Consider the following 124,173-nt stretch of genomic DNA (forward strand, 5'->3'; position numbering starts at 1 on the left):
AGTACATCAAAATAATTTAAAAATACAAATAAAAAAATTTATTGATTTCTCATAGCATTACTTGACTTATGCCTGTTTGGAAATATGGTTACAGTTGTTTTTTAAAGTGTTTTTTGTGTAGAAATGTATTAAAATGATTTATTTTATTTTTTAAAAATTATTTTTGAGATCAACGCATCAAAATAATTCAAAATATACCAAAAAATTATTTTTTAGTAAAAAAAATAAATTTTTATTAAACATGATTTTCATCTAGTTTTCAAGCAGTGCTAACGTTACACCTGGTTTTAAGAAAGACAAAGAGACTTGATTTGGAGATATTTTAGAGGTAAATTTAAAATTTTATCTCAAAATTACCTGAAATAAAGTGCTTAGTCATTTACTAAATTCTATTAAACATTTATTTTTTTAACCATGGTGTCTAAATTAAATAAAAGGAAAATAGTACTATTATAACATTTTGATTTTATTAAAAACGAGTGTATATTTAAATATACAGCCTCCATTTTTAATAATAAAAACTTTTTTATTTTATTGTATAGTGAAAATTCATTTAATGAAAAATAAACACTATTTTTACATGAAAATTAAGCTTTGTAAATTCTTCATTTAATAAAAATTGTATGTCAACTAAAATGAAATACCATAACTCATGCTCCCCATGACTAAGGCCACGTTTGTTTGTAGGAAAGTGAATTTTTTTTGTAAAATAAATTTCGGGGAAAGTGAATTCCTGGAAAGTAAATTCCGGGAAAGTATTTTCCGATGTTTGGTAGTGTTATGGAAAACATTTTCCAGTGTTTGGTTGTGTTATGGAAAATGAATTGGAAAATAATTTATTAATAAATTAATTTTTTTTTCAAATTTATCTAATATATATAAAATATTAATCACTTACAATAAAAAAAAAAAAATCTAAAATGTATAATGATTAATTTTTTTTTATTATATTCTATATTCATACATAGCTTATTTTATAAAATATAACTATATATATCATATCATATTATAAAGAAATAAGCTTGTGAAATATTTTTTACTATTCTATGAAACCATTTATAATTTCATTACGTACGAAATACATCCGACAAAAACTATAGTTTTAATAATATTTTTAGCATGTAATAAAATTGGATAAAATATTAAGGTATAAAATTCACTCTAAACTATTTTTTTTAAAATGTTAAAAAAATAACACACTTGAAAAAAAAAAAAAAAAAAGTCCCCGCAGGCAGTGAACAGTGCACTAAACCTGCACTGTTCACTATTTTTAGTGAACAATGTATGCAATACACTGTTCATGTTAATTGCACTATTCATTGAACAATGCAATTAACATGAACAGTTACAGAAAAAACAAGACAACGCAACACTGGCCCACGTCAGGAAAGTGTTTTCCGAGAATTAAAAGCGGAAAACACTTTCCTTATGTTAAACTTAACATTTTCCTTTGACTGGAATTACATTTCCTTTGACTCACTTTCCATGTATTGCCAAACATTGGAAAATGGTTTTCAGGAAAGTGAATTCCTGGAAACAAACAAGGCCTAAATGGGAACATGCGAGTACAGACTTTTTTATAGATTAATTATTATTTAAATAAAAAAGATTTATGACGCATAGGAGGCGTTGATGTAATGCTTTCTAGTGATTAAAAATGTTACTTTGGTGTCATTGAAGCATTTTCGGGTTCATTCTTTTTTTTATTTATTTATTTACATGAGTGTCCGGGCCAGCTTGCGTGCACCACGACTAATCCCACGGCTCACTGAACATCTTGCAAACCCAATGAGCATGTAAGGCACCGCGGGGGTGACAGGTGTGCACGGTGAGGTTTGAACCCAGGATGCAGAGGAAGGGAACAAGTCCCTTCAACCGCTGGGTCAAGATCTCAAGTGCATTTTCGGGTTCATTCTTGTTAGTACAACCCGTGTCAATAATGACAGTACAATTTATCTTTGTTAGGATGAATATTTTTTATTTGATTCAATTTTTATTTATAAAAGAATAATTAAATTGAATTTTTTTAAAAAAAACCAAAACCGGTTCAAACCAACTAATTTCGGTTTGATTTGGTTTTTAGGAGAAAAACTAGTTTGACTTGGTTTTTCAGGTTGACTTGGTTTTCCGGTTTGGCTCGGTTTTTTTTTGGATTTTTCTGCTTCAGGCTTATAAAATCAAAACCACACTGAACCGGTCAGTTTTTTCAAAATTATAATCAGTTGAATCGGTTTTTTCTCACGGTTTGGTTTTTTATGTTATTTTTTTTCTAGTTTTTCCGGTTTAGTCGGTTTTTCAGTTTTTTTGCTCACTCCTAATCTTTGTTGATAATTTTTTTCCTCCAAAAAATCATAGTTTTATTTTCTTTATTGTTAGTATTTCAACTAATTCTTATTCTTTTAATTTTTATTTTTTTTATTGGCCCATTTGTAAATTTTTTATTTATTTTCAATTACATTCTTCAATCATAATCCTAATTTATCATGTATTATTATTATTTTAATTCAATCCTCATTCCTTAAATTTTTACTTTGTGTTTCTTGGCTTTTTTGTAAAGATTTTATTGGATTTTTTATTTCATCATTCAATCTAAATTTATGATGTGTATATTTAATTTGGACTTTATTATTTTGATTTTTTTTGTTCTTTTGTTAAATTTAATTTTTCTTTTTTTATCTCACCCTCTAGTAAAAAATTTGTTGTTGCCCTCTAATTTATTTTTTATTTTTATTTTTATTTTTTTCTCATTATTTTAATTAATAATTTTTTTGAATTTTTTTATGTAATTAATTTTTTTTACTTGATTTGACTGAAATCAAAATCAAATAGGAAAATATAACCAAAATTCAAAATAATAGCCAAATGACCAAAAGCTAGTAAGGGTTGTTTGATTTTGCTATAGAAATCGTGTTTTATAATTTTTTTTTTTTTTATTTGAAATTAAAAGATTTTTGTGTTTTTTTAATATTTCGATATATTAATATAAAAAATATTATTTTCATATATTTCTGAACAAAAAATACTTTTAAAAATAACTATTACCACACTCTGAAACACAGTCTAAGTGATATCAAGTAGAGTAGATTTACAACCTAAGAATATGGTAGAGATTACTTTTTAAATGTCTTTTTGTTTAAAAATGCATTAAAATAAAATTTTTTAAAAATTTATCAATACATCAAAACAATCTAAAAATATAAAAAAATTAATTTGAAAAAAAAAAATCAAAAAATTAAAAAAAAAAAAAAAACAGTCCAATCACAATTTCAAATACCCCCTAAGTATTTGTTTGAGAGTGTGATAAAAATTATTTTTTATAGTATTTTTTGCTTAAAAATATATTAAAATAATATTTTATTTATCTTAAATTTTTTTGTTGACATTAACATATCAAAATGATCCAACAAACATACAAAAATTAATTCAAAACTAAATAAATTCAAATTTTTTTAAAAAAACATGATCCAACCGCAATCCTTAACACCAACTTAGATTGTATTCGGATCACTACGTATTGAATTAATGTTTTTTTAATTCTTTTCAATAATTTTGATATATTAATGTTAAAACTAAAAAATTAAAAATAATATTTTAATATATTTATAAATAAAAAAATATTTTTTAAAATTAGATGCAGGCAAAATTCTTCATCACTATATGCGACAGGGACTTTATAAGCCTCAGTCTTGGATAAGAAATGGAATTCCAATCGTGCTAAAATTATTTTACAGTAGGATAAAAACTCTCTTTTTGGGCGCAATTTTATTGTTCTACAAATAACATTTTCATTGATTTTTATATACTAAAGGTCGAACCAGATCATTTACACACAATGCATCTGGAAAAACTACCTTGTTATTACAAGAAACTACTGCCAAATGAAAGAAAGCATAACACAAATTTAGAGAGTGCATTCACAAACAAGATAATAGTATAATTGTAGACCTGCAGGGTTTTTTTTTTTTTCTCTGAATTATACGAGTCCATTCAAGGATTGAAAAAACAAAATCAAGACGACACATAGCAAAACAACAAAAATAACTTGGAAGAAAAAGGAAAAAAATTGAAGGAACAACAACAAAAGATCTAGATGTTAAAGTACGTAGATGTTGAGTAATCTAGTTGTGGGGACGAGTGTTAGCTGGGTCAGCGACACCAGCTGTGACTTTGGCAACAGCTAATGCAGAGGCTTCAGGCTGCTTCTTCGAGTTCAGAGACAAGAGCAACACCACTAATGGCCATTTTCATTGGACACAGAGACAGTTTGCGACGTTGGTGAAGCACCTCTGTTGAATGCTGTGCTGCTTGATCTGACCCTGCCATGTTTCTCTTGAAAATCTTTGTTGGTTTCTTTTCTTTTTTCTTGCTTTTGGCTTGTGAAAGCTTTAACTTCCGCTTGGTGATTTGCTGTGAATGTTGCAAGTTTTAGAAATTGAAAGAGGAAAGGACACAGAGGGTGGTAAAAAATAAAAAGGATGCGAAAGGAAAGGGTAAATGGATATGGAGAGACTGTTTAGTTGAAAATTTCAGCGTGCACAAGTAGCATTTACCCATTATAACAGACGATTTCTGTGTGAAAACTAGCAATAGAAAAGTTCCGATGTTAGAGAAGGATGCTCAGTCTTGCTTACAATGTCACCCAACATATATGACATATTGCTGGACTTCATTATTTCTTGCTCAACAATTATTAGTGTTGGACATAACGTGTCCTTGCCATCCATGGTTCGTGTAGCAGTGCATAGAGTTTGTAAAGCAATAGTAATTTTGACCATTGAAAAGAATCAGAGATAGTTTGCGAGAGCCAATGGCCAAACTCAAGAAAACTGTTTCCATTTCCCGAAAGAATCTACGCGTGGTATTTCCTTCAAATATTTTACTTGCACTTTGCTACTTAAAAGAGTTAAGAGAAAAATACCTTAAACAGCCATTTCAGCTTCTTTAACACTGGAAGGGATTCCAATATCCAATCTCATGGTTGATTTGTATTGGTCTGGTACAGCAGCACCAGCCTGAACGCATATTTCCACAACAGCAGGAGCTTGTCCGTAGAAGTTCCTCAGCTCCCTTCGCAATGGCAGCCCAACCACATCAGGAACATGCCACACATATCTTGGCGGTATCAAGTCATCGAGCACTGCAGACTGCCAACCATGCTGTCCATTCCGTTGTTGGTGCTTGTGGGCCCCACAGTTCTGTGCCTTATGCCCACTAGGTCCCACATGTACCTCTGGGCAATATCCACAAGCTCTCACACGGTACATCTGCATTAACCTCTTGGCTCCTTTCCTCATCTTTTCCCATGCTTGTAGTGTTTCCTCAGCAAGCAAGGTTTTTTCTTCTTCATTAGCTGGGGCTACTGCTTCTGAGATGGATATTTCGATTAATAATGGCTTTAGAGGAACCTCTAGAAGGTCTGGCAGATCACTTTCATCTGCATCAGCAAATTCCCTTTTTCCGATGCGAATAATTGGTTTTCTCCTCCTTTTTGTTGGATATTCAGGAATGTGAACTCCAGCTTGGATACAGAGCTCCATTACTGCAGGAATTTGGGGGATTGAAAATCTCTCCTCATGAGTAATTCGTTTTCCAAGGCGGTCATAAAGGTGGTAGGCTTCTACTGGCACAAGTACATCTTCAATGGCTGCATTTGTCCACTGATGAAGGCCATTGCGGAGGGAAGCATGTTTGCCTTTACACGACTTGAATGGATGTCCTTCAGGTCCCACATGGAGTTCCTCACACCACCTGCAAGAGGTATATAGTAGCCACTATAATATAGTAACCTTCAAACCATGAGAAGAAAGGTAAAGCCATATTCACCAAAAAGGTTGAATTCTGACGTATGATGATCCTTTATCCAACTAACTTCAATGCATATATGCACAATAGAGATAAGAGTTTCTTTGTTTCACAAAGTTAATTTACCAACAAATTGGATGTAGTAACAAAATAACTAATCAAAATTCACTATTACCATTTGCCTGCAAAGCACAAAATTCAAGATGCTTCATATCCATGCTAAAACTCCAAACACAAGTACAATATACAATTCCCTTTTATCTCTTTATATCATTTATTTCTCAATTGTCACTGCCAGATCAACTTCTGTGCACATTGAGAATTGACAAGCAATAAAATCTCCTTTAGATGCAGTCATCTATAAAAGGAACAACAGAGACAACATATGACACACGAACCTTATATATTTCTTTAGCATGGTGGGGCCAGAAGTTTATGGAAGGAACAGAATGCGTAAACAGAATTTTTTAGCCATACACAAGATTAGCCAACATGGCTAAAATTGTGCATGGGAGAGCAAGACATAACGTTCACTTAAAATAACCATTTTTCTGCAAATAATGATTTGATTGGATTGCAAGATTGTAACCAAGAGCCATTGTTTTCAGAGACTGAGAAGAGGAAGAAAATTACCCACATGCATGCACAGGAACCACTTTTAACAGTTTCCGGAGATTGTTAATCAATGTGATCCTTGCATTGAACACATCATAAGCAAGTGGTAAAAGGCTTCGAACGATCAACCCTTTCTTTGGAGGTGGCACCCGTCCTTTAGGTTGGCCTTTACTCTTCTTGAGCCTCTCCCTTGCAGCTCGTCTCAACTCAACTATGGGTATCGGAAAGGGCTTCTTCTCCTTTCTCGAATAATTCCGAGGGAAATCAGCATTTTGAGGGTGTTCATTTGAAATAACCAGTGCGTGTGGTTCATGCAACCTTGTTGGTGTTATTCTAGGATTTAATGAATGCCTAACTTTCACATTGCTATGCTGCAGAGAAAAAAGAAAATTCTTTTAAACAGAAAGAGATAAATTACCAAACAAAAAACAGAATTTGGCACTTCAGTTGTACAGTGACCATAAAGATGACTGATTAGAAAGTCAAGTATACATCATACTCAAGAAACACTGTTTAAGGCTAAAATTGATATAAAATTGTGCCCCGGACAGGAGCGAAGGATAACAGGGTTTGTTATAAGTCAAAATTCTCAAAGACCAAGAACACCATAACTATGGAAGACTCTCAAACCATTTAATTTTATTCATCCATGTCTCCTTTGTCAAAAGGCTATGACAACCTTTTATATAGAAAAAAAAAAAGCTCATAATACTGAATATGAAAAACAAACTAGGAAAACTATTCTCTTTAAATAGGAAAAAAAAAAAAAAACTAGAAAAGCATAATAATACAAATAGGAAAATAAAAAATTGAAAAAAAAAATTAACTAAGAAAAATATCAATTTTCCTGAAAAAGTTCCACACCAAACTGTCTAGCAAAATAATATTGTTTATTGTCAATCTTTATGGTGTTGATGACTACCGATGGCTCATTTCAAGTTGATCTAAGCTATTTCACCGGTCAGTTGGGTGAGATATATTCATTGATAGTTTATTTCCTCAGGACCTTAGGTGCATGTGTGCAATCAAAATCATCATCTGTAGCCTTTACTGATAAAGCTTCAATCACATTATCCATATGGACATAAACATTCATCAGTCCACATATTTCATCCACCAAAACACACAACTGATGAACCAATTTCCCATCAAAGCTGCCAAGGCCCATAACTAATACGGTCACATTTTTCCATCAATAGAGATTAAAAATATTTGTCAACATGCAACGTTTTGATGTGTAAGAATTTTAACTGCAGAAGATGAAACCATTACTTTTCTCAAGCAGCACTTTTGTTTGCAGTGTAAACAACAGTGCAATCAATCGTGCAGATTTTCACAAGAAATAATAAAACTAAACAAAGCCACACCTCGCAAAAGCTGAATCAGGGGAGTGACAACTAAGATTACAACAAAGTAATTTCAATACCTAAACTGATCCTAGAGTTGTCGAACTCCTAAGCAGTCAAACACATTTCTCTCACTAAACACAACTTAAAAAAAATAAAATCAGAGGCCATGTATAATAGACCATAAGACTAGCCTCTTCACATACATTTCAAACAAGTGAAACAAATGTTCCTAATTAGCATGGAAAACCAATGAGCTAGAACAAACATAATAGCCTAATGAAATAAAAAAGTATTTAACCGAACAATACAAAGAGAATAAAACACATCATCAAATTTCACTTGCTTTCTTGTTTCATGGAAGAGAAGAAACCCAATACAGTAAAGTACATAATGACTATAACTTATAAAGAAAACCCAGATTAGACAAGCATGAATTAGTCATTACAGCTTCATGGTATACCTGAAAAGAATGGAGGTAACTGAGTTTGAGAAACTCTGATCTCTGGTCATAAGAAACAGTGAAAGGCTCCATTTTGAGAGAGGAAGCCCTCAATTTAGAATGATACAAAGCCATGACACATAAAGGGTAGTTAGAAGAAGACCCACAGTCTTTCCCTGAAACCATGTTTTCCAACAAGTTTAATTCAAACCAAAAAACAAAACAAAAATACTTTCTAAAAATTTGAAACTAGAGAAGTGTACTTACACGTTGCAACTGAAGAGGTAATTATCATTTTTATGGTGGGGGAGACGAGAATCAGAAGAAAGGTTGGGTGCTTTAAGCCATTGTCTACAAAGAATAGGAACTGCTGGCTAGCTCTTAGCCAAAGCTCTCTCCTGCAGACATCTATCATGAGAGATGAAGATGAAGATGATCTTTAAATGGGCCAAAAGAGTCCAATTTCATAGCTAAGCTCCAGATTAAAGTTTCATGGGCCAGATCGATACAGTGGAGAAGCTTGAAATAACTCATGTGAGCTAGACTGGGCTCGTGAATGGTTACAGATTAAAATTTAATGGTCCAGATAAAGTAACAAAACTGAAATACCAATAGATTAATTGATAATCATATCCCTTTTTATCTTTATTTTTAATACTATAATTATAGAATTTACGATTTTAATGATTATAAATTCACTCATCACTCGAGTTTAAAAATCTAGGAACATTCAATACACATTTTCTTTCCCCAATAATTTTTTTTTTTGTTTTACAAGTATAGTGTAGACAAAAAAAAAATGAAATGTAAAAAACCATTGTCTAAAATCAAAGATATTTCTTAATATTATTATTAAATTTGAAAAATCTTGACCCAATTCTTTGCTTAGCTGATATTTAAATTAAATTGTATGGGTTCCTTGACGTGACCTTGCCTACTGGATATATCCAAAGAAAAAAAATAGGTCAGATTCATCCTAGTCAACCCATTAAACCTATGATCCATGTTATGGACTTCACTAGTTTAATTATTTTTTTTATTTTAATATATAATAAAAAATATGAAAAATAATTCACAATAAACTCAATATCTAATGATAAAATTTAATAAAAAAATCAATATTAAAAGATAAATTTTTTTTTAAAAAAAAAACCACCAATACACCCAATTAGAAAATTTAAGAGAAGAATTCCATCTAATTTAGCATGATTTGCCTTGACCTAATTTTATTTATTCAGAATCTAAAAATAATTTAGTTATGCTATTATTATTAATTTTGCTTATCAATATTTTTCAATTGAAAAGTTGTATACAGAGTTCTTTGTGATCAATCAAGTTTTAAAGAAAACATTCTCAATTTATTTATGTATTCTGTGATCTGTTTATTTCTATAGGTTTCAGCCATTCAAAAGAAATCAGATGCCGAAATAGGTCTAATATTGGTAGTTGTTATTGTGATGATCAATGCCTTGATGCATGCTCAAAAGCTTTACGTGCAAACCAGATCCTGCTGGTAACAAATATTGTTGTTGCTCTGATCCATGATCGTTGGCAAATGTGGTGAGTCGGGCGAGCCTCCCTCTCTCATAGATGAAGTGAATGCAAAGACGTAAAACCATACTGGGGAAAAAATTATGTTAGCTATCATTCAAGTATTGAAGGCTAGAGCTTATATACCAGATGATAAGTGAATTTATTTTTATTTTGTTATATAAGGTTTGAAACTTAAGAAAAGATGCAAGAAAAAAGGTGTTAACTACACAGATATAGTAAGAAAATGATTTGAGCATATATGGCATAAGAAAAGCTTCTTGTATTTCATATTATTCCTCTATATTTTATAAAATATCCATGAGATTTAAATTTTTTTCACTCTCATTTTGTTCCTCTCCCAATACTAACCTAACCTGCATCTTTCTCCATGATCTTTTTTTCTTTATACTCTGATCTTTTGGCCTACCACAGCTCCTGCATCCCAAGCTTCCTTTCTAATAATGTTAAAGAATCCTAAGTCATATCACCTAAGAACGGTCACCATGGCAGCAATAGATATTGCAATCCTATTTGTAGCTTTCACAAGTCATTTTACCTTAACCATGAGCACCACCATGGTTGCACTTGCACCTACTATCCCCAAACCTAAGCGACTGGTCACCAAACTAATTCATCGTGACTCCATCTTTTCTCCTTGTTATAATGCTAATGACACCATTGTTGATCATGCAAAATGAGCTATACAAACTTCAGTTGCTCGTTTTGTTCAGGTGTCGGTGCTAGTCTCAGATAACCACGACATTCAAAACAGTCTTCTCCCTAGCCAGCCCAATGAACTATTCTACATAAATTTTTCGATTGGTCATCCACCACTTCCACAGCTTGCAATCATGGACAGTGGTAGTCATTTTCTATGGATCAAGTGCCTTCCTTGCAGTCCTTGTTCAAGCAAATCACCTATTTTAATTTTTGATCCCAGGAAATCTTTCACTTATTCTAGCATGTCATAAGGAGATATAGGTGTAACTATTCCAAATGCAACTCCTATAATGAATGTACTTACAATATAACATATGTTCGAGGACCTGGATCGACCGGGATCTATGTTTTTTAACAACTTACCTTCGAGACAATAGACGACACGAAGATTGTGGTGCCGAGGGTACTTTTAGGGTGTGGTCAAAATCTTGAAGTTGATAAAGGTCAATACAATGGAGTATTTGGACTTGGAGTTGGCATAGAGACATCTTTAATAACTCAATTAGGTTCTCAATCCTCCTACTGCGTTGGTAATATAATGGTTCCTCATTATCCTTACAACCAGCTATCCTTAAATGATGGAGTAATAATGGAAGGTGATTCAGCACCTTTAGAAAACAGCTATGGCCCTACTACATAACACTAGAAGAAATCAGTATAGTAGGTAAACTGCTAGAGATAGACCGTTGTATTTTTGGAAGGACAGATATGGTTGATAATGGAGTGATCATTGATTCAGGAACTGCATATACTTGGCTAGCCCAAGATGCATATAATGCACTTAGTGAACAAGTTCAAAGTCTCTTCAGAGAGACGTTACAACGGTACAGAGGCATGACAAACCAACTGTGCTATGTTGGGAGTGTAAGGGAGGATCTTAGTGGGTTCCCGGTAGTAACTTTCCATTTTACGAATAGAGCACAATTAGTGCTCGACACCCAAAGCATGTTTCTTCACATAGCTCCAATAGTATTTTGTCTGGCCATAGGTTCTAGTGCTGTCAATGAAGACAACTCCAAAAATTTATCCGTCATTGGAATGATGGCCAAACAGAACTATAATATGGGTTATGAATTGGTCAAAACAAGTTGTACTTCCAAAGAATTGATTGTGAGCTTCTTGAGGACTAGAGCATGAATTGAAATCAGAGTCTCCTTTTCTTTTCTTTTTAGTTCTCGGCATTCGAGGCTTATAATGTCCAATGATCGAATATTTGTTATGATAGTAGTAACACTCTTAAGCACAAGTGGGCAAACAAAACAAAATGGCAATCATGAGTGTAGTGTATTATAACAAAGCCATTGCCATGCAAAGAACAAAATGGTGAATTAAAAACAAAAAATTAAGCTTGAAAATTTTATTGTGGAAAGTAGATAGTTTATCAGGGAATAGTTTGTTAGGTGGGTATAAGCACTGATAGTACAAGGATTGATTCTCATTTCTAGAATGGGGAGTGCAGGGTAGCTGCTTTACAATCCCCCTAGATGTCACAAGAAAGGGAAACATCAAGACAAACCAGGAAAAAACTATAAAAATAACTAGATCTGCCAAACCTGTGTTTAAGATGCTAATGATATTTTCCTGTGATTTAAGACTAAAAAATTAACCCAAATGGTAATTCTGAATGTACCTTTTTCCCCTAATTATGATCCCAAGTCCCAAACGAGGTATTTGCTCTTTATCGTGTAGAAACAAACAAGCCAATTCCTTTCAGGCTGCACCAAACAATTAATCAATCTTTACTGATGAGTAGATGAGCCTGGTAAACCAGAAGCAGGCATAGAAACCAATTGTGCCAGTAAGCACAAAGAAAGCATACGAGGCAATCAACATGTAGCCAAAGTATAAGATCCCAGACATTGGTTTTGTAATATCAAGCTTCGTGAAGAAGTAGAAAGCAGCATAGACGAAGAGGTAAATTGCAGAGGACCCTGATGTCAGGTAAGGCCTCCACCACCAAAGGTAGTCCTCACTACACAGCTGGAAGTAGCAAAGCATAATTGTGATCTCAGCACAAGTGACAATAAGAATGACAAAGAAAATGAATAGAAAACCAAAAATATAGTAGAACTGATGCAACCATATTGATGTAAGGATGAAGAAGAGCTCGATAAAGACAGCTCCAAATGAAAGAATGCCTCCAATTAAAATAGAGAAAATTGGGTTCATGTACCAGGCCTGTCCTGGAATTTGCCTTGGGATCTTATTCGTTTTCACTGGATCCTTAATTGCAGGCTTCTTGAAACCAATATAACTACCAGCAAAGACAAGTGGAACTGAAATGCCAAACCATAAGAATACCAGAGCAAACATGGTTCCAAACGGCACTGCCCCAGATGATTTCTCTCCCCATATTAGAGCATTCAAGACAAAGAATATGGCAAAGATTGTTGCAGGAAACATAAAAGCTGTTTTCAAAGTAATTTTCTTCCATTCTGTTCCCTTGAACATCTTATAAAGACGAGTTGATGCATATCCAGAAAAAAGACCCATGAATACCCAGAGAAGGAGCATGGTTGTCATCAACCCACCTCGATTCGATGGAGAAAGGAAACCAAGTGCAGCAAATATCATAGTAACAAGAATCATCCCAAAAAACTGAACCCATGTCCCAGCATAGACACAGAGGAGGTCTGAGTTTGTTGGAGGCTGGAAAGCATCCCCATGGACCAATTTCCATCTTGTCTCCTCTTGGGCTTCTTCTTGGGTCTCCAGTTGGTTGTACTTGGAGATATCCTGAAAAAGTGTCCTCAACATGATCATAGCCACCATCCCCGAGAGAAAAAAAAACAATTATTAAAGAATTGACAATTGAGAACCAATGAATTTGATCATCAGCCATCAAAAGATAGGTATCCCATCGAGAAGCCCACTTTACTTCACTTTCCTGCAGGGTAAAACAAGACATGTGCCAACAGTAAAAAGCAAAACTATAAGCTAAAGTCATAAAAGCAACCAATAAAAGTCATTTATTTACATGAAAGTACAAGACTGACCTCAAATGTAACATCATATGTAAATATCACATCCTTCTTATCCTCAATCACTTGAGGAAATTCAGAGCTAGTAACTGCACGCCTTGCATGGGGATCACAGGTTGTTAGGCGTGTATTCTCATTCTTCCACTGACCATCATAATCATGTTTAATGCTGGATTCATTTAAAGAGCGGGTTGTCATTTCACAGACAAAGGGAAGTTAACAGGAAAAATGCAATTTAGAATCATAGAATCAGAGAGAATAACCTGAATGGTTTGACCTCAAACCCAACAATCCTGGCTAAATTTAACTGAGAGTCTTTGTGAAATTTGACAGTAAATGTCAAGTGATTGTAGATAAAATGTTTTTGATCTTTGCTCTGCAAACAAAAATAAATTGCCTCAGTAATCGCTATTCAGCATTCAATAATAATAATCAAAACAGATTAGACAGAGTAAGAACTTACCCCAGCATACTGCCCTTTAAGACCAACTTGGAAGCCATGTTGATACACTACCGTATTTTCCTGATCAAACCTTGGAATGGGCACAACAAGTGAAAGATTATCCAAAATCATGTTCCATGTAGCATTTACCAGAAATTCACAAGAGATGTTATTCACATAAAAATCATAACAAAGAGTGTAAGGAATTAGCACTCACATGTTGACCCGGTAATCATCATCAATCTTTTCCTTGAATTGTTTTGTTGTTTTTGCATCAAGGGTTATACAACATAAAATTTGGCACTGTTGCGGTTCTCTCATTTGAAACTGCAACAAAACATTTATGTCAACTACACAGTAGACATAGGAAAGGACATATGCAGAGAGAACCGACTAGCAAGCTATATTAAGACAGCTTACCACATAAGGAGAGTTTTCAATATGATCACCACGATGAACTTCTCCAAGATTCTCTGCACTGTTAACTATACGATCTGGAGGACAATATGGGAGGGAATAGTATGAGTATGGAAGTTGTGTTTTTGTAGAAGTCAGTTTATTTACTTTCAACTTTAACTCAACCCCCTGTAATGGTAAACAAAATGTTGGAACTTGGCAGGCATAAAAAGGTCAAAACAACAATAGATAGAGCTCTTCTTCATTAAATGGAAAACACATGCAAAGCATATGAAGAAACTATGCAAGAGACCATGCTTGATGTATCGACATTCCACAATGAGAAGACTGAATTAAAATCCTATCATCATAATTCATTGAGGGTAACTAATGTCACAAGCACTAGGACATTCACCTTGGAAGCATCACCACTAGCCATTTACAAACCACATAATGCAATGTTGATGGGTATAAAAGTACATAAACATTCAAGCATTGAAATAACAATCAATATTTGAGAACTTGGCTTTGATGGTAACAAGGAACATACCACACTTTCTCAGTTCCATCCCTCAACCCCACCCTCTTCTCCATACACCACAAACACTTGGATCGAACAACACGATCATTATACATATATATGGAAACCAGGTAAATTCAAGGTCCCAAATTCAACAGAACAACATTTGCAGCAAAACTATTTGATCTCACTTAGTTCAGAGAGATAAAAACAAAGTGATTGATGACAAATCACCATCCACTAAAACATAGTTAAACACATAATAGATCACTTCAACCTTCTAAGTTACCAAATTTGCATTATAAAATCAGATTTCTATGATTAACCCATTATTTTTACTTCTAGATTGCAAAATCTCAATCTTATTTTTTTTTCAAAAAAGGAAACAAACAAACAAAAATTTACAAATCATTCCCTTTATAAAAAAAAAAAAAAAACTAGGGTAAAATGAAGCCCATAAAATCACAAAAGAACAAGAATCAAAAGTGGTCAAGAAAAAAACATTAAAAAGAAAGAAAAGAAAGGGAAAAAACAAAAAAAAAATCCCATGCAAACAACAACAGAATCGGTAACAATCCATCAAGGGAAAAACAAGAAGATCTAACCCAAAATCTTCGATTTCTCTGCAAAATCAGCATAATTCTACATGCATGCATGCGTATTTAATAAGTGAAGTAAGGTGTACAGTAACTTACAGTAACGAAATCCTGAGGGGCGACACCAGGAAGATAGAAGGACCGGGATTGATAGGCTAATAACAGCGAAAGCAAAGAAAACTTCATGAAAAAGATTCTTGATCTGAGCGCGAGAGAATCTCCCGCCATGGCTGTTATTGCTAGCTACCTACCTACCTACCTAGCTAAATCAGATCTCCTGCTAACCTGCTTCCTTCTCTATCTCTCTCTCTCAGTTTTCTTTATTCCACCTCTGTTTTCTTCTTTGGTCACAAGAAATGGAAACGGTAGTGGAGGAGGAGATACATGGGTGTCTGTGTGCGTGGGCTTTGTTCTGTTGTTTTGCAGTTACCAAAATGGATGAATTAATTAATGTTTTTTAGTTGGTGATTAATTAACTATTGATTACTTATTATTGATCGTTCATGTTCTTGTTTTTCTTTTTGATGTGAGGTCGAGATTGATTGTATCATGGAAATTGAGGGTCCTTTCTTATTATTTTCTCATTTTATAGTAATTTGTTTTAGTTTTTCTTAGAAAAATTAGTGTTGATTACCCTCCTGTTTTCATTATAAAGTGTGAATTTTGTAGGACGATTGAGTTTTTTTTTTAAGTATCTTTTAATTAAAAATATATATTATTTCAAGTTTTTTATATTTTATATTAATATATTGAAATTATTGAAAAATTCTTAAAAATATATTAACTTAATATTTTTTTATCTTTTCAAATAAAAAATACTGTGAAATGTATTTTAAAAAAGCAGGTTATACCAAAAAATAAGCACTCCCTGAGTGCCAACAAATATCATTTATGAGTTGAATATATTGCATAAGAAAATATCTTCATAATAAATACACAAATTAAGCTAAATTAAATTTAAAGGTGATCTTGTTTTTTATATTTTTAATAATCAATAGAGCTATAGTGTTTTGTTTCAAGACATTGGTGTTGTTTGTATATGTGGTGTGATTGTTTTTTTTTTTTAATAATTTTTTATTTTTTTTAAAATAATCTATTGGTATTTTTAAATTAATTTTAATATCTTTTCAATTAAAATATATTTTAAAAAACAGCTGCTACCATTATACTAAACACTATCATCAAGTAAGATACTTTGTTTTTTTTCATGTTTTTTTTTTTATTAACGTGGATATTTGGATCAATTTATGTGTATCTCGACTAATCCTATAGGTCTTAAAGTTAACAATCATGTAAGTCTCCAGTGGCCCTTAGATTTGTGGGACTTAAACTGATAATTTCTAAAAAACAAATCTAAAACCTAACTAATTAAGCTACATTTCATTATTGATACAATGCTAGTGAAATTCTTCTTTCTATTTTTAATATTACTAAAGTTTACCCAAGTGGATTATGCTATGAGAATAGAGAGTTGTGCCTAAATTCATTCTCAAGTTTTCGTTTTCACTATAAAAAAATGAAACAGCTTTTTAGTCCAATGAACGTGCTTATCAAGTGATAGTCCTAACCTAGAATTATTTTTGTATAGACTTTAAACTATTGGATAATATAGATTTTATCAAGTAATTACATTATTTTTATTTTTATTTTTCAATTAAATATTTATGTTTGGAATCATTTGACATAAAACATGAAATTACCTACATTATGACATTGTTTTTTAAATTTATTTAATTTTAAAAAAAATATATTTAAGAAGTTACAAACTCTTAATAATGACAAACTACTTGAATAAATAATTAATAATAAAATTTTAAATTAAAGTTCTATACCAGAGATAAATTTGTTATTATTTTATAAAATCGCAAAGATCAAGAAACAAAATTGAGGGACAAATACCAAACAACAATATCTAATAAAAGCTATATGGAACAACATCATGCCCTATATTCTTTGGTTTTAACACAATGTTCTTGCACAAATAGCAAATAATTATTTCTTGAATTAGAATCACGAGGAAAAGAAGGGTGTGGAAAAATCCATCTTTTCTTTTCTTTTATGTGGCTCCAACAAACACCAAACAAAGGAAAGCACTTTTTGAGAGTGAGAGTGACCTTGCAAGATTGTGGAGAACACAAAAAGGAGAAAAGGAAAGAGTAAGATCGTGGAGTGGAATTGGATCCCCCGTGATCCCGTCACCACGCAACCACCTTGCTATCAATATTCTTAGGTTATATTGGCAACTATTTGCATTTTTTTATTTTTTATTTTTTGGGTGCATGATCTCATCCTAAGAGCCTGTTTGCTAAGGAGATAGTTTTTGTATTTTGAGTAAACCACAAAAATAATATGTGAAGCTATTGTTTGATATTGTAATAATAGTTATTTTTTAAAGTGTTTTTAACTTGAAAATATATTAAAATAATATTTTTATTATTTTTAAAATTTTATTTTTAACATCAGCATATCAAAATATCTAAAATCATAAAAAAATAATTCGAAGTAAGAACAAATTCAAGAATTTTCAAATATTTTTTAAATACAAAAACAAATATATTTAGCCCGTGTTTGGAAGTGTGGCTCAAACAAAGATTGACCAAAAATGTTTTTTCTTAACATAGGTTTTTTAAAGTTCTCGAATGATGTTCTGATATTAAAAATAAATTTAAAAAAATAAAATAAAAACATAATTTTAATATATTTTTTAAAAAAAATATTTTAAAAAATAATCATTGTAACTCTCTCAAAACCCACCGATCCCTGATAAAGTTAAAAAAAAAAAAAATTGTGGTGCATTAGTTGGACAATTATATACTAATAGTTGTCTTTTTTAAGCAAAGTTAATTTGCTTGTGAACTTCTAGATAACTTGTTAGGTCAGTCACATACGTGTTTATTATTATTAATTAATCAATAGTAATTAGTCAATCACAATTACCAAAGAGCTTAGACTATATCATCCAACTAATTAAATTATTCATGTCCTGAAAACTAATTGCGTACGATGGTGTTTATTGACTGAATCCTAGTTTAGCAAGCCTTCGGGGGTGGAAGAAACTCGATTTTGTTAGCTCAGCACGTGTTTTTTTTTATACATTTTTTAAAAATATTTTTAGATTGTTTTTTGTTTAAAAAACCATTAAATTAATAATTCTTTAGCTATTTTTACATAGTTTTCATGTAATAATATAAAAAATAAATATTATTTTAATATATTTTGATGTAGTTTTTATATGATTCTAAGCTCCATGTTTCCTGGTCTCGGTTTTCGCAACTTCAACTTTCGAGAGATTCAACATAAATCATTTTAAAATAGAAGTTTTAAGACAGGGAATGGTTACTTTTTTTATTTGGGATAGAATTGATGGAAAAAATAAAGATTTAATAAAAAATGAGATGGTAATATAATTGTGTTTGATAATAATATATAAAATAAAATAATTATTTTTATATTCTGTTAGGTTATGGGCATAAAATAAAATATAATAAAAAAATCTATTATAAAAAATAAAATGGGAATATAATTGTGTTTGATAATAATATATAAAATAAAATAATTATTTTTATACTCTATTAGGTTACAGCATATAAAATAAAATAAAATATGAAAAAAAATATTTTATTATTTATATATATTATTATCAAAGTTATATATTTTAAAAAAAAATTAAATACTTTTTTATATTAAAGTATTGAAATTAATAATATTATAATAATTCTAGAATTGATTTAACGGATTCACAACCTAAATTAATTCAAATTAAAATTAAAAAAAAAAAAAAGAAGAAGAAGAAGAAGGAAATTACTTCATCTAAACTGATAAAAACTGAAATCAATCCAAAATAAAAAAAGGATCATTAATTTATCCTTGGAATGGCCAATGTTGAGAAAAGTAGCAGCTCAACGTAAAGGGCTGTCAATAATTTATGCTGTATGAAAAAACTACAGTGGCTTTTGGATACAATCAAGAGTAAATCAGTGGAATATCCTTGTATAGCCCAAAAAAAGAATGCTGTGCTTGGAACAGATACCTAAATTCTCACTGAAACCAATGAATCACAGTTGATGCTCTTACTGTTTAATGGGAAAGAACAAGAAGGGGAGAGGAGGGAAGGATGAGCTTCAAATCACACAGCAAGCGGGTTTTCTTCTGCAGTAAGAGGTGGCTCAACCAGTCTCACTGATCGAGGAAGCATAAACTCGGCAAATATGGGGTAGTGTGAGGATGGATAGCGCCCGTTTATATTATCATTCACCACTTCGCACTGGACAGGAATCAAAGATCTACCTCTGAAAAGAGTCCAATCTACATGCAGATCCTGCGTTTGGCGGTCCCAGCAGAGGCAGAGTGCCCTCAAGATTAACTTGAAGAACTCGAGGGATCCTTGCTTGTCACCTGACAATACTAAATAATTGAGTTTTGACGGGATTATATCATAATGAATGATCATTACAGAATTGGAAAAACGATACCTTTGAAATCATGGAAAGTGTGTATGAGGGAAGCATTTTTCCTCACTTGAGCATTGGGCCATGTATCCCTCATATCTCCCACTACACCATGCTCGCTGCAGAGGAAAAGCCAGTAGCAAGCAACTGAGTCAACCCCTCTTTTTTATTTTTGTTACTACTGAATCAATCCCTTAAACAATCACTAAGAATGAAAGTGAAATTCTCATATATCCTTAAGCAGCGTTTCACTATGATTTATATTATTATCTGACAGAAGCAACTAACATTACAACACCACCTATTATCTGAGGAAAATGTTAGAACTGAAGGGGTTGGATTGAGATTATTATTCATATTATATATACAATGACATGAACATCAGGTAATTGATTCCAGTCTGTACAAAAAAGGCAAGGTCTAGAAAGGACCTGTGAAAGGTCTTAATCCTTCATTTTCAGAAAAGAAGTCATATGATAGTTTTGTAAGCACAAGCATCCTATTCCAGGAAAAGAAAAAAAGAACTATTTCGTCTTTGGTTCAGCTAATTGATTAGTATTATTGGTATCTATAAGAAGGGCAGTTTCAAACTTGAAACATGGCTGTGGGTTCTTCATATTGATATCATGCAATAACCTAACACGACAAAATTACAGCTTAAAAAACTCAAGTGTCTATGTAATGAAGATACCTTGATCTCCCAAGAAGAAAACGTCCTGTAGTTGATTCTTTGTGTGTGTTAAATCCTCCACAATACACAACTGGTAAGCTAGGAGGCAAGGATGCAATGTGTTGCCATGTGAGTAAAGCACTTCGTCTACGTGCACGAGGACTAAACTCATCCATGTTTGTATTCACTATCTGCAATGAAAAGCCTGGGGGCTCAATCCCTTTCAATTGGAATGTGTGACATCATGTCAAAGAAACATGGAAGAAGACACCTCCAAAAATCCAAATAAAAAAAGGGACGAGGCCACAAAATTGACAAGACTAGTATTGGAAAGGATATAGCCCACGTTGCAATACATGGAACTGCAGCACCCCATGACATGCTTCCTGGTACAGAAGGCGACTCTGATAGCCAAAATGTTCCATCTTCTAGCAGCTCCACCTTCATTGAATAAGACAAGAGCACATGACGAGTGGCCAAATCCCATCAATATCTCCGTTAAATAGAATTGGAAATCTCAACCAGAATGAAGAGCAAGCCATTTCTTACCTTTTCCTTGTCATAGAATATAGTACAGTGTTCATCTAGGCTGTCTTGAGATCCTTTTCTTGATATTCCAAATTGACCATAACCTAACAGATGTAAACAATCAACCCAAATATAAGCCTAGTTTCTGGTTAGCTAAAAACGAGTTTTGACCGCTGCATACATTTGAATGCCAAAACACAATACTGTCAAGAGCAGAAACATAGAAAAATATAACAGAAAATAGAAACACAAGTATGCTGGGATTTATCCCTTACATATTTTATATATTGGTGATGGTCCTGCATAAACCCTCAGGATCATGGTTCTATTTAGGAAACCAAACTTATAAGATTTGCAAGAGTTTGGCAGTTCAACATTTTATCTATCCAGCAAAACGCTAATACCGCAGGAATATGGACCGATTTAATCATATGGCCTTCATAAATGTCACAGAACCCAGTGACACTAGTCCATTTGCTGCCATAGCTAGGGAGATTGAATAGCTTCAAATGGTATTAAGAATTTCCAATGAATGTGTCGGCTAAAATAGCAGATAAAAATGCATCAAGTGACATAGCAGCACTATTGGTTGAGAAAAGATTGCGCAGACAACTTGTCAGCTACGTATCATTGCATAAGGTATGAAGCCAAATGATAAAACCATCGGGAAAAAGTTACCTGGCAAGCACTGCTGAATATAATCCAACTGTGTTTTCACACCTGAATCCATACACAAAATAAAAGGTAGAAATAAACAATAAGAGATGCCAATAGAAACCATTCAAATCCCAAAAGAAAGACAATAAGATCAACAAGGTGAAGGAAACACTACAACATACAACCCACAGAGGCATTGAACAAAAATCCCCTATAAAAAACTCAACTACAACTCAAAGGAACCAAAACCCATCTCCAAAACAGAAATAAAAAGACACCCAGATCATCCTTTGCAAAGGAAACACAACCAGAAACAATTTCACACACAAGCGCACATGTAAAAAAAGAGCAACAAACCTTGTTGAGTACAAAGAATCATAGGAGAATAACTAGTGATGACACTAATACACAAATCCTTCCTCTTCTCCCATGAATTTGGACTATATTCAGCTTGATCTTCATGAAGATTAAAGGTCATCACCGTCAAGGAAACACTCATTTTTTTCCTTTGTTCATGAAATATAAACTAGCTCTCCTTTTTTGTAGTATTTGTTTTTCTTTAACTTCAACAAAATATTACGTGGTTGGTTGTTGATCATGAAATTTACCAAAAAGAGCTAATATTTTTTTTGGATTCAGTGCAGCTGTACTGTGCAGTGTATTCTTTTTGGATTTGGGGTACCTACCTTTTTCGCTGTGCAAATGTGAAAGTAGAGAAAAGAGAAACACGTAGAGACCGCGAATGTTGTAATAAATTATTGTTCTTAAAAAGTGTGGACTGTAAGAAAGTAATTGTTTCTGGCAAATTTTTTTTATTCAACTTCTTTAAAAGTTGATAGACATATGTCAATTCATTACTTGAACCACAAGGTAGCCATATCAATAATTAGATTTAGCAAAATTTGGATAGACCCGATTGTATTAATTTTCTTTTAAATTATTTTTAAAAAATAAAATCATTTCAGATTTTTTTAAATTTTATTTAAAACAATGTAATTTGATGTTTTATTAAAAAAAATAAAACAATATTGTTTTAAAATAGACAACACTTATCCATAAACCTACATTAATTCATATCTTGAATTAAGTTTCATAATTATGTAGATTTAACACTTAATATATTACAAAAACTGTGATACAATCTTTAACCATCAAATAATTAAAAGAAATGATGGCAGATCTATTGTTGAAAGATTATGAGAATATTGATCGGATATTATCACATTTGCAGTGTTTTTTCAAGTCAAAAATAGGAGAAATAGGAATATTAAAACTATAACACGAATATTAAAAAAGAAATCATGAATCATAGAGATGAAGCAGAGAATTGTTGAATCTTACTTAAAAAATAAAAATATGATATAAGTTATCATATTAAAGTATCCATTATGTTTAATTAAAGCAGGAAGTGGAACAGTGGAAGTTAAAAACACCTTCAACTTTAAAGACATCAATGCAAAATTCCCCGATTTTTTTTTTTTTTTTTGGATTTTATCAAAATTTAAGGATTGTACTTTTGTTTTCTTTTTAGATCGCGCCGTCCATTTTGATTTGTTTTTCAATCATGCGGTCTATAGTAAATATTTACCAAATTACCGAATTAAACTCTCGATATAATAGGCATGGGTATACTTTAGTGCTATTTATAAAAGTCAAGGAGAGAGATGATTCAAAAAGTTAATTTGAATGAAATCAGTCTTGAGAGATTAGTCAACAAAGTTAATCTCGATTAACTTATAATCTAAAAGATCTTTAAAATAATATTTTAATTGACCTAATTTAATCTATTTAACTCGTGAATTCAACCTTGTGCTAAATTGGATTTAATTATATGATTATAATATTTGATGATTACATATGCAAGAAATAAATCTAAATGTATTTGTTAATTACAAGAAAATAAAAGGGCTACTTTGATTTTTTCTTCCAAAGGCAAAGACGAAGTAGATTGCCTAACAAGCTCAAGAATTGGAATCCAACCTTCAAACACTTGCTAAGAACCTCAATTTAGCTGATTAGGGATGACACAAGATTTGGATTAAATTCTTGCGCAAATTGTGCATGCAAAACTCATGGAAGAGAAGATTACAAACTAATGGATGCCAATTGCAGCTGCTGATGCTTTTTATCAAGTTCAGAAACCAGGAACTATGATTTACAGTCATGGGGTAAAACCAAGCCATGCCTCAAGGCAATTCCATTACATTTCCAATATCCTTTTTTATTCATATGACTCACAGTACCACCAAAACAGCATACAAAGCTTCCTTCTCTCACTCTTTTGATATCTAACAAGAGTGTTGCTGGACCCACTCCACAAGGGTTTGGATGCCAAATCCTGTTGCAGCGCGCTTCTTCTCGTTCCAGACAGGGCCAGCGATGTCAATGTGCATCCATTGAACCTTCTCATCAACAAACTGCATGATCAAAGATAAATTTTCAGCATTTCCTTGGATGTGAGATCATATGGTGCCAAGAAACAAGCGCTTATGACCAGTAAATTAACAAGTTTTCCCTTTTCCCCCTCTCATCGGTTCTCCATCCAAAGATTGGTAGACAACATTCCCTGCCAAAACATGTGGACAGTGGATGGTGTCTCTGTCCAAAAACAGCCAGCATTCGTTCTGGATGACAACATGCATACAGGAAAACTTCGAGAAACCTCTTACTGTTTGATACATTACCCTAACACTTCACTTTGAAGTGCCCAAATCCAACTCTTCTACATGGATAGGAATATAGTTGCTGTAGAAAATAATGGAAACTCTTCCAAGTAGCTGAGCTCTACGCATGGTTGCATTCCAACCTGGACACTGCTTTGCATGTCCATCTAAATGGGTAATCTCATTGTGAAGAGCAGACATGGAAATAGGAACACAACTATGAGAATAGGCACAGATTGCAATGGTCACACACCTGTTTCAAAAACAGAGCTGCAGTGATAGCCCCACCCTGACGGCCACCAGTGTTTACCATATCAGCTACTCCTGACTTCATGGACTCCCAGTAACTTTCCTCCATTGGCATCCTCCAAAGTTTCTCTCCGCTGGCTTCTGCTGCAGCAAATACCTCATTTGCTAACTCATCACTGGGTGTAAAAACACCTGCATAAAAAAAGGTTTTTCATTTATTAAACAACAGGCAATTGAGTAATCAAACCAAGCCTTGAGAAAGTGTCAATTCTATAAGTAACAACAAATACCAAGTTTAATAAGCCAACACGATAATGTCTTTGAGACACTTGAAGACGTGAGTTTAGAAGTTGTAAACAGTGTTCTAAAAACTGCAGACACACCCAAAGCATGGTGACATCTTTAGCTGGTGATAGACCTCATTTGAACCTTTCAGAAATTCTTAAGAGCATAAAAACCTCATGGTATCTGTGTGTCTTTGTTCAGCTGTCAAAAACTTGCTTTTCTGCAACCCCCACCACTCCCCTCCCTCAACCATAGAAAACAAAAATGGGGAAAGCAATTCTTAAAATTATATCCCCACCAAAATCAGACTTCCCAGCATGATTAATAAAAATGTGTTTGAAAACTTGCATTTCAGCACAACCCTGCAGAAACATCAATGTAAGTGTGTACCTGCGATTGAGGGCCCAAGAGCAACTACACAGGCTCCTGTTAGCGTTGCCAAGTCAATTATCTACAAAATAATTTAAAATATTAAGCAGCATTCTAAATTCCAACAAAATGATTATATAACTATCAGCATGCAGCATCCTTACCATGTTAACCTAAGAGATGATAATGTGAGGTCATACAACTACTAGTTTCATTGCTGATCAAATATCAAGGTACAAGAAGGTCCAACTTATGGAGCAACTAAAATCAACTTCTACCCAGTAAACATATATTTTAACATGGTCATTCCAAGGCATACAAAATTTATATCTGATTTGTCACAATACTATGTTTAAATGATACCTTTTCTGCACCCTGGTTACAGGCATAAACTAAAGCATCTGCAAGTGTAAGCCTGCCTTCAGCATCAGTGTTATTGACCTGCAATGGAATTATCCAGTAAGAGATTACATATTGAAGAAATTAAATAATGTTATCCAACTGTTGAAAGATATGAAGGACAGAAGAGATTCTAAATCCTTTTGAACATAGTTCACTTTGCCTCATAGTTAAACTACTTAATTACAACAATAGAAAAGGAGCTCATCTCTCTTGCGATGCTTTTTTTTTTTTTCTTTTATTGTTCCTTTCTTATGCATTGACAATAAGAAACTAAATACATCAGAAAAACCTTACAGACAACAAAAGGCATCACTAAAGGAGTCAATGACAATAGGACATGAAAACCAAACAGGAATGTTTTCAATTAACAGACATGCCAAAGCTGCCTGACACAAACAAGAAGTCACAGCTAAACTTTTCTGTTGATGCAAGAGAAAGAAGCATATGGTCCATATGATAAAACAGACTGGGGATTAGGACATGCCTAATTCAATTAACTCAAACCTGAATTATTGCTATCTCGACTCAACAATGACTAACAGAAAATAAGCAGGACTTGCTTTTTAACAAAATGTCTTGATTAAATTATTACAACATTTCATGATGCATGATAGCAATAGCGAGGTTACAACTGTTGGGTGGTGATGGTTGTGGGGGGGGAGTACTGACAAGCAGACTCCTAAATGCGTGTCTAAATCCATGCAAACCACAACACTTTAATCATATATAAAAAAAGGCCTTGTTTTTTTTTTTTCACGTCTTTTTCCCTGCAGGATGACAAAGCCATACCTCAATCGTCTTTCCATTTGAGGCTGTAACTATATCTCCTGGCCTCATGCCAGTTCCACTAATCATATTCTCACAAGCTGCAACGATGAAATGGACCTGCATAACAAAATTTCTGCTAAGTCTCCAGGGCATTTAAGCTTGAAAAAAAAAATGCATGTAATTGCACAAGAATGGTAGGATAAGGGCAAGGGTGAAAACAAGACCTAAGTAGATTGTTAGGGACCTGGTTTTAGCAATGACTATGAGAACAAGGACAGCACAGGAGGCTTACCTCAACTCCAGGAGGTTTAACTTGACCGATGGCTTTTGCTGCACCTAAAACTGCTGCTGAACCTCCCATATCAAATTTCATGAGCTCAATGGAACAGCCAGGTCCTGTCTTGATGTTGTAGCCACCACTGAAAACATAAAAGACACAGCTTTTAAGAACCCCTACTGGCATCCGAAAAATGGAAAGCATAAAAGAATAGAAGCACCACATCCAATAAAAGGGAAAAACACATGCTGACACAGTTGTCAGCAGCATGACCTCCTCCTTGACAGGGCATGAACAAGACTTGCAGTTACATGAAAGATATCCAAATGATGTTACATTACGCCATCACACATTGAACATCCAAAAGCACACCTTATCCCCACAGATGTTTTTAGAACTGGCAAATGTATATAATCAATCACCTGTCAAAAGTCAATCCTTTTCCAACTAATGCCAGCTTGGCTTTAATAGGTCCACTTGGAGGCTTATAACACAAATGGATGAAATGAGGAGGATTAGCAGAAGCTGCAGCAACACCCAGATAGGATCCCATTTTCAACTCTTTGCACTGCTCTGCATTCAAGATGGTAGCTGAAAGAACATCGCTATACATGGAAGCAATCTTTGTAGCTTCTTCCGCCAGTACCGCTGAAACATAGAAATCATTGCAGACAATTAAAGCTGTGATCAGACACATGTATGGACGCATATCTATGTATTGGGATGGGAAAATGAAATTTGGCCCATCAAAAAATTAGTTCAAACACAGGAAGCAGTCAGGTTGTAATTGTAATTGGTGCATTGTGCCCATAAGCCTTGAGGGGAATGAAGCTATTACGAACCAGGGGTGAGTACATTGGCTGGTGAATTGACAAGTTCTTTTCCAAAAATTACAGCAGAAGAAACATCTTCAGCATATTTGAGCTTCTTCTCTAGCTCAGGTCCAGTTCCAAAACCAAGAATATCCACAGATTTAAGCACAGGCTTCTTTGAATCTGACTTATACCTATTATCTTCATATGTCCCCAGCACAGTCCCTGTCACATTTTAAACCATTCAACATAAATTATTTCCAACTGTTAATGCAAACAATTGTCACAATGCTATTAGTTCTCAACATTAGTACCAGATGCTATCGCTGAAGCAGTATTAAGTTTTGATTCATTTGAGGTGCTTCCAGTTGAGGCAAGCACAATGCCAACATTACAGGCTTGAGCAGTCTTTGCAACAGCTGCAATGGCCTCACCACAATTGCGAAAAGCATATGTGTTTGTAGCAGACTGTCCAAGACCAATCAAGCCGATTCTTTTGGAACCAAGACCTGGAAGTCTAAGAACCAATGACTGACCAGGTTTTCCTGTGAAATCCTCCTCGGAAGAGGCTTCACTTAAGTGACCACCCAGCTTGGCATCTAGCTTTTTCAAAAGAGAGTTCTCAAACCTCTTGCTGTCATCCTTGGTCATATCTTTCTCTGTAACACCAACAGCAAGGATATCTCCTTTCCATTCTGCCACATCAATCTCTTTTGCAGAGAAAGCAATCTGTCAAAGATTACAGAAATACATCATCCACCTCTTCAGTGCCCAATAGATAACAATCAAAATGCAAATAATCACAAACTTCACCAATTAATATTTTATCAAAGCACATTTTAGAAGGCAAACATAACAAAAAGACATCCCAGTACAATGCTGATCCATATAAAACTAAATCGATCAGGTCACATACATTCAACACAACTTCAAGCCATAAATCACAGACGGAAATACAACACCAATAAGGCTTGAAAGCAAAAACTAAAACCCCATCAACAAAAAAAAAAGTTCAATTAGAATTTTAACCCTTGATAACCAATCAAAACCACAACTTCATGCAAAACAAGAGCAAAACCACACGCCAGTTTCAATTATTGTTACTCATAAAAGACATTCAAATCTATAGCTTGCTTTGAAAACGAAAACCCATTAATAAAAATTAAAGAAGAATCTACAAAATTCAATCCCCAGAACACACGCAAATCTGTGATTAACTTTACGAATATAAAACCATCATAAGAAATCAACAATCTTCATGATCTAACCACAAAAAACAAAGAGACAAAACGTTGGGGTAAATTCTTTTAGAGGAAGGGGGCAGAAAAAAAAACCTTAGGGGCATCGATGTTAGCAGGCTGGGTAAGACCAAGAGTAGCACGAGCTAAAGAGTGAGCCATGAGTTTGCCGCCTCCTCTGGAATAAGAAAAGGGTGAGACTGAAAAAGTGATTCTGAGACAAGGTGTCGACCACAACTTGGTGAAAACAAAGGCCGAGGAAGATGAGAAAGATGATGGGACAACAGCAGCAGTAAGTGAAGTGGCCAAGGATACAACTGTGGCGGCCATTTTTCAGTGTGGGTGTCTCTATCTATTTATAATAAACCCATCCACCAAAAACTTGGTTTAAGATAGACCTGAATGGTGCCATTGACATCATCTCTGACCGACCGACTTCGGCCATGATGGAAGTGTGGTAGATTTTTAGCTTTTCGTGCCGAAAAACATGTCGGCATCAGCACATGATCCAAAATACAAACCGATATAGACATGGCCGAGATTCAGTTGGCTATTGATAACTCGTTTGATGGGTAAAGTATGTGCTGTTTGGGTACGTTGTTTTTTAAATTATTTTTTATTTTAAAATATATTAAATTATTTTTTATTAGTTAAAAAGTATATATAAAAAATAAATTAAATATAAAAAAAATAAAATTTTAAAAAAGCTATCGAACACAAACACTACTTACATATTTTATTCATTTCTTTACTCTCAGTATTTGGCACTATAATTAGAAAAAAAATTGAAAATTTTTATTTTTATTTTTTATTTTAAATTAATATTTTTTTGATGTTATCTTGTTATTTTAATATATTAATATTGAAAAAAAATATTTTAAAAATATATATATATATTATTTTAATATATTTTAAAATTTAAAAAAACAATTATTACAATGTTCTAAACCACCCTTTCAAATAAAAATCAAATTACGCCAAAAGTTTGAGGATCTGTCAGCAAATAATGACATTTCTAAATTTTTTCACAATCCGAAAGTATTTTCCCAATCAGGAAAACACTTTCCTGAAACCAAGCCAAACTTTTACTGGAAAGTGTTTTCCATTGACCAACTTTCCTACTGGCAAACAAAAAAGAAGTTTGGATCCCGGAAATCACTTTGAAAACAAACACAACTAAAAGGAAAACACTTTCCTGAAAACCAAGATCAATTTTTTTTTTTGACAACTTTTTTGACCGGAAAGTGTTTTCCGCTGACCAACTTTCCTTGAAAACAAACATAGGAAAGTTTGGAAAATGGTTTCCCGAAAACTACTTTCCAAGAAACAAACAACTAAAAGAAGTGGATTCTGTGATTGGAGCACCTCACTTCTTTTTTATTTAACTGGTCCTTGGATTTATTTTCACTTTTGATTCCGTGCTCTTCTTTTTTTTTTTAACAATTTAGTCCTTAGACTTTTTTCTCTTCTTGATTTGATTTTTTTTTTTGGCGTATTTGTACGAGATAAGGTTTTTAATTTAATTACCATACTAGAAAAATTGAGGTTTTCTCAAACTTCATTGTTTCGTATGGAAAATAAAGAAGGTGTCCTTTTTATTTTTTTAATTCTATCATTTTTTGTTTTAACTTTATCTTCCAAATCTCTTTTCTTTTGATTGAATGTTTTTTTAGCTTTTGTTCTTTCAATTACATCCCTTGATATTTTAAATTGATAATCATAATTTTTTTTATTTATTTTTTATAAGATTATCATAATTTCAAACAAACATCTCCACATCTAATTAGTGATTAATTTTACAAAAATTTATTTTTATTATTACATCACTAAAAAATAGTTTTTAAACCTAGTGGAATCAATAAATTGGGTTTCGCTTTTAACAAGTTAAGCCGCGAAGCCTAATTTGATTTGATATATCATCGTCTCAATATTAAAAAAAAATATATTATCTTGAATTATTTTTTTAACCAAACAACTCTTTTACCAGTTATTCAGGTTGCCTTAGATACGCCAAGTCAATAGGGTCATGTAAGGGTAATTCTCATGTAGATTAATTTTAAATCCAAGTTAGGTAAGGATTCCTATCAAGAAGTTCCAGGTTAGTCCGCTGGGTTGAGTTTAAAACAACATCAAATAGTTCATTAAGTTTAAATTCCATCTCTCATTTTTTTTAATTGAATCATTTTTTGCTTTTTTTTCTTTGATTTCATCCTTTAATGTTTTATTTATTTTAAATTGATCTTTATAGTTTGTTTCAAATTACTTTTTGTTAGGTTATTATAATCTTAATTAAACATCCTGATGTTTGGTTGGTATTTAATTCTACAAGCTTTTGTTTTTGTTATCGTATTATTAAGTAAAAAGTTGTTAAACCCAATGGAACCTATGATTCGGGTTACGAGTTTGATGAGTTAAGTCGCAAAACTCGAGTTAATCTAATATATCACCATCTTAATATTAAAGAAAAAAAAAAGATGTCATCTCAAAATGTTTTCTAAAGGCATATCAAGCTTTTTATCATCTATCCAGATTGACTTTAGACCCATCAAGTTAACTAAGTCAAGACAACTCTTACATAGGTTAATTTTAAATCAAAGCCAGGTAAAAAGTCGAGTCTAGAGAATTTAAGGTTGATCTGCTATGTTAGTTTTATAAACAATGCCAAATAGTTCCTCTAGTTTAAATCCCATCTTCCAATTTTTTATTTTGATTAAATCGTATTTTGCTTCTTCTTTTTTTATTCAATTTTTTCATTCAATATTGATTAATTTTGAATTGGTCTTCAACATTTGTTTTATTTTGTTTTTTATAAGGTTATCGCAATCTTAAACAAACATCTTGATATTTAGTTGATATTCAATTTTACAAGCTTTTATTTTTGTTATCGCACACACGTATAAACAAAGTTGTTAAATCCAATGAAGTCCACGATTCAAGTTGTGGGGTTGGTAAGTTAGGCCATGAAATCCAGATTGATCTAACATGTCACTATTTTTATATTAAAATAATATATTATTTTAAATTTTTTTTAAAAACACATATTATTTTTCCTTGTCGATTAATTTGAAACTCAAACTAAGTAATGGGTTGGGTAAGGAGAATTCAAGATTAACATGTTGAGTTAGATTTAGTAGTAATGTCAAATAATTCCTTGTAATCTGAATATTTTTTTTTTAATCTAACCCGCTAGTTACGTATTTATTTTTCCACAGCAAAGCAAAAATTAAAAAGCTCATTTTCTCATCAATCTGATTTTATGGGTAATTATTTGCTTTGAATCTAGACTTGATGCTAGAGTTTCATTCAACCAAAATTAAAAAAACTTCAAATGATTTTGAACTTCTCCCGATTGTGGATTTTTTTAAAAAAAGTTTGATTAAGTCGTGATCCATGTACTCTTGCAAAACAAGACTCAATTATGGAATATAGGATTTTTTTTTAACTTCTCCCGATCGTGGATTTCTTCCTTTTCTCCTTGGTTGCCCCCCCTCGCCTCCTCGATCAAGCCCTTTTTTTTTATTCTTTCTTGTTATTCGGTTGGGCTTTACAAGGCTATTCGGTTTCGGCCCTTATTGGGCCTAGCTGGGCTTCTTCTGTTCTCCTTTGTTGCTATCTAGTTGGGATTAATGGACCTCTCATGGTGCTATTCGTTTGGGAAACTCTTGGTGCCGGTTTAGGCCTTTTATTGTTCGATTTTGGCCCTTTTTGGTCTTAGTTCGGCCTTTTATTCTCCTTTCCCTTTTCTATTTGGTTTTCACTCTCCCACTCCTCGATTAGGCCCTTTTCTTCTCCTGGGCAGTTTGTTAGGCCTAAAAACTCGTGTGCTTCTAATGTTATATTGTCTAAATTATCAAAAGAAAAAAAAATTGTTTTTACTATAAATGAGAGTAAAGTATATTATTTATTTTTATTTATTTAATGAAAAATTATATTTTTGAACTAGCTTGAGATACTTTTATGGATAAAAGGTTAAAAGTTACTTTCTATGTTGTGTTTGAGGATATATTAGTAATTACTTTTCAAAGTGTTATTCATTTTAAAACACATTAAAATAATATTTTTTATTTTTTTATTTTTAACATCGGTATATAAACATAATTTGAAAACATAAAAAAAAATTTAATTTAATAAAAAAATTTAATTTTTTTCAAATCATTCTGAACACACTTGATTTTCTTCAATAGCTCATATTATCAAACTAGGTTTGGGGTTTTGATGTCAGCTCTTTGATTTTATCTAAGAACATGGATGAAACAATATATTTTAAAATTTTATTTTTTATATTTTTAAATTATTTTAATATACTAATATAAAAAATAATTTTTAAAAAATAAAAAATAATTATTACTATATTTCTAAACACCCTAATGTGTTTCAAAGATTGAGATTTTCGTCCACTAAAATAGGGAGTTGAGTTCAAACCTATGGAACACGGTTCTGTATATATCCAATGCAGGCATTAAAACATAGTTATTTTTATGCAGAGTCATTAAAGTATCGTTTACATTATCATTTCGGCATTAAAAACTGTTTCTTCAGACTTCAAGAATCAAATATTGGGGTAGCAGTTAAGATGCACTCACCAATTTCTGTGGCCTGAGCTTGTTTTGAAGAATCTCTAAATAACTCCTTGCTGCTAATTCAATTTTCTTCATTTTGTCTGTTTTTTTTTTATTATTATTATTAATGTAGGTATCCGGATCAGTTTACATGTACACCGACTAATTTCACAGACCCCACTATCAATAATGCAAGTCCTTTAGTGATTTAAAGATTTATAAAATTTAAATTGATACTTCTATAAAACAAATATAAAACCTAAATAATTTACCTACATCTCTCAAGGGAAATGTTTTGTTTTTTTTCCTTTTTTCTTGTTATATGTGTTGTCTGTTGGTTCTTGTCATGGAGCATGCCGGGGACGAAAGAGAGAGAGGGTGAGCTCCACCTTGGCATTTGGATTTTGAAGGCACAAATTCATTCATGGGGCATGCCGGTGCATCATTCTTTTTTTTAAAAAAAATTATTTAAAAATATATAAAATTAATAAAAAATTATTTCATATATACACACACCGACATGATAATGGTTTTATCTGGCATGGAAACGATGAGAATAAACGGAAACGTTACATGTATTTTGCGCATAGGATATTTCCTGACATATATATACTTTTGGTTATTGAATTCTTTCATTTTCCGCAAAAATAAATAAATAAATAAAAAGGACAGATTTTCATCATTATAGACGCCCTCCTCCTCCTCCATGCTTGATGGGTCTCTCTTTATCACTATGATTTCCTGTTTGACTTTGAAGGCAAGGCCCCTTTATTTGATAGGGATATATCGTTGTGTTTCCATTATCTGTTATACGAGTATAAGCAATTTTTATTTCTTCAAAAAAAAAAAAAAATTAGCGCATTGCGAGAAAAAGATTGCTAAAAAAAATTATTGTAAAATAAACTTTTTTTTTATATAAAAAAAGGACACAATTCAATACTAAACAGACTTTAAAAATTACCCTATCAAATTTTTAATATGTTGTTATAAGGTGAGTAGCATAACGCAACCTATTGAAAACTTGAAGTTTCAAAAGTTGCGCTACAACTAGAAAATCTCAAGCTAATTATTTAAAAGTAAAAATTTAGAATTAAAGATTTTGTTTTTTCAATAATTTCAAGTTTAAGTTTTATGGATTGCTAATTTGATGGTCACTAGAGACTTACATGATCGTTAACTTTAAAATCCATGGACTCGTCGAAGTACGTTTAAGTTGACCTGAACAACCATGTAAACAAAAAAAAAGATATGTGAGATTATAATAAAAATGGCTTTTTAAAATGTTTTTTTTTTAAATATATTAAAATAATTTTTTAATTTTATTTTTTAAAATTTACTTTTGAGATGAAAATAATTCAAAAATATTAAAAAATTAAATTTAAATAAAAAATAATTAAATTTAATAAAAAATAAACGGGTGAGGTAAGAGTTAGAGTTGGCAAGGTGGTTCCCTCTGCCATAATGGATTGCATATGACAGATATTAATGCCAGGGTGGAGTGTAAGAAGGAGAGTTCTTCTATCTTTCTTGCCTTTTCAATTCTTCTTCGACGAGGGCTCGCTATCCTTTTATTTTTTATTTGATGTGATAGAGCTCCTGCCTCTGAGCTAACATGCCTCGCTGATTAATGCTATTAATATATCTTCAGACTTTACTTCATGGTTTGGTTTTTTCTTCGATATAGTCCATCCATTTACGGGTTCTCTTCCCAATTGCAAGTTACTCCTTGCGTAGACAAAAATTAAGAAAAAATAGTACAAAGATTCTGTTTTTTATTTTAATATAATAGTATGATTGCGATTATTTTTTAAAATGTTTTTTGTGCTGAAATATATTAAAATAATATTATTTTATTTTTTAAAAATTATTTTTGAGATCGGTATATTAAAACGATACAAAATACATAAAATTTAATTTAATTTAAGATGATTTTTTTAAAAACAAAAGGTATTTTTTAAAAATAAATGACGTTGTTAATAAATGATATATATTTTAAGAAATATCTATTTTATAAATATCTAAATTATAAAAAATATTTACTTATATCAGCTTTTTCATATCAGTAAAAAAAAAAAAAAACTTGTATTCCAAATGCTATGAAATAAATAGATTATTAAATTGAAACCCAGATGTCGTAGCAACCTCCGAAACAGATGTCGCCTTTCCTCTTTCCCTTCACTGTTCTTCCTCTCTTTTACCTCCTTCGCTGTAGCACTGAATTTAACGTTAACCAGGTGTGAACAGCAGAGTAGACAGGAGATTGATTGATCTTGCAGCATCTGCCATGCATCAGGCAGGTGGTTTCTACAGTGGCCTGGGTAAAATTCTCAAGTCCAGTCTTTTCCTGTGGATTTCCCAGAATCTTTTCCGAGCCAGATCTAAATTGCTTGCCAAGAATTAACCCGAACTTGTTCCTCTCTTGATTGCTAAAATATACTAAGTACCGCACAGTGAATCCTGTTGAAGTCTCGCATGAATAAGGAAATCATTGATCAGCTTCGAGTCTAAAAGCTCCCTAGCTCGGCATGCTTGACTCTCTTTTGGCTTTTACTCTCTGGAGTTTGAACAGATCACCTCGCAACTTTTTCCGGTGAAGAAGATGACAAAATCAACCTGCTAGAAAGTTGCGGTGACGGGACATTAGAGGAGACATAGCTCTCCTAGTATTAGTAATGCTTTTTCTTGGATCAGTGAAAGGAATGTTGAAGCTGTTTGCTTTTGGGTAGTTGGTAATGGACAGAAAGGGACCTCCCCAGCTGCCTGATCATTGTACCGCCATCTTTATAAAAGTTCGGCAAGGCAAGAACCATGATGAAACATTGTTACGTCTATTGATTTGTTGGCCAATAACCCAGAAGATCATCCAGATATCTTTTTTGCATTATTGAAACCCGGCCTGATTTGACGGTTCAATCCATTTCTTGAGTGATCTGGGTAACTTGAGATCTAGACTGAACTGGATTTTAATAAAAATAGAGAGAGAATTGGTAATTTTTTATAAGAAAAAAAATTAATACTATTAAATTAAAAAATTATAAAAATAATATAATTTCAAAAATAATGAGCAAAATAGTATAATTTTTGCTTATTATATTTTTAAAACATGACATCCTAAAATATTAAATTCTAAGTAGAAAATCTAAATCACAACAAGTTGTGAAATAAAACTTAAAGGGTGTTTCGTTTTTTTTTTTTAATAGGATACACATAAACAAATATTTTTTATTTTTATGAGATATAATTTATATTTTAAAAATATTATATCTTTTAAAAAAATCAACCTCCTCTATACCTCTAACCAAACACACGATTGTTTGACAGTGTAATTATTGTTACTTTTCAAATAATTTTTGTATCGAAATATATGTTAATGATATTTTTTTATTTTTTTAAAAATTATTTTTGCATCAACACATAAAAAAACAATAAAAATATATTAATTAAAAATTAATAAAAAAAATATTTTTTTTAAAAAAACATTTTTAAAATACAAAAACAACCAAGTCCACGCCTGACAGAAGCAGCCCCTCTCTCTTTCTCTTCAACTGCCTCGCACACAGTCTCTCTATAAACAAACTGGTCGAAAATTTACTGTGGATTAGGACTTTTTTCATATCTTCAGTCTTTGTATTTTAGAGTCTTCAACATTTAGCTCATCGGAGATAACTACAAATTTGAGTAATCATGATTTGTACGGTGGCGCTGAGAAGGGCACTATGGAACATGAAATAAAGACTAAAATAATGGATTATTTGAATATTGTTTAAACATGCTTTACATACCAATAAAAAGCATGGTTAAACAATGCTTTTCAATTCATGATTTTTTTTCACTTTTATGGACAGGAAGTGTCATGGAGAGAGAAAGAATGCATATAATTTTTTTCTTTTGGTTTTTAATATGTTATATATAAAAATAATAACATAATTTCGTACAATTTAAAATTTTAGCTGTTTAACCAAAAATGTAGAGTATAACTTTTCAAATTGCAAAGATAAAATAAAAAAAAACAAATTATAGAAGGTTATATAATAAAATTTTTAAGTGCTTGTAATAGATTTTATAATATAAAATTACTGAGAAATGAGAAGTTTAATTAATATGAAAATATTAAATGACTGTTAAGGAATATTTAAGAGTGTTTGTTATGAATTCAAATATTCAAATACAGATAATGTATATAAAAATTAATGAAAAATTGATTTTTTTTGGAAATCTTGACCATTAATTGTTTGCAATATTGTGATTTCAAGAATTAAAAAAAAAAATGATAGATTACAATTTTTTAAACCCATTTCTTTTTAATTATTTATTATCTTTTGTTAAACTTTTATGAGACAAAAACAAACACAAGATAATAACCCATTACTGCAAGTAAAATACAGCTCAGTGTTGTTTTTTTTTTTTTAAAAAAATAAAATAAAATATTTTTTATTTTTTAAAATAATATGAAAATATTAAAAAATATTAATTTAAAAAAATAAATAATTTTTTTAATTTTTTTTTAAAAATATTTTTAAAACATAATACCAAAAACTACTGGGCTGAACCGACTGTCCCGGTCAACATTCCTCCTTCCCTCACAAAACTAATAAGAAACCCCAATCTTTACTCTCTCTTTCACTCATTTGCTCTTTCCTTCTCTCTCTAAAAATCTCCAGTGAGAGAAACTTCAATTCGCTTACAGTAGTAATACTTCACATTTTCTCAGAAACCTTCCCTTTCATTTTCTCGAGAAAAAACAAAAGAAAAGAAAATCTCGAGCGTTGTAGAGGAATGTGTCAGCCTTATTTACCATGTGGTGGGGGGGTGACTGAAACGACACAGTTTAAAAACCCACCTTTTCTTAGGAGGTAACAGCAGATTTCTCTCTCTCTCTCTCTCTCTCTCTCTGTTTCTCTCTCCCCATCTCGTTTTTAACAATGCAGAATGGAATCTTCATGCTTCGAGGCTCGTTTTGAATATACAATGGAGGGCCTTTTGTAGTTTTTTGGGTTTTTTTTTTTTTTTTGGTAGTGTATACAAACCCTGTCTTTGGTGAGTAGTTGAAGCTATTTTGGTGTGTTTTGAAGTTGGTTGTTTTTAAAAGGAAGTTTTTTGGGCTGATTTGAGGGAAAAAGTTTAAGGGTTTTTTTGTGTTTTTATGCGAGGTTCAGTGAACCCTAGTGGTGGTTGAAGTATAAATTTGCTAAAAAAAGTATGATCTTTTTGGAAGCTTCAAGTTTTGGTTGGTGAATGTGGGTACTAGAAGTGGAGAACTGAAGTGGGTTGTGATATTTAAGCGTTTTGTGCTGGTTTGAGCTTCAGTTGTTTGGCTGAATGGGGGACTCGGTGAATTCTCTTGGTGGGTTCTGGGTGATTTTGTTGAATTTAAGGAGGATTTGAGGGAGCTTGGTAAATTTGGAAATTTGGGTGGCTTTGAGGGAACAAGGTGAAGATCTCTTGGAAAACTGTGTTAAATTAAAGGTGTCTGGAACAATGTCTGGAGCTTCAAGAGTGACGTCAATGAATGTGGCTGACTCTGAGGCCAGGTCTGTGTTAGGACCTACTGGAAATAATAAGGCAGGACCATTGAGTGCGCGGAAACCTGCTTCAAAACAATCGAGGAAAGTTGAGAAATCACCGGAGGAGGTTAAATTAGGGGAAGAGAAGAAAGCCCTTACAGTGCCCGCTGTCGGTACTTTATCCCCTAAATCACATTCTCTCAATATTTCTTCAGTGCTTCGCCGCCATGAGCTGTTATTGCATTCCAATTTGTCGCTAAATGCTTCTTGCTCATCTGATGCCTCCACTGATTCATTTCATAGCCGAGCATCTACTGGGAGGTTGACTCGGTCAAATAGTGCAGGGACTAGAAGGAAGCAGTATGTTTCAAGGCCAAGAAGTTTTGTTTCTGAAGGGGGTTTAGAATCTCCACCATCTCCTAATGATTCACAGTCCAAGAAAAGTTGTGCCTGGGTGACACCAAATACGGGTATGTTTTCGCATCTTAGATTTAAGATTTTTTATTTTTATTTTCATGAAGAAACATTTGAATACTGCCACTAATTATAAGTTGAGCCTCGCAACCTGTATATACTAACTGTTATTAGTTTGTGTTTCTGAACCGTATAGAAAATCTAACAGAGAATTCATTTAAGCTTAATCCTATGAATGTGGTATAGGTTGGGTAGTTTATTTTTAAAGTATGTGCTGTGTTACATGCCTTCAAAGTTCCCAGCACAAAAATGAAGGTTATTTTGGAAGTGCTTTTTTCTAATACATATATAGAGTTACATTGCAAGGCGAGGCTTGTAGATGAGATGAGATGGTTATGATTGAATAAATAATGCAGCCCTGCTTCCCGCTGCTCTACTCAATTGTTGCTTCTGAAAGTTGGTCCAGACTTTCAGGTACCCAAGATTTCTACCTGGAATTGACCTCATTAAAGCTGGTTCAGTTACCCAGTTGAAACTCATTTTATCTACTGGAGGCTGAATTGTTATTCTTGAAGAACTGAGCTAAAACAGCTGAAACTGGGCTTGGTTCATTCTTGGATTGTTCTAAAACAACTGCTGAGTTAATAAAACAAATATAATTTTGATGCTACTAGTACTTTGTATAGCTTGCAAAGTGCTCTCTGTTGTAGATTTTAAGATTTTGATGTAGTTATAGGGCCCATAGCTAGTCATTTTTACTTTCCTTCTTTCTGGTGCATTGACTTGGATCGTTCACTTTAGATTTGCAAGCTTTTGCCTTTCAATACGAACTATTTAATATTAGATGAAGTGGAGCATATAGTTCTTCTGATTTTGGGAAGTCGACAAATCATGGATTCCTAACTGTATGTTTGCACTTTAAGTTTTGTGTTTTGAGAGTAAATATGTTGTTTAAATAACAAAATTATGCGGTTTTTTGTTCTCTTTTCCTCTCTGTTGTATGATACGCCTCCTCCCATGTTTTTATTTTGTTAGTGTTAGAAAGGAATTCACAAGTCTGTTAAATTGAAACTACCTTCTTGTATCATCATTGCAAAAAAAATAAAAAAAAAATGAAAGGCAATGTGCACATGCTTTTATCAATATTGATTGGATTCAATTTCATGTTTGATGCAGGTATCATCTGTTGTATAATACTCCTCCTCCCATGTTTTTATTTATGTCGGTGTTAGAAAGGAATATGCAAGTCTGATTACCTTCTTGTATCATCATTGCAAAAAAAAAGAAAAAAAGACAATGTGCACATGCTTTTTGTCAATATTGATTGGATTCATTTTCATGTTTGATTTAGGTAGCAATCGAAGTATATGAATGTCACTTAGGAATTGTTGTGTCATGTGTTACTTAAGCATGTCGATTTGCTAAATAGCATTGTCCACATGCTTTAGCTATGCTTATTTTGGATTTTATTGCTGATCCGTTTTGAAATTGAAACCAGATCCATGTTACGCCACTTTCCATGATGAAGAATGGGGAGTCCCAATACATGATGACAGGTATGTAATTGCAATATTGTTTGCATCTGTCTACTTGTTAAAAGATCTGTCATTCCTAGTATGATGATCTGTTTTAACGGCTATTTGCTTGATACTTTTATCTTCATGCAGGAAGTTGTTTGAGCTTCTTGTCCTTTCAGGTGCTTTGGCTGAACTTACCTGGCCTGCTATTCTAAGCAAAAGGCACATTTTTAGGTACTTTGCCTATTCAACTTACATTATTTTCAGCCGCTAACATGCTCATTAATAAACTCTGATCACTGCATCATCTGTCCTTTCATTCGCAGTCTCTTCCTCCTTGCAGTAATTGTATTGATAGATGGAGTTTATAAACAAGTTTCATTTGCAGGGAAGTTTTTGCAGATTTTGATCCAATTGCAGTCTCAAAATTTAACGAGAAGAAGATTATTGCACCTGGAAGCACTGCAACCTCCCTATTATCAGAACTTAAGCTCCGTGCTATCCTTGAGAATGCACGCCAAATATCTAAGGTAGATTCTCGCTTTTTTTAAGCTCTTATTTTATTCTGAGCAGCAGAAAATTCTCTTGCATAGGGCACTGAATTTTTCTTATCCGTGGAAGATTGAAAGATCAGACTGGCTATCTAAGTAAATCCAATTTATTCTCGTTTTTTATGTTACCCTCAGTTTAGCCAAGTGTCAAAATAGCTTTCGGAGAACTCATCATTTTCTTCATCAAGTTGGGTTTGTTTATGCTTCAATGTCGTAGTGCTGGTTACCTTAATTGGATCAGTGCATTCGTATTGGGGACCACTCATGATCTCTTGTTTGTGAAATTATTCAAATGGCACACAACGTGAGCTTAATGATCATTTGACCAGTTTGGTTTGGTGAAAAGTAGTTGAGTGGTGGTCATGATTTCCCCTGCAATTTTTATGAATCTTATTGGACAAATTATAATATTACAACCATACAGCTTGACTTTGGTAAGCTTACAGGACAAACTATAATATTACAAGTTTAAAACCACACAGCTTGACTTTAGTATCTTTAACTTACCTCGAGAGTTGCTCATTCAACCTAATTATTCGTTTTCTTCAAGATGCCAGCTTGCCTGGTCGGTGACTCACAATTTATTTATCTGACTGCGACTTCCAGTCATTAACCACTTAACTTTGTTACTGAAGTCAGTTGTGATTGCGTACTTCATATATTTGCTATGATTATCATTTGCAGCTAACTTTTTACAGGTTTTGTTGATGCCAGGTCATTGATGAGTTTGGGTCATTTGACAAGTATATTTGGAGCTTTGTGAACTACAAGCCTATAGTTAGCAGATTCCGGTATCCTCGACAGGTTCCCGTGAAAACTCCCAAAGCAGATGCAATTAGCAAGGACCTTGTAAGAAGGGGATTCCGCAGCGTGGGGCCCACTGTCATCTACTCATTCATGCAGGTGGCAGGGATAACAAATGATCATCTCATTAGTTGCTTCAGATTCCAGGAGTGTATAGACGCTGCAGAAGGGAAGGGAGAAAATGGCATCAAGTCTGAAGACATAAAAACCAACGACGTCATGGAATCGAAAATATCCATAGCTATTGATGAATTGAGTTTCTCCTCAGAATGACACTGGCGGCACATGGAGCTCCAGGTTCAGTGACTAGTTTGCCCTAGTGACTGATTCTCAGCTGCTCGTCAGGTAGCTGTGGAGATGTCTTTTTTTGTATAAATCTTAATGAATTCTTATGCATGCTACGGATTCTTAGATTGTAGATTACTAAAAACGAATTGAATCAACTGATGATTGTGCTGTAGATGGGACCTGTTCGAGTGAAGCCATAAAAAATTAATGTTGATTTTTTGTACAGTAAAAATAGCCAGTAATTAGAATATCATCACTTGATCCCAGCATGGACATCAGGAAGCAGAATTTACCATTTATCAGTATCATACATTTGCACCCACTGAATCATGCTTATGATCTTGCATGCATAGGGTGGACAGCCTCAGCAGGTGCTCGACAGCTCAAAAACTTTCAACCATTCAGTCCAGTTCGACTCGAAATGGTGGCATTTAAGGGCATACTATTTGATGTCCCCTTAGGACAAGACATGTTTGTAGGTTACACCTGTTTCATGTTTAAAGTAAATTAAGTGATGACTGATGGATACACGGGCTCGGAAATCTGTGTGATTTATCTTGTGGTTATGATTAAAAAAAAAAATTGCATGTAAAATAATAATTAAAAAAAGATATTTAGCTTGTACATAAACAAGATTTGAAAATTGCTTTTTTTTTTTTTTCATTGTTGTCGGATAAAAAATAAAAGCATAATCTCGTAGATGCCTGGATCTAATTTATATGATCCTAGCAGTCCGGGGGAGAAACTAAGACTATAATTGTTGGACGTGGAGGCCTAGTCTCGGAAATCTTTGAAGTTTTCCACTCCTATATATGTTTAAAAAATTTATATTTGTTTTAAAATGTGTTGAGCCTATCATTATATATAATTTTCACACCCGCAAAATATCCTTTATACTTCCTTCTTCATAAAATTAATTTTGTTTGTATTTTTATTTCAAAAATATTTTTGAAAAAAATTAAAATTATTTTAACATTTTTCAAATATTTTAATATGCTAATATGAAAAATAAATTTTAAAAAATAATATAAAATTCTTTTAATACATTTCTAAATAAAAACAATTACTACCACAATACCAAACAATCACAAACCAAACACAACTTTAGAGTCACCTTACCATTTCTGAAGTAACCTTTACCCTCCGGGGAGCAATACAAATGCAGTTTATTAGAAGTTCGCAAATTTAACACGGAATTGGTTGGGCCTCATGATTTTATGAACCGAGCCGAAGCAGCCCAAATGAACATTGATCTTGACAGGGGGGAAATTGACAAAATCAACGCAAAATCCAAATCCCAAGGGATGCAGCCACCACAACGAGCGAATCAAAATAATACAGCTGGACGTGGACATTAACTGGTCAGCGGTGGCAACCATTTCATCAAGGATGGATGTGTGGCGCCCCTTTGCAGCAACCTTCAATGCAATGCTTGGCTCCTCAATTACCTCTTAAAATTGGCACATCTACCATGTCTACCTCTAGGGCTAGAACCCCAGCAAAAGCTTTGGTTCTCAGGGTGCTTGACGATGCCATAAATAACTAGCAGATTGATCACTCAACAAATCGGCACCTTTAAAGCTGCCACCTACCTCTCTTAATAGTCTGAGATCCACGGCAGGAAAGTGAGAAAGCTGCTCCAGAAATGGAGATATTGAAATGGGTCCCAAATCAAGACAAGGAAAAATGGATGCCAGCCAACTCTCTGTTATGCACTACTATTAGCCTGTTCCAAACTGAGCTGGGAGGGTGTACAATACCAAATATACAACTCTTACTGAATGACTGCAGGAATATGGTAAGTTAAGGGGGGGGGGGAATAGATACAAAAAAAGAAGACATCCTCAAACCTGATAATGTATTTTGAGAGCTACATGATTTTCATAAAATGACGGCCATCCCCTGGTAATCTTTATACTGTACCCTAGACAGAAAGGGGCCTCTCCGGCTTTTCAAATTTTCAGCAAGGTTTGATTTCAAATCCAATGCTCAGAAGGGTCCGAGCTGATTCTATTGCCTTCTCCTTCTCACCCCCGAGATCAAGGGTTTCACCAGTTAATTCGCCTTCCTTTCCAACCGACCACTGGGTTGAAGTAACTTGGCCTTGCAATGCATCGGCTTTCTTAATTGGCAAGTTGCTCATGGAAGCAGGAGCAGCTGCAGCAACAAGTGGAGCACTTGGTGGGCCATGTCGCTTCTTCGGTACAGGCATGTCATGGTCATGTACTCCCTTATATGTTATAATGACAGCATTTGTGTTATCCACTGCTGTTTCAATGTGCTTTCGGACAGGACATCCGGCTGAAGTGCATCTATAATAGTTCCTGTAAAATTCATTCAAGCAATAGATCACAAGTAAGATTTGATGCATGAACCAGTTTATATCTGGAACTTATAACTCAGATTAATGAAGGAAACGCATAATGTAAAGCTTTTGAACTGGTTATTATCCTGGAAGTTACTCCCTCAGTTCAATGAGGTTGAGATTCCATTGAGTCACATCTGTGAATATTCTAACACGATAAAAATTCTTGATCAGTCTCTAAAACACCTACTCTAAAGAATCCTTTAAATACAGCAGGATGGATATGTGCATGCAAAAACGATGTTGTAAAGCGCATGCAGCTACGTGGTATTCAGGAAGCTAACTCAAAAGTACATCAAGAAGCACAACAAGTCATAATCTGGAGGAAATGAGCACAGGACCCGGCGGATGCCTGCTTTACAAGACACTCACATGGCATGCATTGCAGGATATGCAGTTGCAGGGTTAAGAGTTAATTACAATCCCAGTGAGTATAGAAGTCTTGGACTTGTTATTAATTGATAAACCAACTCAAGGTAACATGCAAGATTAGTGATTATATTTTCTCACAGAAAAAAACTATAGCCCTGAAATGATATCAGTTACCAGAATAGGTACATAATTTTTTTTATTCTTCCAAATATGAAAAACCATCTATTTTATATTAAAAATAAGTACCTTCTAAGTTTCTGAACTTGGATTCTTGGAAAAGTTCGAGTGGAAGTGCCTCTAACATTTACATAAAAAGATAGCTGAGACCACAATTGTTGACCAAAAACCTAAGGTTCTTATAGAGTTTTTATTTGAGCAGGCTAAAGATGCTATGATCTTGTGAAGAAGGGATTGAGTGGGCCGAAATACATCCAAGCTATAAAAAATTACAATGTATCAAATGAAAAAAACAAGGGGAGAACTAAGGAAGATCATCTTGCCCTTTGTAGAAGGAACAAATGCCGAGAATAAGAGAGGAATGCCTGAGTCCCAACTAGCCATGAATTAAAAAATATCTCTCTTGATTTAAAGAAATGAAAATTCACATCATAATTACCCATTTAAAGCCATGAGAAGCATTATGAAAAAGGTCAAACTAAGGAAGCAACTTGTAACTTGAACATAGCAGTCCAAAACTTAAAGCCAACAGGTCGCTGTATTTTACCTATCTGAACACCAGAAAACCACCTTCTTGACATCTTAAAATGAAATGATGCTGTATTCACTGCTCATAATCCCTAAATGACGGGGAACTGGAAATCCTTGCAGGGTGTTGGTAGTGAACTAGTTATATTTGAGGCTTGCTCTTTAATTGGCATATAAGGAGGCATGCCATGAGAACATAAAAAGGGGCATAATCCTATAAGAGACAATGTTTTCAGCAACTTTCAAGCGTGTCCCTTTTCCTTCTTGGTTTCCAGGTATCATTTCGTTTTTCAGGATTAGAGGTGCCATGAACCGGTTAGAATTGAGGCTTACTTGATTCAAGTTGAGTTACATGTTTCAGTTTTTAACTGGGAGTTTTGGATGGGTTTTGAGGCCTCTAATGAGCTTTACCATGAAGAGTGCTCTCCAATTGGATTAGACGAGGAATCAGGGCAACCATCAAGTTTTAAGGGCATTAAATTTGTAATTCAAGCAAGGGTTGAAGATGTGTTTGGACTTTCAAACTTTAGAATAAGCTAGGACAATACAACCTATGACAACGGCATACAGAAAATGAGTGGGTCAAAACAGTATTAACCAACAAAGATCATGCCTAGCTTGAGCCATGTCCAATAGCACTATTGTGCATAAAGAACGGAAGACATTCCAAACCCCCCCCCCCTCCCCAAGTATGAATGCACTTGAAGATATGAAAACAGCGACATGGCTGCAGAAAATGGAACAACACAAGGTGCAAAAGTACGTACATGAATATGAATTAGTCAACTCCATCCCTTAAAACATCAAGGGTTCAGTTATTCCTTTACCTACTTTAGATAATATTTGAACCCATCTGAAGCTTCCATGGCAGCTATAAAAAACAGATCTTAGCAACCAACACATCTCTCCCCAACAAAAAGGGAACACAAGCTGTCAGAACTCCTATAACTTATCAATAGGACAGCATCCAAGATGATGAACCAAGTCACCATCACAGCAGTGCTCATGAGAATCTGCCTCACTTTATATCCACAATCTGAACACTTAGAAGAACAGTTGTTCACACAAAGCATGAGACCTTCAAAAATCACATTTTTAAGCCTTGAAACTATCTTGTCAAACAGCCCCTTACTTTTAAAGCTCCTGAAAAAAAATCAGGCAGGTTCACCTCGAAATTTAGCATCTGAAAGTGGCTCATAATACAACTCCACTGCCCTTTACTCTGCAGATAATCTAGAAAGGGACCTCAAACACTACTTCTTAATCCTCAAGAGTGAACTTCAGGCCCCCCTTGTGCCCGTTCCTCCTACCCCAATAAGAAAAGAAAAGGAAAAAAAAGAGGAAGAAGCAAAAGAATCACCAAAGGCAGTCGCTGCACTGTCACTGCATATCAATCATACAATCAAGCCGTCAAGGGGACGGAGATGCTGAATATAGCACAAGTCCCAAATTCGTTCTTGACAGCCCTATTGAAATAATTGTGGGAAACACCTTAGCATCTTCATTTGGTTTTTCGTATTGTAAGTGCACCAGTCATGTTACAAGGAATATACTACCACAAATACTGATCTAGAGGACATGAGTTTATGAGAAACATCCTGTATGCCACTAGTGCTTCAGTATTTATAGGTTGGAAAATAATTTCACATCTACCAAATTTAAATGCAACTCAAAATATATGTCATCTGAAATTGGCTACTTGTTGGCCAAGAAAATGTCTGATAGCTATGAACAAAAACATGGTGATATTATAAGGTTTCAACCACACATCATCAAACCTACTGAGCACCTAGTAACATAGGCACTACAAAAAAAAAAGAAAAAAAAAGATAACAAACTAAAACTTTACAATGCAAGATCACACTGGATTTTACATAGCATTGTCACAAGATAACATGTTATTGATTTATTAAGTCAAAATTGTCAAACATACATGGAAAATTCAAGAAATAAAAACCAACTGAGCACCTAGTAACATAGGCGCTACAAAAAAAAAAAAAAAAAAGATAACAAACTAAAACTTTACAATGCAAGATCACACTGGATTTTACATAGCATAGTCATAAGATAACATGTTATTGATTTATAAAGTCAAAATTGTCAAACATACATGGAAAATTCAAGAAATAAAAACCGAACCTGGGATGAGGATTTCCCTTCACCATCTTCTGTCCATACTTCCGCCATCTATATCCATCACCTGAGATCCCCACATCACCTGCTGCATGAACGATGAATTTAGGTTTTTTTCCAGGTTTAAGGACAGCTTTCGAGCATTCTAAGTTTCCCTTCAATCTGGTCAGAAATGAGCAAAAAGCATTATCTCCAACACTGACTTTACAGAAGAATAACAAAAAGTGCTAACATCACTTAGAATTAAAGTTTGAGGAAACCAAATTCACAGAAAAGATTGCCTTCGTTTTGGCTCAGGTTCACTGATATTCTCCTCTTTTATTTGAGTTTCCTTGTTCTCATCTGAGCTGCTTGAACTCTGTCGTTTTCTTTCGGATATTGCGGATGTTTCTGGTACAAGTTCAATTGACAATGTGGCAGGTTCTGAGTCTTTGAGCATTCTGACGGTATGCTCAGTTACAGTGGTCTGCAAAATAGGCCCCACAGATAATCCAGTCCTGCTTTTCCTTGTGCTTCTATTCTTCCGAGGTGGATCATGACTGTGCATTCCTTTATTAACAATCTCAATCACATGGCCTGAGTGATCAGAACATTCAATCTTTTTAGCACAACAGTCAAAATAAGTGCACTTGTAGTAACTTCGAGAACCTCTAGGACTCTTCACTTGCTTCTGACCATATTTACGCCAGTTGTATCCATCTGGAATAGATGTCTTCGCTACAGGAACATAGAGAGCCTTGAGCTCAGCAGAACTTTGGTCCCCTGCTTCTGATATATATGCATTCTTAACCTCCGGGGGAGACAATTTTTTTACTGGAGGAGTTGGACTTGGAGCAGACGATATAGGTTGTGTAACAGAAGTTGGTGACAGTTCTGACAAGGAAGTTGGACATACAGAAGGCTGAAGCTGATTTTGGGTCTGGGCTCCAGAACTCTTGTCTACTACACTTCCCAAAACTTCCTGGTGCGACAACCCTACTTGCTCCTATGAAAAATGAAAAAAAAATGCACAATTAAAAAAATTGTTCATTTGACAAACATTGTACCATGCAGCTAAAAGTTTACGAAAATGGTCTAATGTTCTCACTTTTGGGAAATTTACAAGAGCATACATCCAGTGCTTTATTGGAAAGGCATAAAGTGCACCCATTGACTTACTGTGAGCCAGGTTCCACACTTTTATTCCAGAGAGAATTTTCAACAAAGGGACAATCATTTTTTCTTCTTTCTTGGACAATATTCACTACCCAATGCAAAGAGTTACAAGCAGCATAAGACACCAAACAGCTATTAAGTCACCTTTGCAAAAGCAAGTCAGTCAAGGTTTAACAAAGTCTCTTCGTACATTTATGAACACTTCATTGCCTCCACATTGCAGTCTGACCATTTGCTTAAATTCAACTTCCCATGCAGTTGACTTGCCCCCTTTATCCTCCATCTCAATGCTCTAGTTTTTCTGGTTCTGCTTGCCCTATCCCAATTTCGAACCATTTTTACGGTGTTTCCAAAAGTTAGACTAATAAATCTAAAACCAATGGACAGCACTCATATTTTTTGGGTTAATTAGATCCACAATTCCACCCTTAAAGCAGCACTTTATAAGTTAATGGCTCTCCCCCTTTTCTTCTTCTTCTTTCTTTTTCTAACTGCAGGGAAGTGGATTGTTTTTCACAGAATTTACCAACTAACAAAGTGTCCCCCCTTTCGTTTCTGAAACAAACAACCACAAGACCCGAAAATGAAACTTTCAATCAGTGGCATGTAAACTTAAAGAGTTATACTCAAATTATCTATGTTAAGCTTTCAGTAACAGCAATAACTTCCACTCAGAGAACCTAAACCCCCACTCAAAATCACTTCATCAACTCCATAAACCCTAGAACAAAAAACTTCCACCACCACCACCAACAACAACAAATCACACATCAATACTCTAAAACTTCCATTTACCAACTAGAAAAAATAAATAAATAATTGAGGTGTCACAAATTGCTAAGCAAGAAAATAAAATAAATAAATAAGCTTGAGCTCCTAACCTTGTATTCAGCTTCCACGTGCGTCTCTGCCGCTGAATTTCCTTTCAAACCTGCAAGATCATCTACAGAAATTACAAAAAAAAAAAAAAAAACACTATGTGTGTGTGTAAAACAGAATTACCTGAATACTGATCATTCTCCTTCGGTAGTATCTCCGTGGAAGACAGCGGCACCACCGTTAGGGTTTCCACTTGCTCCTCCCTTACCTCCTCCTCCTTCTGCGGACTCGGTACGATTTGCTGCAACTCACTGAGTTGACTCTCCTTCTCTTCCTCCTCCTCCTCCTCCTCCTCTTCTTCCTCATTATAATCGCCTTCTAATTCCTCTTTTCCTACAAAGTCACCGTCGTTTTGTTCATTTCCTTTTCTTTTATGTTCCTTATTTTGTACTGCGAGAGCTTCAAAGCTCTCACTCTCTGCCATGGCCAACTGAGTAAAGTTCGGAAACAGTTCCAACTGCCTCTTTTCTTTTTTTATGTTGTACCGAAATTAAAAGCCGAAACCGATTTATCGGATTGTTTTAGAGATGGAGAGTGAAGGCGTTGCTTTGCTTTGCTCGCGAGGGTATATGTGTCTTTGACTACAATTGACTCAGGTGGTTTTTTTGGTAAGCGAGTGTGACTAACCAACGCCGTTCATTTCTCCATTCGTTTAGCTTATCATGACTTGACAGGTCCCTTAACGGCGGGCGGCCGTCCCTTGATGCGGCCGTCTCTTGATGCCCTTCTTTGACTACTATATTATACAGTGATCAACTATCCGTGCTTTTCTGCGGACAAAATGAAAAGTTAATTATTGCATTAAAAAAATATCTGTGAGCATTATATTTTTTATTGCATGTGGTAAAATATTTAAAACGAGGATAAATTTTTTTTACCAGTGTATCAGATCAATATAGTTATCTTGTTAATAAATAAATAAAAATTAGTATATATATTTTAAAAATATTTAAAAAAAATAAAAAAATGAATTATTTTAATGTATTGATATCAAGAATAATTTTTAAAAAATAAAAAGTATTATTTTATATATTTTGAAATAAAATATATTTTACAAAACAGCACAATTATACTCGGATTTTAAAATAATTATAAAATAAGGATAATTTTTTTTATCAATATATCAAATTAATTTAGTCATCATGTTAATAAAAAAAAAAAAAAATAGTGTAACTTATTCAACAGCTTAAGAGTGAATTGATTAATCTGTTCAAATGGTGATGTGACTAAAACAAATCACTCCGCTACTGTTTTAACCTTAGCTTAGTTCCAACTTAAATATGAAATAACATATTGATAAAGGATTGAGTCCTAAAAGAATTTTAAGAAGTGAAATAAAAAAATAGGATTAGCATATTAAATTTATGACCTGGATAATAAATATGAAAGCAATGAGCTAAGCTGATTGGACAATCTGATCTATTTTTTTTTTATTATATCTTTCTAGTTTGAGCCTTGATTGAGTATTAAATGATATTGAATTGGATTAAATTTAAAAGCCAAATTTAAGAATTATAAAAAGAATTAGAGATGAGATTTAAGAAGTAAATAAACATTAAAGGATTTAATTGAAAAAATATGAGCATCAAAAAAGAGGGAAAAAAAAAACCAATCATAACGAATCTCCTGAGCTGTAAATTTCCAAACCTCAAATTTCATGAAATTTTAGACTTGAGTTTAGCTAAAAATTTTATTTCTCAATTGATGTAATGTTGAGGAATGAAATGAAAAAAATATTTTAATCTTAAAAAATTATCAAAGTACGTAAAACAAATAGCAATCGAAAAAACAAAGGCTAAATTTGACATTAAAATAAAATAAAATATTAAAGAATGAAATTAAAAAATAAATTCAACTGAGAAAATGATTTGAAACAAGACAAATAGTGATCAAAAGAATAAGGACTAAATCTAAAATATGAAAGGAGAATGAAATTGAATAAAAAAATTAATTTTATAAATCATTTCAAATAAAATAAATAGTAATGAAAGGAATATAGATTAAATCTAAAATAAAAACAAATTTAAGTTGGTTTAAAAATTTGAAGTCTAAACATGAAAATCAAGAAGAAAAAAAAAAAAAAAAAAAAAACAATTAACACCAAACCAACGATTCATACACCACATACTCTACATAGAAATGGTGGGGCCGCTAGGACATTCTGACATCACCCTGGAAGCTGATGTTTGGCCACCGGATCACTTTGTGCATGCTATCCAAATGACGCGGCTTCAACCCATGCATTGATGTTTACAATGTACATGTCATATATTTCTGAAAAATAGTATTTATTCAATTACAAAAATGTCTTCATTCAAATTTAATAATAACTAAAAAAACTAGAATGAAAAAATAAAAAGTCATGAATGCTAGTTAAAGTTTAATTTGAAAGGCAATCTAGTTATTTCCTATGCTTTAAAAAATAAGAAGTCTAAATAGATCATTAGATTCTAGAAGCTTGTTCAGTTTTTTTTTTACTTTTAATGGTAAGTACATAATTTTGATGTGTAAAAAAAAATATAAAAAGACCCTATTATCCACAATAATCAAGTCAAATGTCTTTTTTGTGAAAATAATAAAATTATTATTTTACTATTTCAATTTACGCTGCAAATAAGTCCAGATCTATATTATTTGACATTAGTCAAGTCAATTGTTTTTTTTTTTAAAAAAAAAACGATACTATTTTTTTTTTTCTTGGTGTTCACTTGATCAATTTAAATGGGTCAATCAGGTTGCTAAAACCCGTTATACAAATCGATTTTTGTCGGGTATATATATATATATATATATATGATATATGTGTGTGTGAAAAGCGCACCACCTTGTTTTTATCTAAGAGAAAACGCCACAGGCTTTTAGATTTTTGTATAACAATTTTTTTTTTTTCAATCCTCTGAACTCCTTTAAATTTCAAATCCCAAATGATAAAAGATGGAAGGAGCAGATTCCCAGTGATTATAAATGTATTATTCTGCCTGTTTTTGCTGTTATGCCATGGTATGTGTATGAATCCAAGCCGTCCACGTGCCTATGAGAAGAAGAGTAGAAGACATGGACGGATCAGATCAGAAAATAGCATGATTGCTTCAAAATAATTACAGGGGACATGACAACATGATTGAGTACATTCATGGGAAAAGAAATGATCACATGCCTTGGCTGGAATGTAGGGAGCATGGTGCTCCAACAAGACGGGACATTTCTAGTTTTTTGCCAACATGTGAGATACCTTGTTGAAACATTAATTACCTTTGGGAATGTTTTATATGTATATTAAATAAAATTTGTTCAATTAATTGTGAGACTTCATGGGCCATGGGGACAATTATATCTAGTCGAGTTGAGTTTTTGCTTTCAATGGAGGGCTTATTTTTACTTTATTAGCATCCGAATCCCATAATTTTTTTTCAGATAGATTTAACTTTTACCTTCAACGGAGGGTTATTCTTTACTTACTAGCATGCGATTCCCATAATTTTAGATAGAGTTAATTCTAAATTAGATTCTATAGTTTTTTTTAAATTAATTAATTAGTTACTAGATTGGTGGCTCAAGCAAATATTATAGACCTGGACCATGTTTTTTTTTTTTAACTTGATTTTTTTTTTTTTTGTGATAATCATGTCTTTAAAAAGTGAGAGTGATTGAATAATCAAGTTAAATTTTAATTAATTTAATAATACGATAAAAGACGAGGCAACAATAATAATAAAAAATAAATAAATAAATAATATTATTTTGGGTAAAGCTGAGTTAACACGTGAAATTCCGTGAACTGGACATGAAAGGTATATCAAATTACGTGTTTATCGTGCGTCCTGGAATAATGAGGTCAGGATAATTAAATAGAAAAAAATAACGATAAATGAAAAAAAAAGTGCAAAAATCAAGAAATAAATATAGATCAAGATATTTAATAGCACAACACTAGGCATTTACTCAATCGTGTTTAATGAATTTGTTTATTAAAATCAATTTGTAATAGAAACTGATCAACACATAAAATTTATTGAATAAAATAGAAGGTAAAAAAATATTATATAAGGTTGCACATATTAAAAATATTATAAGAAAATAAAAAAATTTAATTTGTAAAATAAATTTAATTTAAATGAAATATATATAAAAATGACTGACAAATCATATTAATCCCATGAAAAATTAAAGACATTCAATATAATTAAAAAATAATCAATATTTAAAAAAGACTAAATAAGCAAAAAAAAACGACATAGGACGGGTGTTAATTAAAAATAACTTAAAAATATTTTAAAAAATACATAGAAAGGTATTAATTTAAAAAAAAAAACACTAAAAAATGGAAAAACCTGGCACCTGGGCCTTGAAGTTTAGGCACATTTGCTTGGACATATATATATATATATATATATATATATTATATATATATATATTTATTAAAGGATGGATAACCTTGTACGTGCCCCTCTTTATTTTTTTTAAAAATAGGCAGGTGACGCCTAGAATTTCAGCCACTATTATAGTGGCTGAAAAATTAGGCCTATATAAAAAAAACCTTGTTTTTCAACACATCTCAACCACAAAACTTTTTTTTATGTTATACGTGTTTTTTACTTCAGTTATTTATCTTTCAATTCAATCCTATCTCTCAAAAAACATGCAATTGGTTACTAATTTGAACTTCATAAGAGCTTAATTATGCAAAAAAAAAACTTGAAGAAAAATTAAAATTTTAAAAAAGTATCACTACTTCAATTCATATTGAAAGAGTAAGCTATGATTTAAACTACAAAACACCTCAAGGCTTCGTTTTTGTTAATTCTTGAATGAGAAATAATTTTATGGTACATATATTTGAAATATTGAGATGTTGGGTATTTTGGAGAGAGAGATAGATATTTTAGGCGTTAAAAAAAAAAATTCCAATTGATTAGACAAATGATGGAGTAACTCTGGTTACAAGATTGTTAAATAATTTTCATGCAATAGAATGACTAGTTAATTTAGTTCAAGAAACTATAGGCATTAATTAATTTAGTTTGATAAAATACAGGGACTAAATTATAATTAAAAATTTGAGATATTGAAGCTAAAATTCTTCACTTAAGTCTCCTACCTAAAGATGATAAAAGTCCCCTACATTCTTCGTTTTATGTAAAATAATTCCTTCAAAATAAAAAAAAAATCAACTAGGTGCTCAATATTGTGCTTCATTCCCGTTTACAAAATAATTACTTTTATTTAGATTTCGAGTCCTATAATTATTAATAATAATACCACTAGAATTTTAAAAACTTGATCATTAATTTTAAGATTTATAAAGATTAATTGAAATACATGCAAGTTTATCCAAGATATTCATATTAATAATAATAAAAAAAGCAATTACTCTTGTACCAACATAAATAAATTATATTTTTAGTTACATTAGATAAAAAAAATAATTTTATAAAATTAAGATAACCTAGCAAAGATTTTACTTTTCTAGGGATCCAAACCTGATAGGTAACATCAAGGAAAATAAATTTTTAAAAAGAAAAAAAAATGAGAAGATGCTATTTTTTTTATTCTGACTCTAATTAATATAATAATATATCAAAACCTTTTTCAAAGCTAGTCTCCAATGAGAAAACAACGTGAGTGCTAAGATTTGATAAATATCCATCCAATGTCATGTCACTCTCTCCACGTCCCCTACAAGGCTAACAAACTTTTCAGATGCATGTTACTCTGCAGAAGGGAATCAATTGTCAGCTCGAAAAGATCGTCAAATATTCCCTGATGGCACCACCGCTCTTTTACGTGCACCGTTGATTCAAGAATCGTTTGATATTATAATATTAATTGTTTTTTAAAAGTTTTTTTTATTTAAAAATATATTAAAATATATATATATTTTTAATATTTTATACATTATTTTAATTCAAAGCAAAAAACATACATTAGTTATAATATTAACTATATGAAGATACTTAAATAATCAAGAGATAATTTATTATCTTAGATGAATTAAAAAAAATATTTTATATATTTTCAAATAATATTGACTATAAAATCCTTTGTTAAGATGAAATAAAATTTGAAAAGAGATTTTAAATCTTATTCAAACAATCAATAACTATTATATAGAAAATAAAGATAATTTAACATGACATATATACTTTATGCTTTAATGTTAAATTAAAATATTATTGATGAAAATATATTAATTACATTAAGAAACGAGTCACTGAAATGTTAAATCAAACCATTAATAACTTTTCTAATATTTTGGAAATCATGAAACGTTGCTAGACAATGCACATGATTTTTAAATATAAATTAATCAATTACTAAATTGATAATAAATTAAATTATTTAAAGATGATGCACCTGATCTTTATTTGGAATCAACAAAATGAAGCATTCAAGCTATTAAAAAAAAACTTTTCATCCCTCAATATTGTTTTTACTAAGAATTTTTCTTGATTTTTTTGCTTGCCTTCTATAAGTTTAGTCATGACCTCATTATCAAAGTCACATATGTTTTAAATGTTAATACAAGTTGATTTTGATATTTCTAGTTCTTTTATAAAATTAATTTATTTTAATTTTTATCCTTCAACATTTGATTTTTTTTTAATTTGTCTTCATGTTTTTTTTTTTCATTCTTCTTTTTATCAGTCCAATGCCTATTGCCACAGGGTTTGCAGGTTGATTTAATATTTTTTTCATTGTTTTTTTTTTTTAAAAAAAATTCCATTTCATCACTCAATATTTTTTAATTGAGAATTTTGATTTTTTTTTTTTTTTGGGTTTGCCTTCTATGCATTCATTCCCAACCTCATGACCACGATCATTAGTTTTGAAGATTAACACAGATTGTATTTGGTTTTATTTATTTATTTTTTTAATTTTATCTTTTAGCATTTAATTTTTAAGAATTGATATTTATGCTTTTTTTTTTTTTTCACTTTGTTTTTTATGGGGCTATCCCATTTTGTGTCCATGGTGTTAGCGAGTTGACCTATATATATATATTTTTATTATTGTGTTTTAATTTGTGAGCTAGCTTGAAGCCCACTATTAAAGAAGCTTGAAGCCCACTATTAAAGAAGCATCCAAAAGAAAGCCAATCTCACACTGGATTGTTCTAGCTTTGAGCACCGCTGCAGTGCTCATTTCCCGCGTCAAGCCTTCTACCACGGGTCTATTATTCAAATGGGGGTGCAAGCAAGTGGATCATTTCATGGATGGCAGTTGCTGTGTGGCCTTTAACTGCGTTAATTCTGTTTCCTTCTTCCTTCTTTGTTGATAGTTCTCCCACTCCTCCGACCTGCAAACTCCTTGTTTCTTATATTGTGCTCGGTTTTTTAAGTGCTGCAGATAATCTCATGTATGCATACCTCCCAGCATCAATTGCTGCTCTTCTAGCTTCATCATCCCTAGTGTTTTCTGCTCTCTGTTGATATTTTCCTGTGAAGAACAAATTGAAAGCTTCAATGGTAAATGATACTGTCATAATTACTGCTGCTATGGCAATAATTGCATTACATTCAGATTCAGATAGGTATGATAGGTGTCAGCTGCTGTTATTTTGCTGCATGATCCCGTGAAGGGCTTCAAGGTTCTTTCCCGAATAATCACATCTTGGGGATTTAGTTCTTACACATCCATGGAAATTCCTCTACTGCTATTAAAGATTCCCAATCATGATTTATTGGTGAGTTCCCATCGCATCTTTTTTCTTTTTTGTTCCTGCTATATAGCAATGATACAGTTAACATTTCTACACTACATGATGTAACATATTGCTACGTTATTGCTTTGCTTGCAAGTTGTATATATGGCACATTAAGAAATGTTTGAAATAATTAGATAAACTTGTAGAGAAGAATTTACCTAAATTGACGCCACTAAAGTAGTATTGATATTGCTGTGTGTAGATTGTAGCCTAAAAACTGATACTTTATTTGATATCTGTGTTGAACACATGAAGGTGGTATATCGATTTATCTCGAAAGCCTTGAAATAAGAAAAGGAAGAAACAAAAGCTCTGTAATGTGGCTTTATCCAATAAACATGTCAAGGTTCACAATAAACGAGAGGGGAAATTTTTGGTAGTAAATCATTTTGCGAGGTTTTCAAATGCATGCCCTTCCACCACAATATAACACAACCACGCACTAAAGACACAAAAAGAAGAAGGGAAAAGCTGTCACAGGTCCGTCCTGGAAGAAACAAAAGTTTAACCAGACCAAACTTCCGGGTGCCAAGATTGAAATTTCCGTTTATCCGGAAAAATCATCTCTACCAATCAATGTGAGATTTTAATGAAGTAAGGGCATTAGCATATGCCTCATGCAAAACATCGTGTTGAGTCATGACCTGAACATGTAAACTTCGTGTTGAGGCACAAGATTTCTCATAAGAGAGAATAATCACAGCATGCCTTTGGTGACAACGACGATAGACATGAATTGGCTCTTTAAATCTATAGTTGTAAGAGCTGAACGGAAAAGGGTTGAGCACAAACCTTTATTTATTTTTAAGTAGCTCAGACAAATGTGAAGTAGAAATATATATAAATTCCATCTTGCTGAAAACACTAGTTCCCTTCATCAGGGAATAAGCATCTCCTGTGTCCTCTTCCACCCCCATGACATGCCTTGCGAGTTTTAATGACATATCTAAAATACTGTCTTATAAGTTTGTTGTACACATGCATAGTGGATAAAAATCCTTGTTAGCAACATAAAACTCGCTTTGCCATCAGCTATAGCTGCTGCTATAGCATCATATTCAATTTTTTGGACCAATGTCCTTAAGGGCACAGATCTGCTCCTCTCCCATGGCAGACATGACAGTCACCACAAGGTCCTTTCCTTCACCAAACCCATCTTTAATCTATATACACAAAATAGCAAACACAAAATTTCAGTTTTCGGAATGAAAACCAACTAGCCTGTGGAAACAGAGAAAGGCTCAACAAATATTAATGCACAAGCAAGTCAAGACACCAGTCAAGGACCAGAAAAAAGATGCCAGTAAAATACCGGAGTAAGCAGATTATCATCGGTGGGAAGCCTCAGATCATCCTTGGTATTTCCATTTTCAGTCAAAAGACTCACCTACATGAATTTAAACATCAATTAGTTAAGTCACTATAAAAATGCTAAAAAACAAGACAACCAACTCAATTGGAAACCATTGCTTTTGCCATTTTCTCCTTTCTAGTATTTTACAGCCTTCCCTGAAGGAAGTCATTATTTAATATGCATCAGAAAAATATTGATATTAATAGTTCCATAGTTGAAATTAGCAATTTATGCTTCTAGTTTCAGTTGGATTTACACCATAGAACCTTGGGTCTCACATAGTTTATCACTACACATCAAATTTTAAATTCCAAGCCTTTTATACATGGAGATGAAAAAATCACACAGTAGTTTTTTCAGTTGAAATTATTCAATACAAAAAGGCATGCAATAGATTATAGGCAAAGTTTCCAACTTGTCCCATTAAACAGATAGGACAGCCAGACTAGTAACCAGCACAATACAAGATTTACTTGAACAGTAGAAATTAAACAAACTTACAAAGCCATCTTCAGAGATATCAATCAGCTGATAATCAGTACGATTAACATGGGGAACCTGTCAAAACAGAAATTTATCAAAACAAGAACAAAGGCACTTGTAACAAGAAATAAACCTATATAAACTGAGATTAGCAAAGAGTATTACATCACAGTTGTGAGATGAAGGAACAATATCTTCTAGCTTTTTCCCATTAAATATATCAATCCCCACAAAGTGGCACTTAGCATGTCCATGCTTGCCTGTCTTTGAGGTGGAAACCTCAACAACCTGTACTTTTCAAATGAACAAAAACAATAAGGACCGTCGTTATTATTGGGCAGAGCAAGAAAATAAAGAACTGTTGATATAAGCTAATCATTATTAAAGCATTTTTCTCCCAAACTTCACAGCTGCACATATAAGCTTGTTTTAGCATGCATGGGAGGTGGCACCTTATACCTGGTTATAACTATATGTGATGCCATCTGAACCAACCAAAGAGAACACCACCACCTATCTAAATAATCCTCTGATACACACCTATTGGTATTGATGTTTTTAGTGATATTTGCAGACATGCAAGCTAATATACTGTTTTGGAGGATGTCTTGCAAGAGACACTAAGTTGCAGCACTCCACACAGGCATGAAGACAATTTCACAGAACTGCAATTTCACACGTCTGTCCAGCATGACATTCAATCCACATTTGGTCATGATGAAGGACCATTGTTACTATTGGAACGATGATGATAAATTCCAAACAACACTTGTTTCACTGCAGGTTCAGATCCAGTTCTCACTGAAGCAATTATATATGCTTATGGGGGTATTAAGGAAGTTCATGATCTAGGGTTACATGCAACTTTTTTAAGCCAAACTCTGGAAATTTGGGGATTTTCAATAAGTTAAGAGATTTGGCAAACATATGAAAGCTAAAACTTTGAGGCATCTTTACTTTTGTTAAAAAGACTCCATTGTTCCAGCTAATTTTTAGTACATAGAAACGAAAAAGACACTTTTATTGTCGCACTCTATTAAATTCCCTAGATTGCATGTCAAGATGAATCAGTGGAGTAAAATTAAATCACTAAATGCCATTTTTTAGCCACCCATGTATTATCTTTTGATTGTTACATTACGAGGATTCTCTGATACTAAAGTGCCAGAACCGAGGGAGACTTAGAGGGCACCGCACACATGCAGCCTGTGAAAGCTCAAAGTTTTCTAAGGTTTTAATACGTAATTCCCACTGTCTGAAATCTTGTCACAAATAGCACATAAAGACATCGACCTTTAAAACTACCATAAAAAGGTGCACACACGCGTAACAAAGCCACACAAACATAATTTAAAAATTACAAATTTTTAGACACACAAAACCCCTACAGGAGAAGAACAATTCTCAGGATACACCATCAACATCAAAATCAACTCTCTTCTTTTTTTTGAAACATCCCCAAAAAGATACAATTAATTCTAAACAAATCAAAGTATGAACTCGGATAAAAATCACTTTTTGATTTTTTTAAAAAAAAACCACCTTTGTAAATAGCATGACTTATTAGTCAATTTACAAAGAGCACACTGAGATCTGGAAAGAAAAAAACAGAAACCCAGATAGAATCCATAACAAGAACATAAAAAAACAAAAAAAAAAGAGAGAAAAAAAGAGGAGATAGACCTTGCAAGGACGGTTCTTGATGACTATATAGCCATTCTTGCGGATAGTACCAGCTTGCTGAGGGTAAGTCTTGGAGGCTCCTGCATCAGCCTTTGATTCAAAGTGGTGCTCCTCGTCCGACATGTTGGTTGGTTCGGTTCTCTCTCGAGCAGAAAAGGAAAAAATAATGGAAGAGGATGATGACTTCTCGAGACAGAAGAGGACAGGGCACCGCCACTTCTATTTTATGCCTTCCTTCGATATAGATAGACGGATAAAAAGATTGAGAGAGTTTGAGTTTGGAGACAACACCTTCTCAACCCTGGTTAATGTTTTCGTCCAATCTTGACCGTTGGATCCTTTCCTTTAGTTTAGCTTAGCTTAGCTTCCCACTTCTTTTATATCTTTCTTTTCGAAATTTTGTATTTTTTTATGTAATTTAAATATATATTGGTTTTACTGTATCTTATTTAAATTTCAAGGATGGTTGGGGGAGAAAAAAACACTTCAGGTTAAATGTGAATAATTCATATAATTTTTTATTCTGTGGTAATATTATTTTTTAAATTAATTTACATAATAAATTAATTTACATTTTAAATTCTAATCAAATGCTTGAAAATCAAGTCACACGATACATGCTTCATTATAATTATAATATAATATCTCAATCACTGTGACTACATTTTCAGAATAACAACACTTTTCTTTTATATGATTTATTGATAACCTTTTTATAATAGTTAAAAAAAAGTTGAAGTTGATGTTTGAAAGTGTGGTAATAATTATTTTTTAAAATATTTTTTATTTAGAAATATATTAAAATAATATTTTTATTTTATTTTTTTTAAAAAAAATTATTTTTCACACTAGTATATTAAAATATCTGAATATATATATATAAAAATTAATTTAAAATATAAAAAAATTAAATTTTTTGACGATTGTATTTTCTCGACTTTTTTCAGTGATGACCTTTTTTTTTTTTTTTTTCCCTCTTGTAACTTTCCTTTGCCTTTCTCTTTAATTTCTTTGACGATTTTTTTTTCTCGTTCTCGTTTTGGGACTTTGGAAGGGATGCTTTGTCAGCATATTCTTCATTTTTTCCAATTGCTGTAGTCCACTGATTTTTCCAGCATGACGTTTTTTTTTTTATATATATTCAATATTCCAAGGCATATTTTCTATTTTTGTTTTCGTGCATCTTCTTCTGTATTTATGAGTAGCATCTGGTGCTTAAGGCCAAGATGCTAGGATTCCCACCTGTTAAATATTCTCAAAATACACATTTTTTATTATGGTGGTCATCTAGCATAAAAACCCAGCAAAATAAATAAACCATAAGTCAAAATGATTAAATAAAATTAAAAATTATTAACTCGATCATTTTCGGTTTGATTCGGTTTTAATAAAAAAAAAAAACTAAACCAATTTTTTTTTAAAAAAAACCAAAACTAGTTCAAACCGACCAATTTCGGTTCAATTTTTTAAGACAAAAACTGATTTGACTCGGTTTTTTTCGTTTTGGCTCGGTTTTTTTTTCCAGTTTGACTCGGTTTTAAGCTTGGTTTGACTTGATTACTCCAATTAAAAATAAACTTTTTACTCTACATTTTAATACCAGTATAGTTAAAGTATTATTAGAAGAATGAATCCAACAAGCTGCTATGCGAAAAAAAGAAAGAAAAAGACGAATATAATTCCAGTTCGGGTTGATAATTTCCAGTAAATATTTTTTCTAATTTACTAAATGAGCTAAACTATTCCATAAAAAAATTTCTTGCCATAGCATTCGCTGAAATTTTTCATAAATCATCGATGCACCATGGAAGACCCCACCGTCTATCTATACTATTCCAGAACTAAGAAAATATGGAATTAAAATCTAACTCGTACAAAACTGCTATTATATATTCTCAAAGTTTTACTCATAATTATTATAAATAAGGAATTCTATTGAAATTTAAATCAACTACAACTAATTATTTTTATTATTAATTATTAATTAACTTAACAAGTTAAAAAAATATATTAGAATTTAAATGAATTAGTATTAAGAAACTAAAATATCCTATTTCTCAAAACTTTTTAGAAATATGCTTACTTTTCCAAAACTTGTTCGAGAGGTGCTATTTTTCAGAAAACACTCTTAAAAACTTCAGTGTATATATTAATGGCAGGATCGAAGGACACCCCCATGTCTGGGATTTTTGGGATTACAGTGTAAAATAGTTTTTTTATTAAAAAATATATTAAAGTTATTTTTTATTTTATTATTTTAAAAATCAGTACAGTAGAATTATAAAAAAAATATTAATTTAATATTTTTCAAATAGAAAATACTTAAAAAAAAAAAAGTAGAAACAGAAATTATGCTTATCAGCTTTAAGCTGTTGTAAGAAGACAAAGAAATAGCTATAGGGGCATGCTACATGGAAAGATGAAAATTTGATGGTACTCATTGATAATAATAGTTTATGGAGAGATTAGGATTTAATGGTAAATATAATATTAACGTGATAATGGAGAATCAATGATGCCAATCTCCAAAAAGTAGAAGAAGGGCAGGGTCTTTTTATATTAGAAAACAAAAATTATGTAGTCAAATTAGCATGATCGTCGGTGTAATTTTTGATATAAAAAAAATTCTCTACTTACTTTCTTAGGTTTCGATTAAAAGAAGAAAATTAAAAAGAAAATTTTTTGATAATATTATTTAGAGATCTTAATTGATGTTGATTGGTTAAGTTTAACAATAACTTTTGTAAATAAATAAATGAATGATTCAGTTAAGCTTAATTAAAGGTGTTGAGTATATTCAACAAATATGTAACTGGTATTAGAATTTTTTCTCGATACTAATAAATGAAAATAACATAGTAATTTGTGTTGTTACACAGAAAAACAGCAAGGACCTAACTAGCAACGACGAATTTTTTACGTACACAGACACCAAGTAGGTGTTCGACATCTTAAAATAATTAAATAGCTTAATTTAATTGATAGTAAAAGAAATTTTCGTAGATTGTGATTTTTGGTATAAAGATTAAAAGAAAAAAAGAGAGAGAGAAGTAGAGACAAAATAATACTCTATTTAATGGGCAAGTAGATAAAATAATTTCATGGTTACTGATAATAATGCCCATGCCCGTTGAATGGGTCAGTCAAGAAGATTATTTCGTGGTTACTGAAAATATTGTTTTGATAAATAGACACTTTAGAGAATAAACTTTCGAGTTAATGAGATAATTAATCAGTGTAATAGATTAATAGTGAGCTTAATTAATTCATATGAAAGTTAAATATGTGGGTTCTATTAGAGACACTCTTGGTATTTTTTGTAAATTATACCATTTATCTGGAAAAAGAACTTATGAATTTATTGAATTATTAAGGATGCAATGAGGCGAGAATTACTTCAACGTACATGCATAGTTATTCCTTAATTAATTATATTGTTGAAATGTTCAATTTTTAATCATGTTGAATGTGATCATGGTTTTTTTAAGGTACTTTGCATCCTCAAACCAGAAAATAAATGCATAAATAAATATTTTGTTAAATATTTAATATAATTGATAGAATTAATATTTTATTGTAACACACTTTATGTTTAGGAATTGTAATATTTAACCTATTGACTTATATATGATGTAAGTTATGATGTTGTTATTTTAGGATAGATATATGGATGGTTGTTTACATATTTTGAGCACAACAATTAAAAAGAAAAATAGAAAATATATATATTAGATTCTGTATTTTTTATTTTATAAAGATTATTCAGTTTGGAACATTATAAATCTTAGAATTATCAAATATTTATGTGATCGTTAATTTCAAAATATATAAAAATAATCAAGATACACATAAATTAATTAAGACAATCTCGTTAATTAAAAGTATATAGACAAACATATATAGTTGTGGGATACTGCTCGCAATTTATCCGGAAAAAAACTCGAGGTCGGCTGAATAAGAAAAGAAATGCGAGCCGAGTACTGCCACAGCAGCAACTTCAACCATCCATGAATATGATTAAGCTTGCTTCCTCTCGAGAGCAACCAGAAAAGGCAATAAGGAAATTTCAGATATTCCCACTGGACCAACCGACCATCATCAAGATCAGTTCAATCAAACAGCTAATCAAGCCCAACTTTTCTGCTCTTTTCTTTTTTCCTTTTCCTTTCTTTTGTTGATTGACAAAGAAAGGAGACATTGAGGAATAATTTGGAGGCATCGACGCTGATGCTAGGGACAAGCCATGGCGAAACATACAAGAAAAAAGAAAACGGGTGAGGATATTTGAGCACAGTTCCTGCTTTATTTCACTTCACAACGCTGTATTATAGAGAGTGGAGACGGTTTGGTACAGAGAAAGCTAGGTCTGGTTTGGTTAAAATCTCTATTTCATCGTACTTGAGGTCTTGACCCAGCGGTTGAAGGAACTTGTTTCCTTCCTCTGCATCCTGGGTTCAAACCTCACCATACACGTCTGTCATCCCCGCAGTGCCTTACATGCTCACTGGGTTTGCAGGATGTTCAGTGAGTCGTGAGATTAGTCGTGGTGCGCGCAAGCTGACCCGAACACCTACGTAAATAAAAAAAAAAAAAAATCTCCATTTCGATCGATGCAGTCACCACTTCAAATGTCAAATCATGCGAGCTCGAGTCCAAAACTATGACTGCTTTGGTGAATTGCTTCGTCGTTCTCAAAATTGGATAAGAGAAAGAAACTGGTCTTAAGTAGGAGCAAATTTATTGTAGAACGTCATTTGTTCTTCACACAAGCATAAAGCAAGAGAAAAGAAAAAGGGAAATGTCCGTTAACAAAAACTCTAAACCACATGGGATAACCATTGTATACTTAGATATACAAAATTATTAATTGCTCCAATGAAATTATTATTTTTTTTCCATTATAAAAAAATTGGATACATTGGACTACGGGATAAATGATTTTTTCATGAGGTTTATTTATTATTCTAGAATTGTCAAGGAATATTTTGATATTTTTACAATTTTTGACGTGGTTAAATTACTTGATTATATTTTAAAGCAAAAAAAAAAAATTACTTATAGTTTAGGGGCATCTTTTATATTTTACTTTTTTAAGCACAATATAATGACAAAATTCTAAAGTATGAATGCTAGGGCTTCTTCTTACTTTTATAATAACTTTTTCATAATAATTGTTTGGTCATAGAAGCAATGTCGTATTTTGATAAATAAAATATTAAAAAAAATCAAAAAAATTATCTACGTGTGTGTTGCTTGCATCAGCCCATGAAAAAAATAAATAGCTTGTCATGGTGATTCTACACGTGGGGCCAATTTAATTTTTTTCCTTTCTTTTCTCTTTCTTCCACCTTGATTTGCGTGATACCCTAAATAAAAATCCACAACAACTCTTCAATTTATTTTCTCTTTAGATTTTGTTTGTGTTTCCTTAATATTAATTTTCTAATTTAAAAATTTTATTTCAAATTGGAAAATATTGTTAATTTCATCCTCAATTTTTTCATTTCTTGAATTCGATCTTCATTTATTATTATTATTTTTATTTATTTATTTAAGATGATTGTTATATATATATATATATATATATATATATATATATATATATATATATAATTGCGATTTCATCCTCTATTTTTTTTTCTATCAAGTTTGATTTTTATTTTTCTTATTGATATTTTTCTGCTTTGACAATTTTTTTTATATTTTATCATTCAATATTAAATTAATTGAGAATTGAATTTCTTTATTGAGGTCGAGTTTATGATTTTGAAATATTAACCTAGATTTACAAGATTCATCCGAGCTTTTTTGTTTTTTCATGTTATTAATTTAAAGGGTTTTTTTTTATATTATTAAATTAACCAAGTTTACCTTACTCTTCTTTAAAAATCCTAGCAACCCCTTAATGTTTTCTTCATGCACCTAGGAAGATTGCTCCGGCCCGAAGCGTTGTGCCAACCACTGATATAGGTTTACTTGAGTCACTTGTTTTTGGTCTTTTTTAATTTTTAATTTAATTATTTTCTTTTTTGGTTCTCACTATTTGGTTCATTATAATCAAGATTTCTAATTTGTTTCAATATGGTTCCATAATTTTATCACAATCTCATATTTTAGATTACGGGTTTCACAAGGTTAATCATGGTTGGCTCGGGTCAATTTGATATGGCGTTGTCTTGATATATATATATATATATATATATATATTATAAATATATATATTTATATATTTAAATAATTTTAAAATATTTCAGCTAGGATGCATTAAATTTCTACTTCCTAATACAATTTAAATCACGTTTTAGCGTGAGTTGAAACAATAGTCAAAATCAAAATTAGCTGAAGTTTGTATGCAAAATCTTTTATCAAGATAAAAGAGCTCACAAATTCTGTACATATAAACGAAGTTTCTTATTTAATATATCTATGATCGGTTGACTATGGTCAGTAATATATTTTACAAGATTTGATAAATACCTTAATATTTTATACATGATTTAATATTCACATAGAAACATTTTTACATAAGAGAAAATCAATGCAATGATTTTGGAAACTATATATAAAAGTTTAATGCTACAGTGTTACAGGTGACATGCCTGTTTGGAAATGTGTGGCTGCGATTGTTTTTTATATCAAAATATATTAAAATAATATTTTTTTTAAAAAAAAATTATTTTGAAATCAACTTATTAAAATGATCCAAAAATATTAAATAAAATTAAAATTTTATAAAAAAAATTAAATTTATTAAAAACAGTTGCCTCATGTTTTCAAATGCAATGGTAGACATGATACTAACTAGATTTTGACTCGTATGATAAAAACAATATTTAACACAATTTACCGGTGGCGTGTAATCTTGCTCATGTAAAAAGAAAAAAACATGGTCTTCCATATGCAAGGATCTATATTACTCAAATTAATGGCCTTGATTAAGATTGATGTGAAATGGGAATTATTAAATATTTGTAATTTAGCAAACCAAAAAGTAAAAGGAGTGAAGCAACAAAAGCAATAGGGGAGTAGAGTATATATGAAAGCCCAATAGGATATTTGGGCTTGTAGTTTAGAGTATCCACACCCCCAGCCCTTCTTTCCAATATGGTCCATGTAAGCTAGACCCAAAAAAACCATGCTAAATCTTGGACCCAACTTGTATTTAAAGCTCATGTTTGGCATTGAGGTTTAACTCATTTTAGCGGTATATGGATCGTTTTGATGTGCTGATATCAAAAATAAGTGTTTTTAAAAAATGAAAAAACTTATTTCTTTTCATGAAAAATTGAAAACAAGATATGTTATCATGATTTTTTTATTTTTAAAATTAATATAATAAAAAAATATTTTAAAAAAATATCAATTTAATATTTTTTTAAAAAAAAAAACTTTGAAAAACAACTATACTTATCAACCTATTGTAAATAACAAGAGTGTATATAATTAGTCCTGATGGGTATAACTCAATTCGTCATGCTCTAAGTTTATTTTTTAAAAGATATCGGTTTGAATTTCACAAATTTTATAATCATTAGGGTTTATATAATCATTAATTTTAAAATTTTAAAAAATTAATTAATAACCCGGACAAGTATATTAATAAAACAAAATTGCACGTAGTTGATTTGAATTGAGCGATGGCATAGCAATGGGCTATCGATTTACATAGACTATAAGTTCCGGCTTTTGTAAAGAAAAAGATAATATAATATAATATGGGAAGGTAATCATGGGGGCACAAGATATAACCCGATAAAAATTTCTTTAGGAAGGATGGTAACCTCTCAGTCAACGTTTGGATTTGAGCCTTGTAATAATTAGGAGCATTATATTTTTATAATATAAATGCATGTAGGTGATAGAATCCCTTTAAATGAATCTGCCTGACTAGAATATTAAAGTGATGCATTTGCCTTCCATTATTTGCGATGAAAAAGTAGAAAGTAATCAAACCTGGGCAATGAGCAAGGAAGCTTTCAAGACATGACCTGAGCCATTTGACCGTGATGATGATCATTGTCGGCGACACCCGTCATCCCCGCCATTTAGGGCACAAAGCACGGGCGAAAAACACATCCTTTTCAACATGTTGGACTTCGGATGATGCTGCGGTTCAAAGTTGGCTGTGGAAATTCTTGCATTTGCCAAGTACGGGCCAGCTTTCCAGGCAACAACTATCCTGTGCAGCAAAGAAATATTGGTAACGTAGGAATAACTTAACTTTACTGGTAAGTTTTAGATTTATATCTTAATTATTATCCACGAAGAAATATTAATAACGTGATAGAGATAGCTTAATATATTTCCATAGCATATAATGATGAGGCAGAGCATTCATTAATGGACTGTTCTTGCTATTAGTTAAACAAGAATGTGTCAGGAAACAATTAGTGGCATATAAAAAAAATCATAACGAACATGCTGCTCTTGCTATTAGTTAAACAAAAATGCTTGTTTCATATGTTATAGAAAAGTTGCCATATGAATGTAATTATTAAGTTGGACTCTAAAAATATTAATTGAGTCGGTTTTGTTATTTTTGTTATTGATTTTACTGGATTTTGTGTTATTTTTCTTTTTTCTTTTAAGTTTTTTATTTTTCTACCTTGTAAATGTAGGTTTCTGAACCATTTTAAAACTTGCAATCCTCCTATAAAGACCGATCGTATCAAAATCATTTTCAGGATAAAAACATAAACTTAGAGTTCTTTGTGTATATCCCTTTTCAGCCAATAACTTTATCTATATTATTGTGTGTGCTTTCGTTGTCATCACTCTTCCCCTCTCGATGTTTATTATTTTTTTCTCAAATAAAAATTTGAGCTTTAATCTCTCTAATCTTTCACCCTATATTGAATCACCTCTCAGTGGCCATTTGGTAGCACGGTTGGTCGTGCTACCAAACGATGCCTAGTGGGCTGATCTCAATATGACCTCATAAACAGACTGATATACGTCAAGGGTAACACCAGCAGAAGATCAATATAGTTCCTGGCAAAAATTTGCTGGTGAGAGTTTGCCATTTTTGCTGGACATTAGCTCTATGTTTGTGTCATCACATTCCTTTATACCAAGCACATGTTAGTTTTTGTTTTCTATATGTAATGTAGCCACAGAGAACCCATGATCCATTAATGGTTCAGCGGTGGTCCGGTTCATGCTTTCATCCATCCATTTTACAGGATGTATCACTCTTGTTGTGCACCAGCAAAAGCCAGAGGCTACTGCCTGTAGGCGAGGCCAACATTTCTGCTAAGAAGGGTTATTTTAACAGACTTTCGTTTTAATATTAGAAAGGCAGTGGTGAATATTAGTGATGAAGAAGGATTATACTGGCAATTTTATATCTGAACAAAAGGAAAGGAATTTCTTTGTTCTAATATCTTACTGATGTAGCAAGTTAAAAGGCCTGTAAGTGTTCTGCTATGTACTGACCATAAAAAGAAAAATAAATGCTTAGATGGACATGTGGAAGCTTGGAAGAAGAATAACTTTCGAGGATCGATCAAAATCTCGTGTATAAATTAATTTTTTTGGCCATCAACGGTGGAAAAGGTAAAGAGAACATCAAAAACCCTAAACAGATTTTTTAGGACTACTGTACAATCCTTCCCATTCCTCAATGGCTGCTAAAAAAAAAAAAACTCAATAAAGAAAAAAAGTGGAACTTAGTTGGGGAAAAAAAAACACAGGTACCAACTTCCACTTCTTCACTGATAACATGTTGGTTCTATATCTTTGAGAAGTCCAACTATCTGTTGCATGCTTGGTCGCTTGGAGTTAAGATCAGCTGTGCACAGATATCCAATCTTGAGGGCCTCCTCCATTTCACGTTCTGGTCCAGTATTGCGAATTTTCGGATCAATTGCTCTGGACCCTTCGCTCTTCCTTACCAATCCTCTAACCCAACTAACTAGAGTGGAGTTTTTCTCTTCAGCATAATCATCTCCGATTGGCTTTTTCCCAGTAATTAGCTCAAATAAAACAACACCGAAGCAATATACATCAGATTTTGGAGTAGGGCTGTCGTTGTCTGGATCAGTAAGCTCTGGTGGAACATAACCAGGTGAGCCACGAGCAATCTCCTCATCTAAACCATTGCCAAAGATCTTGGCCAGGCCAAAATCAGATAATCTTGGCTCCAAGTTATAATCTAGATAAACACTACTAGCTTTGACATCTCTATGAATAATTGGAGGTGAGCAGCCATGATGAAGAAATGCCAATGCACGAGCAGTTCCAAGGGCAATTTTGTGTCTGAATCTCCAGGTTGTTAATAACCCTTCAGCGCCAAGATTTTGAATTCCATTATTGTCATCTTCCTCCCATGTTTCTGTGCTCCATTCTTCAGTTGTTCGGATCCCGAGCGGCAAGTCATGGAGCAAATTTTGCAAGTTCCCGTTCTCCATATAATCGTATATTGCAATTCTTTGATCCCCGGCCAAGCAGTAACCAGTCAATGGTACAAGATTGGGGTGCTTAATTCGACCAAGGTACTCAAGTTCTCTGGCAGCTTCTTGGTCTATTCATGTGGATCCATGGACCAACACTTTTACAGCTACCTGAATTCCTCCAGGAAGAAATCCCCTATATACAGGCCCAAATTTCCCTTCAGCTAAAAGGGTGCCTCTATCAAAATTTGAAGTTGCAGACAAGAGGTCTGCAAATGTGATATTCGACAATGGCTTCTCAAAAATCACTACTGGAACTGAATTTGCCTGCTTGACATCAGCAACCCATATTGTCGAATCAGTCTGGAAGGAAAACGGGCCTGAGATATTTTGCTCTTCCTTATACGAGGTTTGCTTTGCTTCCCACATTTTGGATTTCCTTCTACAACCAAAGGCAAGAAATAGCAGTCCAGCAAGCATGAAAACCACGGAAAGGGCTAAACCCAGAGAAAGCTTTAATCCCTTGTGGTTGACTTTTCTTTGAAAAAGGCCTGGGTTTGCAGCAATTGGGCAGCTGTCTAATGATCCAGAGAAGTGTGATTGGAAGGTTTCAGGTGAAAATTCTGTGGCACAAAGGGTTAAATTGTTGTAGGAGAAATTGTAGCTCTCCATCCAAGGGAGATTTTCCAAGAGGGACAATGGGATTTCTCCACTCAAATTGTTTTGTGACATATCAAGAACTTGAAGGTTTTTGATAGTTAGCAGAGGGATTCTGCCACTGAGATGATTCTGAGAAAGATCAAGTGTGTGCAAATTGCTCAATTGTGTGATTTCACTCGGAATGTGACCAATGAGACTAGTTTTAGACAAATTAAGATATTCTAATTCTGAAAGCATATCAATTCGCGGGAATTCTGCTTCAGTGAATCTATTGAATGCAAGATTAAGGTACTTGAGATTGGAGGCATGACTGAAATCATGGAAAATTCCTCCACTGAGCTGATTATCTGACAAGTCCAAATAAACCAAGCGAGACCAATTGTAGGTAGAATTGAATTTTACCTGAGAAATGTGACCTTCAAACTGGTTTTTGCTCAGGTCCATCACCTCCAACAGCTCCTGAAACACACCCATTACTGAACCCTGAAATGAATTCCCGGAGATGTTAAGGGTGGTGATGGACTTCATTTGTGAGAAATCCGAGTCCCGCCCTTGAATCCCATTTCCTGCAAGATTTAAGGTTTTGAGCTTAGGAAAAGCAGCACCAAAACCATCTGGTAAGGATCCATCCAGCTTATTCATTGAAAGGTCAATAAAATAGAGTGACTGGCAACTCAGAATTCCCGATGGAATGCTTCCTTCAAATCCATTTCTTTCGAGTTTAAGCACCCTCAAACTAACAAGAGAGCTTATTGCTGCAGGGATTTCACCAGAAAAGTTGTTGCTTGATAGATCAATTGTTTGAAGCACGCCAAAATTACCAACGTTGCTGGGAAGGGGGCCAGAAATCTTATTCGAAGAGAGATTGAGGAGATTCAGCAAGCCTAAACTCCACAAATCTGAAGGAAATGATGTGATTTTGTTGTTGCTAAGATCCAAGGCTTGTAGCTTGCTTAGTTTACCAATAGTGGTATCAGGAATAGAGCCAGAGAGGCCTAAACCAGAAGCCAGAAACTCAACAACATGTTCTTTTTTGGCATCACAGAACACACCTTGCCATGAACAAACAGAAGCAGAAAAGTTGTACAGCGGAGAAGAAGTTAAGCCCATGTTCTTCAAAAACTCAGAGAGAAAGAAACCATCTGTATTGGGTTGTTGACAAGCCAAAGGCTTGAAGAACAGAGAAAGAATCAATACAGAGACAAAGAAACCAAAACCCATTTGGACTCAAAGACTAAAACTTCCAAACTTGAACCAAAACCCAAAAACCAGCTCAACCTCTCTAGTGCTTCAGAACAAAAACAGCATTTATGCTTCTGACTCCATCTTAGTTAAAACTTTATGGCTCATTCAACTCCATTAAAACACCACTAAACAGAGTGTTTTGAGGTGTTTTATACAAAAAGATAAAAACTAGGGCTTAAAACTCTCCAAACCCCCTGACCTACAAGCTTGTGGTAATAGTGCAATGCACAGAAAGGGTCAAAAATGGAATCTGAAAGACCAAAAAATGGAAAGCTACTATTGAGATTTCAAAAGGGTATCAGAGGATTATGGATAAAAGGAGAACGTGAGCATACCTTGTCTGGTTTTGCAAGAAAAGGTAAAGCCAGCAGAACAAACAAACAACCCAAGTGAAGAAGCACCTTTGTCTATGTGCTTACTTTCTGCTCCATGTATTTATAATCGGCTAGTATTTATTTATTTATTTCGTTTTTTTTTTTTATGGTACAAGTTAGAAATACAGATAATAATGTTTTAGTTTTCAAAACCAGCAAGGGTCTAATTTAATTTATAAATTGAGTTAATTTATAAATCATTGTTTAGTAATTTTATTCAAGAAAATCTTATTTTTAAAAATTAATTTAGTCAAGTCTCCCTTGAATTTAGTCAGGATTTATTTAAACAGTTTGAATAAAAATCCCAACCAAATCATGTTTCAGGTCTAGGATAAAATATAATAATCATATTACTGTTTGTGTTTAATATTATAATATAAAATACTTTTTAAAAAAATTATTTAAAAATATATTAAAATTTAATTTAATTAATTTTTTTAATAAAATCTCATATTTAAAACTATCTCAAAATAGTCCATTCATTCTCCAGCTTAGTTTAATTTATATTTCAATAAGATTCAAGAATTTATGTTTGGACCAAAGCGTTTTGTTGAAAAAGAAGAGACGGGAAAGAGAGTGGGATTTTATTTTATTTTTCAGAGAATGAAAAGTTATTTTGTAGGATTTTTTTAGATAAATGAAAAGGGAGGTATTTTTAGAAATTAATTTTTAATGTTAATTAGAATTGAATTCTTATAGCAAATCAAGTTTGCCCTCTAATTTTTTTTGGTTATTTCTATGAATTAAATTCCATTTAAAATTTAAATCAATATTTTTAAAACTAACTGCAAATACCTAAACTAATTTAGCCATATGAATTAAATTTGGTTCGGTTTCCTAAACAACATGAAAATAAATTGAATCATATTTCTTTATTTCGAACACATGAATTCAATTTCTATATTAATTAAATACAAATTAAACACTATAATTTAATTTAATTATAGTAAAAAACTGGTTTCAAACAGCTTATTGATTTATCATAAACTAAAATTTTAACCATTTAGTTGACCTTAACTAGGATTTTCGCTTAATCTTCGAATCCTCAATCAAACTTTTAGTAATAATTTTTATCAGGATGTTTGGAGCTAAGTCACATGTTGAATTTAATTCAATTCAATTCACAAAAATATTTGAATTCAATTTATAACTTAATATTAAACTACATAGTTAAATTCAATTATAATGTTAATTTAGAATACACGTAGAAATGAATTACATTAGCAATCTTTGACTATTTTGCTCTTAATTTAAAAATTATTTTCGCTACATAATTTATTTATTTTTGTTAAAAGGACACTTGTATTTATTTAAAATGACATGAAATGCAGGCATTTTAAAGAAATTATTAATAGACTTATCTCATATTGATATTTTTATTAAACATTTATTAAAAAAATGAAAAAAATATTTTCATGAAAAAATAAAATTCATTCAAGATATTTTCATTGGAATACTGAGAAAAAAATATTATAGATATATTCCAATAAAACTTCTTGAGTTTTTATTAAACAAAAATATATATCAATTCATATGAAATAGATAAGTCAATGGATAAAATAATTTTAACAATGTTAATAGTTAAAAAAATACCACAATTCTTACTTTTAATAATTAAAAAAAAAATCAGCTCCTATGTTCTACCTACATTTGGCAAAATCTCATCATTATTACTACTACCCACTCACATATACTAATCATTATTGGCTAAAGTTGAAGATAAGTGACAGAGGAAGTATAATAATGTAAAGTTGAAGAGCAGTAATGACTTCATATCATCTTCTTTATGCTGTATAAAAATTGAACTTATTGGACTAATCTTAAAGTTTTTTTTTTATTATTATTATTAATATAGGTGTTTAAACCAGTTTGTATGCACCTTAATTAATCTTATGAATTTTAAAATTAACGACTATGTAAATCTTAAGTGGTCATTAAATTAGTAACCATAAAACTAAACTTGAAATTATAGAAAAAATAAATCTTTTAATTTTAAATTCTTACTACTAGATTATTTATTCTAATCATCCAATCCGAACCATTTTGGCAATAAAAACAAAATAATAATAATAATAATAATAATAAAATCGATCATAATTTGAATCATCAACATGGTATGAGCATCGAGTTGGTTTAGGCCCCCACAAAAATTGAGTACTTTTCGAGTGATTGTTGGATTTTTGTAGTTTCTTGACCAATTCTCTTTATTGGTTTGCTGCTAGAAAGATATCTCTAAATCAGTTTACATGTTAATAAAACTATATTTTATCTCAAGATAAATTTAAGGACAGTTTTTACTCAAAAAAATTTATCTTAAGATTAACAATTAATTTGTATTCTCAGCTTGAAGTGTTGCTGGTCTAGCACCTTTGCGTTTGCTGTCTCGTAAAGGGTATGCCAGGAAAATTAAATGTCTGAACTACCCTTGCTATAACGAAAGTAAAATACATTTTGCAAGGGTTATACTGTCTTTTCCCATGGATAATCAAGGAAACGTGACTGTTTTTATGGTGGAAAATGTTTTAAGGTGCTGGTTTTTATATGAAAAGATAGTTTTAAGTGTTTTTTTGATAATCTTAATATACAATATACTGACACACACACATATATAATTGCTTTTTAAGGTGTCTTTTAAATTGGTTTTTTATATAAAAAAATATTTTTAAAATGTTTTTCAATTATCTTAATGCACTGATATAAAAAGATAAAAATATTTTTATAATATATTTTTTAATTAAAAAACATTATTAAAAACACCATAACATTGGAAAAAAAAGAGGCCGAGTAGTGGTAGATTTGAGGATCCGACAAAGAAAGGATGAAGAAGAAGCAAGCATAATTAATGATTTGCATTGATTGAGGGATCGATGAAGAGTAACAAGAAATCAACCGACAATGTTATTTATTATTAGCTTCAAGAACATTAATGTCCTCTCATGCCAGCAAACTTATTCTTTAAACAATGGCTTCATTAATTGTTCATATAATAATAATGAAAACACCATGATTCATGAACTTCGTCAGCCCACTTCACAGAGAACTGTCCTGTTACCACATCCTATGTCACCTTGGAGTAACATGCATCAAATACCTTTTCAAATTAAAAAAAAAAAAAAACTTATATTATATATATTACAATTTTTCTATCAAATAAAAAATAATAATAATCAAGCTGCATGGTACCCTATGTTTTCTTGAGTGAAACTCTCTGCAGCTTATAAAGTAGCAGCCTTGATGCTCAAAAGATGAAAACCTTTCCTCATCCTAATCCACGATTCCTCTGGAGTAATTCCTCTCTCCTGTTGATTTCACAGCTGCTTCCCTTGCGCTAGAAGAAAAGAGAGAGAAATTAAATAAAAACCCAGAAAAGAATTGTACATTTTAAAACAAAATAAACTTCACCGTCCTGATTTAGTCTTAGTGTTTGTTGGAGGGTGTTTTTTTATTAACTTAAATTAATTGATTAAATATAAATATGAGTAGCTCATTTCATGATATTTTATTTGGTTTACTTTTATGTTGTTGTGTAAACGATGTGTGCGGTCTCTTTTAGTGTTGTCATGCAACCTTTCACGGTAATGTTAAAACCATTTCAATGAACACTTTATGGTGGTGGGGTGATATATATAACAAAGCGATGAAGGGTCAACAAACTTTTTTTTCTTTTTCTTTCGAGTATGATATTGATAGATTATTTTTTGTAGTTAATATATATATATATCTTATTTCATATCAATTTTTTTAATTATTTTATTGAATTAACTGAGTTTATTGAATCCAGTAAAGTTAATAACTCAAATCTCATGTTTTTTTTATAATTGATCTCGAGTCATAATGTGAAGCGTTTATCTAGTTGATATTTATTTCCTGACCAGCTATTTTTCCAACTGAGACAAAGTTTAATGTGGGTATTTACCATCAAGAAAAGGATTTAATTAATTCAGGCAACAAGTTGAAGAATGATTAACCTGCATAAACCATAGCCAATGGAGTGACTAAAAATGGTGTAATGTTCTTGAAACAACACCAAGCACCTCAGAACCACATCTAATAAACATCTAAGATCTTGTTTTTTTAAGGCTGTCCTCAGATATCCTAAATCACACAAATGATTTAAACAAACTTCTCAGTCAAACTAGAAAGAAGAAATTAAAAGCTCATTTTGTACATGTTCAAGCAAGGGCTTTGGGTGATCGTTAGGCATGCTGCAGGCGTGACGGTTGCCAAAACAAATGCATTCTAAGTTGTAAAAAAGATTATTTTTATTAAAAAACCATGGAGTTTTGCCCAAATCAACCGGATCATGTGTGGATGAACCAAAATCAATACAAAACCCGGCCCATGCCAGGTCTCCGGTGAGTGAGTGCATTCGATATGGATATCGGAGGCACAAAAAAGGAGTAGAAATGAAGTGTGTTTTCCACTGGCTAGTGATGATGTTATTTCTGATAACCCGCAAGAAACTGGCAATGGTATCAATCATCACCACAAGCACTCCATTAAAATAAGCTCTTAGCCATTATTGACAGCATTTATGCATCTCTCTTAACATGATGCAGGATTCTTTTTTACGCATGTGAGCATCTCCAAACCATCACCCCAAGATATATTTATTAAAGCAGTGTCCTGGTGCTCAGTGTCATCCACATTATGCTTGTGAGCTCCCTCATGGACCGCTGGAAAACATGATCTTTCTTTGCTCAATCTGACTGTTATCAATAAAAAATTGTGAAAAAATATGAAAATAAATCAGTTCAGCTATTTTGAAGAAAAATCCATTAACATAAATTGAAGGCTGGGCAACAACTTAATAGGTACAACTTTCACCGGCACAACCAGATGCATGTAACAGGTGAATTTTATGGCCATTTTTTCAGAACCTGTTACCGAAACCAGACCTGTCTCAGCAAATCAACCCCAGACTCCGTTATCTCCCCAAGTCAACGACAACTATTTTTTTTTTCTTTAAATTTTATCCAAAACAACATTGTTTTGAAATTCGCCTAGTCATAGGGCTAACCTGCAACCAAAGCCTTGAACTTGGCCAGACACTAGGGCGGATGCGATAACTGTGTAAAAAAACAAGGTCGGCCACTGCAACTATGGTCTCTAAATATAACTTGTAAAGTTCTTCAATTAACATGAAGATTATACATTTCTCAATACATGAAAGCCTTTTTCAGTTCAGTCATCTAAGGTGTTACAGATAACAAGAGTCTCTCCCCCAATAAATATAACCAAAAATATATATATATATAGGAAACAAAATTGGTAACATCGTAGATTTTACGTTAGGTCGCCCTGGCAAAATTTTGGCCAAACATAGCAACAATTACTACATATAATATAACAGCATGTCGACAAATGATGATCCCACAAAATTGATAGTTGTATAGATCGCTTCATATCCTGAAAGGCTGGTTTCCAGACCTCGATCGGTCCATCTTCGCCTTCTTAACTTGAGTTTTCTTTGTAGCCAATGCTTGGAAAAGGTTTGGCCCGTCAAAGTTGTGCTGAGATTGCCTTAGCTTCTTTCTCTTACCTCGATCATATTCTTCATCCCTGTGGAAAATTGAGGTAGCACCATGGAGAAAACGATTAAATTTACAGAAAAACAGGTCCAATAAGCAAGCCAACTTTTTTAGCAACAACCCTTTCTGTAAAAGGTTATGTTAATTTCCCTTTCATTCTAAGAAAGAAAGGAGAGTAAATGTGGAATTCGAACTCACCACTCATTTGCTACATAACCAATGCTGAGATTTTCCAAACCGTTGGATTCCACAATCTGAGGTGGCAACTCTATTCCATCCCATGGTGCAACTGTGACAGACAAAAATAAGGCCAAAAAGCAACTTTCATCAAAGTCGAACTGTAAATCAAATGCAGCAGAGATGATCTTGCAAGCTATATAGCCCCTTTCAGCTTTAAAGGAGTTCAATTTCCATACAAGAATTTAGCCCCAACTACATGTAAAGAAATCGCACGGTCTTCTGTTTACTTTGATGTGCCTTTCCTTCACGAGGAAGGAGTAGGTGGAGAAAGATGGTATTGTAGGATTACACTAAAGATTAAAATATGTCTAAGCAAGCGATTCCAGCTAGCTTTCTGGCCCCTGCCACAAAATCCAACTTTCAAGTCCTGAATTTCCATTCCAGGGATTATAATCATAAACCTATAAGCATACATGCTTCGTAAGGTTTATATTCAGAAAAACTTTTTTTTTCTATAGCCTCAGCACTGGAGCGAAAACCATACCCACCCCCATGAAGGCACAACATGGGCATGCTATTTTATGCGTGGAGGCATCTGCCAACAGCTCAGTAAGACAGTGGCACTCCTTAAGCAGACCAGGGACACAAGTGCAGGAAAAGGTAAAAGAGGAGTTCAATCCAATAATGATAGGGCCATTATAGGATCTCAAACTGTGAAGAAAGTAGAGAATCTATCTAGAACTCCAGTTTTCTTCCACCATGATACACAGTGAAAATGAAAAAAAAAATCCAAAAGGCAATGACTAGTGCACAAATGAAACTATTGGATAGCATGTGATGCATGCTCAATTGCTGACATTGATAAGCTATAGAGGTCAGATACAATTTAAGAAGAATCAGAACAGTACTCACCAGTCACCTTTGCACCCTCACCAAGGGCATTCATTATCCCATTATGTGATGCATATCTTTTGCTATTTTCTGTGCAGTCAGGTTCTCTTGCATCTCCTCCATTTACTTCAGAGATTGAGGTAGAACTCTTTTGTCTCCGTTTATCCATCATAAGCAAGGTACCACTTGGACTATTTCTCTCCATAATTTCTCCATCTATGACACCCATCCCAGGATCACTGGACTTTCTTGTATCATTACCCTTTCTTGAACCAGATTTAGCTGTCTTCCTCCGAGATGTCATTGAAGCCAATAAAACTGCAGAGATTCTGGATGTAGATGGCCCCAACCGGGATGAACAACCATCATTCTCCAGCTGCTCCAGCAAGTTTTCTTTGAAGAGATTATTGGTCTCCAAAGCAAGGCATTTTCTCTTTTTGTGTTTTTTCCTCATGTGAACACCTAAGGATACCCTGAATAAGTTTGAGCCAAGATGCATCCTACACTTGAGAAGCTTCTTTTCTAATTTCTTTTTAGGTGTGCAAGCAGGAGCTTTGCTATGTAAACATTCATTTTGAATGACAGGTGGGATTGAAGCAATCAGGATTGATGCCTCAACCGACTGATGTGCAGTTTGTTGCCCACCTTCAACAGTGTTATCACTAGGTGTTTTCCCAGCAGAACTCTTAATGGGGATATCTCCACCCTGAGAACAGAGAAATACATCAAAACTAAGCCAAACAATGGCGTTATCAACAAGTATCCAAAGAAACACGTATATGTAATTACCTGATCGCTTTCACAGCTTGGCTTATTAGGTGATTTCACAGTGACTGTTTTGTCAAATGTCTGGTCAGTAGATCCCATGGATGGAGCCAATCTTGGGACCTCACCTGATGTTTTATCACAAAAATCCCAACATGGAACTTGACTTGACACCCCCACATTTAGGCCAGCATTAATCTGGATTGACAATGAACTCACAAGTTAGAAACAAAGTGTAAATGCCAACCCAGGTGAAGAAACAGGCCCATGCTGGGCAAGAAACATCCAATTACCTTTTGTGAGATCTCATTTCTGACAAGTTTGTCAATAGCAGAGTTTTTCAGGCAACTGCTGCTATCAGATGGCACATTACAGTCACTGGTTTTGGCCTCAGTAATATTACAAGTCTCTTCAGGTTTAGGGGCAACATTATTGCTGTTCATGGAGGGAGTTGAAGGTGGCAAGCATTCTCTAAGCTCTGAATTTGCCAAATACACTCCTTTTGATGGGATTGTCAATGGTGCACTTGAAGTTTCAGAGGCAGGATGCACTTTCAGCAATTTTTGCCTGTTGTTTTGCTGAAATGATGCGTCTTTTGGATAGATCTCTGATGATGTAACAACGCTTGATGCATCTTTTGTATTCACAGCAGCAGAAGAGTTGGTAGATTCCAATCTATTCCCAATCAAACCACTATCCACGTGTTCCTTCGAGAATTGCTTGGCAACCAGATTCGCAAAGGTATTACCCAAGGTTGCTTTCATACTTTCTTTTTTAACAACATCAACAGGTTTTCTTGCAACAATATTTTTTCTATCACGAACGTAGAACAGCATATAAGCCTTCTGCTCTAAAACAGTCTTCTCGCTAACTTGACGAACCTGAAGATTGAAATAACCTAAACTGATAAAAGATCTATTCACAAAAACCAGTGACATGAAAATTGTACCTAGCTAGCTGCATGCAGCAGATTTTCTAAATTGACTCCTTATGTACACCATACCTGATTGTCATTGAGGAGGTGCCACATATTACTTGATGTCCGAACAAAGCAGACATAATGACCAGAGTGAGTATTATGACCATAATGTACTAGGACACCATATAGACTGTACTTTAAATCCCCCTCCTGCCAAGAATAAAGAACTCGATAAATAACATAAAAAAGGAACAGATGATGAAAGATAGAGAAAGTTAAATGAAAACAGAATGCCACATGCAGATTCTACACCCATGCAGGCAGGCTAGAAATTCTCTTCATAATGATAACATAATAGTGTTCTCAAAAGCAAGTCACTCATATGATAAAAAAATACACGAACATTTGGAGAGAGAAAAAGCAAGTCCAAAACAACCATAGGAACAAATAGAATAGCACACTATCATTAAATGACTTCTAAAACTATTTAAACTCCTTTGCATCAACTAAGAGTATACAGATGAGAAATTTTAATACACAAACCAATGACAATCAGGTATTTTCCAAACAAAAACATACTTCAGAGAAGCAACACCTTCTTGGCCATATCCACATACCAAGTAACAAAAGAAATAAAACATAACAAAGTGCCTCTTGCCAAAGGCATATAATAGATTAAACCATGCAAAAATGAACCTAAATTAAAAAGACAATGAGAGAGAGAGAGAGTTAGTTTGGAATGATATCAAATCCCAAATGCCAAAGTGTTTTCAGGTCTTAATGAGTTGTAAAGCTAGTTTGAACACCAACTTTAAGAATTCTAGAGCAAGTATTTGACCAAGTCTAGAATAAAAGGCAATTCAGATGTTAGAAAATGCCACAAGTTTTTGGTTTGTTGGATTCCAAAATTGATTATAAGGACCTGTAAGCTTAGCTTAAATATACTGAAAAAGATATTTCATCAAGTCTAGAAAAATGAAAGTTTACAACAATGATAAGCATACTCACATAGGAACCACTGACGAAAGGCTTAATGTCCAATGAACGATCAAATATAACTTTCTTGTCAACCTTACGTCCAGGATCATGTGCATGAAACCGTTTTAGATGTATTGTAAGCACATGTGGTGCCTTGTGAACTGTAAGCCTTTTCTTAGCCCTGACTTTCTGCTTGCATCGCTGACACTGGTATTGCTTCTCTCCTCCATCTAACACCTCTGCAGCAGTGAAATTCCGAAGTGCAACAGGCAAGGTATCTGCTTTGGCTATTTCGAGGCTTAAATCTAAAAATGGATCAAATTTGTTGGAGCAGTAAGAACATTGTTGGCATTCCACCTGAAAAGGCATGAAAGAAACATTTAGAGTTTTGAGAAATTGGGAGAACTTTGAGCATATCAATATTCTGAATAAATAATTTATTGAGAGGGGGGGTAGATAACAAAGAAAAATAGAACATTTGAATCACAAGTTATTAAAACTTTCATGCAAAACCATTTCCAAATGGCAGTATTTATGTCTATCCAATCACTTCTCTAGACTAATTCAACATCTTGAACACAATCCCATGACCAAAGATTTGTATGGAGAGGAATGTCCCTGAGAGGACTTCAGTCCTCAGAAAATTATCAGCAGATCCACAACAGAGCAATAAAAGTTTACCTGACTACGAAGGTGGCCACCAAAGATTTTGTGTACCAAACTCTTCTCATAAGCAGCAGGGGATTCACTTGGCACTCCTGAAGGTAAGCAGCATTTATGCATTGATTCCAGCAAGTTAACCATATACTCATGTGCATCCTCTTGTCTTGCGTTGCGGAAGTTCCGAGATATGCCTAATTATGTGGTCAAGAAATAAAAATACCAAATCATAGGAACTGCAAGCAAAACCCTTGCCTGATAAAAGCATTTGCGGACTCCCATCAGACACTATAGATGACACAAGCCTACTGAAGCAGTAAAGCTATTTTTAAAATGAAAAATTGTACAGGAAACTCTGAGGCAGAAGCTAGTAGCTACTTGTGTGTGAATTTTTAGATCCAGGATTAATAAATGAAAAAATTCACTTGCAACAGCTCCAACTGTCAGTCAAGCACAGGAAAAATAAGTACAAGATTATAAGGGTGTAATATATGGTGTGGTCGCCATCATAGTTTTTCTCCTAATTTCACCTGGATAGCAACCCATTAGGATAAATTAATCTAGCTGATTTGGCCAACAAAAACAAAAATTGCCATTTATCAAAAATCAGATTATTAAAGGAAACAGGGCATTAGAAGGATACAACGCAAATTTGAGACAAGATCCTTGGGCACTAGTGACCTCCCACTTGATTGTAGAGCACGGCTCACATGTTTTTGGATAGCACACAAGGCACAAAATCCAGCCACATGACCTGCACAAATAAATCAAACCAAATGTAAGGAAATATAGATGATCACCGCTTCATTTACAGCTATTACATAATAAAAGCATTGGTGACAGGACATCAAAAACTAATTACAAACATCATGTAAATTAAACAGTACATGTACTGAAATTAGTTGTTAAAACCAGTAGTACCCAGAAATCAATGCACGCCAGCCATGAAAAAATGTTGTGAAATTTTTCAAAAATTTTGGTAAAATCAAATCAACAAATCCCTGTTTATGCAAAGATTGTTAAAAAAGAATTAGTCGATGACCTACTAGCTTGGGGTTATTGACACTCAGCGTCACCAGGAACAATCAACAGTCCAGTCCTAGAAACTAATGCACGACACATATGATGAAAACATATTTGACCCAGAGATAACTAAACCAGTATATAGACTGTTAAGAGGTGAGCCCTGACAGCAGCATGGCTGTAAAGCGTAGGCCACTCACATGAATTTTGATGCTTGACACCATGCAAGTATGCTGCTAAAGGCTTAGTATATGTCAAACCACTACTGAATTGAAAAAGCAACTGTTCCCCAGACTTTCCAGAAAGTTCATGGCCATAAGGAAAAGAAGAATGCAAGAGACTAATCACTTCTTACATCTCAAAAACAGGTCTTTGTGGAGCCATCCATGCAATTGCTAAAAACGGCGAAAGCAGTTTAATCAACCAATGAGCAATGCTATCAACCAACTAAAAAGGTATTATATTCCCTGATTTTATGCAAAGATTGTTAAGAAGACGAATTAATTGATGAACTAGCAGCATGGGGTAATCAATCATCAGAACCACTAAGAACATTCCAATGCAAGAATCTAGGAGGCAACCATTATTAAATAAAAGTTTTTGAGCATATAGAGTGTCGAAGAGGACCAGAACCCAATAATATACAGCATGCTTTCTCAAGAGAAAGTGTAGTGAAACCACTCACATGAATTTTGATGCTTGCCACTTTGCAAGTATGCTGCTAAAGGCTCGGTGTATGTCAGACATTGCAACACTGAATTGAGAAAACAAGTGTTCCCAAGATTCTCGAGACCAGCACCCTGAAAATAATTCATGTGATCCCCCAAGTTAAGCTGCTGGCCAAGTTTAAATACAGACCATAGTTCTTCAAAGTGGTAACCACAAAACAATCATAAATTGGCAAATGGACGGAAAATAGTTCTGTCAGATCATATCATTTCTTCATTTTCCCACCAAAATAATGTACAAATCACAGTCAATGAGAAAGCCAAAAGGAGATATTTTAGCTAAAATCAAAATGACATTCCATTGGAAGATAAAAAGCCAAAGAAAAGTAGACATTAGGCAACAAGTAAAAGATATACTTTAGTTGTAAGGGAGGAAAGAAAGACAGATGAGTAAGGAGGGAAGGGTGAGCGGATGCAGAGCTCACTTAATTTAATTGGGTGGATATGAAAAGGGGAAAGAAGGGAGGAAGTGTATGTTCCTTCTAGACCTCACATTATTTATAATCCTTCCAACTATGGCTTCTCATTCCTAAATGTTTTTTAAATTGGAAGGATTGTTAGATGAAAGCCATGATTCTTTCTTCTTACTTTCAATTTTTTCCACTTCTCTACTCTTACAATCAAACAAAGAAACCTTGAGTTGCATTCATTCATCTCCATTTCCCATCCACCCCACCAAACCAAAATGTATAACCCAACCAAATTAGAAACACCGAAAAAGAGAACTAAAAAATAATGCAAAAAATCCTAATAGTTGGAAAGCACCCAGAAAGGTTCCTCCACCACCTTTTTTTAAAAAAACATAAGCTGTGCATAAAAATAAAAAAAAAAAAACAGAGAGCCTGTGAGTAAAAGAAATCACAAACAAAAAGCGACAATGTCTAAGCCAAAATCAACAACACCTGTGAAGATAGATTGAAAAGAGTTGAGAAATGGAAAAGAACTACTATAAACAGCATCTGAAGAAAAACTCGACAACAACCAAGCCTCAATCTTGAAAATAGCCACTAAAAGAAACAGATTTCTCCACGCATAAAACACATGAAAACTAGATAACGTAGAAGCACTTCAAAAAACTAAATAGTTCCAGGTTTTTTTTAAAAAAAAAAAACAATAAGAATAAGTTTGCAGCAGATTCCATATCTTAATTTAAAACTGTTTGCTTAATAAGAAAAAAATTAAGCTCCACCTTCCTGAACAAACCAAAGTTATAACTAAACCAAATTACATAAGCCTTGAAAAATCAATAAGCATAGTGAAATGAGAAATAAAAATAAAAACCAATTAATGTATAGATTAATTTTGAGTGAATTTAAAATGCTAAGGATGCTATTTGATTGAAGTTATTTTATTTATTTATTTATTTTTAGATTCAATTTAGAATTTAAAATTCCACAACAGATTCACAGCAGCGGAATCCACATACAGTAAATTCCTCCGTATTTGAACCCTTTAATTTCAAATTAACAACTTTAATCGAATAACATCCGACATTTGAATCCACTCAAAATCAGGCCATTAAGTCCACATTCGAAGCTGAAAAAAAATTCCTGTCTTACAGTAAAAACAGAGGTCAAAGATAAACGCCTAAAAAGACATGAAAAACCCTCTAAATTAAACCCTAAAGCAAGCGAAAATTTTAGCTTCAGTAAAAACAAGATATAAAAACTCACAATTTTCCTGAAAGAGATCCCAAAACAAAGCTCTGGATCAAGCCCATTTTCCACAAAATCCGACCCGTCAACTTTCTTCACGGACAGACCCGGATGGTGATGCTCAAAAGCGAAGGGCCTCTTTCTCGAATTATAGCCAGGATTTAAAGTCTCAATCTTGAAATCAGAAGTGTTGTTCTTAAACCCACTGTACTGTTTAGTCGCCAGCTGAAACTTTATCCTTCGTTTCAAAGTAGAATCGTCCTTGGATCCGTTTTCAATGTTCCCAACCGATTCCATTTTCAGCTCCGTTTCAGTCCTCTTCACAATATTTTCCGTGCTCTGCTGCCGCCTCTAAAAATCAGTAATAGTGATTATCGAAATTCGATTCTTTTTTTTTCTAAAAAACAAAAATTGAATCGATGATTGGAAAAAATAGTGATTATCTAGAGAGAGGGGTGGTGGAAGAGGCAGGGAGCGGTGGTTGTTGATCGGTGGATTTTGTTTGTTTGGTGATTGGGAGGGAGAAGAGGAAAGAAGCTGCTAGTTACGGCTTCTTCTTGGAAGCGAAAGAGACTAAAACCCTACCCAATACCCTTCTTTTTATTTTATTTTTTATTTTGATTTTTTAGTTTTTCTAATTATGTTAGGTATTTACAACTCAATTCTCCAATTATATACGTTTTTTCGATTAGGCTCTTAAGTTGTTTATTTAAGCGATTTTGTCCTCAATGCATTCACTATTGTGAGATTTAGTTACATGGTAAGGTCATAGGCTCATAGCAATGACTTGGATTTCCCTCATCGTATTGTTGACCTCAGTTTTTGCAAGAATTTTTTCTTATTTTAAAAACTTGGGTGCTAAATTAAGATATAAAATTATTATTTTTCCATGAATTAGGGTTTATTAAAAAATAATTTCTTCCAATGATTTAGTTTGGTTTTCATCGTTAAAAAAAATTTCGATGTTGTTTTGTTTTGACGAACATGACTCGAGAAAAATTATTAATCATTAAAATTAGTCTCAACACATGAGAACATTTCTCATTGATAGCTCTAAATTAAATAAAAACTATCATTTATTAGCATCAAAGATAAAAAAAAAATTATCATATTCTATTCCTTTTCATGAATCAAAATATTAATATTTCCAGTATCCTTACAAGAATTGTATTATCATTTTAATTTTGTTTGACATTATAACTTATTGGAATTCATGATTTTAATATTTATGTAAATTTTTTGCATGTTTGAATACTTAATTGATCATATGTAAGTTAAAAGTATAGGAAATAAAATTGTAAACATGCCAAAAAATTTCTAATATTTAAAAAAATTATTTTATCCACGAAAACTTATATATATATATAGCATTTTATTTGTCTTTTTTTAATTTGAATTATGTTCCATCACTACAAATTATGCCTTTATTATCATAATAATTTTTTATATTTTTTATTTTTTACATCATTACATTAAAATTCTTTAAAAAAATTAACTATTTGATATTTTTTCAAGCCATGTATATTTTTAAAATGCATCCAAACATATTTTTTCAATGTAAAAACAAATAGTATCATACATTGATAATAAATAGACAATGTTTTTATTGATAGTTTATACTTAAATTTATGTGTTTTTTAAATAAAAGATAATTTATAGAGAGGGACGTTTGACTTTTTAAGAAAATATGAAAATGCTTTAAAGATGGCCCTTTTGGGGAGGAGTCCATGTATACATGTAATGATGCGGTCTTTGATCTTTCACATCTTGCGATCATACCGTTTAATTTTAAAACATGAAAACATGATTGAATTGAATTGAATTAAATTGTATAGTTCAAGGACTCTTTTGTAGTTTACCCTTTTTGCTGTTGCCAAGTGGAGCTATGGGGTTTATGAGCTGGTGATAAACTGGCTGGCATGTATATCTCAATAAAATTGTGTGCTTTTCTATTGGTCATTGGAGTGGAGGGCCCACTGATACTTGTTCCACGCGGTGGTCAATTTGGGTGGACTTGGGCCCTCTACGAACTACGAGGGCAGGTCTGCAAGGTGGGGCCCCTTGTTTGGAAATTTGGACGGCAGGAAATTATTCTGGTCATTGTCACTTGTTTAGCTTAATTTTCCCATATTTTGGTTTTCTTAAAAATGATATTATGGGTTTTTTTTATCAGCGAAAACCCAAAGTAGATCAAATTATTACATGTATTAAAAGAGCTCCTCTTTTTTCTTTTTTCTTTTTGTAGCCTGATTTACCATCTTGTAGATCATTGTAAATGAGAGTAGTCATTTTTTAAAAAGTTTGATTTATTTATCAAATTTTTATTTTACATTATTTAAATTTTTTTAGTTCAAATTAACACTTAATTTCATGTTTGTTTTTATGAAAAATGGTTAGATTAAAAGACAAATGACTTAAAAAAAAACATGTGAAATAGACTATAGTTTTGAAATTTATCTTAAAAGTTTATTTTCGCTCCTTTTTTTTTTTGCTTTTAGATTAATCGGCCCCTTTAATTTTTTTAAAAAATCAATTTTGGTACCAAAATCCATATTCCTCATTTTTTTAGTCATTCTTATATAGGAGGAGAGAGGGGTAGTCACTAGATTCCGGTGTAGAGAGAAAGAGTTGTCATCGACAACGATTCCAACCACTAAAATAATCGATTTTGTGTTAAATAGTTCTATATAATTAAAGTTCGAACTTGGTGTTTGTTTACCTTGAAAGTGTCTAAAAACATATATGAGCTCATAAAATTTTTGTTTTAGGTTGATTTTTAATTTTGAGGTACTTTTTTGTATTTTTTAGGGCTTGAACTGATTTAACAAGGTTTATATGGTGATTTACAGGTGTTTTGAGTTAAAAATAAGTTGAAAATGAGTTTTGAGTGAAAAAACATGAATCTTATTTTTTCCAACCACTACAATAGCTAGAATCTGGGAATTCAAATGATGCATTGTTTATCTAAAAAAACAAATTGCAATGGATGACATGTTGTCTATCTTATTAACTTAAAAAATAAATAAAGGCCCATGCGTGGGCTTTTTTTTAATGAGCCGGGCACTTGGCTTAGCTTACCAAGCTCAGCAATATCTGGTTTCATTCTTTTCTTTTCTTTTTATTTCTTTTAATTAATACTTTTTTAAATATATTTTTACATGATTTTTTAGTTTATGTTATAATCAATACTCATGTGAAATTGTTTTTTGGATTATTTAGCATTTTTTAAATGGAAATAATTTTTTAATTATATTATGTGTGTTTAATTTTTTAGGAGGCTAGTATGATTTATCTGTGATTTTTTAATATTTTATATGGATTAAATTTACTTTTAAAAATTTAAAATATTTTATTTATTTTTAATATATGTGTTCTTGCATGGTATTTATTTTATTTTTTTAAATAAATTTTATATGTGTCGATTTATGTTACAAATTAATTTTAATAAATAAAATCATTAAACATGACTAGATAAATTATCCGTGTTGCGATATTAGATATTGCGATCTACATTTGTTTCTCAATTTTTTTAGTTTTTTTTTTATTTACCATTAATTTCTTTTTCTATTGAATTATATTGATGTCGTGATTTAGGGTGCACGATAAACATGTATTATGAACATGTTTCTTGTCCAAGTTTCACATGTTAGCCCAGCTTTATCTGAAGGAGTATTTTTTTTTATTTGTTTTAGTTATTTTATTTTTTTATCGTAATATTAAATTAATCAATATTTAATTTGGTTATCAAATTTCTCTTTTTTTAAAAAAATATAATCATCTTTTATTTATTTACTTTGTCAGGCCCGTGGCATTGCACAAGACACCAGTCTCGTAAACATTATAATCATGACATAAAAACTATGAATTAGAATAGTATCATGGCCTTTTGCCTTGCTTAACAAAAAACAATGGCGTCGTGGAAGAGGGTATTCAATCTTTTTCACATTACTTATTAATCATTGTTTGACCGACCAGTGGTAAATTAATATTTTATCATTTTTAAAGCCTAATAAAATTACTAGATTACCTAAAAGTAGAATTTTTAAAAACTAGTATCCAAGTGCTTTTTTATTATTTTACTTGTTAAAGCATAGTAAAATAATTGAATTACTCTTGTAAGTGAAAATTATTTGAATAGCGTCTGTGTGCTTTCTAGTATTTTCATCGTGGATTTTTTTTCTGTAATAATTAGTTGAACGGTGGATTCTTTAGTAATTGAATAAATATAAATATTATTAAAAAAAAGTTTTTGGCATGTGTATTAGGGCGTGGATTGTTCCAGCTCCATTCGGGAGGGGTGTGTGGGATGATTCAATTGCCAAATAGTGGCTTTCAGGTTGGTGATTGTATCGTCTCAATGGCCTTTCCATCCCTGAGAGGTATGGGTGATCAATGAACTTCTGGTTTAGCTATATTAATCTTATTTTTCTTCAATTTCTTTTTTTTCCCTCGATTTCCATGATTAACCCTTCAAATATTTTTTTTTTTTTTATTCAATCAATCTCATATGTGTTTATTTTTACCGTGGTTTGATTAGATAAAAATTTAATTTTGATAAACAAATTCATTAAATACAATAAAGTCAAAAACTTGTCCTGTAAAATCAAATATCTTAATCTATACATATCTTTTAGTTTTTTTTTTATTTTCATCTTTATTTATCATTAATGATTTTTTTAACACACATGGTTCTCAATTTATATAACTACATGTATGTTCACCCTTTTTTATTTACATTTAGAATTTTTATATGTATAAAAATACATCAAAATAGCATATATATATATATATATATATATATATATATAACCTAATATCTAAACTGCGATACAGCGGGGTCAAATAGCTCGTTGCTGCTATCTGATATTGCAGATTCCACAAACATTGCATAGTACAGAGTAATTATTAAATGATACCTGATTTAATATATGATGCTCTGCTTATTACATTAAACATGAACAATTAACTACTGCAAAGGAAAATGACAACTATTAATGTCGACAACTAATTCCGTTGCAACTGGTCGGCGGGCAAGCTTAGCAAGGAGAAGACGATACAGGGGGCTTTCCATTTTAGAATGTACTAGTTATATGCCCCGCGCGATGCCGCGGATCAATTATTTTTTGCATTTAAAAAATAGTCAGGATATAAAAATGTTAGGTTTTTTTGCAAAGTTATATCCAAGAGTCTTAGGTTTGGTTGCAACGCCTGATCCAAGAGTAATATTTATAATATTAATAATAACATTAAACTTAGGTTAACCCTTAGCATAAAAGTGTCTGGACTGCAATACCAGACCCAATAGCATTAGACGTTGGTCTGAATGCAAGGTCGTGTCATAAAAATGTGATAATTAAATAGATTAGTTAAAAAAAACAAAGAAAAAAAACTAACATGAAGAAAAAGAAAAAAAATATGAATTAATTGGGTTAGCCCTTCAAACCAGGTTAACCCGTCATACCTTGAATTCACATTGTGAAAAGTTTGATAATTAAAAATGATAAAACAAATTAATGGGTTAACCCAGAATTAACTGGGATAACTCGTTAAACCAAGTTAACCTGTCAAACCCGGAATCAGTGTCATGAAAGTTTGATAACTAAATAGAAAAAAAATTAACATCAACAATTTAAATTAAACGAAAAAATTAATTTAAAAGAAAAAAAAACAAAAAAAAAAATTCAGGTTAACTCGTCAAACCAAGTTAGCTCGTTAAACCCCAGATCCATGTTATGAATGTCTAGTAACCAAATAAAAAAAAAATGAACATTAACAAACTGAACTAAACGAAAAAAATTAATTAAAAAGAAAAAATCAAAAAACAAATTCGGGTTAACTCGTCAAACCATGTTAACCCGTTAAATCCAGGATCTGTGTCATGAAAGTCTGATAACTAAATAAAAAAAATTTAACATTAACAAAATAAATTAAACAAAAAAATTCATGAAAAATAAAATAAATAAAAAATCGACGGGTCAACCCAGAATTAATTGGGTTCTCCCGTGAAACCAGGTTAACCCGTGAAACTCGGGATATATGTCATGAAAGTCTAATAACTAAATAGAAAGAAATTTAACATTAACAACTAAACTAAACTAAAAAATTAATTAAAAAGAATAAAACGCAAAAAAAAAATTCTAGGTTAACTTGTCAAACCAGGTTAACCCGTTAAATCCGGAAAACGTGTAATGAAAGTCTGATAACTAAATAAAAAAATTTAACATTAATAAAATAAATTTTTTTAAAAGAAAAAAAAATAAAGAAAGAAGCAAAAAATAATTTCCCAAAAGGCATAAAAAAACAGCTAAAAAAACCTTAAAAAAAAAAAAACAAAACATAAATCAACAGGGATAAGTGTTTTACTGTGGACTGCACAATGCAGTCCACAATAAAACACACACAACTTTAAAATAATAATAAAAAAAAACGGTAAAGCAGCAGGGATCAGTGTTTTACTATGGACTGCACAGTGCAGTCCACAGTAAAACACTGACCTCTTTTAGCTATATATAATTTAAAATTGTAACAGTAGAGTTTAAGGTGTTTTTTTATTTAAAAATATATTAAAAATATATTTATTTTATTTTATTTTTAAAAAATATTTTTGATATTAATATATCAAAATAATTTTAAAAAAATAAAAAAATAATTAAAATTTTAAAAATCAACTCATTCCCAAACCCTAAGATTCTCGAGCTGCGTATGGTTGCTTGAAGATAATTGAAATGATGATTATATGATAATAAGACAATTGTGATAATAAGGCTCTAAGTCTTTTGTAGTCTCAATAATTTATATTTTTTTAATTTGATGGAAGCAAGTTGGAAATTAATTTTTTAATTTGATGCAAGTAAGTTGTTCGATGATGATGATGATTATATGGGATTGGATTGTTACTAATTCTAATTTATAAATAATTTAGATTTATTGTGTGATACTTTAAATAATAACTCATTTGGAAATACGGGTTAACTTGTATTTTTTTAAAAAATAAATTTTTAGTTAAAAAGTAATTTTTTTAAAAATATTTTGAATTGTTTTAATGTTTTAATTTAAAAAATAAGTTTTTAAAAATAAAAAAATTATTTTATACATTTTAATATTAAAATATTTTTTAAAAATAACCATAATTACAATTACACACATGAACTAAAGGGATTAATCCTGAACCTAGTCCTAATCAGAATCGATGGCATGATGAGGCTCGCCTGGTTGAAGTTAGACATCAATGATTGGAAGCTTTGACTCGGGATAGCAGGCTAGAAAAAGAGAAGAGACAGAAAAAAAATAAAAAATCAGTCAGAGCCCACAGGTTTCCAACCGCAATCCACTTTGTGCATGCTCGGGAGTTATAGGTTTTTGCTATTATTGTATTAGATATTTTTTATAGTAATTTTTTATTTTTTTAAAATTTATTTTAAACGTTAATATATCAAAAAAAAAATTTAAAAAAAAAACTTGAAACAAAAAAAAAAAAAAAAATTTAAATTTTTTTAAAATACTTTTAAAACATAAAAACAAATGAATTTTTAATAGAGATTGCATTTCAAATTATTTTTTACTCGAAAATATATTAAATAACATATGTATTTTTTTAAAAAAATTATTTTTAATATTAACATATTAAAACAATAAAAATACTAAAAAAATAATTTAAAAAAATAAAAAATAAAATGAAACCACCATGACACCAAACACTATAATTGCTGCCAAGCATTTTTCAAAATGAGAAAAGCATAGTACCAGCACATAATGGTGAATTGAATTGAAAAACTTGGAATTTGGAACTACACCAGAACTGGGTTTCTACTTGAATGAAAAAGAAATTACTTGCTAAACCTGGTAATTTAACCAAGCTAGTCATATTTAATTGAGTTAACACCAAAAACAAAAAATAAAAAGAAATATAATTGGATAGATTCTACAACTACGAGGAAAAATTAAAACAATGACCTCAATATTCTACTAGAAATATAATTGTTTCTGAAATTTCCACTACCTTTTCCATAAGCGACCCGATTCCAGACCCATGACCCATCCATTCCATATTATAAAAGCTATTTTGCGACATGGCCAAAATTAATGACAGCTCCATCCCTTTGAAGACCATAACTAAAAAAGTAGCCCGGACATCTCTATTTTATTTTTTCTACAACTTTTTGTAAATTTTAGTGTATATTTGTTAGGAGTTTAGTGCAAATCTGTGTACATAATGAGAGAAATTAAAGAGAATATGAGAAAAAATTACAAAAAGTTGTAGAAAAATTTACAAAAAAAGAAAAAAGAAAGAGAATTTGAGAAAGGCATGAGCGCCTAGATGGAGTGAGAGGCAGAGAAAGAACAATGTATTTTGCTTAGAAAACTTGATTTCATTTTACTTGCACACATTGCTCCACACCTTGCCTATTTATAGGAAATTATGTGCACTTAAACTTCCATTAAACACTAATTAGTGGAGCTTCCATTAAGTTTTAATGGAGCACTGGATTATGGAGCTTTAATTAAGCATTAATGGAGCACTAATTATGGAGCATTAAGTGCACTTATTAGAAATATAGTGTAGATTTGCCAAAGATTTTTGTTGAAAGAGTGGCTCTTTTAACACTTCTCATTGACACACTTTCCATACACTTCGAGCTTGCTTTTCAAAGATTCAACTTTGTTTTTGGGCAATGTTTAAGTTAACATATATGCAATTTGCTTATTTGTGCCACAATGGATGAGAATAACTTTGTTTGTGCCTTCAGTTTCTCTAAGAAAATGATATTTGATATTGATATACTTTGTTTTCATGTGTTGTAGTGGATTTTTAGCAATGGCTAACTTGTTATCGCAACAGGGAGAATTCTTCTCACCCATATTGCTTGATTTACCGCTACTCAGACAGACATGTACTCAGTTTTTATAATAGAATTAGGTTGTGTTTATTATCAATGTTTGAGTTTGCGGTGAAACAAATGCAAAAAAATATTTAATAACAAATTAAATTGTATTTTATACCGTGAGACCCCCTAAAAATTTAAATTTGAAATATAATTTTTGTGAAGCAGGTTTTACATGTCTTTTTAATTGAGTTTCGTAAAATCCTGTTTATTTTTGCATTTGAAAAATGTTTTTAATAAAATGAATTTTTTTATATTTTTATTTGTTTCAAATTGATATATTTTTAGTGTTTTTAGATTATTTTAATAAATTAATATAAAAAATAATTATAAAAAAATATTATTTTAATGCATTTTTAAATAAAAAACACTTTGAAAAACAACCGCAACCATACTTTCACCAAACATGTTTTTTACTATACATAAACTTCAACCACAACTTTTATTAAACACGTATCTAAATCCAGCTAATCAAAGTTATCATATTTTTTAAAAACTAATTTTTTTTAAATTACAATAACAAAAATTACTTAAAAGACAAAGATACTCTTAACTAATATATCCTGTTTTTGTGACAGCCACAAAAATACACCATTTCCTTAAAAAAAAAAAAAAAAGTAACTGAATTATCCAATGAATTGGCCCAATCATTAATTAATTCTGCAGTTCCAATCATTAACTTGGACCAAATATCAAAATCAATAGTATATTTGCCACACTGAGCAGTCTTTTAGTTGCATTGTAATGTAACTAAGCTAGTTTTTGCATGAACCTAGACAACAGGCTTGTTGGAAACATGATGTCTGGTTTGGTTGCTATTAGATACGGTAAGCTATCAATCACGCTTTTGTGCAGCCTTACATCAACACTACGTCATCCGTTTTCTTTCACCAATTTGTCATTGGGAGCTAGTGGGGCTAGTGGCCTTGCAATTTTCCATCTTTATTTTTTTTCAATTTTTTTTTGGCAATGAAGATGCCTTCTTTATTTTAACTGATCTTCATGCCTAAAATGGAGTTCAGCAGGCCAGGATCTATCATTTTTTAATTATTTTTTCATATCTCCAGGGAAAATTCTGCATAAAGTCCGATTCCATATTATGATATTAGTTTGTAGAATTCTTGATTTGATAAAAATCAGGGTAATGTTTTTATATATAAATTTACTCTTTTAAAATTTGAAAGAGTTTTCCCATATTTTAATGGTATCAAGTTATTCACATCTTCAATTATAACACAAATCAATTTAATAAGCATGTTCCAATCATTCTGACCTCAACAATTCACAGAGAAAATATAATTAATTCCAATCAAAAATAAAATTTAAAAAGACTAATTCAACATTTACATATTTTATATAATTAAATAATTCACGCTGTGTTATACTTGTAAGGCAATCAAAACATCCTTACAATTATTTTAAATCATGAAGTAACCTATAATAAATACAGCATTAATAATTAAAAACCTAAGTGAAATAGTGTCGTTTCGCTCAAAACATATCGTTTTGGTAAGGATAATATTTTATTTTTAAATGAATTATCCTAGTTTGCAGTTTTTTTCATCTTAGTCCTTAATTTGCCAATTCTTTTATTTTTGGCCAACTACAACCTTTTTCTCAATATTTCTTTCAATTTCATCCATGTTAATTAAAAAAAGATCCCTGTATATTACAACATTTTACAATTTCATCCATGGTAATTTTTTATGCACATGTGCTAATTTAACGGGCCTTTAAGATTCTATTCACCTACACGACTGGGCTTGATTTCTCTTCTGCATTGTCCAGCAAACCCTCTCGAGCCAGGGCCTTTCCCAAGCCTTGAGGTTTTTTTTCAGTGCACATGCGTAGAGTAACAACAATAAAATAAAACCCTAATATCAAATTTAGTTTCCATTTAAAGCAAAACCACAAATATATAATTAACCCAAAAAATATTAATAATTTATTCCATGTAACTTATCAAAACAAATTAATTAATCCATATAGTACAAAGAATAATTAAATAGTCTTTTGATCAATGTTGATCATACCTAACTTGTAAGTATTTTATTTAAAAACAATCTTTTCATCTTTTTTTTTTTCTATTTCTCAAGATACACAAAACTTTTTTAAATAAAAAGCATGGAATGGACAAAAGAATATTAATAATTGAAACCGTGAGAACTAACTGACTAATTAATTTTACTAAACTACATAAACTAAATTATAATTAACTCAGCTAAACAAGAATATGCTAACATTTTCTCATAAAGTATATTTTAAATTCTCATAAAAAACATCAGCAACAACAATAAATTTCGTAACATGATTAACTAGTTGGCAGAAGGTGTTTGATTCAGTGCTAAAATATTCATTCTTCTTTGACCACTTCTTCCTCGTTCTACCAATCAAAATCTAAGATTAAACGCATAGCTATTAAACCAGATTCAAAGTTGAGATGATGTAAAATATTTGTCACGAAATTAGACATATCAATAAAAATTTATATTTTAAAACTAAAATATATTTTTTTTAAATCAATTAGTTTTAATTCATTGGTTACATCCAAAACAAGTTTTTTTTTTTTAAATTCGACCTAAAATTTATTCCAAGTCAACCTCTACAACACTACAAGATTTTACTAATATATATGTAACCCTATTTATTTATTAATGTGAGTGTTTGAACCAGTTTAAATATATCTTAAATAATTATATGAGTTCTGAAATTAACGATAATATAAATATTCAGGCTCTAGTAACTTTGAGTCTTACAAGACTCAAACTAATAATTTTTAAATAATAAATTTAGAACCTTATCAATTGAAGCACACCTTTCATAATTAATTATTTTATTAATTCTTGAAAATAACTAACCCAATTAATTGATATTTGATAAAATTGGTTTGGGGCAGTGTGCTATCAATATATAAAAATACGATGTTTTTGGCTAATTGAACAAAAATAAAGAAGCAATATCCTCCCCTTCTCGCCATCGTCACCACCATTCATGATTTGGAGATCCGATTGACATCACAGCTTAATTTGGTACTTTGTGCATACTTTTTAAACACTTACATGATGCGTACTTGAAAGGCAAAGGGCAACTAACTGGAGGGAGAAGATGAGAAGGTAGAACTTAGAAGACCTCAGATCCATCATCTAGTATCTTTGGTTTCAAGTTAGCTTCTAATAATGGCATCATGAGGCAGAAGCAACCACTTGATTATTTTCTGACACAAACCAAGAAGTTCCTTTGGTGAGCATCAATCATATGATCCATATCCCTCTTTCTAAGCATTTTAGTTTGGATGCTTTAGGGGTGTCCCCCTTTGTCTTAGATTTTTTTTTATTTAATTTTTTTTTTATATTTTTAGATTATTTCAATGTATTGATATAAAAAATAATTTTTTAAAAATAACAAATATTACTTTGATGCATTTTCAAATAAAAAGTACTTTTAAAAAGTAAATGCTACCACATTCTTAAACACCATCTAAGTTTGGTAACAAGTCCTAAGATACCAAGTTAACCATGTTTTTTTTTTTATCAAATAATTAATTTAACCCAAAAATTTAAGTATTTATATGAAATTTCAAGATAAGTTTTTGGGGGAAACATGAGCCAACCCGCGTTTTAAAAAAAATTAATTTTTTTTGTATGTTTTGGATTGTTTTGATGCGTTAATCTCAAAAATAATTTTTTAAAAAATAAAAAAATATTTTGATGTATTTCGACATGAAAAATATTTTAAAAAGCAACCGCAACACACTCCCAAACATGCAATCATATTATTTTAACACAGCCCTTCAAGTAAAAGCTCTTCAAGCTTGAAACTTGTGCAACCTCGTACTACTTTATGTTTATTTTTAATCAAATAAACATAGATGGTGAGATTCAGATGTGTGATTGCTTGATTATTAAAGCTTTAATGCCATACCAAACAATTAATTCAATCAAAAAATTTAAATTTTTAGTTAATATCTCAAGATATAATTTATATTATTCTTCAATAATAAAAACTATTTTTGACATATGATTATCTTCCAATTATCACCATTGATTTATCTTTCATTTCCACAACTTTAGCAACCATATATTAGCAATATATCCAATCTGATTTCTTCCTAACATAGTAAACTCTCAAGTGGACATGACACATTAAACGAATGATTCAAGCAAATCATTTGCGAGTTCAAATGCTAAAGTGTTAGGTGCTTAGGCACTCGAAGGAAATAAAAAACATAATTAGCTCGTAAATTGAGATAAAGATTGTATGGTGGCTCAAGCACTCAAATCGTCGAAGAGGGGGGTCAATGGGAGAAGGTAGTAGTTGTCCGAAAGTCAACAAAAGGGATATAAAAAATTAAAAATGCGAGAGAGTGTGCCTTGAAAGGATGAACAGAGAAAGAGCAGTAAATTCTACAATTCGACTAATTATTAGTCTTTTAGTACTTAGAGGAGTCATTGTAGTGTCATGATGTGCCGTCCACGACCCGCAAAGCAGTCGCACCACAGGGTTCCGCGCTCAAAATAATAATATAATAATAAATTTGGGGCGGCGTTTTGAAAGGGTATTTTGTTTTTTTTTTTTTTTTTAAAATTTTAAATTATTTTCATGTGTTGATATAATTTAAAAAAAAATAAAAAAAAATATTATTTTAATTAATTTTCAATAAAAAAATAACCACTATTGTACTTTCAAACACACCCAAATTTAAGCAACCAAACAATTAAGAAAGCCAGATTTAAATGCTAATAATGTATTTTTTAAATGCATTTTATTTTGCTTTATAAAAACTAGTGTATTATGGGCAGTTTTTTCATACAAGGAAATAAGTCTTACAATTTGTATGGCAACTCAAAATTATTAAAGAAAAGAAGGATAATTAAAACGAGCAAACTTATGTTATATATATATTTATGTATTTTTCCCTTAGCTTTTCTCCTAATAATATGAGCCAAAAACTTTTGTGTCCAAGAGAAAAAGTCTGGGATTTATTTCCCCCATTTTCCCTTCAAAAAATAAGCAGGTTATAAACCAGCGCAACTTCCTATCATTTTCCAATTTGAAGGCACTTTTTTTCAACGGAGAATGGATTTTCCACATTATGAACTTCAAGGAAAAAGTCAGAACAAGAATCTTCATTAATGCATGATTTGAAGGATTAACTAAAACAATTAGCCTCATTAAAAAATTCTTAATTTTCGTGTCATATATCATATCATATTCATACCAATCAATGAAAATTATGAAACATGAATCCGCCCCCCAAGTACACGCTCTCTCCCTCTCTCTCTCTCTCTCTCTCTGAAGGTCAATAGAAGAGCTGAATTTTCACAAGGAACCCGCTGAGCAAACAAAATTCCATGAGATCATTTCATATAAGATCATATCACCACCATTGGATCATCATTAGATGATATCCACTCTGATACAAAACGCATGGAGAGAGAACAGAGTTGACATGGAGCCCACCATTTACTTGTATTTATATAAAGCTCAACTATGTCTGGTCCATTTGAAAGGAAGACCATGGGAAAGATAGACGTGGAAAAACAGAGAGAGAGAGAGAGAGGGAGAGAGAGAGGTTTCAGATATAAATAAATCAAATCGGAACAATATTTTTTGAAATCCAAGTGCTTCAATTCTCCAATTCCCCTTTGCCACATTCCTTAGAAATTAAAAACCCACCTTTAAAAAACCTTCCCTCTTCAAAACCCAGATCTTAACTTTCCTTAACTTCATCAAATTCTTTACCTTTTTGAACCCCTTTATCTGTATGTCCCCCGTCTCAAGCTCTGCTTTTGTTCAAGTTCTGTTTTTTTGAACTTCTCTCAGTTCCAGAATCAGGCCTTGTGGTTCATGTGTTTATGAGCTTTCTGTCTCTTTTCTCTTCATGATCTTGTCTATTTCGGTTTCTCTTTTTAAAGGGCTAGTTTTTCCTATTTTTAGCTCAACCAAACTACATCCAAATTAACACAACACGATCCCCCGATTCCCTCCAACGTTTTAGGAAACTTTATCTCTCCTTCAAATTATATCTACACGCACTCCTCCAACTTTCTCATAATTCTAATAATATCGAATTCCTAACACAGTTAGATTCTCACAATTTCCCCTGTTTCTAAATTCTGCCTCTCAAAACTTATTTTCACCATGAAAATCCCCAAAGACAGAGTTAGATTCAATGTAGGAGGCAGAATCTTTGAGACGACCTCAACAACGTTAGCAAATGCAGGAAGAAACTCTTTTTTTGGTGCATTGTTTAGTGAAAACTGGACCTTAAATCAACCAAATACTGACTCATTTTCCAATTGTGAATTCTTCATTGACAGAAACCCTGATTGTTTCTCTGTTCTCCTTGATCTTCTTCGCACCGGCGACCTCAATATCCCTCCTAACGTCTCTGAAAGACATATCTACAGAGAGGCCTCCTTTTATGGTTTATTAGACCATGTAAGATCAGCGAAATGGGGCCAATTTGATGGCAACAGGCTCCGCCATTCGAGTTCTGTTACGGGGAGGGCACCAGGGGATGGGACCGCGATTCGTGCTGGTCCTGATGGTGGGTGCTGCGTGGCTCATGGAAGCGTCGTTCATGTTTATGACTGGATTATGGAAGAGCACCCTCCATTGAATCTTGATTATCAAAGAGTCAATGATGTTGCCTGGGTTGATAGTGAGAACATAATTATTAGTGCCTGTGAGAGATTAGGCCGCGGAGACGGAGGGATGGGGTTGTTTAGTAAGAGTACAGGAGAATTGAGGTATAAGTTTCAGGTGTGCCATGACAATCAAGTGAAGAGTTTCACAGCAGGGGCTTTAAGTACTAGTTCAGATTATAAGATATTTAGTAGTTGTAAAGGAAGGAGTAATGAGTACGGGGTTGGAGTTTGGGATCAGGTTACTGGAAAACAGATTGATTTCCTTTACGAGAGTCCAGGTTGGTCATTAGGCGATGCTGACAAGTTGCAATGGTTGAATGGGAGCAATTGTTTGTTGGTGGCCACTTTGTTTCCTAGGAAAGATAACTGTTACATTAGCATGTTGGATTTTAGGGACAAGAGGATGGTGTGGTCCTGGTCTGATTTTGGTGCTCCTATAACTGTGGACGAGAAGCGAGTTCGAGATGCTATAGCTATGGAGGATAGTAATGCTATTTGCGTGGTGAATGAGTACGAGGATTTGGGATTTATGGATTTGAGAATGAATGGAGGGAGTGTGAGGTGGAGCTCAAGAAGTCGGATGATGAAAGGGAAACTGTCTGATGAGCCTTGTTATCCCAAGCTCGCATTACATGGGGGGCAGCTGTTTTCATCTATGGACGACTGCATTTCTGTGTTTTGTGGTCCTGACTGGGTTTTGACATCTAGGCTTCGTCAGGGTCACGGAGGTTCAATCTGTGACTTTTCGATTGGTGGGGATCGGCTCTTTGCGCTTCACAGTGAGGAAAATGTATTTGATGTATGGGAGACTCCACCCCCACCAATTTCATGATTCAGGTCATGGTCTGCTTGGCTTTATAGCCATGCGTGATGTATCTTACAAATGATTTTTCTTTCTTTTCCTCTTCAAATCATAGAAAATGATAGAAGATGAATCTTGTTAGAATTTACATCATAGAGAAACCTTGATATAGAGAGGTCTAATAGTTTTGTGTGTGTACAGATTATAACTATCATATAATCTCGAGTGCTGAATTTGTATGGGTTTTTGACGATTGTCACAGAAATGAAACAGATTGTTTGTTACTACAGAAGAGAAACTGATTGTCCAGATGCTGTAGAGCCTGTAATGGGACACCTTGGTTCTCTGTAGAGGATCGGATAATCATCAGATGGTTTTTCCAGAAATGAATTTGTTAAACTTTTCTTTGATATCCATTCCTAATGACACATCTGTTTGTTTGGTAGGGACGTGCATATACCATTTAGGGGTCTATTTCCACAAACTATTGCCTCTTTTTTTCTTTCTTTTTTCATTTTTGAACTGCCCAAGGAGGCTCGTTTACATTTTCTTTTCTTTTTGACCCCTGTCCTATTTTGTTCTTTTGACCCCTGCTTTCACTACAAGTTCTTGGTTCCTTTCCTCTTTAGTTGCGGTACACTCCACTGGTCTCTTTAGATCTCATTAAAGAAATGCTCTTTGCATGTGAGCAGCTGCAGCTGCTAAATGTCTCGTTAGTTTGCCAGTTAGTAGTTCACTTTGCATAAAGTGCAGCTATTGCCTATTGCTTTATTTCAGGTGAGCTTGATTACTTGGATTCTTAGGATATTATTGTATTATAACATCATGTACAAGGAACAATTAACATTTTTCCGTGCACCAAATCTGTTAATCATCACACCAGCATCAACAAATCCAATTCTCAGCTTTTATTTGTTTGCCACTGGGAAGTCTCGACTACTTTTCTTCATGAATTCTCGTCTTCATTTGGATCTTACAATATAATCCAGGAATGCTTTCTCCTCTCTCTCTCTGCATGGATAAATTTCTCACTTCCATGGAGGGAACAAATCCCTAATAAATAAGGCCACTGACCGCAAAAAGCACCGGGATCCTCTTAGTTTTATATGCATGTGTCAGAGCTTTTTCCATGTGAGCAGTTGCAACTACTCAGCTTCCTGCCTGCCTGCTTCTTATGTATAAAGTTGATGAACCTATACCTTAGTGCAGTTTCAGTGCCCATGATGTTATGCATTATGGTTCTCAGTACCAAAGATCTTTCTTTTTTCTGCTTTACCAAACATGCAAATTAAGGTTCATCACCCAAACTCTGCCTACCTACAATACCATTCATGAACTGGACTTTCCAATGAATTATCTATGGATTGTTCAATAATTTCTGATACGAAATCAACTTTTTTTTGGCTGGCTCCATGGTGTCAGTGTTCTAAATTAGATTCTCCAAAAGGGAGTGAGAAACACGGTTTGACCCTCTCCCTCTATTGCCAAACAGGAGACAGCCCTCATGTGTCACAAATTGTTAAAAGTTTAAATTCAATGCCAGCAACACACGCGTGCTTTACAAAAGAAAGATATCCTCAGTAAGAGATAATTGTCTTTTATTTTATTAAGTAAAGCCAACCAGTTTATAGCATGATCTTTGTCCAATAGGACCATGTTTAACCTCAACGAGAAGGGGAAGGTTGACATGACCAAAACTTATCAATAAAACGTCGTCACTCCTCTTTATAACAGATATATCTCATACAAAAAGACATTAGTGGACTTCCAGGGAGCTTCTTCATTAAGATTATTACCCTCTACTTAATTAACAGATAAGAAAGAACCACGACAATAGACATGATGAGTCACAAAAAATCAAGCATAATCAGGCATCACTCTTTTAAGGAATGTGACTGGATGGGATTCTTGTGGGGCAAGCTTGTCAAAAGCAACATGGTTTTCCTCCTTATCATAAACATGGCACACTGTCATTATTGTCTTCATCAAACGCAATTCCATGTAGCCTTATTCATATACTGTTAACATGATGGGTAAAACCTAGGTTAAGGTTCATGCATGTGAGCTGTACAAGTACCATTATTAATAGAAAGAAAGTTCATTCATGATTCTCATAAACAAAATATATGAAAGTGTATTGATTGATCATACCTTTCCCCAGTTTTCTTGAAGAGATTTATGAGCCACCCTTAGATTATAGTGTGGTATCCTTGCTGAAACATGATGGGGTATGTGCACATTGATATCATGGCAAAGGATCTCAATCCTGTAAAGTGGGAGAACAGCACTACACTAACCAACTATCGATGGCAACTATTTTATTACAAACTGCAGCTCCAGGAAATAAACAACATTTTAAATCATGGGAAACTGCATTGATCTGAAGCAAGTCCAGGCTTATGATAGAGTCTTAGCTCACAAATAATGATTTTGTACATCAGCTAAATCAACTTGCTAAGCATTTTGTTTGAAGACAGCTTCGGAACTTTCTTGACATCAGGTCATTATGTGTAGTATTGAGAAAGAACACATTATTAAATGACAGTCGATGAAAAAATCTGCAACTTCCCATAGTTGAAAAATTTCTAGGCCAGGTGAGCAAGTATTTGGATGCATTTAGAAGGAGAATCAAACAACAGTCTTCAAAAGTTTGAAAGAATATGGAATTAAATCTAACCGATCTACCATCTGATTTCATCAGTTGCTAGACTACATCCTGTAAAGAGCAAGAGACTAACAAGAATGGAAACAACCAGGGCAGAGAAGACATATTACCAACAGGGGTAATCACAATGAATTGTTCCATTGAGCTGGGCCGGAGCTGCATTCCACTCGTCTGAAGATTTGAAAGGAATTTGAGGAGCCGTATGATGCACCATTGTGAAAGTACTCATCTACAGAAGTCAAGAAAACCAAACTAATATGACACAAAGATAGATAAAGTGCTATTTATCAATCAAGTCTATCATTTTTTGAGAGAAAAAAAAAACCCCAGCAGATCACCAAGTCAAAGCATTGAGCCATAGTAAAAACACATGAAACCCTGCAGTTATGCATAATGCACTGCTAATTTTTCTTAATTGCGAAATGGGCTGACCAGTTAAAGGTAACAACAAACTCAATCCTGAAGTTCCAGGCACAAGAGCATAAATTGCAGTGAAGGAAAGCAATGCCCTGGGAACGAAGAGTTATCACAACTCCATGAACAAAGCATGTGTTATTTTGTGAGGAAAGTAATACTTGTTAACTTCTAAGAAACATCTATTGGAAGTAACCTGCTTAGGCATTGAAATTTCAGCGTTTGATTCCTATAATGCATTCTGGTTAACGATTTCATGTCAACATGATGACAGCACCATAGAATGCATGTCGACATTAAGGAAGGAAAGAGAGCAAATGAATTTAAAAGAACTGCGGTGGATATTGGAGAAGTGCAATGCTGAATCATACAATCAACGAAGACCCACCAACTAGCTTACACAAAAGGGATAGCATAAACATGGCATTAACCAGAACTTGATCCATCCCTGATTTGATTTCTGAATTTTTTCAAATCGAAGTGCCATATCAACCTGTTTGGAAGCTTAAAGATTTTCGGAAAACTGAATATAAAATTGAAGTGCATAAAGCTCAAAAAGTTACAGGCTCTGATATGATAATTAATAGCATACCAGTGAGCTATAGACATCCAAGGCCCAAATGGGCCATCTCCAGATATAATTGCCTTGCGTAAAACAGGAGAGGAATCAAACTCCTCTTCCCAAACAGGATGCCAAGCTGTATCTTCCACTAACCTATAAGTACAAGATGAAGCAGAAGAAGTGGCAATTAAGGAAGCTAAGACGAGAAACCAACTTTTTTGTCAACAATTTTAATAAAAGCAAGAACCAGACAGATACCAAGCAAAGAAATAATCATAAGCCAGGTGCAAATACATGTACGCAATAACAAAAATTCAACATTTTAAACTGCTCCATGCTTCAAAGAAAGTGAAAAACAGATAGCACTGATAAGCGAGTATGGAGCATTTCCTCTTCATTAATGCTACCCAGTTTGTCATTAGAAATGGTGACGTCCAAATAAAGCATTCCTTCTCAACATGACGAAGAGGTAGCTACTGGAATAATTGGGACAAACGAAATGGAATTTACTTCCACAAATATAAATCTATCACTAAGGAATATCGACCATACATGTTTGTTTTCGCATGATGCCAGTCGTGCTTAAACCCCCGTGGTTCATATGGCTAGATTAACGGCAGAAAAGCCAGAGTTCCCCCAATGTCTTCCACCAATTTGTTCTTTGAAAATGATTTGTGAGCACAATCATGGCCTATAACAAAGAACTTCATTGGGAGAGAAGCAAAATTAAGAAAGGTTGGCAGAGATGAGGAACTGATAATGCTTATAACATGTTGGCAAAAGAAACAACATTAAGGGAATGTAAAGAAAAGATGCATAGAGAACTGACCCGAGTAGCTGCAGTTCCTGTCCATGTCCAAGCAAAGGGAATCCATGGGGCCTTTGAAATCATAAAGACCCCCATGCATATGAAGTGACTGTTATTAGAACTGCCTTCCATGCTTTCACATTATCGATGTCAGACACCTTACGACCAAAATTCGAAACAGAAAGAGAAGAACAAGGAAATTGGTACTAGAGTTGCAAATTTTTTTTTCAAAGCTCGTGTCCATGAAAGAATCAACAATAGCTCTTTTCTTAAAGGCATTGGAGGCCACTGCCTAGCTATAAAGAAATTAAAGGCCACCACCCAGTTATGATAGCACACCCCACAGAAACAGAATCAAGATCAGGAAAACGCAGATATAGTCCCCTGATAATGCAACTTTTTGAATGAAATGGCTGCTCTTAAACTGTGGACTTGTGAGAAGCAGAGAGGGACAGGGCCATCCAGATCATCCCCATCAGCAAACCTTCTAAGCTTTCTGGGTTCGTTAAGTTACTCTGTAATCTTATAAGTGATATTTGAAGTTGGCATTAAAAAGGTTGGCATCAAAAAGTGAAGCATCATTCAACATTCCATGGCATAATCCCTTGTCACCAGAACATGTGTAAAGTGCAGTAATTTAAGCAGATAATTGACATAACGAGACAGCTGAACTTATTGCAGGTCTGCAAGACTGATATCAGTTCAAAATTCCCCTAGGTTCTCAGAATGAAAATTTCTAAAATAGCGGACCATGTTCTAATCAAACAGCATAGGCAAGTTGGATGCATTAATGTAGCTGATTCTAAGAAAATTCTACCCTTTTAGGGAGCGTATCAACTATCAAGGACATCCTTTAATGTAACGTTGTCAGGGAGTTGTTCTCCAATTTTCCTGAAGCCATAACTTTCTGCTAAATGTTTCCTAAACTCCGCACTGTCTGCGAAAGATGGTGCCGCTGGAACAGCCACAGCTTGTACAGTTCTAGTACTTCTCATGGAACCAACCATTTCTTATGCTTCTCGCCCTCCACGAGAAGCCTGTCCCTTGTTGAATGCTGCATACCTGTCTATCAAAAGAAGCTAGGATTATAAGTTGGTGATATCAATAACAGGAAAAGTATTGAATGTATTGATAGTCTAGTCTACAGGAGTACAAGGCCAGTACTGACTCAAAATGTCAAGCATTGTCTATAGTTCTATATGCACTGCAGAAGCCAACAGTGAGATGCTCAAAAGAATTGTTCATAAATACTACCTGGATAGACGTTCTAAAATTAGAACAAACAAGCCAAATATGACCCTATCTGAAACAGGCTATCAAACCCCAAAAAGGTTGGTTTTTCATGTTGAGATAGTGGTAAAGAAATGGATAAGTTATCTTCTCATAAACACGGTGAGAATATATATGTTGGTTTTACAGGAAGCAAATATGCAGGAATCACAAAACGTAGACTCACAGCAAAGTAACCAAATTGAATAAATGAGCATGCATGGAGCATTTGCAAAATTCACATCACCAGCTCCAAACTTGAATGAAATTTGAAAGCACATCATGTGTAAAACGTCTGAAAAATTCAAGTCCAATAATTAAGTAAATTAATTTGTAGCCCTCCACTATTCATTACTTTTCAAGCTTTCTTTCAAGTTTCCCGGGCTTAAGCAATTTCCTTTCCACTCTTTTTTCATCAGCCGAGGGTGAAAGAGATTCCAATCCAAGTGATCCCAACTCCCAAGTCAAGGAAAAACAGAGAGCTCAACTAGAGGACAGGGATGAAATGACTCAACCAGCAGGAAGGAAATTATAAGATGAAGATTTACCATAATTGAACATGAAAGTACTTGATACTGAAGGGAAGCCATCAGATAGATACAATGTCAGATTGTTAGCTATAGAATTTTTTAATTCCAATGCAGTTAAGACCTAAATTACAAAGAACTTCAACTAGATAAATTACTGTAATTTTACTTACGAAACTAAAAGATTTGGGTGTTTTCACTATTCATTGCATTGTTTAGGTGACCAATGAAGTTTTTACTTTTCATTTCAGTTTAGAGATGAGAGAGAATGATTGTCCATTCCAGTATGCTATTTTCAATTGTTCTATTATTTGACCCCAAAAGTTTTAATATTTTGGGTGTGTTTGGTATTGCGGTAGCTGTTGTGGTTGTGGTTTAAAAAAAGTTGTTTTATAAAAAGTACTTTTAGTTGAGGTTGGTTTGAAAAAATAGGTGTTTGGTTAAAACTGTGGTTGAAGTTGAGGTTGAAGAAAAAGAAATTTAATGTGTTTGGTTAAGAATGCTTTTGAAATTGAGGTTATAAAATAATTTTTTGAAAAATATATTAATATTGATGGTTTTAAATTTAAATATTGTAAAATTAATTACTCCTATTACATAATGAAAAAAATAATATTTTATATAAAATATTTTTTATTATTCCATTAAACTATTTATAATTCCATTACGTGCAAAATTCATCCGATAAGAACAACATTTTTCATAATTTTTTGAGCGTGTAATAAAATTAGATAAAATATTATCAGATATAAAATTAATATTATTGTGCGAGTGAATTTAATTCACTCTATACTAGTTTTTCGAGAAAAAAATATTGTTCACATCGCGAATGAATTTAATTCTTTAAATTAGTTTTTTTTAAAAAAAAATTAATACAATTAACACTCTTTAACTTAAAAAAAAAAAAAAAACCTGCGAACAGTGCAAGTGAATTGCACTGTTCACATGAACAGTGCAATTCACTGGTGAACAGTGCAGTACTTTGCACTGTTCGTTACTTTTTATCCGCTACAGTGCACACAAAGCAGGTTTTCGTTGCTTTCCCTTTTCAGCGTTTCAAACGCAAAAATCGAGTGGGCCCCATGTACAGTAAACTGATTTTTTTAATTACCAAACGGCTGCAGACTGCGTTTTACAAACGCCCTCTTTATGTTTCAGTCATAATTAAAACTTATTTTTTTCTTGTTTTAATCTTGAGTATTAAGAAATAAAAGAGAAAATCATCAAATAATAAGAGAAAAGAGAATGAGTTCGGTTGTGCATGTTTTGATCAATAAAATGACCTATTTTGATATTATTTGGTTTATATTAACGAGAGAAATTTCATATAGGTTGTTTAGAGCTTTCATCTTTTTTAAAAGATAATTAAATTGGACTCAAGAAAGGTTTTTTTATTCTTTTTATTTTTTGGCTTTTAAACTGATTAGAGAATATTTTTATATTGAAAATAGATTTCAAGAGGTCATTGGGATTCTTAGGTGCTTACAAGTGAATACAAGTTGAAAAATAAAATTTAAAAACTCAAACCTTAATTTTTTTATTGATAAAAATGATGGAATTCTAACTAGTGTAAACGACACATTATCTATTCTAAAAGAAAAACAAACAAAGTAGAACGAAAGACATGTCGTGTGTCTTTTATAAAAAAAAAAAAAAAAAAAAAAAAAACTAAATGCACGAGTCTGACTTTCTATACACCTGTAGGCTTATTAGTTTGGGCCACATGCATGGATCCCTCCTTTTAGGCTCGTGCACGTCTACTTTGTTTGTTATACAAATCCTTTCTTTTTTGTACAACAATTTTTTTTTAAAATTAATTTATTAAAATGATATTTAATCAATAATCCAATTATTTCATAGTTTTAAAGAATATTAGAGATTTTTAAGATAGTATTTATAATTAATTAATAAATATATATATAACTTGATATGTAGAACTTTTTTAAAAATATACTTATTAATATTCAATAAGAATAGAATATTTATTTTATTATTATATATTTTGGATTTATAGTTTTCTCAGATTTAGTATTTTTAAATTTATACATACATACATATAAATCAATTCATGATTTTTTTTATTAAAACTTTCTTTCAATTTGATAATAAATTTTTATTTTAAAAACATTTTTTTGATAAAATAAAACATTTTTTTTTCCAAAATATACAAAAAATACATTAACAAGGAAAGAGTGTTTTTGATTAAAAATATTACTTTGTTTCTCGTTGATTCAAGTCATTATAATTTTGACGAATGTTTTTTTTAATTACCACTAGTATTTTTTTTTTCAGAAAACCATGCTGCTAATCATAAAAAGATGTTATTGTGGAACAAAAAAAAAAAAAATGAATAAGAGAAAACAATTTAATAATCTTGCAATTCTACCCAGAATGTAACACGAGTACATTAGGCAGCAAAACCTAAATCCCATTTAATACAAAGACAACTAAATTATTATTAATAATAAAAAAACCATATTAGAATAAACGGAGGGATCATTACCATACATGGAGAGTAACGGGTTGCAATCTTTTGGCTCCTTGTTCTTCGATGGGGGCCCTGACAATAAACCAAGAAATTCCAATAAAAACAAAAACCAAAAAGAAGAAGCAAATAACCGTTTTAAGTTTTTAACACACACACACCAAAAAACAAAAAAAAAGCGTGGAGAGGAAAAAATCATGCTAATAATGTGACAGCGGTTGCTTTTTAAATAGTTTTTCATGTCAAAAAACATACCAATAATGCTTTTTTATTTTTTAAAAATTATTTTTGATATCAGCACATCAAAACGATCCAAAAAGTGCAAAACATACTTAATTTTAACAAAAAAAAACAAATTAAAATTTTCTAAAATATAGGTTCAACCTCAATGCCAGGCAAGAAAACAGAAGGGTATGCAATCATTCTTCCAAATCAAATTCTCGCACATGCGTGGCTGCGATCATTCCTACAAACCAAATTCTTGCACGAGTGAAAATCTCTTATAATGCAACTTGTGTCTGATATTTGTAAGTATTTATAATAAAAACATAAAAATTTCCGGAATAATCTATCCATGCATGAATCCTAATCTGTATTCCAGCTCTTATGTTTTTTATGCCCTAAACTTTTAAAATTTGATCACATAAAACGTTTTACAAATCATTTGATGATTTAAATCCCCGCGTTTGATTAAAATATCAAAATAATACCATACATCATTTATATTTAAAAAATATAAATAAAATAATGATAATATATCGAACTAAAAAATTATATGCAAATAAGAGGTTTAAACTATAGACCTATCATTAAGATATAAATAAATAAATAAATTATTTTATGTTTTTTCCTAAATGAGTTAAGCGTTGCATGTACTTGAGTGTCAATGTGTCATCATTAATTGATTTTTATCAAATATATTGTTTTTTTGTTAGTCATTATTATACCATTATAATATATAATACAAAAATCTAAAGTTTTTCTTTTGACACATTAGATCTTTTTATTTTAAGGTTTCAATCTTTTGTGGTCTTTCTTTGATTAATTATTTTTTTTTATATAATTTTTCAATCAATTTTTGATCTTTCTTTGTTTTGACTACAAACTAACTACATCGAAGAAAAGATAAATTCTAAGTTTATCATTGTGTTTTTAAAAATAAATAATAAATGTGGTATTATTTGGACCTCTTAATAGGAATACGATATTTGATCTCATCAAAGTATTTTAAAAGGGTGTTATTTGATTAAATTTTAATAGTTGAGGGATTAATTTTTTTTGTTATGTTAGTTTAAGTAACCTGAAGGGAAACTTCGACATAGGATTGAAATTTTCAAGAGGGGCATTGACACCATCAAAACCTTAAAGAGAAACTGGATTTGCTTTAAACCTTAAGGGAATAAATTAAAATTAATGCTTTAATATTTTTTTTACAATATGTAAAAGAAGGAAGCAGATCCCTTATTTATTTATTTTTTCATTGTCTACCCATGAAGAGTTACCTAATTGATAAATAGATTTGCTTTATATATATATATTTTCATGCATGCGGGAAATTTGCAAAAATCCTTTTGCACTAATCCAAAAATATATGACTAACTTAAGACCCAAATGTGAAGGATGTAATTTTGATGTATGAAAGTTGTTTTGATAATGTTTCTAATATTGAAAACTAAAGGAATTTGTTAACCTTGATAAAATTGTTGATTAGCTAGTTCTATAATTTAATTTTTAAGATCTTAACGTTTTTTTCTTTGTAGTAATCGAGAGAGAATTTTAATAAGATTTCGTCAGTGTCGTTAAAAATTAATAAACTAATTAAAAACAAATCAATATTGTAAAAAACAAAGAAACAACAATAAAATATTAATTTTGAGCATTAGATTACTTCATCATACAATCTTAAATAATCTTTGTTTAAAATTTGACTGAAAATTATAGGTATAGATCTCTCATGCCGACAAAACTAAAAACAATAAGCTATTATCATGTCTTATTTATTTTCCTTCTCCTCCATTGCCAATAAATAAATAAAAACTCTCAAGTATTTCTATGAATTTCGTATCTGACTTAAAATTGTTTTTGACATAAAATGATCAAAGAAACCCAAATTTATATAGAAGTTCACAGATTCGATACATATTTACACTCGGGGTGAGTCGAAGAATACCACATTAAGTTTTTTAAATAGCTAACATAGAAAGTGCAAAATCCCACTCCACTCCCGTGACAATATTACTCCTTTAATTGATGTTAGCATTTATGTTATTAATTTGCTCTTTACAAGTTGATATATTTACTAATATTTAATAGAAGATTTATTTATTTTAGAGGTTTCAAGTCTGAGTTCCCATTACTGAAATTTAAAAAAGACGACAACATCTATGTTTTATTAATCTTATTCATAAATTTAAGTACTTCGACAATTTTTTCAGCGTAAATCAATTTTGTTTTATGATATCTTGTCAGTGTAAATCAATTTAATTTCCAGTGGTGGAACATTTGAATATTCACCTTTAGCACTGCACTGCATCATTTGAGGGAAATATATACAACAGCAGTTCCTGGGAAAATAAACCTTATTAGGACTGTGCTGCTGCTATTTGGGACACCTTTTTTTGCACAACAACCTACAATTTGTTCATGGATTTCAATTGTTTTGGTCAAAAGTGATAATTTGGTTCCTTTTAAGGTTCCTAGATAGTTACTTTATTAGCCACTGATTAATTTGGTCCCTTTTTTTGTTCTTTAGACCACACAATGTTGAAATTGAACTTTAATTTGTTGTGAATTCCAAGTTCTCTAGCATTATTTTGGCCATTTTTTTATATAAAAAAATTATAACATTATAAGTACTAATTAGTTTCATATAAAGGCTTATAATGTATGGATCACTTTTGTTTCATTATTCATTGCAAGCGCATTTGGCATTCATGATGCACCTAATAGCTCTCCGCAAGCAGCTAAGTTTTTCATGCATCAAGGGATTAAGATTAAGAAAAAAAAAAAAAAACTAAATTGCATGGCGTTTCTATGTAGAGCCTCTCACAAAACATGGTCAACCACAACAATGTTTTTTTTTTTAGTTTTCTCATATATATATAATTTTTATTTTTTTATCCTTGAATAATTCTTTTCTTATAATTGACTCTTATAAATTATTTTAATTTGCTTACTGTTATGTGTTTGGGGTGCCTGTAACACGACCCAACATTTGCTTCACGCTTAATATTGTTTTAAAAGTATTTGTTGCTTGAAAAAAAATTAAAAAAACAAGGATCTAATTTGATGTTGAGAAAAAAATTAAGTCCTTCTATAGGTAGGTGGACAAGGAATAAGGTGTGGAGACAGAGAGGAGAAGAGATAAAAAAAGGAAAGAAGAATCAGATTGAGTGGGATATATGACTAGGTAATGTTTGGATTTGTTAGATCGAATATGTAATGCAAGGGACCATATTATAGGACAAAGCTAGATTAATAAAAAGCAAAGGATCTGTACTACCAAATCATTTTGTTTCAGTTCAATTATTTTTTTAAAACCACATATAATTAAATAAAGATATTAAATAACATGATATGGCATGATATCATGCTTTTTTATTTACATTTATCTCTTAACGTCCTGGTCTATTATTTGTTCATCGGTAATATTCTTCTTTTTAATTTTACTAAACACATTTTCAATTTTCAATTCAAGCTTTTCATTTTATGAAAAAAAAAGAACCTCACATGTTTTTTTTCTTATACTAGAATTGGCTTTAGATGTCGACGTAGCATAGCGCAGGCATCTGGACAAGTTATTAAGCTATATAAGAATATGGAAGTAAGATTTCTTTTGGAAAGTTCCTTAATTTAGGGCTTCATTTCTTGCGGAGTTCTTCTTTTCTTTTAGCACGATGGTGGCCTTGATCTTAGATCTGATCTTATGGTGACTGGATCTAATGTGAATTGTTAGCTTTAATCCGATGAAGTGTCACCTGAATTTAATTAAATCAATTTAATTAAATTTAATTATCTAAATTTAAGTGAGTCATCTTCCAACTCAATTTAAAAACAAATCTGACTTTAACTAAAAAGTAAAATCGCCAAACCAGGTTTAATAATTACATCACTAGTAACTATTTGAATATGTAAAATTCCATGTAAAAACGAATCATTCTCTGTTTATTTATAATTTATCGTTATTATAAAATGATTGGAGGAAAATGACCTAATATTCTATATAATGTAAACCTAAAGGGTTTAACTCCAAAGGTACGGGAGAAGGCTGCGTAGTTAATTCTATAAAGGGCAGTCATTGTTTGAGTCGGTTGGCACTCAAGCCGGCTATGGTTATGGGGAAAGCAAAGTTGTCAAAACCTCTCATCTTCCAATCAAAACTTCTCTGTATCTCTTTGTTATACCTCATCACCACCCTCTTTGTAGCTCTCTACACCTCCATCTATCCAACCAAATGTCTCTTCAGATCCTCTCCTTTCGATCCAATTCAGACTCCTTTCTTCTCCTACCCTTCTTCTTATGGCGAGCACAAGTACGTGATTCCCACACATCGCTCTTCTTGCTCCTCCCCTATTTATTTCTCTGGTACTACATCGTATCTTGTTTTGTTTTGCTCTTCTTGTATTGGATTATGTGTTTTAATGGTAGGTGATAATGTGTTGATTAATGGGTTGTAGCTTTTGTTGTTAGATTATTGGATGGTTTTGAAGGAGATCCTACGATTGTGTCAGAATTCATCAGTTTCTTCCCATGCATTGCGGTATATGAAAGGAAACAGAAAGAACTTTGGTGGGAATTTCAGTACCCAGAAAAGGATTTCCTACTTCGATCTTTTAAATGACAGCGTGGAGGTTCCTTGTGGGTTCTTTAAGAGGTTCCCGGTCAGTGATTCTGGTCAGTTGTTCTTTAATTAGCATCTTTTTCAAGAACTCATTTTTGTTTGGAATGAGTTAAATTAAATAAAGGATGAACCTTTGAAGGCTAATGGATTAAGATTCTCGATCGTTCTAAATTTCATTTCTTGAGTGATCAATTTCGATTAATAGGATTTGTTATCTTGATCTCTTTTGTGTGTGATTCAGATAGAATGGCGATGGAGAGCTGTCACGGAGTTGTTGTAGTCTCAGCAATCTTCAATGACCATGACAAAATAAGGCAGCCGAAAAGCCTTGGATCCAAAACTCTAGATAATGTGTGTTTCTTCATGTTTGTGGATGATATTACCCTAAAAGGACTGGACCATCACGAAGTCATATCAAGAAACTCCCATGAATACAGTGTTGGTGTATGGAGAATTATTAAGGTCTCAAGCAAGGATTTGTACGATAATCCAGCTATGAATGGGGTGATCCCCAAATATTTAGTTCATAGACTCTTTCCAAACTCAAAATTTAGCATTTGGGTTGATGCAAAGCTGCAACTAATGGTAGATCCGTTGATATTGATCCATGCTTTGGTTGTGTCAGAGAAAGTGGACATGGCTATTTCAAAACATCCTTTCTTTACACATACCATGGAAGAGGCGCTGGCAACCGCTAGGTGGAAGAAATGGAAGGATGTTGATGGTCTGAGAAATCAAATGGAGACGTATTGTGAGAACGGATTGCAGCCATGGACACCGAAGAAACCCTATCCCTCAGGTACAAAAAACAAACTCCATACTCTTAACATCTTAAGTTATTTTTTTTCTTTGCTTCGTCATGATCAGTTTTGCAAATGCCATTACGAAAAATATCATATCAATGCATCATAACGTTTAAGCCCCTTTATGGCTTTTTAAAGTGCGGAGGAAAATTAGGCTTCAAGCTTCCGATCCTTCATGGCTTTTTAAAGTGCGGAGGAGAATTAGGCTTGAAGCTTATGATCCTTCATAGCTTTCGAAGAATACTCTTTAGAAATAAGCTCCATAATTAATGTCTTCCCTGTAGAGGGTCATTGATTGAGAGGTAGGTGCCGCCTACACCAAATGTTCTTATGAAACAAATAATGACCACCTGCGTATGGATTTCTCATCTGAGGTTAATTAAATATTTTGATGAAACTAATGGTTGAGGTGTGATCTAAGGAAGGGAAGATAATATATACCTGCGAATTTAAAAGGTTTCGCCTTGTCAATTCGATTGGATAGCCTTGATAAGAGAAATAAGTAATTACAAAAACAGGGAAACAAGCAGGCCCGCCATGCATTTATGGAATTTGTAGCTCCTGTCCTCCATGCCAAATATCCCTTAAATGACAACAAGGAAAGAAGCTGGACGACAAGGTGGGACGTCGGGCTTTGTCATCAGTATTTCGTGATCTCTACCTTGTCATTTTTATTCTTTATGTTTGTGACATTATAGGGCATCCAGCAAGTGGGTTTAAAAAATGAAATTAAAGTAGAGTTCCTTGCTTTCTTTTGGTACAAAAGACAATTTTTATATATATGCGAGTTGGCAACCTGGCGTAAGACAACCAGATAAAGAAGAAGAAGCTGGCGAGTCCTACATTAATTCAATGAATTTTGACATGAAGTTAAAGTGCGTTAGGTGAAAAAAGAGAGTAATATTTACACTTGCATCATATATAAGGCAAATCACGTAATCCTAAGAACTAAGTTTAATTTATTTTTAAAAAATTATCAATTCAAATTTTATAAATTTCAAATCACTAAAAATTATATAGTCATAATCATATAATCATTTTGGAGAAGGCTTCAACCGGACTATCAATGCGTTTGCTTTAAATGCTTGGGCATGCCGTAAAATCCCATCATCATATATATGGAGCTCTGTAAATTAAATATATATATTGCTTGTTTTAGTGCGCATGTGATTACGAGTCCTTGACCCCAAGTATCATCATCTTGCACAGATTGTACCCGTTAAAATGTCAAAGCAATTCTTTTATTCATAAAAAACACCGTCTTCTTGATAATAGCCAAACCCATAGAGATTAAATTTTAAAATGGATTCTTTTAATTCTTTTATTTAAATTCAATAGTTTAATTGGCATTCGTTTTGGGGTTCTGAACCAATCTATTAATAAAAAGGAAGATGCATTTTCTTCACTCCTTCTGTGCTTCTTGGCAGATGTACCAGACAGTGCTCTTATCTTGAGGAAGCATGGACTGAACAACAATCTATTCTCTTGCCTTGTATTCAACGAGCTGGAAGCTTTTAACCCGAGAGACCAACTGCCCTTTGCGTACGTTAGAGATCGCATGAAACCGAAGCTCAAGTTAACATGTTCGAGGTGAAGTGTTTTGAGCAGGTGGCGTTGGAGTACAGGCACAGCCTAAAAAAGATGGGGCTGCGGCGCCGGTGACAATTCCCAGTTCTAAAAGGGTCAGCAATGATTTGTATATTAATAGCAGTTGTTGTAGCAAGTGCCATGACTATCTCTTGGAAATGTGGGGTGAATCCCATAATTGATTTTGTCTCCATCCTACACAGAGAAAAGAAGGATTTAAAGAATGAAAAAAAAAAAAAAAAAAGCTAACACACCATTGATCTTTCACGAGGGAAAGGTGACAAACAGAGGTTGTTAGGGGCAGTTCTCTCTCTCAAATGCCTAATATTTTCAAGGAAGGCTTCAACCGGACTAATCGATGCGTTTGCTTTAATTTTTTCGCTGTCCCGCTGTATCTCGTGTCTTCCTTTTACTGTTTTTGCCGGCGTTATTAAATGTGTTTCTGTGGAATCATCTCTTACGTGGATTTTTTTTTTAAATATTAAAATATTTTTTTATTTTTTTAATAATATATTAATTATTATAAAATATTGAAAAAATATTAAATTCATAATATTTTTTTAAAAACAAACATACTTAGACAGCTGAAAGAACACTATCAACAAGCATTAAATCTAAACTTTAGACTCATTGATTAACCATGTGATATGATGATTTGACATTTAACCTTGGGTTAGGTGTTATATTAAATTAGATAAAAGTTAAATCAAATAAATTTTAATTAATTAACCCGACAAAATCTAGGTAAGATTATGTTTGTTTTGGTTTTTTATTTTTGAAATACATAGTTAGATTAGTTAATTAAATGCCCTTTAAGAAGAAGAAAAAAGCATTTGGTAAAGGGTTATTTTTGTCTTTTCAAGTTATTTTTTTTTGTTATTTGCTATTTTTTTTTAGGATGTTATATTGATATTATTTTTTAAAAAGTTATTGGTGTGTGCATAAGTTGCTTTTTTTGTTATTTGCTATTTTTTGGAGGGCATTATATGGTCTTTTAACCCAATATTAAATAATATTATTTTTTAAAAGTTGTTGGTATGTGCATATGTAGGAGGTGTTATGCACTTTGAGCGACGAGTGTAACACCTCCCTGGTGGTAAAAAAATGTTCTTCCACTGTGTTTTAGATACACAATTATGTCATCTTCTTCCATTGTGGCTCATGTTGGTAGCAATAGAGAGATTTGTCACCAGTAAGCTTTTTTCTTCTTCTTTTCTCTCTCCTACTCCATGAAATTATAGATTTGTACTCTTTGTTTTTTTATATTTCTACTTTGATCATTTTCTTTTAATTTTTTATTTTTATCCTTGGTCCTTTTGAAAAAATTTTATTTCTTTTCAATTTAGTCCTTCAATTTTAATTTGTCATAAATATTTTTTCTTTTCAATTTGGTCCTATTTTTATTTTTTTCTTATCTATTTTTATAAATTTTAATTGATTTTAATTTCACCCTTTCAATTCCAAATTCTGATTGGTCTTAATTTTTTTTTCAATTGATCCTCATTTATTTATTTATTGTTTTTTGTGAAATTATTTTTCTTTTCAATTTAACTCTCATATCAGAAATTTTTAATTGCTCTCTAATTTATTTTTTATTTTGATTTTCACCCTTATTTTTTTTAATTGTCATTTTTTTTTTTTAGATCTTTTGTGTAGTTAATTGTTTTCCCATTTCATTCTTCAGAGTTTTATAATTTGCTAGGGATTATTTGCTTTATTATTTTTCTATGTATGATGCTTTCGGTTTAATAACTTAAAAGTTATAGGTTTGAAAGTTAATGCATGTTGATATCTTTTTGGTTTTACTTAGGCAATAGGTGTTGATGACTTACATCCTATTTTCGAAACAAATGACTTCATCACATATCCTTTTTTTAATATATATATATATATTTTCTGGTTTAAAAAGTTAGTACTTAAATACCAAGATTAAGGCACTGTTTTACAGAGGGGTCCTGGCCTGTGTGTGCAGCAGAGCTGCTCAAGCTTGAATGCTGGATTGATCGAATCTTAAGCTTGTTTGCCTAAAAGGCGTTAATGGAGCAGGAATTCCCATGTTAAGCATGAGGAGACCTAAATCATAAATTTTGGAATATTAAAGAACAGATTTTTCTTCGCTTATAAGTCACTAAAGTAGCTTTTATTTTTTTCTCAAAATATTTTTAAATTACTTTTCATCTAGAAAAGCATTGATTTATATTTTTTTTATTGATCAATGAGTATGTGATGTAAAAAAAATCTTTAAAAAAAAATCATTTTGTATATCAAATTACCAAACAAACAGACCCTGCGTTTCACAGATGGCAGGTGCATATTTTCACTTTAAGAGAAAACTTATTCCGAACAAAGAATTAATTTTGGATGACTAGGGTCATTTTCGCACATTGGTTTTTGCCTAGTTGTAGACAGATGATGAATTCACAAAACATATTTAGTGCAAAGAAGATAGCCAAAGAGCTCTCAATTGCAAGCAGCTAAATGGCCATCTCCTATCTCTTGTTATTCATCTTCATGTTTCTATGCAATCCTCACACTAGCTAAACAAGTAAGCAAAACAAAAAAGATGAAAAGAAATTATCTTTAATTGGTTTATGAGTTTTCCATTGTTGTGTGCTTGTTCCCTGGATTTCAACAAGTTCCCGTATGAAGCACACAGTGAGTGCTTTAGGCGTAGCCAACGTTCAAAGACGATTTCAGCCATGCTGCCTCTCGGCTTTTACAATCTCTGTTTCCAAGGCAATGGCTATAAGAGCTAACAAGGTCTCGGTCGATAATTTCTTGAATTAAACGAGGCTCAAGATTGCACCAACACATTCCAAAATCTTCACAACAGGACCAACCTCTCGACATGTGAACTCCAAGATTTTATCTCTTCTTCAAAGGACACCAAAAAAAAACTTATGCTCAAAAGATGTTGATTCAGCCATGAATCTTCTTGGGGTCGAGAGATTCAGTGCCCTTCAATCCAATTGCAATAACTTATCAACTAGTAATTACAATGATGATATTGCTTGTTACAGTTGTGTCATGTCATATAGAAGTTCTTTGCAAGCCTGGAAACAAAGTGGTGAGCTCTTCTTCTAGTCTTTCGAGCACTGCTACAGAATCTGCAAACTCGATCCAGGAAGTTTTTTCTTGTTTATGGAATTGAAATAGGTAAAGATTTTCTCAATGTTTTTCTACTATATACATGGAGGATTTTTTTTTTATATATATATAATTCGCCATACCCCCCACCCCTGTCACTACATTTCAGAGTCAATCTTTTGGTCTATGAATATTTGCCTTAATAGTGATTTAGCAAACATGGCTTCTAGGTAAGTTTTCTTGGTCATTGCACACATCAATATTGTTTTTTGGTTTTTTCTTTTTTTCTTTTTTCTTTCTCAAATGACATCTATCTATGATGCACTCAGTTAGACTCAAGGCTTGAATTTGTAGATTAAACTAGGTTAATTTTGAATCATTATAAACTTTTTTTTAATAAAATAATATTATTTTGGATAAAAAATTAGAAAAATTATTGAATCAAATCTTGCTCAGGTTTTGAACAAGTTAACCAGATTATTGATTATCCCATCTATATTTGATATAGTCAACTTTCTAGATGGTTCAAAAATAAATCCTGACTCTAGCCATATCTCATATTATTAGTTAATTTATAATTTCATACCAGGTTTAATAATTATAAATTTTAACCAATATAGTACGGGTTAACTCCTCTCCAGACTTAAATCCTCATCTTCTCTGTGTATTTCGGGATTGACAACATAAGACTCCAAATAGAAATCTCAAAGTTTTAACCCTTCTGCATCCCTTAATTTCGGGACAGCTCACACTGATGTTCAATTACTAGCCCATGCAACCATATCATCCTTTTGCTTTTAACACGAAAGAAGGAGCTCCGGGCTCCGCTCATGAGATTGAAAACAAAAAAAAACAATCCCTAAAAAAAGCACCCATTTCCTGTACGGTTCCGGAAGAAATTAAAAGAACCAAAGCGTAAACAATTCCGGGGAACAAAGAAAAAAAGAAAAAAGAAAAAATATTCTTTGCTTCCACAATTTTTTCTTTCCAGGGCTACGGTTGTTTTCCATATGGGTTTGAGTTTCACGGGGGTGTATACATCCGCCAGGTGATCGCATACATTCAATCTTGACATGGCAGCAAAAGGATGATTATATCTTTAGGCATGGCGCTAGGGGCTTGTGTATTCTCCATTACAATCCATTGAAAGAATAATATGCCATGGAGACATAGAGGTGAATATTGGCTAGTGAGTTGAGGGTCCATACTCCCTTGACGATATAGTTTTTCATGAATCTGCTAACACTATAGTCTATTGTGTCTCAGCTAACAAAAATATTACTAGATGAGAAACTAGAAGCCAAGATTTCAGACTTCAATCTGTCACGTTACAAATCGAAGGAGAACACGGGACAGGAGAAGATTGCGAATTATGTTTTCAATTTTGGGATTTTACTGCTTCAAATCATGACAGTAAGAAAGTCCACGTCTATTGCTCATGAGGTTTGCTCATGATTTGCACTATAAACTACCTTTCATTTATTCACGACAACAGGAGTGTAATGGATGCTTACAGGCAAGGGATGCAGTTTTGAGAAAAAGGAAGCTTGAGTGGCCTTGGC

The 124,173-nt window shown here is 32.4% G+C and overlaps 11 protein-coding genes, 2 long non-coding RNA genes and 2 pseudogenes across 17 annotated transcripts; 5 read left to right on the forward strand and 10 right to left on the reverse strand.

Moving 5' to 3' along the window:
- Window positions 1-3,913: 3,913 nt before the first annotated feature.
- LOC118034368 (APO protein 2, chloroplastic) lies at window positions 3,914-8,631 on the reverse strand. Its single transcript, XM_035039639.2, has 5 exons — window positions 8,473-8,631; window positions 8,227-8,381; window positions 6,436-6,788; window positions 4,919-5,748; window positions 3,914-4,407 (listed from the first exon to the last, which is right to left on the reverse strand). The coding sequence occupies exons 1-4, from the start codon at window positions 8,618-8,620 to the stop codon at window positions 4,920-4,922; spliced, it is 1,485 nt and encodes a 494-aa protein (XP_034895530.1). The 5' UTR covers window positions 8,621-8,631; the 3' UTR covers window positions 3,914-4,407; window position 4,919.
- A 1,610-nt stretch (window positions 8,632-10,241) lies between these two features.
- On the forward strand, window positions 10,242-11,778 carry LOC140954951 (aspartic proteinase CDR1-like; annotated as a pseudogene).
- Window positions 11,779-11,800: 22 nt separating this feature from the next.
- Window positions 11,801-16,069, reverse strand: LOC118034367 (transmembrane 9 superfamily member 9-like). The gene is given in 8 exon segments (XM_073406185.1): window positions 11,801-13,245; window positions 13,247-13,345; window positions 13,455-13,608; window positions 13,703-13,815; window positions 13,903-14,010; window positions 14,098-14,208; window positions 14,302-14,466; window positions 15,493-16,069. Coding segments are annotated over 8 exon segments (1,938 nt in total). The 5' UTR covers window positions 15,622-16,069; the 3' UTR covers window positions 11,801-12,186.
- A 3,161-nt stretch (window positions 16,070-19,230) lies between these two features.
- LOC118034366 (uncharacterized) lies at window positions 19,231-22,412 on the reverse strand. The gene is made up of 7 exons (XM_073406156.1): window positions 22,054-22,412; window positions 21,718-21,759; window positions 21,061-21,143; window positions 20,850-20,952; window positions 20,533-20,746; window positions 19,866-19,960; window positions 19,231-19,788 (listed from the first exon to the last, which is right to left on the reverse strand). Exons 1-7 carry the CDS (start codon window positions 22,193-22,195, stop codon window positions 19,520-19,522), a joined length of 948 nt encoding a protein of 315 aa, XP_073262257.1. The 5' UTR covers window positions 22,196-22,412; the 3' UTR covers window positions 19,231-19,519.
- Window positions 22,413-23,781: 1,369 nt separating this feature from the next.
- LOC118034365 (leucine aminopeptidase 1) lies at window positions 23,782-29,171 on the reverse strand. The gene is made up of 10 exons (XM_035039636.2): window positions 28,856-29,171; window positions 27,836-28,250; window positions 27,552-27,746; window positions 27,132-27,357; window positions 26,725-26,851; window positions 26,454-26,549; window positions 25,626-25,703; window positions 25,284-25,344; window positions 24,613-24,800; window positions 23,782-24,113 (listed from the first exon to the last, which is right to left on the reverse strand). Exons 1-10 carry the CDS (start codon window positions 29,087-29,089, stop codon window positions 23,985-23,987), a joined length of 1,749 nt encoding a protein of 582 aa, XP_034895527.1. The 5' UTR covers window positions 29,090-29,171; the 3' UTR covers window positions 23,782-23,984.
- Window positions 29,172-37,921: 8,750 nt separating this feature from the next.
- On the forward strand, window positions 37,922-43,124 carry LOC118034362 (uncharacterized). 3 transcript variants are annotated; one of them, XR_012168713.1, is made up of 6 exons: window positions 37,922-39,292; window positions 40,735-40,792; window positions 40,904-40,987; window positions 41,142-41,283; window positions 42,019-42,453; window positions 42,750-43,124. XR_012168713.1 is itself a non-coding variant. In XM_035039634.2 (6 exons), exons 2-6 carry the CDS (start codon window positions 38,797-38,799, stop codon window positions 42,379-42,381), a joined length of 1,143 nt encoding a protein of 380 aa, XP_034895525.1. In that variant the 5' UTR covers window positions 37,922-38,171; window positions 38,475-38,796; the 3' UTR covers window positions 42,382-42,608. The 3 variants fall into 3 exon arrangements, 2 of the variants coding, with proteins under 2 accessions (XP_034895525.1, XP_034895524.1); XM_035039634.2 differs by lacking the exon at window positions 42,750-43,124 and having other exon boundaries at window positions 37,922-38,171; window positions 38,475-39,292; window positions 42,019-42,608; XM_035039633.2 differs by lacking the exon at window positions 42,750-43,124 and having other exon boundaries at window positions 42,019-42,608.
- Window positions 43,125-44,087: 963 nt separating this feature from the next.
- LOC118034361 (probable WRKY transcription factor 32) lies at window positions 44,088-50,577 on the reverse strand. Of its 2 annotated transcripts, none has more exons than XM_035039631.2 (5): window positions 50,129-50,577; window positions 50,008-50,069; window positions 48,253-48,956; window positions 47,978-48,133; window positions 44,088-44,720 (listed from the first exon to the last, which is right to left on the reverse strand). In XM_035039631.2, the coding sequence occupies exons 1-5, from the start codon at window positions 50,427-50,429 to the stop codon at window positions 44,357-44,359; spliced, it is 1,587 nt and encodes a 528-aa protein (XP_034895522.1). In that variant the 5' UTR covers window positions 50,430-50,577; the 3' UTR covers window positions 44,088-44,356. The 2 variants fall into 2 exon arrangements, with proteins under 2 accessions (XP_034895522.1, XP_034895523.1); XM_035039632.2 differs by having other exon boundaries at window positions 50,008-50,057; window positions 50,129-50,572.
- On the forward strand, window positions 46,088-50,367 carry LOC140955000 (uncharacterized). Its single transcript, XR_012168714.1, has 2 exons — window positions 46,088-46,347; window positions 46,379-50,367. It is a non-coding gene; the product is annotated as an uncharacterized lncRNA (long non-coding RNA).
- A 6,466-nt stretch (window positions 50,578-57,043) lies between the features above and the next one.
- On the reverse strand, window positions 57,044-57,625 carry LOC118034360 (uncharacterized). The gene is made up of 2 exons (XR_004685009.2): window positions 57,521-57,625; window positions 57,044-57,442 (listed from the first exon to the last, which is right to left on the reverse strand). It is a non-coding gene; the product is annotated as an uncharacterized lncRNA (long non-coding RNA).
- Window positions 57,626-58,476: 851 nt separating this feature from the next.
- LOC118034359 (eukaryotic translation initiation factor 5A) lies at window positions 58,477-61,474 on the reverse strand. The gene is made up of 5 exons (XM_035039630.2): window positions 61,231-61,474; window positions 59,713-59,835; window positions 59,566-59,622; window positions 59,023-59,097; window positions 58,477-58,873 (listed from the first exon to the last, which is right to left on the reverse strand). The coding sequence occupies exons 1-5, from the start codon at window positions 61,351-61,353 to the stop codon at window positions 58,769-58,771; spliced, it is 483 nt and encodes a 160-aa protein (XP_034895521.1). The 5' UTR covers window positions 61,354-61,474; the 3' UTR covers window positions 58,477-58,768.
- Window positions 61,475-70,731: 9,257 nt separating this feature from the next.
- Window positions 70,732-73,939, reverse strand: LOC118034357 (probable LRR receptor-like serine/threonine-protein kinase At2g24230). Its single transcript, XM_035039628.2, is given in 1 exon segment — window positions 70,732-73,939. A coding segment is annotated over 1 exon segment (2,562 nt). The 5' UTR covers window positions 73,503-73,939; the 3' UTR covers window positions 70,732-70,940.
- A 5,078-nt stretch (window positions 73,940-79,017) lies between these two features.
- Window positions 79,018-87,818, reverse strand: LOC118034356 (ubiquitin carboxyl-terminal hydrolase 23). Of its 2 annotated transcripts, XM_035039626.2 has the most exons (11): window positions 87,249-87,818; window positions 85,533-85,647; window positions 84,468-84,578; window positions 83,846-84,018; window positions 83,195-83,521; window positions 82,271-82,396; window positions 81,561-82,148; window positions 81,292-81,465; window positions 80,524-81,208; window positions 79,630-79,720; window positions 79,018-79,462 (listed from the first exon to the last, which is right to left on the reverse strand). In XM_035039626.2, the coding sequence occupies exons 1-11, from the start codon at window positions 87,525-87,527 to the stop codon at window positions 79,303-79,305; spliced, it is 2,829 nt and encodes a 942-aa protein (XP_034895517.1). In that variant the 5' UTR covers window positions 87,528-87,818; the 3' UTR covers window positions 79,018-79,302. The 2 variants fall into 2 exon arrangements, with proteins under 2 accessions (XP_034895517.1, XP_073262329.1); XM_073406228.1 differs by lacking the exons at window positions 85,533-85,647; window positions 87,249-87,818 and adding an exon at window positions 85,048-85,079.
- A 13,786-nt stretch (window positions 87,819-101,604) lies between these two features.
- Window positions 101,605-103,974, forward strand: LOC118034355 (BTB/POZ domain-containing protein At2g24240). Its single transcript, XM_035039625.2, has one exon. The coding sequence runs from the start codon at window positions 102,254-102,256 to the stop codon at window positions 103,592-103,594; it is 1,341 nt and encodes a 446-aa protein (XP_034895516.1). The 5' UTR covers window positions 101,605-102,253; the 3' UTR covers window positions 103,595-103,974.
- Window positions 103,975-105,216: 1,242 nt separating this feature from the next.
- Window positions 105,217-112,717, reverse strand: LOC118034229 (omega-6 fatty acid desaturase, chloroplastic-like; annotated as a pseudogene).
- Window positions 112,718-116,541: 3,824 nt separating this feature from the next.
- On the forward strand, window positions 116,542-119,599 carry LOC118034354 (alkaline ceramidase TOD1). Its single transcript, XM_035039624.2, is given in 5 exon segments — window positions 116,542-116,878; window positions 116,984-117,187; window positions 117,376-117,933; window positions 119,365-119,511; window positions 119,514-119,599. Coding segments are annotated over 5 exon segments (1,251 nt in total). The 5' UTR covers window positions 116,542-116,622.
- Window positions 119,600-124,173: the final 4,574 nt, after the last annotated feature.

This window comes from Populus alba, chromosome 18 (genome assembly GCF_005239225.2).
Source record: "Populus alba chromosome 18, ASM523922v2, whole genome shotgun sequence".
Classification (NCBI taxonomy): Eukaryota; Viridiplantae; Streptophyta; class Magnoliopsida; order Malpighiales; family Salicaceae; genus Populus; species Populus alba.

What these genes read in the sequence shown, in the direction of transcription:
- LOC118034366 (XM_073406156.1), bottom strand. Translation starts at nt 22,195, where the DNA reads ATGAGTGTTTCCTTGACGGTGATGACCTTTAATCTTCATGAAGATCAA. An exon ending in TATTCAGCAGTGCTTGCCAG is followed by an intron (nt 21,144 to 21,717) that starts GTAACTTTTTCC and finishes TACATCTGTTAG; the next exon opens with GTTATGGTCAATTTGGAATA. An exon ending in ATGTATTGCAACGTGGGCTA is followed by an intron (nt 20,747 to 20,849) that starts TATCCTTTCCAA and finishes CATGATGTCACA; the next exon opens with CATTCCAATTGAAAGGGATT.
- LOC118034368 (XM_035039639.2), bottom strand. Translation starts at nt 8,620, where the DNA reads ATGATAGATGTCTGCAGGAGAGAGCTTTGGCTAAGAGCTAGCCAGCAG. An exon ending in TACCTCTTCAGTTGCAACGT is followed by an intron (nt 8,382 to 8,472) that starts GTAAGTACACTT and finishes ACATGGTTTCAG; the next exon opens with GGAAAGACTGTGGGTCTTCT. An exon ending in GTTCCTGTGCATGCATGTGG is followed by an intron (nt 5,749 to 6,435) that starts GTAATTTTCTTC and finishes TACCTCTTGCAG; the next exon opens with GTGGTGTGAGGAACTCCATG.
- LOC118034355 (XM_035039625.2), top strand. Translation starts at nt 102,254, where the DNA reads ATGAAAATCCCCAAAGACAGAGTTAGATTCAATGTAGGAGGCAGAATC.
- LOC118034362 (XM_035039633.2), top strand. Translation starts at nt 38,797, where the DNA reads ATGTCTGGAGCTTCAAGAGTGACGTCAATGAATGTGGCTGACTCTGAG. An exon ending in AGCAAAAGGCACATTTTTAG is followed by an intron (nt 40,988 to 41,141) that starts GTACTTTGCCTA and finishes TTTCATTTGCAG; the next exon opens with GGAAGTTTTTGCAGATTTTG. An exon ending in ATGCACGCCAAATATCTAAG is followed by an intron (nt 41,284 to 42,018) that starts GTAGATTCTCGC and finishes TGTTGATGCCAG; the next exon opens with GTCATTGATGAGTTTGGGTC.
- LOC118034359 (XM_035039630.2), bottom strand. Translation starts at nt 61,353, where the DNA reads ATGTCGGACGAGGAGCACCACTTTGAATCAAAGGCTGATGCAGGAGCC. An exon ending in TCAAGAACCGTCCTTGCAAG is followed by an intron (nt 59,836 to 61,230) that starts GTCTATCTCCTC and finishes TGAAAAGTACAG; the next exon opens with GTTGTTGAGGTTTCCACCTC. An exon ending in ATGATAATCTGCTTACTCCG is followed by an intron (nt 58,874 to 59,022) that starts GTATTTTACTGG and finishes TTGTGTATATAG; the next exon opens with ATTAAAGATGGGTTTGGTGA.
- LOC118034365 (XM_035039636.2), bottom strand. Translation starts at nt 29,089, where the DNA reads ATGGCCGCCACAGTTGTATCCTTGGCCACTTCACTTACTGCTGCTGTT. An exon ending in TGCTTCAGCGATAGCATCTG is followed by an intron (nt 27,747 to 27,835) that starts GTACTAATGTTG and finishes AAAATGTGACAG; the next exon opens with GGACTGTGCTGGGGACATAT. An exon ending in CAGCTCTGTTTTTGAAACAG is followed by an intron (nt 24,114 to 24,612) that starts GTGTGTGACCAT and finishes TTGATCATGCAG; the next exon opens with TTTGTTGATGAGAAGGTTCA.
- LOC118034356 (XM_035039626.2), bottom strand. Translation starts at nt 87,527, where the DNA reads ATGGAATCGGTTGGGAACATTGAAAACGGATCCAAGGACGATTCTACT. An exon ending in GTGGCCACCTTCGTAGTCAG is followed by an intron (nt 83,522 to 83,845) that starts GTAAACTTTTAT and finishes ATGCCTTTTCAG; the next exon opens with GTGGAATGCCAACAATGTTC. An exon ending in TGAGGGTGCAAAGGTGACTG is followed by an intron (nt 79,721 to 80,523) that starts GTGAGTACTGTT and finishes TGTCTGTCACAG; the next exon opens with TTGCACCATGGGATGGAATA.
- LOC118034361 (XM_035039631.2), bottom strand. Translation starts at nt 50,429, where the DNA reads ATGGCAGAGAGTGAGAGCTTTGAAGCTCTCGCAGTACAAAATAAGGAA. An exon ending in GGAGAATGATCAGTATTCAG is followed by an intron (nt 50,070 to 50,128) that starts GTAATTCTGTTT and finishes TAATTTCTGTAG; the next exon opens with ATGATCTTGCAGGTTTGAAA. An exon ending in GAACCTGAGCCAAAACGAAG is followed by an intron (nt 48,134 to 48,252) that starts GCAATCTTTTCT and finishes ATTTCTGACCAG; the next exon opens with ATTGAAGGGAAACTTAGAAT.